The 121,896-nt window shown below is 33.2% G+C and overlaps 1 protein-coding gene across 4 annotated transcripts; it reads left to right on the top strand.

Annotated features, from left to right (window-relative positions):
- Window positions 1-228: 228 nt before the first annotated feature.
- On the top strand, window positions 229-66,411 carry LOC145291491 (sugar transporter SWEET1-like). 4 transcript variants are annotated; one of them, XM_080137390.1, is made up of 7 exons: window positions 229-510; window positions 33,960-34,063; window positions 41,555-41,632; window positions 53,523-53,646; window positions 57,989-58,150; window positions 60,723-60,842; window positions 65,686-66,411. In XM_080137390.1, the coding sequence occupies exons 2-7, from the start codon at window positions 33,993-33,995 to the stop codon at window positions 65,788-65,790; spliced, it is 660 nt and encodes a 219-aa protein (XP_079993516.1). In that variant the 5' UTR covers window positions 229-510; window positions 33,960-33,992; the 3' UTR covers window positions 65,791-66,411. The 4 variants fall into 4 exon arrangements, with proteins under 4 accessions (XP_079993516.1, XP_079993518.1, XP_079993517.1 ...); XM_080137391.1 differs by having other exon boundaries at window positions 409-514; XM_080137392.1 differs by lacking the exon at window positions 41,555-41,632 and having other exon boundaries at window positions 391-510.
- Window positions 66,412-121,896: the final 55,485 nt, after the last annotated feature.

Genomic DNA, 121,896 nt, shown 5'->3' with positions numbered 1-121,896 from the left:
TTTATAAAGAAATGCTTTAATTATCTCCAACAGGGCATATTACCATTTAGCCGTAACAGCCCACTATGAGGGAACAGATTTATAGAGGGGGGGGCATCCTAAATGGGGAGTTGTGGAGCAAGATGTTTGTTCCTATGATATTTGCATTTCTGCATGCTGGTACAGTCGGGAATCGATTTTCGTAAATATAGAAAAGGAATAGTAATGTAAAAGTAACGTAGATACGAGAAACACGCACACATAAGCAAACAGTAAGCAAAGTGGTCACACGATTTTATTAACATTTATGATTAAAAAGAAAAGAAATAGCTACTGAAGTTTGGTTAAAACCGGTTTATCATTGCCTGTATGTGCCACCGTAGTTTTTTTTTTTTTTTTCCTTGTAGAATTCGTTGGTTCAGCGGTGATAGTGTTTTAAGTGACGTGGAGACTTTACGACCATGTTGTTTTTTGAGTAACAAGTATTTCAGAGATGACTATTTCAGTTTCTCTTCAACTACAACAGGAGTGGTAGGTTTGTTTTTAAAATCCTTTCTCTCGATTTTTGTTTTATTTCGAAATCATTAGTCTGAAATCGCCATACCGTTAACCTTATAATACAAACATCTCGCAGCTCCTTCAAACAATAACAACGTTTTTGTAGAAATCCATTTATTTTAAGGGAGGAAAAAAAGCAAAATTTATTAAACACGGAGAAAAAGTAATTTAAAGTAAAAAAAAAATATTTTATGGAATCAATTACAAACACTTGTGTTATTATTCAAGTATAAAATTAAATCGTTTTTAATTTTAATTATTTTTTTTTTTTGATCAATTGTTTTTGTTTGTTTGTGATGAACGCCATGATTTATTTATTCGTCCGTAAATTTGTTTTTGATTTCATTGTTTTCTTCTGAAAAGAATCATTATTTGTGTTATTTTATTGTTTGTAACAGCTTTTTAGTTGAGCTTTTATCTCTGCCAACATCGATGACAATATTTAGCCTTGATTTAATCGCTATTAATTTGAAATATTTAACATTTCCAAGCTGTAAAACAAAAAATGCACAGTTAGCAAAAAATATTTTTATTCAAGAATTTCAGTCTTTGAGAGGAAAAAAAAATGAATTTATTTTTCGTTGTTCAATTTTTAAAATGATTTTCTGTTTTAAATTGATTTACAAAAAATAAACACTATCAACAGGTTGTTGTTGTTGTTGGACTAAACTTTTGGTGCTTGTATAGATTCGCCCCCATGGCTGCCCATATTGGTCCAATAAATCCGCCAACGACTTAGAGCAGCTGGATGTTGATCACACAAAATGAAACACGGGTTCCTAAAAGGAAAACACAAACACCCTAATGATTTATTTACGTTGCATTTTATTTGTTTCTACTTATATTGTTGAATTGTATTTTTTTAGTGATCTTCAAAGAATAGGTAGAAAAAAAAAAAAAAAACGGAGTGAAAAATATGCTCAACAAATAACTGTTACCAAATGCCAGCTACTTAAGCTTCTACTTACCTGGATAAGTTTTTTTTGTGTTTTAACTTATTTAATTTATTTTTTTTTACTTGAAAAACAAAAATCGTGGTTTTATTCTAGCCAAAGTCAAGCCTCGATAGTCGCTCAAAAACCGAAAATTGAACAATACTGGTAGAACATTACATTTTCGCACGACCAGTGACGTGTTTTTATCAGTATTTTATTTTTTTATTTTTGTGCGATCGTCAAATCAATTGATTAAAGAAATAACACTAGAAAACAATTGGAAATAACATAACAAATTGTCGATTTTTAACAATTTCCAACAGAGTAAAAAGTTAGCAAAAAACGTGTACCAAAGGCAAGAAAAGTTACTTTTCTACTTCCTACATGTGTTTTTTTTTTTTTTTTTCTATTTAAATTATTTCAAAGCGCTTACATTTTTCTTGTTGCCTTCTGAGTCTTGTAAACCCGACATATTTTACTCGAAGTGAAACCGCGATGTTGTAAAACAACTCAAAACTCGAAAAGTAAACAAAAATACAGCTAATTACAGATCGGTTAAAAAATTACTTTTTCAACCGATTGGTGACAGTTATTAGCTGTATCCTTGTTTAATTTCGATTTTAGTTAAACCTACGACATTGGGGTTTCATTTCGAGTAAAAATTATATTGAATATTTCAGCTTTAAGCTTTACAGCTTTATAACAACTTTATTCATGTTCAGTTAATAATTTGATGACCAAACAATACTGTATGTTATTATGATATTATTGGATGATTTAAATTATTAATTGGACGAAATTGTAATAAAACTAAAACTAATTAACCGATAAAATAATGTTGGGTGCTTGTTTATATATAGTCGACTAATCGATTTTTTAAATATATCATTTTAAGTAAAAACGGTACTAGTGCACTACTGCAGTAGTAGTGCAGTGGCTGCAGTGCACTTATTGATCCGTGCTGAAATAATAACGTTATTATTTAAAAAGCCATTCTTAACATGGGAGGGTGTTTTGTACCTATTCTATACTTTAACCTTACAATTAAATAAATAAATAAAAACATATAAAACTTTAATTAAACTTGGAAATACGATTTAAACAATAGCGCGAATCAGTAAGTGCACTAGCACCGCAAAAACAAATTAATTGTCATATCGAAAATGGTAATATATCAAAAAATTACGAAAATTCATCGAGTAGAACAACTGCTATTGAGTTTTTGATAAATAAATAAAAAAAAATTCGGTACTTGTGCATTTTTTCCACCGTGCTGAAATAATGACGTTATTATTTTGAAAGCCATTCTTAACATGGGGAGGGTGTTTTGTAACTATTCTGTGCTTCCACCTAACAATTTAATAATAAAAAAAATATCGTGAAGCTTGAATTTAACCTGAAAAAAAAACTAAAAATAGCGCGGAGGCAAAAGTGTACAAGCACCAAAAATCTATCATCGCTAATAATGGTTCGAGAAGTTCTACAATCCATCAGGACCGACAAGTCACCAGGTCCAGACCATATACACCCGTGGATCCTTAAGGAATTGGTCCACATCCTTATTACTCCTTTCTGCATCCTGTTCAATACCAGTCTCGCCAATGGATATGTACCTTGTCAGTGGAAGTCTGCCATTATAACCCCTATTTTTAAGAAAGTATTTCCAACCCGGCCAGTTACAGACAAGTCTCCCTCACATCAGTTGTTAGCAAGATCTTGGAACGGCTAATATTCGAAGACATTACTGACCACCTCAAGAAAAACAATTTTGTGAACAGCAATGTAGTATTATTTCTTGCAAGTCTACCGTCATTAACCTCTGGACAGAGGCACTAAGTCATAATTTACCAGTTGATGTCATCTTTCTGGATTGCGCTAAGGCCTTTGACACTGTCCCTCATGAGTGACTCCTCGCACAATTGAGTACCTTCGGAATTTGGGATTATATGCTACAGTAGGTTCGTAGTTTTCTCACAATGTCAATGGAATTTGTTCTGATGAGGCTACTGTGACCAGTGGTGTGCCACGGGGTTCTGTTCTTGATCCACTGTTCTTCATACTCTTCCTTACTGATATTCCAGAGATGCTGGAGAGTTTTGTTCTCGTATTTGCTGATGACACTAAGATTTTTCAAGTCATTACTGAGTTACAGGATACCCAGCACTCCAATCTGCAGAGTAACCCTAACCAACTTCAATCCTGGGCGAACATCATGTGTATGCAGTTCCATCCTGAGAAATGTACATCAATGCATTTAGGTAATAACAATCCCAACCATTCATACACCATGATGTATAACGATGGAAGCTGCTGCACTCTTAAAAGAAACCAATGAGAAGAAGGATCTTGGTGTAATCATTGACCGAAAGCTGTCCTTCCCTTCACTCAGCATGTTGAATTCCAGGTCAACAAAGCCAACCAGATTCTCAAAGCCATCAAATACAAATTTAAAACTCAGGATACAACATCTGTCCTGCTTCTTTATAAGTCTCTAGTCTGCCCACACTTGGAATATGCTTCTGTCGTCTGGTGCCCGAGGTTAAAAAAGAAAAAGGACACGCTGGAAAGGGTCCAGCATAGAGCAACTAAACTTGCACAAGGCCGATTTGCCCTACTCTGAACGCCTCGCCTATCTCAAACTTCCTACTCTAGAATTCTGCAGACAGCTTGCCAATATCTTACAGGTCTACAAAATAATTAAGGATTTTAATTTAATATTTTCTGCTTTAACAGACCTTGTCCCAACTGTGGCAACAACTTGTTCGCTCCAGCAGGGAATCTGAATCTGAAGATGCAGATCCAGCATCATCCTGGCTCCCATGGCCACTTCTTCTCTAGTAGAGTGGCTCCTATTTGAAACAGGTTAAGTTCTCACACCATCAGTGCCCCCTCAGTAAATGCTTTCAAGTCATGCCTAACTGCAGAATGGAGGAACCACAAAGACCTATACCAATATAGGTTTTCCTACTGAGCCAGTGACCCTACCCTCATATTTTTCGTGTAAATTACTAAGTGTTACTTGAAACTCTGCGACAGAAGAGGATCAAAACTTTAGCATATGATCTTAATACCCTAGTCGGGTGACTAATAACCTTCACTTATGATATATACTATAGACAACAAATATTGCAGCCAGGCCAGAAATAATCTAAAATATTCGTTTCAGAGTTATGGCCCCTGTGTTTAGTCTCCGAAAGAAAAATGCGATTTTACATAATTTTCTATAAAAATTACTTTTAACTTTAATTTTCTACTCGATTAATTTTCGTAATTTTTTGATATATTACTATTTCCGGCATGGCAATTAAGTACGTGTAATATTGTTTTTGCTTAAAATGACATATTTAAAAAAAAAAAAAAAAAAAAAAGGAACATCGATCTGTCGACTATATCTTAACAAGCACGTAATGTTGTTTCACCGGTAAGTCTTAACAACAGAAAACGATAATTACAAAAATAAAAAAAGAAATGCACAATGCAGCAACCGCTCTAAGAAAATAAATACAAAGTAAATAAATCGGAAAGGTTTATTTATTTATTTTTCTGTTTTAGGAATCCGAGTTTAATATTGTGTGATTTGTTGTCTGTTGTCATAATTCGTTACCAGAGCCTTAGCGACTGCCAAACGATTGTGAAAAATGGACCGCATGTTTCCGTGACGTCAGATTTGTGTTAACTATACGAACTATGGAAAAGTAAAAGCGGCTTAATGATTTTTTTAAAACCTTTGTTTATCAATTAATAATTGATCTTTGTTATAATTTTGTTAGGTTTTAAGATTTACACAGTTTAAGGATTAATAATATTATAAACATTTGTATATGAAATACGGTTTTACTGAATGTTCATTTGGTTACCTACGGGGTTCCATATTTTGTTCGGTAAAAAGAGACAAAAAATTAGAAGGGGGGCAACAAAATGCGTAATATTTGTGCAATAATATATTCAAATTGGTTTTAATCTGGCGATAAAATAGCTGACAAGAGCCATATGTTTATATTAAAATTTAAACAATTAAAAATCTATGTTGTAACGGAACATTTTGAAATAATGGAATTTTAATCGTTTTAATCTTTTAAAAATTAATTAATGTTTACGAAGTTTCTTTTTCTTGGCAAGTCAACTGATTATAGTATATATTAATTCGAAAAAAAAAACGCTATTTAAAAAACATAATAATAGTAAGTTTATATCAATATATGCAACTTCAAGGTAAATTTTTGTTCAATATTTTAGATTTAAAAAAATAAATATTCTTTACTTATTTGAACTCTTATGTTTCATAACAAATAGAAATTTCGATAGATTTAAATATATTTTGTTCAAATTTCGAAAAAGTAAATAGGGGGGGGCACGCACTAAAAAAATATTTCCCTTCGTATATTTTACGAAAACTGCATTTTATATGTAATTTCATTCTAAAATGGATAAGTATAGAAAATTTCACGAAAATCTGACCATTAGTTGATTTTTGCTAGATTTATTAAATACGGGCATTGTTTTCACGTTTGGAATATCTACTACATGGGAACGTTATTTTAGCGCCAATTATGTAAACACGATTTTTGTCTCGCAATTTCATTATTTTCGTTCGATGAAAAAAATTTTTTTTAATTATTACTGGTTTATTTTGCCCTTCTTCTTTTAAATAGTACAAAAGTTATACTGATAATATTCATTTATAATAAAGTTACATCGTGTTACATATAGGGTGGGGTAATTCTGTGGTGAATTTTGGCAGTCCATATAGTTCTGCCTATAGGCAGAACTATATGGACACCACATATTTACTACAATCCGTACAGTACAGTTAGAAAACTTTGACATGTATTATCTCATTAAGAAAATAACGATTAAGAAAAATGGTTGTACTTCTACAGAATTTGAACCGAACCATTTTTTTTTATTTTTTTTTTATTGTGACATAAAACTAAACTTAGTTCTAGGTTTGGGGAAAAAGTCAATTTTGTTCGGTTCGAATCTTGTAGAAACACCAACTGGAAAAAAATTAAAATATTTGAGCTCGTTTTAATATTGCGTTAAATGAGCAGAGATGCCAACCATTGAACCTGATTTCCGTAAGTTTTAAAATCAATTGTTTATATATTTAAACGTCATCAGATTTATAATGAAATGTAATAATATATATGAAAATGTCAGATTTATATAAATTTTATCAGGAAATTGTATTTTTATTAGAAAAAATATACGAAGTAATTGATTAAAAACTTAATAAAGTAAGCAGAAGTCTGATTCAATGGCCTTTATGCTCATTTACGAATATTGCTACTTTTCATTCCCTTAATGTACATACATATTTTTAGGGCGCACATCGGGGGTTCTCAGTTTCTAATCCAACGATCGATTCGATCACCCATTTTAGAATGACTTGATGTTTTTAGGCCAAATTTTGCAAATTTAGCCTTTTTAAGCAGTTTAGCCTTTTTTTTTTTTTTTTTTTTTTTTTTTTTTTTTTTTTTTAGATTATTTTAAAAAGCGAAATTTTAAAAGGGACTAAACTGCTGAAGGAAAAAGGCTAAATTCGTGAATTTTTACCTAAAAACATCGAGTGATTCTAAAATGGGTGATCGATTTACTAGAACGTTGGATTAGAAACTGAGCACCCCTTACAAATATTTAAATATTTTGTTTTGTTTTGTTTTTTTCAACAAATTTTTTTATAATCTGGTAGATTATTGTCTATTCGATAATAATCCGCTGAAAAAAATTGGGGAAGGGGGGGAACGAAAATAAAAATACACAGGGGGTACCGCTTTCATACGTGCATCTTTTTTTTTTTCTTTTTTTTTTGCGTTTAAATATTTCTTGTTAAGTACTATAATAACACAAAATGGTTCAGTCATTTAAATATTTCTTGTTAATTACTATAATAACACAAAATGGTTCAGTCAAAAGAATCCCTGTGACCGATTTCCATTTCTGATCTTTAAGACTGTTTTCGGTCGCTTACGTTTTTTGATTTGCCACGTCTTGCAGTTGCACAGATTTTATTTATTAATGTTTGCAAATCTACTTTCACCTAACAGTTTAATAAACAAAAAATACTGTAAAAATTAAATTTAGCAATTTTTTTTTTTATTACGATAGCCACTCTTTTATCTTATCTACACGGAAAAGTGTTTGTGTTTTAACTTATTTTAAAGTGTTTATTTACATAAAAACAAACGTAAATTATATTCTGGTTTGCCCAAAATTGAATTTAAAAATGTATGCAAATTAACTGATTTACATCAAGCGGTGTCAGCCGAAAATGTCTTCGTTAAATTGTAGTCCGTTTTCATTTTGTGTTTCGAAATTGCATCCATTAGCTTTAATTTTTAAATTAATATTGAGCTTCTTGAAACATGTTTTGTAATTTTCTGGCTGTTTAATTCAAAAAATTTTATCATTCATTAAAAAGGATAAACGTAGTGAAAGTACCAAAATGAACGTCTGGTGCCCTCCCCCTCCTCCTGTCTGGCGTCACGTTGTTTTTGATTTAATTATTTAGGTACTGTACAGTTGAATCAAGACATTTAAAAAAATGAAAATATCGAAAAAGGTTATATTGTACGTATCCGTTTTGGAATGAAGTTCTCCAAAAAAAAAAAATTCACTGAATTTCATCTAGTATTTTTATTATTTTTATTTATTTTTTTTACAGCGAAAAAACAATTTGTTATGATACCGAGCAAAAGATAGTCATGTTTGTTTCGATTTTTAGGAATAAAAGCTAGTATTAAAGATGGAAAGGGAGTGTCTGCAATTTAAACTGAGATATCTCCCCGTGGCGTGTTCAAAAACTTCAAAGATGCTTACCTTCAACGCGCTGTCATAAAAACGTGTTTTCCACTGTAAAAAAACAAAAAACAAGAAAACTACTCGATCAAATTAAGTGAAATTTTTTTTTGAGATCTTCAGTCAAAAACGGATACGTACAATATAACCTTTTTTCGATATTTTCATTTTTTTTTTACATGGAGGTCACCACTTATCAAGGCCCGGAAGCCATTCGGGGATAAGGGTTATTGCGTGTAATGGGATAGTATAGTAGTAATCGTTAGTATTGGAGATTTGATAAAGTGTCTTACTTAAGGGGCGATTCATCAGGATTTGTTTATGTTGGACTTGAAGACATCAAAGTTGTAGTCAGGTGGGAAACAGGCAAACGGAAGAGAGTTCCACAGGTGTGCACTTATAAGAAAGAAGCTTTGTTCATGGAATCAACGTTTTGATTTAGGCACAGATAAAGAGTGAGGAAAATTAATGACACTGGTTTCAGATAGACGGGTGTTTATCGTGAAAGATTGGCGAGAGGGGACCAGAGATTGGAGCTCAGATGAGCACTTCCCATGGAAATAACGATAAAACAAAGACAGGCTCACAACGTCTCTTCTCAGTACTCCATCCTTTGATGTACTTGGCTTTTATACAGATAGAGAATTGTATCAGCAGAGAGATGTTTTCTGGAGCGGTATAAGGATCCCACCATTTTCCCAGTGACCTTGGCAACAGACTTGATGTATGTGTTCCATTTCAGATCAGGAGTAAAGGTCAAACCCAGAAGCTTGTCAAAACATGGAGCCTCCCCTAGACGAGAGCTATCCATTTCAATTGATGCCAGATGGGGATTAGAGCGTTGATGATGTAAAGATAGGAGCTTGGTTTTAGATGCATTAAAAGTAACCAGCCATCTCTCCCCCCTCAATGTACCACGCACTCAAGATCAGAAGAGAGAGAATCAGAGAGAACTTTGTCATTTACGGCCTTTGATGTGTTGCCATAGATGGTCGTGTCATCAGCATAGATATCAACGAATGATTTATGTGTTTTGGGAGATCATTGATGTAGATCAGGAAGAGAGTTGGGCCCAGGATGGATCCCTGAGGGACTCCAGCATTAATACTGTGGGCCTCTGATTTTTGCCCATCAACTACTACTCTTATGAGCCTATCAGAGAGAAATGATTTAATGATTGAGAAAATATTTCCAGTTATAGTAGCTGGAAATCTTGTGAAGTAGGCCTTTATGCCATACCTTATCGAAGGCCTTTGATATGTCAAGAGCAATTGCCCTAGAAAGGAAGCCTTTGTCGAGAGATTTGCTAATCTTATGAGATATAACCATTAGCACATCAGCTGTAGATCTAGCAGAATGGAAACCATATTGCATGTCACTAAGAAGGTTATTTCTGCTGAGGTGGTTGACTACTTCTCTAATATGGATTCCAGCAGCTTACTCATGACACACAGGAGACTTATTGGTCTGTATTGAGAGGGAGATGACTTATCACCTGAATTCATAAATACAGGGCATACTGATGAGGTTTTCCAGGGTGTTGGAAAGCACTTCTCCTTAAGGCAATGCTTTTGTAAGTATGGGGGCAAGTTCTGGTTGAAGCTTTTTCAACACTATAATTGGAATGCCATGAGGGTCAGTTACTTTACTGGAATCAAGGTTCTTGATTAGCTTGGGCATAGATATTTGTATCTTGCATAGCGTGCTGTCTGTTATAGGAGGACATACGGAGAGTTGATGGCCTTGGTCGCATAGGGTACAATTAGCTGCAAAGTTCTTTGCAAATAGTTTGGCCTTGTCTGATGCTGACAAAATGACCTCAGGTCCATTGATGATGGTTGGGATAGAATGCACGTTTCTGTTCAGGATCCTGTTTGCTATTTGCCAAAACTTGTGGGAACCAAGCCGCTGCTCAGCTACTTTAGATTTAACGGACTGAGCATATAGCTCCCTTGCATTTTTTATTACTCTTTTACAGTGGTTGCTGGCAGTCCTGAAAGCAGCTTTAGTCTCAGAGCATCTATTATATTATGTTGGTAACTATGGAAAAAGTGATTTCTGTGTGCGATGGCAGCAGCACATTCAGGGGAGAACCATGGCTGGCTGTTAGGTTTTGTTGGAATTTTTTGGATGGTATGAATCGGTCTATGCCTACCATTAACCATTTGGTCAGATCTGATACTATAGAGGACACATCCTTTTTAAACATGGAATGCAGGGGTAGATCAGATGTACGGAAGCTATCCCGGTCAGTCAGCTGCAGAGTATCAATATATTGTATGGTGGAGAGGTACGTCTGAAAACTTATTGCATTTCATTTTTTAATGTCTTGATTAAACTGTACAAGTACTATTATTTAATTAGAAGAAATAAAACTATAGTATATTTAACCGGCATTATTTATTTATTTTTGCTATAGACAGCAAACCGAAAAAGTGTCACTGTGGTATTTATTGGGTGGATTTCTATAAATATTTATAATAAATGTTACCTTAACACTACAACAGGACACGACCACTCTAATTTGTTTTTAGGGGTATTCGAGGTCGCTGACAACGAATCTGATAATCAAACCCGCCGCAAATTTACCGTTTGCATGGTATGAACCCCTACACCTTGGGACTATTTTGTGCCATTTCACCGCCTTCGGTAGTGTTTTTCTTACATGATGCGTTCGCATGCAAACGGGCGTAGTGGGGTGTCTTATCACATCACATAGGAATCTTGGTATACTGGAATCTTTAAGCGGTCATTTCAAAAAGTTTTTTTAAAAAAAAATGTGGTTTGTTTATTTATTTTTTTTGCCTTAAGTAGTTTTAATGCTTTTTAATTGATCTAAAAAAAGTTTTCACAGGCGGTTTACAAAAACATAATCACCAAACATGTTTTTCGTTCTTTTTTTTTGGGTGGGGGGTATTCCATTAACAGGTGCTTCTGCAGTTTAATTAACTGCTTTTCTGTAAGTAACGCGCCAACATTTACCATTTCACAAAAATTCTGTTTACATTGGGGTGGGGACGCTTTAAACTTTGAAACTTTATTTTTTGATCAATTAGAAAAGCATTAAAAACTATGTAATATGGAAAAAAAAAATGAACCGCTTTTTTTTTTTTTTTTTTTTTTTTTTAACTTTTTTATTTGAAAGATTCCTATGCAGTGTGATAAGACATTCCACTATGCCCATTCGCACGCAAATGTATCATGTAAGAAAAACACTACTGAAGGTGGTGAAATGGCACAAAATAGTCCCAAGGTCTAGGGGTTCATACCATGCAAACTGTAAATTTGTGGCAAGTTTGATTATCAGATTCATTGTCAGCGACCTCGAATACCACTAAAAAAAACAAATTAGAATGGTCTGTGTTCTATTGTAGTGTAAGGTAACATTTACCAAATTTTGTCTTCTTTTTCTGAAGAATTAATTTTACAGAGGTAAAAGACTACTTAAAAACACGAAATTTGCAAGTTATCTTGATAGGCTCTCTCAATTCAGTCAGTATTGCAAAAACATTGTCTCAGCATGCATTGTGAGCTGATATTGATATCCCAGGTAATTCTTTTTGACTAAGGCAATTCAAGAATTTAGTTGACTAGCAATTATACGTATCGCTGCAAAGTTAAAAGGTTCAATATAGAAGTTTAAGGTTCAATATTTGATGACAGAAATTAAGCCGAACTAGTATTCTTTTCTTATTAATCCCCCAACTGAGAATTAATTCAAGCTTCCCATAAAGGGGATTCAGCCACAGAAGCATGAGTTCCCAAGAATGTTATCTGTAGGTTAAGGCGGGAAAATTCCCTTGATTAGAGACGCATATTACCGTGGCTACCGAGCGGTGGCCGTGGTATTACATATCCTTTCACAACAAAATCATCATTGGAAACTGAATTTGGCACACCTTTTTCAAATGAAACAATGCATGTCACACATGCGTATATGAAAAAAAAAAAAAACTTCCGTTCAAAGGACAACTCCTGACATATTGCAATATATCAGCAGTGCTCTAGCTAGCAAATTTCAACATACTCCCTAAAAAGGAGCAAAAAAAAAAGTAATGAATATTCAGTACTTTCTTAAACACTTGTACAATATGTCCTTTCATTCATCAATTGTACATGTTGAATTTAAACTTCCTTAAAATTTTTGGCCCTGTTGGTGGGGCATTAGAATACGCCGACTGCCCCCTGCAGAGGGTAAAAGTCCCTCAATGGGGGTCCTGGATATGACCTTAAACTATATCCAGTGGTGAGGCCCCAGCTTGTGGGCTTTGGGGAGTGTGGAGCCACCCTTTAATTACCATTGCTCCCAGGTCCACTCTGACCCGGAGTGGTAGTACCTGTTAGGGTCCCAACTATGGGTTAAATAGAAACTGACGTGAAAACAACAACTATATTCTATTAAAAAAATCTTTGTATTCGGCATTAAATAACCCGAAAAGGGTTGATATGCCGTAAAACAAAAACAACCAACCAACCTTAAAATTTTTCTTTGTTTTTTAAATTTAATTTTAATTGAGGCTATAACCTTCAGTGATGCTACCAGAGCAAAGAATACTACATGTTTTTTTTTTATATATATACTAGCAGGGAGACACAACGTTAACTGGGATTTTATGATGATCAACAAATATTTCGCACTCCCATATTTTTATTGTCATCAAAATCAGTAAAATCGCCCATTATTCAATCAAACCGATTGATTGTCTGCTCTAGTTGGGGATCCATTGTGGTGCACCATGAGGAAACTTCACATGCCTCCCCACAGTGATTTTGTCTGCAATACATTGTAGTCTACATTGCACTGTAGAGAACCTACTGTTGATTTTATAAAATGATTTTTTTATATAATGGCTTGATTAATGTTTAAAATGCAGAAGTCAAGTATTATAGTTCTTTTGTGCTCTAAACAGAAACATTCATTTCAAACACGCCTCTGTCATATCAAAGAACCTACTGTTGATTTTATGTTAGGCCTTTTGGTTTGTGTGGTAATAAAATTTCTCAAATGCACTTCTGATGTTAGGCTGTGTAAGGTGTTAACTTTGGTCAAAATTGCCTGTTTCTTCTTTTATCTAGTTATTTCGATTGTCGATACTTATTGAAGATATTCCAATACAAATTCTATCTAAGAACTCTACCAGGCACATAAAGTACCTTCGTGTGAAATTTCATAAAAATCGGCACAACCATTTTCAAGTCCATAAGAAACATACACACAAAGTTCCTTTTATATAATATGTATATATATATATAGCTAATAACTTACCCACATTTGTTTTATAGAAGTAATGTTAAACAATATTTTTTTTCCCAATTAAGAATAAAGTTACAACTTTTACAACAATTGATGAATAATTTTGTTTTATTATGTTTTAACTTAAAGTTATGCAAAAATCAAGGAATTAATTTTATTATTTTAGTCTCAAGGTATATCGTCTTATTATCCTAAAATTAAATTAATTTTAAGTGATGCTACCAAAGCAAAGAATACATGTTTTTTATATAACTAATGACTGAATTTTTGTGTTTCAGTGATGCCTCAAAGGAGGCTAATGACTTTCTCTGTATGCTAAACAGGGGAATGAATGTTTTTTTTTTTTTTTTTTTTTTCTTTTTTTGCAAAAGCCAGGTGGTTCTTCTCAAGAAAAAATCTTACCCACGCTTCATTTTTAGCTGTATATATGAGAAGGATGGATGAGTTTGTTCCGGCTGTATATATTATTATATTTGTTTTATAGGAGTAATGTTAATTTTTTTTTTTTTTTTTTGATACAATCAAGAATAATTTTAGAAACTTACAGATCAAATGATTTTACAAGAATTAATGAATAATTTCATTGTTTTATGTTTTAACTCAGTTATGCAAGAATCAAAGAATTAATTTTATTACTATTTTAGTCTCAAGATATATATTCTCTTTATTCTAAATGAAACAATAAGCTTTATTTACAGGTGTTTTTCCATATTATCATTAGCAGGAGAAGAGCTTTATGCCTCGAAATCTGAACAAAGCCAAATCTCTACAAAGTTTCTTCCTTTCAATGAGCTTATTCAAGATATCATAAATGAATCATTCAGCATGATCCATAAGTATGATCCATAAGAATGAAACTCGAGATGAACGGACTAGCATTAAAGCCAAAGATAATAGATTTATACCTCATGATATAATTACTATCCTTAAGAAAAAAAAGCAAAATCATTTTTTTTGCAGTGACTTATACACATTGTTTAATGACAAGACGATGGGGGATCCAATAATAGTTTTTGAAGTCTTCCCGAGATAGATGTATGTGTTCTTCGATATTCATTCTTTTCATACCTCTAGAAGATCTTAATATAGTCTTCTTTTTTTTTGGTCCCCCTGACAAAAGGAAGGTGGTCCTGTAAATTCACCCTTGTCCGTTTGTCCGTCCACACTTTTTTCAATAAGTACACCTTGGAATATTTTAAAATTTTGCACAAATATTAAACATGATATGAGTAAAAAGTAACAGAACGGATTTTCCGGGAAGACTCCAGTTGCCCCCCTAAGGATGCCTTTCGAGTTAAAATGGCTAAAATTGGCGCTTTTGTGCTTATTAAAAAAACATTGATGCCTTGGATTTTTATAAAACTTTCTGAAAAGTTGTAACTAACTGATTTCTATATAATTTTTGTCTTTAGATCTGAAAATCACCCTTCTCATGTCCATGATATAAAAAAAAAACTAGACATACACTGCAAAGGTGTGTGAGCCCAATCACATCCCTCCCATACGAATTAAGCAATGCTCCACTGACCTAGCCTCTGTCCTTTCCAAATTCTTTGACAAATGCCTAGCTGAATCTTGCTTCCCTGGTAGCTGGAAAATTACCTCTGTTGTATCAATATTTAAGAATTCTGGCAAAGAAACTGATCTGTTCAATTATCGCCCTATCAGTCTGTTGCCATTCTTTGCTAAAATCTTTGAGACCTTGATCAATAAAGCATTAGTCCACCATCCCGTAAATGTCAAGTTTTCCAATCAACAATACTACTGCAGATATTTAAACTATCATCTCTGAATGCATATATCATGCATTGGATAAAATAAGTGAAGCTAAGACTGTACCCTAAAGTCTTTAACAAGGTCTGGCACGAAGGGTTTCTCACGAAAATGAAATAATATGGTAATTTTGCATGAATACTCAAAATAATCAGATCCTTCCTAAACAAGAGAAAAATCCAGGTTGTCCTTGATGGTCGTACATCATGATATTAATGCTGGTGTGTGGCAAGGGTTGATTCTCGAACTTTTATTATTCCTGATATTCATAAATGACCTCCTTGATAAAATTGTGTCTTAGATGAATATATTTGCTGTTGACCCTATACTCTATAATAGACATGGGGGTATAACAAATTTTCACATATCCAAGGCAATGGCAGAAACTTTAGAAAACTATCTTTAGTTGGTAGTGGAATGGGTCCCTAAGTGGATGATAACATTTAATGCTACTAAGACTAAGCTTCTTTCTTTTAACAACTGTATAAAAAAAACCTCAGCCACTGATTGCTATGACAAATATGACCCTACCTGAGAGTACATCTTTCAAATTCCTCAGCATAACATTCACATGCAACATAAATTTGAACAAACACATTGAGGACGTTGCCAAGGCTGCTGCAAAGAAGGTAGGTTCTCTCTCTAGGATGCAAGAAAAGTACTCACACCAGAGAGCATCCTATATGTTTAGAAAGCTGCAATTCACCCATGCATTGAGTATTGTTGCTACATCTGGTCTGGAGCATCTGCCTCTAGTCATTCACTCTAAGACAGGATCCAAAAAGAATCTCAAATCTAATAGGTTCCGCATTATCAGTCAAGCTTCAGCCTCTGTCCTATCACTGTAGTGTCTCATTCCTGTACCTGTTTTACAAGTAATGAAATGTGCTCTGATGAACTTGTAGCACTCGTGCTCCCTTCAACTTACATACTTCCAACTAACCCAACAAGCAGCAAAATCCCACTCCTTCACTGTTGAGGTCCCTAGAAGCTGGAAAGCCTAATAGTTTCTTCCCTCAGACTGCTGGATTTTGGAATTCTCTCCCTATTTTCCAGTTTAAATATAATGTGAACAAACATCTCCGTGTTCAACTCTCCTCAGTCCCCTTCTAGACATGATCCTAAATAGTAGCTCCCTACATCAAAGTGGCAATATGCCTTGTTTGGGGTGAAAATGATTAAAAAAACAAAGACAAAAAAATAAATAAAAAATAAAAACACATATATCAAATTTTGCAAGAGTCAGCATCTAGTTTTTAATAAAAGCGATATTTTTACAACCACCGACATATGGTGAATGTTTGTGAGGGCAGATCCTCTTACATTGTGGCATGTCTAAAAATGTTTTTTTTGCAACTAGAATCACGACAGACTGAAGGACAGATATATCACAAAATCATTTGAACAAATGTAGGGTGAATATTTGTGAGAGCATTTAATGAAGGAAAGTATAGCTATGCTAAAACAAAATTGCAAATTTGGGGACATTTTATTGAAAAATTTTGATGAGCTTATAGTTATATAATCATTATTGTATTTATATTCAGCTTAATATCTGTTTTATATGCATATGTTTACATGTTAGAAAATAAACTCAACATGATGAACTGAAGGACGGAGCCTTTTTGTAAAGATGCTTGGACAACTCTAAAAAGTTGACAAAAAAGAAATGAAATACATAAAAAAAAATCTAATTTTAGAAACCATAATTTTCTTCCATTTTCTCACTGCTATAAATTGTCAAAAAAAAAAAATCGATAATCCTACAAATCATTCAATAACATCTGCTATGAACTGTTGTCAAGATACTTATCAAAATTCTTATCAGTTTTTTTTTTTTTTTTTTTTTTTTTTTGGTGTTCTTTTTACGAAACAATAACAAAAGACCAGTCGTTTGCGTGACAGAACTGAACAGATTGTCTTGTCACAATTCTCATGAATTAGGTCATGGAATTAAAATAAACAAAAAAACTGATTGTATTGTTTGGATTATTCTGACTACTGTTCTAATCTTGAGTGCTATTCTCGCGTTTCAAGTGTGTCTTGTTGAATTCTGAGAACCTGTATGGAATTTTCAATGGAATCCTTTCTTTAATTCATGGGGGTAGTATGTCTGCAAGAACAGATAAAGTATTAAGTAAAATTTGGTTTTAAGTGATCCTCATCATCATATTCAATCCTTACTGCAGGTTTTTTTTTTTCTTTTTTTAATTTCATTTTAACCCCAAACAAGGCACAGTGCTACTTTGATATAGGGGGCTACTATAAGGGACATCAGTTGCAGGGATACTCTGTAGGGAGCTGAGCAGCAAGATGTCTGTTCACATTACACTTGAACTTCTGCATGTCAGTACTGTTGGGAAAACAAGAACTCGGAAGGGAGTTCCAGAGTCTAGCAGTTTTGGGAAAGAAACTATTAGAGTAGAAGGTCTTCTTACATCTAGGGATCTCTATTGCGTAGGGATGGGATTTTGCTGATTGTCGGGAGTATTTACGCCGAGTGGGGTACAAGAGTTTGTAGTTCGTGAGAGCATCCACCATAAAAATATTTGTAGAACAGGCAGTGGGGATGCAACATTTCGTCGATGGGACAGAGGTTGAAGATGATACTAAGAATAAAATTGCAAAATACTTAAAACTTCATGGTTGATGGAACAAAAGCATGTTATCTCTGTGAATTAAATAAATGGTTCCGTTTGACAGAAAGATTCTCATAGTTCGACAAGATACATCTGAAGAAGGTCAGAGGTTACATTGGCCGAAACATTGTGAGAATAGCATTGTCATTTCTTTTGTGTATTCATCATTCTCTAGCCTGAAAAGTTTGGATTTTTCTATTCTTCACCAAAGAAAACAATAACAGATATTCTTGAAATGCATCCATTCTATCGATTACTATTTCAAATTTAAAACATTGAATACTCTACTGAAAAGAAGATTATGTTTACTTATATACAATAAAGTAGACTTACTTTTTCCCCTACCCCTACAGTTCCAACACTTCCTAAACAAATCTTTTGCAATAAGCACATATAACACTTCTTATACCGTGTTTTGCAAAACTACTTGTTTTTTTTTTTTATATATACTGTTGAAAAGGATTCCAGCGACTTAGCACCAAATCTTTAACTTTTAATGCTTTTTGAAAAATATTTATTGGTCCCCCCGACAAAACGAGGCTGGACCTGTAAATTCACCCATGTTCATTTGTCCGTTCGTCTGCCTGCACTTTTCTCAATAACTACGCCTTGGAATTTTTTGAAATTTTGCACAAACATTAAACATGATATAAGTAAATAGTAACAGAACAGATTTTTTGGGAAAGGTGTGCCTTTTGGGGTAAAATGGCTAAAATTGCTACTTTTGTGTTTATAAAAAAAATTGATGCCTTGGATTACTATTGTTTTTATAAAACTTTCTGAAAAGTTGTAACTAACTGATTTCTATATAATTTTGTTTGTCTATACTTCGGGATAACTCTTGGGTGTGCCCCAGGGGCTTTTTTTTGGGGGGGGGCTATTTTACCATATTTGTCTAAAATTTTCTGTGTATGTCTATTTAGCAGTTTTGCATGGTGTTGCACTCAAATTTAAATATGTTACGACCTTGGGGACTTTTGGGGCTAAATTGGGGAGGGGGGGGAAGAACTCAATGTTAAGGCCTAAAACTGCACCATTTGTTCATTTTCACCAGGATTTGACGTCCCTTGGGAACTTTTGAAGCTAAATGGGGGTGGATGAGGGGGGGGGGGGGGCAAATGCTGAACTCTCATTTTTTTATGCCTCGTTCACTGTGCACTCAGGGGAGACGATGCATGCTTCACTTGTTTTATTTGAATTCAGAACCAATTTTGTAAAAAAAAAAAAAAAAAAAAAAAAAAAAAAAAAAAAAAAAAAATCTGCAACTTTTTTTTTTTTTTACTTTTTCTTAGTAATTTGCATAAACGATGAAAATGCAATTTCAAACATCGCAGTCTGATCAACAGACACGATTTTTCTCTCAGCTGTAAAGACGCATAAAAACAGAAACCAAACTAATGTTTGGATGTTTCTGAATTTTTGAGATGAGTATTGGTTATTCATATTATTTGGATTCATTGAACTACTGTTCTCATCTTCAGTTTGATTTTTACGTTTCGGTTGATGTAACCTCCGACCTTCTTCAGGTGAATCTTGTTGAACTCTGGAATGTTTCTGTCAAACTTAAGAATTTGGACGAAATTTCAAACGGAACCCTTTATTTACTTCATGTTCTTGTTCCATCAGCCATGATTGGAGAGAGGTTCTAAGTAATTTGCAATTGTATTTTTCGGTCACCCACACTGAGAATTGAACCTTCAACCTTCAGGTGTATATCACTTTTACAGTTGATTTTTTTCTAAGTACTCTAACCACTGTGTCGTGAGTGCTTGCGGACAAGAAAAGACAAGATACATTTGAAGAACGTCGGAGGTTGCATCAACCAAACGTGAAAATCACACTCAAGATGAGAACAGTAGTCTGATGAATGCTAATATTGGGATATTTCTTTAAATAATCCTAAAAGTGTAATTGGTTTTGTATTTGTCTGATGATTAATATCAACTTTTGCCTTCTGCCCCCCCCCATCTCTGATAATAGAGGACTACTTTTTGTAACCATATCAAATATGTTCATTTTTTTTTTAATCACTAAAGATAAGAAGATTGTCTACTTTTAGTGAAATTTCAGCAATTATTCCATAACTTATGTGTTCTTCAGAATTGTCTGATTAATTTCTTCTTTTGTTCCAGCTCGTTTGACCTGTTGGTCTAGTAGTCTTCATCAATTGTTCAGATATCTCATTATAATACAGCTTTTTATTCCAGTAACTTCTTTCCAAGAACTGCAGGCTTGTGGAACTCTTTTTGCTGATTGTTTTCCTCCTATCTATATTTTTAACATTCATAAGAACAAGTTCAGTAGGCATCTCCTGTCTTTTGCATTAATCATTTTTTTTTAAACTTCTTACACCAAGTGGCTTCATGCTGTGTCTGGAACAAATTTCATTCAAAAAATTGTATATTTTATAAGGAACGAAGAATATCCGTTCCAGAATGGGTAAAATGAATTCACTAAACAGAACAGTTTTGTACCATTTTTATGTCCTATTACAAAAGTTAAAATCAAGATATAATGATACTAAAACTTACATCTAGAATCCTTATTCCAATTTTGATCAAAATCTATTACATGATCCTAGAAAAAGGTTAAAATTTAAGGCTTTAAGCTTAAGAAATCTTAAGAAGAAATTAAAATTCAGGAAACCTTACTTAATTTATGCCTAATAACTGTAGATCAAATTTAATACAAATCTGAAATATTTGAATTTTCAAATGTGAGACAATATCCATCTGCCTCTTATAAACCCTTTCAAATATTCTGAAGAAACCGGAATTTGGACATACTTAGAAATTGCTGTCTAATTCCTATTAAGTATCTCAATTTTCACAAAAGGCTTCCATCTTCTCCTTGCCTCATTACATGAAACTAAATCAAACTAAATATAGCTCACATTACCCACGCTTACACCTAGCAGTTGTGTTCCAAAATTCATAATTGTTGGTTGATTAGTTCAGGATCAAATTCTATTCATAGAAATATATAAACATATATACATAAATATATAGACATATACACATGACTAACTTTATTTAAATAGAGACAAAACAAGCTGTCTCCGCTTTTCCCATCAAAATGTATATCTTAAAAAGCAATACCAAAAATTAATCATCATAGATGGATGATATTTTATAGCAACAGCAACAAAAAAGTTAAGTGCATGCACATTGTTATGCAAATCCCACCGTATCTTATATAATAAAGTAAAGCTGATCTTTTATCTTATTCTTCTATATAATAATGTTAAGCTGGTTTATTTCTCACAGTTCATCATAATAACGTTCATTCCTACAAAATCAACATTTGATTCTGAATAGCCAGTTCTGTTTATGGATTTTGTCATCATGTTGTTGAATTAAGAAACCATAATTTGATTTAATATCTTTCAGAAAATACTTTATCTAACGAGGAAGAGTGTTATAATGGAAACATTTTTCAGCAATACCAGCTTATATCAGCTCAGCAATATAAGCTTATGACATTAATAAAACAGAATTGAACCCACAATTAAAACTAAAAAAAAAAATGTTTTTTTTTTTATATATTATTCTCTTATTTAGAATTATTAAATAACATTTTAAGTTTTTAACTTATTTTTATTAACCTGCTTTATAATAGAGATTTTTTATTAGTTTAGTGGCTCGCCTTGTTTAGTATAATGGTTAGAATGTTTACTAGTGGTGGGACGATTAATCGGAATCGTTAATCGTAAGAATCGTGTATTTTGGGAGGTATCGGAATCGGAATCGCATCGTTAAAAAATACCTTAATTTTCCGATTCCTTCATTACGATTCTTTTAGTCTGATGTTGAAAAAAAGAAAAAAATTTCCTGATATTTCGAACCGCAAGAGAGAAATGTAGCATGTTATAAAAAGAAACCAAAGAAATTCATTACTAACAGGGCAATGCTTAGTGCCCCTCCCTTACAAGGTTCATTCATTCAGATCTATTGTAATCAAAACTACAAAAGAGTTAACTTGAAAAGAAGTATGCAGGGCTCTACATTGCGAGTAAAAATAAAAAAAACGCTTATCTTTTTGGCGATTGTTTTTTTTTACTGACAAATCTTCTAATACTGAATGAAAATGCTTTTTCAACTTATATTTTCTTAAAATAAAACGAGCAAAGTCAAATTATTTAAACAGTAAACGGTTTAATAGAACAATGTACTTTTTTTTCTTTTTTTAAAAGAAGGCTTTTGAAAGAAATATCTCTAAAATGAAATTGATCACGTTGTATTATTTCGCAAAGTTTTGACAGTAGTCGGCGTCTTTTGAAGTTTCAAAAAAATCGACCCCATACCTATCTCTTCCAAACCTAAAGTTATTAAATAACCCCTTCGTTAATTTAAAGGTAATTAATTCAATTCAGTCAAGTTGTTTTTTTTTTAATTTCATTGAAATAAAATCCATTATTTTTTTTCATTTTTTTCTCCAGAAAGATAAAACCCTGAATTTGATTATATTAAAAGCAGAGTAATATAATCTTTTTTCTAGAATTTTAAATTGAAAATTAAAAAAAAGTGTTTGGCGCAGTTTTTTGCCGAACGAAAAAGAAATTAATATATATTTTTTAAAAGGTTTTGTAATCAATTAATTTTTATGTCTAAATAATATTTACGATTAATTAAATAATTTTATTTTAAAAAGTATTTATAAATAGAATTTTACTTAGACTTATAGTTTAGCAATATTGAACCGCATCAACCATGTGTGAATTGAACACAGTCAACCAAAAAAAAAAAATCAAAAGAAAATGCATATTTGCATTTCATTATGTAAACTTTTATACATTGGTTTCAAAAATTAAATTCTATAAGTTTTTTTTTGTTAACTACTGAACAACGTGGAAAGGTGTGGGGGGTAGGAAAAAAGGAAATTAAATGATGATAATAAATTATGATAACCGTCTTTGAAAGGCACTAAACTCCTAAAATTTATTTCTTAAAAATTTTAAGCGGCATTCCCCGGCGATTTTAAAGCACTCTCTCTCCCAAAAAAAAAAAAAAAAATTTGATTTTTAAGTTTGGGAAAGATATATTTATTATAACCGAATTCCTGTATGAAGACTGGATCTACTTTATTGGACGTTAATTTGAGAGATAAGTAATTTTTCAATGTTTAATATGTTTTTAAAGTTTCAATTATCAATTAAGTTTTTTCATTGCGTTTTTTTTTTTCAATTTATTTAAAAAAAAAAAAAAAAAAAAAAACAGGGTTTAAAATGTATTTTTAAAGGTAACAAGCTTCGAAATAAGTCTAATAAAAAAAAATCACTTAATTTTTAATTTCGACAACCCTGAGAATTTAATTATTAAAAAAATATTGAAATGTGACATTTTTTTTTTATTTAACATTTCTATTAGTTCAATTAATTTTCTTTCAATAATTAATTTCACTCAACAAACTTCACCATTTTTTTTTCATTTTTTTTTTTTTTATCTTTTTCTGTAATTTTGGTAATTATGTTTGCTCAATTTTATCTAGTATTTCATTTGTTTTTTATAGTGGTATCATTTTTATATGTGTTCCTTTGATATACCCTATTTCAAAATTAGTTTGGCTAAACTTATTCTTCACGTTAGAAACAACGTGTAAAAGCAATGAAAAAGTTAGAAAAAACAATAGGTGTTAACTACTCTTTGTGAATTATGGAGGTCTGAAGAACTGCCGTCACAAATACAACTATCAGTAGCCAAACAAAAAATCGTTTTTGAAATTCCTTTTATTGTAACTTTTCGCTATACCTACCTTTTGGTATAAAACACAAAAACTTTCGATTAATGGTATTTCTCCAATATGGTCGTTAACTTTGGAAGGGTTATTTTGTATCTACAGCGCCATGTCACGTGGTATATTGTTTTTTTCATTACACACGTTCATTTATAAATTATTAAATTAAATATTTATCTTTTTTATATTTAATTAGTATATATTTTCTTTCTCTTCCGCTATATTTTTTTTTATTTAATTCATTAAATCTGTTAATTATGAGAACCAAAATAATGAATCGTGTTAATTTATTCTCTAATTTTTTTGTTTTTGTTCTGTTATATAAATTCTATTTTATTTGTTTTTTTGCTCTGAAGGATAAATTTCATTTTCTTTGGGGTTTTTTTTTTTTCTGTATTTCAATTAAGTAAAATAAATTTCCTCTAAAATAAATTTCCTCTAAAATAAATTTTGCTAATTTTTCCGTTTAGTTTACTATATAATAATTTTATTTAAACCAAAACACGACGGTGTAGACATAAAATATCTCTTCCAAAGTTAGGGACCATATTTGGGAACTACCGACCATAAGTATAAAACTACCTGGTATATTTCAAACCAATAATTCCCTAGGAATCGGAATCGGAATCGTACTTGGTATCGGAATCGTTAATCAATATTTTCCTGGAATCGGAATCGTATAAAAATTAGGAATCGTCCCAACACTAATGTTTACTAACAGGATGGGATACAGGTATTCAATCCTGGGTTGATTCATATCAAAATATTTTTTAAAGTAAACAGGTAACACTTGGTGAATGAAAAGCGATTCATTTATTTATTTTTTTTTATTAGTTTAGTCATAATTATGTGTATACTTTTGAATTTTAATATTATATCACAATTCCTATGTCCAAGTATTGGTTGCCAGGATTGGGTACAATAGTTTTTATGACATCTTATGAGAATCATAGAAGCAGTTATATTTATATGACTAATATATAATAATCTATAGTTTATATGACTAATAGGTCTCACACTGTCAGCCAAACTCCAACATCTGTTCTATCACTGCAATGTCGCATCCCCTGTGCCTGTTTTCCAAGTACTTTTATGGAATATTCTCTGATAAACTCGCTGCACTTGTCCCCCTTCAACTTACATACTTCCAACTAACCCAACAAGCAGCAAAATCCCACTCCTTCACTGTTGAGGTCTCTAAATACCAGAAAACCGTTTTTTTTTTTTTTTTTTTTTTTTTTAAACTCGCATTCACCCCTAACAAGGCATATCACCACTTGGACATAAGGGGTTACTATTTGGGACCATGCCTAAGAAATATTAACAAGATGTTGGTTTACATTACATTTAAACTTTTGCATATCAGTATAACCAGGAAAGCAGGTAGCAGGAAGGAAATTCCTAAGTCTAGCTGTTCAAGGTAAGAAACTATTAGAATATAAAGTGTTCTAGCATTTAGGGACCTCAACAGTGAAGAGGTGAATTTTTATTGCTAAGCGGGTTTGTCGGAGATATGTATGTTGAGGCGACACAAGTGCAATGAGCTTATCAGAGCACCTTCTATTTAAAATATTTATAAAACATGTACAGAGATGAAACATTGCAGCAATGGGACAGTAACACTAACAGTTTCTTCTCTCGGACTGCTAGACTTTGGAATTCCCTCACTGTTTCCTGCTTCCCTGACTTTATTAACCTACTGAAGTTTAAATATAATGTGAACAGACATCTCGCTGTTTCACTCTTCACGGTCCCATTTACATATCAAGTAGCAATATATCTTGTTTTGAGTGAAAAAGTATTTTTAAAAAAAAATGTGTTCTTATGCCGTATTTATGCTGTCTTAAATCTCTCGACTCAAGTGTTATATATCACTCCAGTGTTGGAAATTTTTGTTGCAATATTTTTTGCATAATATTAAGGTATGATCACAAAAATTTGGACGATTATATTTATAGGCAAGGATGATAAAAACGAACCAATCAGACACTAAAATCGCTGTGTAAAATAAACTGAATCTCTTTGAATTTTTCAATCATAGCTTTTCATCTTGACATGAGAAGGGAACTATGTTTTGTTAATCCTGATTGGATTAACACTACCAATCTTTAAAACCTGGAATTCTTTATAATTCAAAGCTTCTCTGACAGGATTGATATTGCTTATTGGTCCACCAACAAAGGAAGGATTGGACCTAGTAATTCACTTCTGTTCGTCCATTCATTTGTTCGCACTTTTCTCAATAACTATGCCTTGGATTTTTTTAAAAAAATGCACAAACATTAGTCATGGTGAAAGTAAACGGATTTTGTAGGACAACTCTGGTTGCCCCCCAGCCCCTAGGGAACATTATAGGGGTAAAATTGTTCCCGAATCATTCATCCATTCATTCGCCTTGGATTTTTAAAAAATTTTGTACAAATATTAGTCATGGTGAAAGTAAATTTTTGCCAGAAGGGATTTATAATAAGACTAGACTCTCCAAGCCTAAACAGATCTCGCAATATTATTGATACAAATAAATTAAAAGTAAAATGTATTTCTTTTTTATAAATGTTAAGCATGAACACAGACCCCACAATATTATATGTATGAGTAAATTAAAAGTAATTTTGTTGTTTATATTCTGACTCAAAGGAAATCATTTATTTTTTGTTTATGGAACTTTGTGTGCAAGCAATAAAGATTTGTTTACCTTTTTGCGTCTGTTTCAGTTAACTGTTTGAATAAAAATGGCAACAATAATAAACGTTAAAATTATTTTCTTTTTATGCATGTGAAGTGCAAGCAAAGACCCAACAAAAACAATATTATTAAAAAAATAAATTAAAAAATTTAAAAAAAGAAATGAATGCTAACCTAAAAATATTATTCCTGGCTTTAAAATGAAAACTACTTTCGTTCTTGATATTTTTTTTTTTTCATAAGGTAGTCTCAATACCGCTCATGCCAGTCAGTTAAAGTTCTTCGGCCATTTGATGCAGGTGGACGGCTTGGAAAAAAAGCTTGATGTTGGGAAAAATGGCTGGCAAAAAAGTGCATAGGAAGACAATGAACAAAGTTCCTTGACAGTCTCAACAGGGTCACTACAAACACAACTATTGATCTCATCAGAAAGACCGAATGCAGAGGGGAATGACGAGCCGTGACTATCGATGTCTTCAATAACAGACCTGATATGTGAAGAAGTCTCATTCTCAACATTTTTGTAACAAAAAAAAAAAAAACACGGTTACTTTTCTCATGTACTTTTTATTTGCATTTCTTTTTATCCTATACTAGCCTGGGTACCTGGCGTTGCCCGGGTATTTGGAGGTGTGTGTTGAGCAAAAAAAAAAAAAAAAAGTTGAAGTAGGCAGGCAGGCTCGAACCTGTGATGCGAGGGCTGAAAAGAAAGTGGAGGTGTGTGTAAGGGTGTTGGTTGAGCCAAAAATAAAAAAGGAAAATTGCGAGCGCAAAATAAATATTAAAAAAAATAGAAGCAGTAAGCGATTTTATAGCCGCCATTTGCCATTTACGTTGCACCGATCTAAATTACCACTCCATAGAAAATAGACACCTCACAAACTGTTAAAATAAATTACCACGCAGCAACAATACACCCCCAATTTATTCCTAATACATATACCCCTTAATCTCAACTCTATGTTAAAGACCATATACAATCTTATATATCATACTATATATAACAAGCTTCTCCTTATTTATTTAGAATTCAATAAAGCTTCCCCCAACATTCTATAATTCCTCTTAATCTTTTTTGTCCCTAATAAACTCTACGCTAGATGCCGCATCTTCCCCATGCTATCTAGCACCTTCTCTACTCTTCTGATGAGAAGCATTTGGCTTCGAAATGCCCTGGCATAAAGAGTCCCTTCTATCCTCCAAATTTTGCTTGTATTCCATTATTCAATAAATGATCCATTCTATATTTACCAATATATAGTTTTGTGACTTCATTTCATACTATTGTTGTCCTATTATATATCTATATATCTATAAAAGTAAACGTGTCTGTCTGTCTGTCTGTGTACATTTCCCTACGCAATAACTCTGTCAATTTTTAGTCTATAGACTCGAAATTTGAAATACCGGGTACTGAGATTTGGGAAAATCGATGTGACGGGTGTCAGCCAGAAATTTGGCTGTTAAGGGGTCAAATTTCAACGATTTGACCTTTAAGAACTCTACCAAACTCCTCCGACAATTTTGGGTCTAGACACTTGAAATTTTAGATATAGGTTCCTTGAACCTGGATCTAACTTAATAAAGTGATTTGAGCCCGAAACTATAATTTTAAGGGGTCATAATAGGGGTCAAATTAAAAAAAAATTTACTCTTTTTTTTTTTTTTGCTCAGCATACACCTCCAAACACCCGGGCAACGCCGGGCTGAAATGCTAGTATATATATATATATATATATATATATATATATATATATACTAGCAAAAGTACCTGTCGTTGACTGGGTTCAAAAACAGCCTACAGAAAATGGACTCTGATTTATGAAAGTATGATAGGTTATGAAAAGGAAGGGTTGTAAAGAGATAGCTTTGAATTTGGGGGTATCAAAACCAAAGCAAAATATGATGAAAGTAAAAATATAATAGAAAAAAACATAATTTATTATACCATACCTGTTCACACTGAAACACTTATCACAACATTCTGTGGATATATATTAAAAAATCTTGTTAAACTTTGTGACATATTTCCATTCTATGGAGGTCAGGCGTGAACGAACACCCCATCATTTTATTATACCATATTTCTTCAAACTGAAACATAATTATCAAAGTATACTTACGCAGATATATATGAAAAGTTTTTATTAAAGTTTGGGCCTATTTCCATTCTATGGAGGCCTGGCACGAACACAGACCTCACAATTTTATTATGCAATCCCTATTTAAGGTAAAACATACTTATCAAAGTATTATGTACATCTATATCAAAAACACTTGTAAAGGTTTTTTTTTAATTTTTTATTTCCATAATTTGTGAACCAGGCGCGTACGCAGACCCCACAATTTTAATGAATCATCATTATGCCAGATCAAACATACCCATTCCTGTGTCTCGATACATCTTCTATCATTATATGTGATCAATTTTCTATAATAGTCAACTATCTAGGAGCCTATTCGTGACCAGCCACACACACAGACGTTCAGCTTTATATTATACTAGCATGGGTGCCCGGCGTTGCCCAGGTGTTTTCAGGTGCATGCTGACTGAGCAAAAAAAAAAAAAAAAAAAAGGTCAATTTTTTTAACTTTGACCCCTATTATGACCCCTTAAAATTTATTGTTTAGGGCTCAAATAAAGTTATTAAGTTAGATCCATGTCCAAGGAATCTATATCTAAAATTTCACGTGTTTAGACCCAAAATTGTAGGAGGAGCTTGGTAGAGTTCTTAAAGGTCAAATCGTTGAACTTTGACCCCTTAATCGCCAAATTTCTGTCCGAAAACCAATCACATTGATTTTCCCAAATCTCAGTACCCTGTATATCAAATTTCGAATCTGTAGGTTTAAAATTGACAATTATTGCGTAGGGAAATGTACACATATATATATATATACACACACACACACATTATATTCTAATGCTGCTTATATTATAAGTAGATAGATGCGGGTGTATGTAAAAGAGTAATTTTTATAGCTTTCTTGCCACATCATTTTCTAAAGCACAACATCTGTGACTTAGAAGTTGTGAAACAAAGTAGGTGAGAAAAAGCATTAAAATATAAATAATTTATAACAGCAGACCGACATGAAACACGTGCAACTTTGTTTTTTCACTTTTGACATTTTCACTTGAAGATTGACTGATTGCTTTATCTGATCATCTATATTTTCCCTCCATTTTCACTATGCTACATTCTGTATTTTCTTTTTACCTTTTTCATCTACAACATTAATATTATCAATAACATTATTATTATTAATTGCTAGCGGCTGTGCCGCGTCGGCACACACAACACAAAATCAAACACAAAATCAAGTCCACTCAACATCAAGTACACTCAATATCGTTTTACCATCAACGCTTACCCTGTAAATTCGGAGTATAGGAAATTCCTATATGCACAAAACAAAATCACTGAAAAAACAAAAATAGCCTAACTAAAGGTAAGGATAATGAGTAAATGTTGCTCTGCCATTTTCAAACCTAAGACCTAGAGACCGCTGGAAAGTCTGCCATTTTCAATGTCGGCATGTGAAACTGGCACAGTTTCTGCCATTTTAAACTGCTAAAAATTTTTATATTTTTAAACATAGACATGAGAGACTATTAGAAATTATATCATTTTCAAACTTAAGCATAAGAGATGCCAAAATTTCTATTATTTTCCATTCGGGCTCAACAGGCCGCCAGAAAGATTATTTCTAATATAGGTTTGAGAGATTACCAAAAATTCTTTTCTAATAATTATCATTCTTCTTGGTATAAGGTTTTTATTTTATTTTATTGGTTATTATGTTTATTACATGTGCATAGACATACTACCACTCGCACATGCACGCACACACATCTGCATGCATAGTCATATACACATACACACATATTAATACATACACCTGGTTTTGTTTTCTCTTAGTACGCATCATTTATTCAGGTTGCACTGGACATTAGGCATGTTTATGTAAATCTCTGCAATTTTACAATAAATTCACATTTTAAACAATAGTTTAATAAGTCTAGTTTTTTTCTAAAGGTTATTATCTGGTATTTTTTTTCTAGACAAATTTGCAATTCATATTGTTAATGCTGCTACAAGCTGGTGCTTCTTTTAAAATTCTCCATTTTATACTAGAGTGTAATAAAATCCAAAAAAGCTTATTAGTGGGAACAATGATATAATTGGATCGCCTAAAATTGTGTACTGCAGAATTAATACCTGAAAAGTGAGGTGGTCAGCGAATGAATTTATTCTGATCCCAATTCAGAGATTGGACTGTCTGAAGATCACATACAAACATATGAAATCATTGTAATGAGATAAAAACAACTTTTTTTTTTTCATGTAATACTAGCAGGGCGACCTGGCATTGCCCAGAGCAAAAAATTAACATTTTTCTATTTAAACTTTCATCTCTACCTCTGTCTATCTTTTTCTTTCCTCTATCCTGTTTTCTCTGCCCTCTTCCCAAACACCTCTTTACTTCCATTCAGCTCAGCCCATTCCTCTTTAGCTGAACACACACGTACCCACATACAACTCTCTTTCATATAATATATTCCTTGTGGCATTTTTTTTTTTTTTTTCTTTTTTTCAAATAATTATATAATAACACTGACCCCCTCCCCCCACTTCCCGACAAAACCTGATTCAGTTGTTCCTCAGAGATTAGATATTTTCTTTTTCTAAATTTTAATTATTATTCATCCGGGTCAACACTGATCACCAATATTGTGGTGATTTGTTTTGCTGGTTCCCCAACAAAGGAGGAATTCGGCCTAGTAATTCACTCCCATTTGTTTGTTCATACTTTTCTTTATAACCATGCCTTGAATTTTTTTTTAAATTTTGCACAAACATTAGTCATGGTGAAAATAAATTTTTATCAGAATGGATTTTCCGGGATAACTTTGGTTAACCCTCCTAGGGGGCATTATAGGGGTAAAATTACCCCCAAATCGTTCATCTGTTCATTTGTTTGCACTTTTCTCAATAACCATTCCTTGGATTTTTTTTTTTTTAAATTGTGCAAACATTAGTCATGGTGAGAGTAAATTTTTCACTCATGGAGGGAGACTCCACATGCTATGCTTGTTGTTTTTGATTTTTAGCTGAACATATAAACATACACTGACAACTACCAATTATATAATAGACACAGTTCTGTTTGAAAAGGTATTAAACATTGTATACAAGTGCAAATAATACAACATAATCACATTGGCACACTAGCACTCGTTAAATCACCAAAGTTGAGCAATGTTGAGCCTGTGCTAAATTAATTGGAAATGTGGCCAGAAATCGTTGAGGACATGTGTTGCATGGAGAGAAATGATATGAGAATGATACAATGGAAATATAGTCTTAAATATAGGCAGAAGTCTTATAATCTCAGAGGAAGATTAAATATGGGCAGTTGGAAGATGTATACAGAACAGGAGATTTTATTGGTTTGGTCATTGAAAGATTGGATGAGAGTTCTTTGATTAGTAGGTGTAGAGAAATTGAGGTAGCAGGGTGAGGCCAAGGAAAATATGGGAGGAATTGATAGAGATAGATTTAAGAGAAAGAGGGATAAATAAAGACCTGTCCAGAGATAAGTGAGTTTGAAAGCCAATTTCTAAAATATATAAATAGGTGTTATCATTAATAGGTTTTTGAAAAATCATGCTCCAAGCTTTTCTTTTTAACTTATAAAAATGATTAAACATTAAAAGCTGGTTTTTACATCTTTTATTTATTTATTTTTATTGAAGTCTGTGTAAAGCTATTATCTATTTTTAAATAGGTACTTTTTGAAAGTGAAATTTTATTATGGTATCGTTTACCCATTAAAGTATAAATAGAACCAAATTGTTATTAAAGTAATGATAATGTTATTGAGTGATTGTTTATTTAATCTCTATTTTTAAAATTACTGCATGTAAATTCATATGAAAATGTTAGTCAGAAGTGATTTGGGATCAAATGTATTTGAGGCACTCCATGAAAAAGAATAACCAAAAGAACATATTTTGTTTAAACACCAATATTTTTTAATTTATTTATATATTTTTTATTTTTGACTTACGGTTCAAAGTTTTTATAGTGAAAAAAATCTAATATTTAAAAAAATATATTTTTAAATATACTCTAATATTTCTTATATTTTTGTAAAACATTAAATTTGATATGTTTTTAAAATAATATGATCTTACAAAACCACCTCTGTACAAGATACTTTTATTTAAATGTTTTTTTTTTTTAATATTTGTTAGTTTTCATTCAAAATTGCATAAAAAAATGTACATTTTTATGCCATTATTAAATTTTTTTCAAAATAATTTTTGTTTGTAATAGAAAATATCAGAAGGCAAAGTTGCAAATGTGGGTGCTTGTGTATTATAATTAGATTTGAAAAAAAAAATGCATTTTAAATCAAAATATTACTACTTAATTATATGTCATGTGGAAATTAGTAAAAATTCCAAAAATGATGACAAATGTTCGACTAAAAGATCTGCTAAAACTATTTTTTTACAAAAGAAAACTTATTATTATTGATCCACCATTTTCTAATTTGAAATAGCATAAGTTAAGTAAAAACAAGGGAAATAAGTCAGGTTGCAATATGGAATTGCCTGCAATAGACTAAACCGATAAAAATGCATTATTTGATAAATCTTATTTTTTCTTGTAATTATTTTTCTACTTGATCATTTTTCATAATTCTTGGAATTTTTACGAATTTTGATGACATATAATTACATAAGTTTTTACTTAAAATGCATTTTTTTTTTTTTATTATAATGCACAAGTACCCGACTGAGCATACATGCCGTATTCTTTTGTTACTAATTCAACCGAAAATTAAAAATGAAAAAGGTGGGAAAATAACAGTCTTTTGACCAAAATGTGTACTTTTGGCCATTGTCCATTTTTAGATTGCTTCAAATCCATCTGATCCATGATTTTGTATGATATAGTCTAAATGTTTCTGAATTTCAATCAAATTTTGAATTGTCACAAAGTAAATCATGTTTTGGAATTTTTAGAGATGAGGTTTGTTAATTTGTCTCATAACCTCTGTTTTATCAGACTCGGGAATCATCATGTCAAAGTCGGAAATCTGTACGGATTTTTAAAAAGAATGATTTATTTAATCCATGGAGAGAACTTGCTTTAATTCCATCAGTCATAATAGAAGTCTTAAGTAGTTCATAATTGTATCCTTAGTATTATGTCTTGTACTGACGATTGAACCTGCAACATCCATAAAACTGTCACAAAGAACTGGTTATTAACATAGCACTTTTAGACCTTGTGTCACGAGTCTTTGCAGACAATTCTAGTATGAATTTTAGGAGCTTTAAATCTATTTTGTTTGAGTAGTTTTACTACTTTATAATGATATTCTAATCTGTTATTTATAATTAAGATTTCTACCTAGTCATGGCATGGCTGACAATGAAAGCAAGTTATCGACTGGATTAAATAAAGAATCCGGTGCTAGTGCACTGTACGAACTGGAAGTCTGTAATTGTGCAAAATGTTAAATTAAAATTGTGTTATATTATTTCAATTTTAATTATCATTTTTTTTTTTTTTTTTTTTTTCGTAGGGGTAACATTTAAAGGTTCCTGCTGATGTTGTCATGATGGAAGCTCAGGACATTGTGTCATGGATAGCAACAGTGTGTACCATAGGAGTGTCACTTATTGGACTGTAAGTAATAAGAAACTTACCCTTTTTTTATCCTTTCTTTTTTAAAACGTTTAAAATTGATTTGCAAATTTTGCAACAGGAAATTTTATGCAGTTTTGACAGACTTTTTTGTATTTTAGTAAAGTAGAGGAGATTACTCATTTGAACTTATTTTTTAATCTTTTTTTTTTTTCACTATTTTAACAAAGATTTTTTTTCGCTATTGTAAGAATACAGTAAAGATATATGTATTTGTTTTGAAATAGAAATGAAGAAAGCATTTCTTATTGGCTAGTTACACTAATTGGCCAATTTAGCATAATGATAAGAGTGTTTACTAATGGACTAGAAGACTGGGGTTCGATCTTAGGTTGAGTCATATTAAAGACCATTTTTTTTTTCTAATGGTATTTGATGTCCCCTTGTTAAACACTTACTATTATAAGGGGAGAATCAAGGGTAAGTGGAGTAAATGGAGTAATTCTGGGAATGAAGTGTCACTCACCCTACACCTCGGTGTAGCAGCTAATGAAAAGGGAGCCTTTGAGTCGCCTTCGACTATAGTTGACCACTTAGCTTAGTTTACAGTAAAAAAAATGTTTTTTTTAAGCATCAATTGTAGAAAAAATCTTTAAGATAAATTGTTGACAAAAAAATCTGAAAACAAGTTTAGATAAGTTATCTCCCTTCATTTTTGTTGGCCTAATGTAAAAGAAAAACAGTGTCGCTTTACATCACTTTTTATTCGTGTCAAAAAGTCAAATTGTGAAAAAATACAAAGCCTTCACACCCACACATTTCATGCACACATGAACTGAAACTCCCTCCATTTTTTAAACATTCTTCTGTAGAAAAGAAAAACATTGTTTTTCAGCAAACTTGCCGGAGACGGGCAGTGCTTTAATTTTTATTAAAATGAAGTCAAGCCATGATGAATATTTTATACAGAAAAGAAAAATAGATTTCTTTATTAGATTATTTGGATTACTCTTCTCATCTTGGATATTATTCTCACATCGGGCATGTAAGTAAAAATCAGTTCTAAGTGAGATTCTTTTGGAGGTTGAAGGTTCAATCTTTACTACAGGCAATACTAACTAAAATAAAAATGTTTTAAGACTTTTATCCCATCATGGCTGATGAAACAAAAACAATCTTTCCATATGAATTAAATAAAAGGTTCGATTTGAAATTCCGTATAAATTTCAGTGTTCGACAAGATGTTTCTGAAGAAGGTCGGAAATTACATTAGCCAAAATGTTGTGAGAAAAACATCCACTGATGAGAAGAATAGTTCGAATAATACAAATTATCAATCTTAGTCTAAAAAATTCTCAAACATAATTTTTTTATGTTTTGGTTTTATTTCCAATATTAGTAGTTTTATTGAGATTTAGGTGCTTGTGCATTATAATTGGGTATCTAAAAAATTTTTAATGCAATTAAAAATACTATTATGTAATTATGTGTAATGCTGAAATTAGTAAAAATTACAAAAAATGATTGAGTAAAAGATCTGCTAAAACTATTTTTTACAAAAAAAAGAAAACATTGTTATTATTGATCTGCCATTTTCTAATTTGAAATTGTGAAAATTAGCTGAGAACAAGTCAGTTTGTCATACAGGATTGGCTGCAATCGACTAAACTGTTAAAACTGCATTATTCGATAATTATCTTTTTCTACTCTATAACTTTTGGAATTTTTATTAATTTCAATATGGCACCTAATTACATAATTGCATTTTTACTTAAAATGTATTTTTTCATTTCCAAGCACCAACATTTTATCAAAGTATACTTTTTATATGTCTTTATTTGTTAAATGATTTATATCTATATATGATACAAAGAATTCCAGAATGTTTACTTCGCTTATATGTATAAGTAGTTATGTGTATTTATATATATATATATATATATATATATATATATATATATATTACCTAATTTACTATTAAATCATAAATATATATTTTTCAAGTTTTATAAGGTCATCTTGTATGTTTTTTAAATGTTAGAAGCTGTGTTGCGGAGTCACAGTCAGGCTTGTAAGAATGTTAGTAGTCAGTGAGATTTGTTAATCTCCAAAGAATTAGCAGACAATCTGAACATTAGAAGACTTAAAATAAAGAATCAGAGTCAGATATTTTGGAAATCCTAAGAGTTAATCAGAGATTATACCTTCTGGATCAGCAATCCTGCTTAAAACCTCTGATGTTTAATATCAAGAATAATGAATTTTCTCAGTTTCTATAACATAAGTATATATATGTAGGTATATATTTCTATAACATAAGTATATATATATATATATATATGTAGGTATATATTTCTATAACATAAGTATATATATATATGTGTAGGTATATATTTCTACAACATAAGTATATATATATATGTAGGTATATATTTCTATAACATAAGTATATATATATATATGTAGGTATATATTTCTATAACATAAGTATATATATGTAGGTATATATTTCTATAACATAAGTATATATATGTAGGTATATATTTCTATAACATAAGTATATATATATGTAGGTATATATTTCTATAACATAAGTATATATATATATGTGTAGGTATATATTTCTACAACATAAGTATATATATATATGTAGGTATATATTTCTATAACATAAGTATATATATATATATATGTAGGTATATATTTCTATAACATAAGTATATATATGTAGGTATATATTTCTATAACATAAGTATATATATATGTAGGTATATATTTCTATAACATAAGTATATATATGTAGGTATATATTTCTATAACATAAGTATATATATATATATATATATATATATATATGTAGGTATATATTTCTATAACATAAGTATATATATGTAGGTATATATTTCTATAACATAAGTATATATATGTAGGTATATATTTCTATAACATAAGTATATATATATGTAGGTATATATTTCTATAACATAAGTATATATATATATATGTAGGTATATATTTCTATAACATAAGTATATATATATATATATGTAGGTATATATTTCTATAACATAAGTATATATATATGTAGGTATATATTTCTATAACATAAGTATATATATGTAGGTATATATTTCTATAACATAAGTATATATATGTAGGTATATATTTCTATAACAGAAGTATATATATGTAGGTATATATTTCTATAACATAAGTATATATATATGTAGGTATATATTTCTATAACATAAGTATATATATGTAGGTATATATTTCTATAACATAAGTATATATATGTAGGTATATATTTCTATAACATAAGTATATATATGTAGGTATATATTTCTATAACATAAGTATATATATATGTAGGTATATATTTCTATAACATAAGTATATATATATGTAGGTATATATTTCTATAACATAAGTATATATATATGTAGGTATATATTTCTATAACATAAGTATATATATATGTAGGTATATATTTCTATAACATAAGTATATATATATGTAGGTATATATTTCTATAACATAAGTATATATATATGTAGGTATATATTTCTATAACATAAGTATATATATATGTAGGTATATATTTCTATAACATACGTATATATATATGTAGGTATATATTTCTATAACATAAGTATATATATATATATATGTAGGTATATATTTCTATAACATAAGTATATATATGTAGGTATATATTTCTATAACATAAGTATATATATATATGTAGGTATATATTTCTATAACATAAGTATATATATATATGTAGGTATATATTTCTATAACATAAGTATATATATATATATGTAGGTATATATTTCTATAACATAAGTATATATATATATATATATGTAGGTATATATTTCTATAACATAAGTATATATATATATATGTAGGTATATATTTCTATAACATAAGTATATATATATATATGTAGGTATATATTTCTATAACATAAGTATATATATGTAGGTATATATTTCTATAACATAAGTATATATATGTAGGTATATATTTTTATAACATAAGTATATATATGTAGGTATATATTTCTATAACATAAGTATATATATGTAGGTATATATTTCTATAACATAAGTATATATATATGTAGGTATATATTTCTATAACATAAGTATATATATATATATGTAGGTATATATTTCTATAACATAAGTATATATATGTAGGTATATATTTCTATAACATAAGTATATATATATATATATATATGTAGGTATATATTTCTATAACATAAGTATATATATGTAGGTATATATTTCTATAACATAAGTATATATATATATATATATATATATATATATATATATATATATATATATATATATATATATGTAGGTATATATTTCTATAACATAAGTAAAACACATGAATATTTAAAGTTTTTGTGGAACTATAAGAAGAAAAAAAAATGGTTTTAAATCAGGAGTAATTATCCTTTTAACATTTTTTTATTCACTCCTAAGTTCATATTTGCAATACACTACAAAATGAAATTCAATATGATAGATTGTTCAGCCATGATTGGGTAGAAGTTTTTTTTTTATATTATTTTTAGTTGTAAGCCATGGCCGAATAGAAACTTTAATTATGTTATTTTTAGGTGTAGCCAAGATTGAATCTTAAACGTCCAGAAGACTGTCAGTTAGAAATAATTGCTAATCAACACCTTTAACTATTGTACTATGGATTGATGGTTAATGGAACAAGAACAATCTACCTTTGGGCATTTAATTTGAAATTCCACATGAGTTCTCGAGTTTGAGCTGAAGGAGGTCAAGGGTTACATTGGTTAAAATGTTATGAAAATAACAACTAAGATGAGGATAACAGTTCACATACAAACTACATCTTAATATTCATCTTTTCTCTCTTATGCTATCATTTATAAAATTTTAGTAATTTAATTTTGTAATTTCAAAAACTGATGCAGGCCTTTATGGAGATCAAGTATAACCTTGTGTAATTTTATTTTGGTAAAAGTAATTGTATAAGCATTTCTATCAAAATAAATACCTATCGATGCACACAGTTTGAATTACCTGTTAGACACTATCCTTCAGTGTCTCTGGTCTCTCTGTACAAGGGTTTGTTAGGAAAACCTGACATGAGAATATTTTACCCTACAGGTAAACCCTGACTACATATTCAAAATAACATTATTCAAAGCCCTTGATGTCGCTATACATCCGCTCATACAAGTGATGGTGCAACTTCCCTTAGTTATATTACTTCAAGTAATAACACTGAGCAGGATATGCCACCAGACTAGATGAATTCTTTTCCTAAAATCTAATAAAAACAAGAGACCACAAAAAGATATGCTATAATATAGTTTACTGGCCGATTGGAGGAGGAAAATTAATGTTCTTAACCACTTTACTAACTGAAAACTTTAATGGAACATTCGAATATCTATGCATCTCGTATAGACATCAAGTGTTAGTCCCAGGAAATGGGGAGGGGGCTTTGATTTCTGAGAACTTTAACTGAAGTAAAATGAAACAAAAAAAAAAACTGTTTTATAATAAAGATATGCATGCGAACAGATACAAAAAAAAAACATCAAGTCAAACATTGTTATGCAAAACAAACCTTAAAGAACTGCTCTCATTATTGATGTAATTGTCCTGAATGATTACGATATAAATAGAACCAAACGCAAGAACTCTGCTAAATCAGGAACTCAAGATTAACTTAAAAACATTATACAGGATGTGATAGGCACAAATGGTCTAATTTAAAAAAAAAAAAAAAAAAAAAAGATTTTTAAAATAGGTTTCTGAATTTTTGAGATGAAGATTGATTATTTGTAGTATTTGGATTCTACGGACTACTATTCTCATTTTGAGTGTGATTTTCACAATGTTTTGGGCGATGTAACCTCCAACCTTCCTCAGGTGTATCTTGTTGAACTCTGGAATATTTTTGTCAAACTCGGGAATTTGGACAGAATTTTGAAAGGAACCCTTTATTTACTTCATGGGGGTAGCGAGGTCTTGTTCCATCAGTCATGATTGGAAAAATCAACTGTAAAAAGTGATCTTCTCCTAAACATTGAAGATTCAATTCTCAGTGTGGGCAACCGAAAAGTACAATTGCGAATTATTTAGGACTGTTATCCAGTCATGGCTGACGGAACAAGAGCATGCTAATTCCATGAAGTAAATAAAGGGTTTCTTTCGAAATTACATCCCAATTCCTGAGTTTGACAGAAACATTATCTCGGGTTCGACAAGATACACCTGAAGAAAGTCGGAGGTTACATCGACGGAAACGTTGTGAAAATGACATTCAAGATAAGAACAGTAGTCCAATAAATCCAAATAATCTTTAAAACACTGAGGCACAATCCCTGGAAGACAAACAAATATAGCAAAATACAGATAGCAGCCATAAAAGGAAGAACATCTACCCTTAAAAAAGCCCTCGGATATAAATTTGAATCGAGTGATACATTCAGAAAGGAGCCCCCCCCCCCGACCTCTTTAAATCATCTGAAATAAAATTTAAAAAGTAAAGAATTTGAAATGATCTCCAGAAGACCAAAACGTAGCAAAGTACAGTTTGCAACCCTAAAATCCTTAAAAGAATGCTCTGATATAAATTTCACTTATAAAGAAGACAATTGTTAGCCCCGATTAGAACTAACTGAAAAAAAAAATGTGGAAGAATATAAGAAGGCTATAGCAATGCAGGACATTCAGTGTTAAAATGATGTGATGTATGGACAAAAAAATGAACAAACAAAAGGTTTTGTAGAGCTTGTTTTTTATATCTTCATACATCCATTTATTTTTCTGATCAATCATAGATACAAAGCAGTAAAATTACTAAACTTACTGCTTGAAATAACAGGGATGGTAGAAGTCTTTGATATTTCAAGAATATAATCTCTTTTTCAGAAAGAAGGGGGACCAAAAGAAATGTTGTTAAAAAAAGAATTTAACATGCAATATTGTTCATATAAATTTATAAAAGGGAATTGATTTTTCTCTACTGATTTAATAAAAAAAAAAAAAAATCCTGGAATTTGACACTATACATCTTATGAAGGTTGGAGGTTACATTGACCGAAACGTGACACTCAAGATGAGAATAGTAGTGCCATGAATACAAATAATATGACTTTAACTGACTGAGACACAATCTCTGGAAGATCAACTTATAGCAAATAAAATGAAAATGTAAAAAAAAATTTGAAACAATCTAAGGAAGACCAAGCTATAGTGAAGTACAGTTAGTAGCCCTAAAATCCTTAACATTAATTAACCCTTGGATATAAATTTAGCTTATAAAGAAGTCAATTGTTATCCCCAGGTGAGATCCACCTGATCTTTTAGAACTGATGGAAAAAAAAATAGACATGCTAATTCTGAGTTTAACATGCAATATTGTTGATATAAGTTTATAAAAGAAATGATTTTTCTTTGTTGACTGTAAAAAAAAAAAAAAAAAAAAATCCTTCAGTATTTGATATTGTTTTTCTTTCAGTGAAATCTGTGCCAAAATTGCACGTAAAGGAAGTCCTGGTGATATTTCATTCATTCCATTCCTCATAATGTTTATCAGGTGAGTTAGGGATAAAGCATCTTCATGTTGTCTCATAGTGAAACTATTTGTTATTTATTTTTTGTACTTTATTTTTCATCCAGTTTCATTGCTTGCATAAAGTGCACCCAAAAAGCATGTTGATTAGTTTCAGCATATTTCTTCTTCTTAACATTTTAATGAATATACATAACTAATCTTTGCCAGCAACCATAATACTGACTGCATATATGTATCTATGTTCAAGGTGTTCCAAAAATATTCTATTAGTTCCAGTTTTTTATGAATAAACACAAAGAATGATCAGAATCCTTTGCTCTGTGATGTTAATCATTTTCAATCTCTAATTCTGTATGTCCGTTCATTCCACTTTTTCTCTAAAACTACTGAGTGTCACCAGTATGATTTCTGGGTTCAATTTATCGACTCCTGATTTTGGTAGAAAAATTTTACCATTTAGATATGCTGTTGAATGTTATGACTCTGTAAGCACAAAAAAAAAAAAAAAAAAAAAGAATGGAGAAAAGCACTGTTAAAGTTTAGCGACTTTTCAAAATGCCATAGAATCTGAACCGTAAAAAATAATCATGTGATGGTTTCTTTATTGTGTAGCTTAAAACATCGGTTTATTTGTTAGTATATTTTTGTGTAAGAAAAGCAAGGCATTTTGGAAGACAAAAACATTAACAGCGTTTTTCTCCTTTTCCATGACAACAACAAACTGCACAGTAGTAAACACTGTGCTCACATTAAGTGTTATACCAAACCTACCTTACAACATAAATAGCTGATATTTTGACAGAAAGTACTTAACTGCATGTACTTTCACGTAAACCCATAATAAATATTTTCACGGTCCCAAAAACAGAACAACAGTAATGTAATAAGATGAAGTGCTGTTATCCAGAACATCACCCAAACAAACACGCGTTTTTTACTGTTGCAAAAAGAGTTTTATCATTGGAATAAATAGGACTGTGACAACAGAGTATTCTTTTCATTCTTTTGATTCTCAAGTATATATCCGACACAGTCAATCAATGTAGAACCACATCACTCTATATAAAAACATAAGATATTAACGGATATATACTGAAGAGTCAAAACAATGAAAAGAATATGCTGTTGTCACAGCCCTAGTAATAACATTATTATTAAAACACTGAGCAGTTTTACTCTCATAGAACAATAAAAAGAATTAAAGGAATAATAATAAACAGGAAGTTTATCGAGTTAAGACACTGATTCTGTGAGCCAGGTGACCGCCAATAACACTAGAGGTGATACCAAACGTACACAAAGACCCATTATCGACCTTATAGCCTAAAGAATAACACTGTCACAGGTTGCTTTCCAAGTTTCAAATATTGTGAAAGGATAATGCTAAAACCTAATAGATGTTTTATTGTAAAATGGATATAAATGCCTTATACAATGAGCGGTTGGACTGCGGTGCTTGGTATACTGTGCATTAGTCAATTTCTACCCATGTTCCGGTCTGAATTCGATCATAACTACACGTGTTAGAGGAGGATATGGGGAATAAAATGCATTTCTGGGCACGTTTAACAACGTTTGCAGATACTGCCTGTAGATCTTCTCTGGTGATTCTCCTGATAGCATTAGTAATGTTCTCTTTTAGTTGATCTAGATTGTAGGGATTATTTACATAAACTTTTTGTTTTAAAGTCCCCCAAAGATAAAAATCACATGATAACAGGTCCGGGGAACGTGGTGGCCATAAACCTTTGCTTATTGTTCTGATAGGCTTCCACAATCACTATCCTCTGCTGCAGCAAAAACACCATACTTAAAAAAAAAAAAATTTAAATGTTGATTTTAAGAAATTAGGAAAAAAAATTGATTAGAAAAAGATCAGAGAGAGCGGGCTACTTTTAAGTGGGACACTTAATATGAAAAATAAAATTAGAGAAAGATTAGATATACATTGGGATACTTTTAAGTGGGTCACCTTAATTTATCCATTATTAGAAATTGAAACCCTTCAGTGACTTTTGGAACAACCTGTATATTGTTTATTTCTGTGTATAAGTTTTGATTTACCAAAATGTAGTGCCATTACTAAAGGCATATACTCCCACCATATCATCATTACTTTCATTTATAAAACTACCTTTTATAAATCTACCAATGTGAACTTTTTTTTTTTTTTTAATCAATAAAACTTTTTTTTTTTTTTTGATACATGCAATAAATCATATTTTATAAAGAATACACATTTTCAAATTTAAGATTTTCAAAATGAAAGTTAGGCAGACTTTAATCTGATGTTAAATATTTTGTAAAGAAGAGATAGAAAAAGAAGTGCTGATATAAGGTAGATAACTCCTATTATAATCTTCAAGCTAAATTTGATTTGTCTTTACATTATTTGATTTATGCTCAGAAAATGGTTTGACATTTGCTACATAAAAGAATGGGCATTTATGTTGAATCCTAGACTACCCGTGACCCGTTGGGTCAGTATGTTATATTAGCTATGGAATTCATGTATGAGCGTGACACTTGTGACATAACAGAAACATTTCTATGAAAGTATATTAAAATGAAAAATCACGGACAGATCACTCAAACATGAAAAAAATATCCTCCCTATTCGTGTAAAGTTACCTATTTTTCCGAATAATCGCTCAAAAATTGAAAATTAAACGTGATTTTCCTACGAATTGAATGCCGACGAAAGTCATTTAGCAGCAAAAATGCATATGAACCTACCGATAAGAATGAAAAACCCATATTGGAATCCTTCAACCAAGTTATAGAAACTTAAAATCTAAAAAAAAATAATTAATAAAACCTGAAGCAAAAAAATAAAACCTAAATAAATAAAATAAAATAAAAAAACTAATATTGAAACAGATTAGTAAATGTGTCAACAAATTCACCGTTCTCACACAACTATTTTGTATCTAGAAATGTAAACAAAAAATAAAAAAAGAAGGAAGGAAAAGGGACTGATAGAGAGTAGTAGTAGTAGCAGTAGAAGTAGTAGTAGCAGTCTTGGCTTTACTACAATTGTTCTTATGTTTGTCAACGGGTTAAAGTTGTTTAGTTGTAAGAAAATAGCGACAGTGTAGTTGTAATAAAGAATAGTTGCAAAACACCCCCACTCTCTCCATGTTAAATAATTTCAAAATAATAACGTTAATATTTCAGTGCGCAGGTCAAAATCTGCAAAAGGAGCGATTTGTGTTTATTTGTTTACATTGTTATGTCTTAATGTTTATGCGCGCATGCGCAACCGGATGTCATAAACTGGAAAGTGGGTTACATCACTTGTTACAAGGTCATTTGAGTTTTAAAATTATATAGATGGCACTGATGCAAGGGAAACAACTCTTGTTGAGTAGGGATTTTTTTTTTTCAAAAGAGAATTTGTGATCCTAAAACTACCACAACTTAAAGGAATTGTACTTTTTATTAAAATGTTGAACACGTGATCATAATTGCAGAGGAATTAAGGAAATGTTATTAAATAAAACTGCAGGGACTTTTTTATGTAACAAAGTTTAACATTTCCACTTTCTTTGCAACTATCATTGCATGTTCTTCTTTTTTTTTTTAACGTTAAAGACATTAATATGTTTTTGTTATTCATATTATAAATAAACTTGGTTACATTAAAACAAAAATGATAAGGTAGAAAATTAATTATTAATGAAAATAATTTTTGAAGACAATCAGCAAAAATTGAGTTTTGCAAAAAAAAAAAAAAAAAAGAAAGAAACCGAAAGTTCAAATTGTAACAAAAGGGAGGTAATTCTTGTCTGAAAACTAAAAATCTTGGGCCAAAATTGTTTTGTTAATTGTCCTTCGAAATCTATTTTTATAATTAATTAATTTTCTACTTTATCGTTTTTCATAATTTTTGGATATGCTCATTAACTGTGTCGTGACAAGCAGATACCATTGGTTTTACTTGAAATTCAATATTTCGATTTTAGAGTTTCGCTATTGTAATGAAGGAGAATAGAAAATATAAAATTAAAGAATGCTTGTCTAAACTGGATGTCTTTTTTATTGTATTATCTTTTAACTGCTTTTGCATGTGTAACACAAATGAAGAAATTTCATCATTGTATGTGACTGTTTAAGCTTTTTACTGCTGCACCGCGTCTGCTTTTGTTATTATTATTTGCCACCCACATCTGGTCTCGGACCAGTGACAAATAATACGACAGAACAAAAATTCACAGTTCAGTGCTTTATTAAATCCTGGTCAGGGAAACCATGAACCAAATTAACGTTACTGTTTTTGGTTTGGGGATGATTGGCTTAGAAGAAAGCCGGGATGAAGAATGTGACTTGGTAGATTGAGTTGTGTTCGGTCGCATCTGATTGAAATAGAGTATTGAGTAATAAAAACGAGGTTACCATCTTCCACCAGTAACACCAAACTCCTCCACTCAAGAATGAATCAACTTTTATTTGAAGGAAGCACTGGAACAAAAAGAGAGTTGATGGATCAGACGTTGTTTTTAGAAGAGATGTCATATTAGTTCAGGTCTTCAGTTTATACCTCCCATCACTGTGATAATGAGAGAGAGAGAGAGACAGACAGAGACAGAGAAAATGCAAGTCTTTCTAGGTCGGAGGCTAGACTCAAGCTGTTGTATTTTGTGTGCATCGTGCTGTAGTTGGAAACCAGCAATCTTCGAGTGCACATGTCAATGGTGTACTAATCGCTTCTGTATCAATATGCTGACCAAATTACAACTTGACATCTATCGTCGATAATGACAAATGAACAGATTAAGATATTTACAGTGAAACATTTTCTAAATGCTATGAGAGAGTTATTCCTTTTACACAGTCTGTCACCCTCTATATGAGGAGCATCTATATTTATAACATACTAGCTGGACACCTGGTGTTGCCCAGTCGTACAGTGTGCTTAAACATGATATTTTAATTTATGCAGATTGCGTATGTATTATTATAGAAGCAATCCTCTGTTGAATATTATGTATTGTGAGGAATAATTTACCTGGTGGACTAATTTGCAAAAAAAAGTTTCAAAAAATAATGATGATGTCGTTCATTAAATTCCATCTGCGTTTGTTTACAATATCACATCAGCTGATATTTGGGCTTGACAATAAATGCCCTGGAAAAGTCACTTCTGATTAATGTTTAGTTTTAAAATATGCAAAAGAAAAAATGATTTGCAGCGATTTTAAATGGTATCTCTTCTTTTATCGTAAATTGAACTCATTAATAATATAAAAAAAAATTTATTTTAGGATTGGATTTTTTTGGATTTTCGATACTTGTTGGATGAATTTCTGTACAAAACATATCTAAGAACACTGCCAGACATATAAATTAGCTTTTGTGTGAAACTTGCAAAAGATAGGCTCAGCTGTTTGGGAACCTATAAGGAAGGGAGACACACACACACAGACAAAGTGACTTTTATATAATAGTAGAGATAATGTATTATTATCCACAGACATAGGTTTCGCTATAATGTCTCATCAGTGTAGCTGAATTTAGTGAGACTCTTCGAAACAGCGACTACAGTCACTGCAGTTCTGCAATCTTACCGTTAGGCCATGAAATTTCACTACAAGTAGAGGGATATATCATTGCACATAAATGTATACATTTTTGCTTATTTTTGTTTTGCTAATAGTGACAAATGGATGTATTCAAGTATCTACTATGAAGCTATAAAAATTATTTGTCTTGTGCAGTGTCGCTCTCCATCCCCCTACAAATAATAACAAATCAAAATTTGATATATATGATATATATATATATATATTTAAAAGTGTGTAGCCATCCACAATTGTAGGTTTTTCAGACTTTTATCATTTTTTAATATTTTAAAGTATTTTTATATCGCGTTTCAAGCCTTGTTCAGCTCTTTTCAGATATTTTTATATAAAGGGTTTTTTAGTTAAAAGTTTGGAATTTCTTTTTGGAAAACATTTTATCTCTGCCAACACTGATTGTGTTTTTCAGAGAAATGCCAATCTGAGACTTTTTGTCACCACTAGTTGGTGCACTGGTCAAGAGTTCAATCATTTAGTGAGTGAGGGAGCTTTGAGTCTATTTGGTGAATATTTTTATGGGTTTTTATGAGATTCTTTCTTTTTTGATGTGTGTGTCAGTGTGTGCTTGTGTGTTAAGGCGATGTGTGTGGGTCAAGATCTGTGATTTCTTCTTTCACGTGTGTGCTTGTCTGTGTGTGCATGCCCGTGCACGTGTGTTAGGGCAGGAGTCGTGTGTCACGTGCGTGCATGTGTGTACATGGGTTAAAATTTGTGATTTCTTATTTTCACATGTGTGCGTGTTTCTGTGCAAGTATGTGCATACCTCTGCGCATATGCATGTAAGAGGGAGATAGAAACAGGATATCTAGTAGGTATAAGGTCGATTCCCAATCTAAACATACATACATACATGTATTCAGTCATCCACACACATACACACACACACAAACAAAATGGAAAATAGATGATGCATAAATATATACATACATATACACACATACACATATATACACACACATATATATATAGAAATATAAATGCGGGAGTATACATACATACATACATACACACACGCACATACACACCCATATATGTACACATACCCACCCACACACACACATATTGGTTAAAGTTGTCTTAGTCTAGAAAGATTTTCTTTTATTAAGTGTGGGCAGAGTAGTGCATTTTGTTTCTAATCGTTTTAGTTTAGGGAAACGGTATTATATTGGATATGGACACGCGTGCCCGTGAATGTGTGCGCATGCTTTATTGTGCTTGTCTTGATTCGTGTGTGAGGGTACACATTTGCATAAGCATGCATGCGCGTAAATGTATTTTGTGTTTTGCCTAGTTATGTGTGTTGTTATTGGGATATGTTCAATGTGGGGTTGAACTTTGTTATGAAGTTTTTTTTTCTTGTGTTAGTAAGTAGAAGTAATTGTCACTTTGGAAAATGGGCATTACCTCGAATTTGCCTCCACTGCATGTGTGTATGTGTTGTGACACATGCAGGTGTCTATTTTCTGCTATTTTGATGTTGGATCGATGTAAGCCTACTCTATTGCTAAGGTTTTTAGTGCTGCCTATGAAGGATTTATCGCATGCTGCACATTTTATTACATAGACCACAGTTTTGGAAGTGCAGTCTAGGTTTTTTTTTAATTTTGAATGTTTGTATGGGGTTCGTGAATGTGTATGTGTTTCCCTCTAATATTATGTTGCAGACTCCACATCGTTGTTTGTTGCATTTTGTGACTCCTTTTGTTGTGTCTTGATTGAGTTTGGATGAAGTAAGAATGCGTTTTAGGTTTTTGGGTTGGTGTTTGCTTTTTATTATTTTTGCTGTTTTAAGGAAGTTGTTTAGTTTGCTGTTTTGGTTAAGTATGACAAGGTTTTTCGTTATCTCTGTGAAAAGTTCTGGGTTGTTTATGTTGTGTGTGGAGACGTATGTTAGGATTTGTTCTTTGTTTCATTTTTTAGGGTTTCTTAAATCTTCTATTGGTATATTTATCGCTAGTTAGATCTCTTTGTCTATAACTTGTAGTGGGTATTTATATATGATATATATATATATGTGTGTGTGCGTGCTAATATATTCCTCTCCTTCTAGTGAAGTTTCATGGCCTGACGGTAAGGGTACCGGACTGCAGTGACTGTGGTCATGGTTTCAAATCTCATTAAATCTAGCTATGCAGGTGGGTGGTATAAGGGCAAGTCTTATGTCCTCCTGTGGATAAAAATGGTTGCAGGAAGAAGAGAAGGGCATTACCTACTAGGTTTCGAAGCCGGTTATGAATTCTGTCAAAGAAGAATATGGTGCTCTGTTCAGCTCCTCTCCAGATGTCGCTACAGTACTTCATTTTAGGACATATTTATTTCTTATTCAGGTAGACGATTGTGTGAAAAGTGAGATACCTTCTAATGACAACCATTTTTCCAGTGACCTTGGCAACAATGACATATAATTTGTATGGTATTAGTGGATGAATTTGAAATACAAACAGATCTTAGTTAAAAGAAAGTTCTAAATTTTTCTCAGCATATATCAAAACATGATCACATTAATGTAATTTTCATAAATAACCCGTTTGGTGCAATTGTATCAGACATGGGTATCTTTGCTGATGGCATGATATTCTATTCTTGACATATGGGTAAATTTAATGTGCACATATTCAAGACAATCGCTTAATCTTCAGAAAATGGCATCCAGTCTGTAGAGGAATGGGGGGGGGATGGATGGTGGCATTTAATGCCACTAAGAGAAAGTTTCTTTTAATAATTATAAGAAACCTTTTTAACCACTGATTATTATGGCGTATAACACCTTATAGAGACGCATACTTATAGAGACATATCATAGAACTTTAGCCAAGAGTTCAACATTCAAACTCTTTGACCTAACATACATGGGTAACATGAATTAAAACAAATGCATCGAAGATACTGCCAAATCTGCTGCAAAGAAGCTGGGTTTCCTCTAATAGGCTAGAAAACTTCTAATACCTGCTATTATCTTATATCTCTATAAAGCCATAATCAACCTGTGCCTGGATTATTGTTGCCACATCTAGGCTAGTGTACCAACCACTAATCTCTTCATCTTAATCCGGGTCTAAAAAAAAGAGCCTCTAATCTAATAGCTTCCTGTCTATTAAGCTGTCCAATTGCCGCAATATTGTATTTTTGTGCTTGTTTTTATACGAGTACTTCAATGGAATGTACTCCGATGAACTTGCTGCACTTCAAAGGAAATACTTTTAACCAACCAAACAAGCAGCAAAATTCCACCCCTTCATCATAGCAGGTTCTCAGATGCTGAAAAGCTTTCTATTCTAATAGTTTCTTTCCTAGAATCGTTTTCGTTGTTGCTCTCTGTGTAATGTTGCTATTACATACAAACAAGAGAAAAGAAATTAATAAAAATCCAGGTTGACAATTTTTTTTCTTTTTAAACAAAATTTTTTATTCTCGTTACTTTCCTGACTCAACACCACTTAAAAATCTCTCGCCATCGTCCATCTTACCCGGTATACACTTTCCTTTTCTGACCTCATGCCGGCCATAGCCAGCCATTTCTCGCCTTCAACTTTACACATCCATTTTCTTCGATATCAACTTTGTTTCTCCTGACCACATGGTGCATTTTTGTCCTTTTTCTTCTCACACACACTTCCTAATTTACATATGTGCATTTTTGACTAGTGTTGCTGCTGCTAATCTCTTTGCAAGCCAGCTATCCTTTGCTGCTGCTCATATTTTCCCACGTGCTCATATGCACTATGTTACACGTGTGTGTGTGTGCCCCCTTTCCCCCGACTGTACAGACTTGCAGATATTTAAATCTAATTTCATAGTAGCTTTGCCTCTTACATCTCAATAGTAATATACTACCTTGTTTGGGGTGAACAAATCATCATCATCAGGACAGACTCCTTGCCCGAACCAATGTGACTCTTCCTCTCCAGAGTTTCTTGTCTTCCATCAGCTGCTTTAGATCTTCAGGTTCACAGTTGGCGTCGTGTGCTATTTGCTGGATGTACGTGGATCTAGGTCATCCTTTGCTTGCACGTCCATGTTGTGGAGTCCATAGTAATACATTACTCACCAATTCATGCTTGCTCCTCAGACAATGACCAGCAAAGTTATCTTTCCCGGATGGTATTAGATATGGCAGGTAGGTTGCCAGAAAGTTGCTGCTTCGTGGGATGATTTTGCCAAGATATATTTAATACTGTTCATAGCATACGGGTGTATGTGCCGTCTAGTTTTTTTTTCCAATCTTTTGGTGAGTGTCCAGGCTGTAGTACAGTAAACAAGGACAGACTCTACCACTGCCCTGAAGAACTACCTTTTCAGTTTGTTAGCGTTGAAGTCCATAGTGAACGCAGCCCATTCAATGCGGCCCATGCTTTTGAGATGCAAAGTTTGATATCTCTCTCTGTGAAAACTATATTGCTGCCCAGATACGTAAACTCAGCGACTTCTTTCAGTGTTGTTCCAACCAGAGCCCTGATCTCTCCTTTCACATTGACGTCATAAACTTTGTCTTATCCATATTAATGTGGAGACCAATGTCATTTGCAGACTTTTGTAGCTTGCGTAACAGTGTTTGCGCATCAGCAGTGTATTTCAAAAGTTAAAAAAAAAAAAAAAAACAATTTGTCATCATCACCAAACAAAAATGTATGTACTTGCATGTGATAATAGATTCCTCTATGTCTAATGAAATTTTATGAATTAACGGTAAGAGTGCCAGACTGCAGTAACTGGTCGCAGTTTCAAATCTTGCTACACTCCTCCACACTGATGAGCCATGTTATGGTGAAACATGTCCATGGATAATCGTATATATTTTTATTTATTTATTAATTTTTTGTACTCACGTTCACTCCAACAAGGCATATCACTACTTGGACGTAAGGGGCTACTATTTGGAACCATGCCTAGGAAAGATTAACAAGATGTTTGTTTAAATTACATTTAAATTTCTGCATATCAGTACAGTCAGGGACGCAGGTAGCAGAAAGGAAATTCCAAAGTCTACCTGTTCGAAGGAAGAAATTATTAGAGTAGAAAGCGTACTGGCATTTGGGGACCTCAACAGTGAAAGGGGGGAGATTTTGTTACTAAGCGGGTTTGTCCAGGATATGTATGTCAAGGGAGGTACATTTATTTTATATATGTGTATGCATATTCTATCAGCAAATTATTATCACTAAAAGTCTGCTTAAATACAGTGCTTTTTATTTCATCTATTTTCTTAATTTTCTTATTCGCTCTGTGTCAACTAATTTGCATATCTTTTGTATTAATTAGTGATATAGTAACCAAGAGATATTTTTATTCCATCTCCAACATTTTCGTTTGTCGCAGTCATCATCAAGAGTGCTTTTTTTTCTATATTATTGTTATTTAGGGCACTTTTATTTTTGTATCTAGTTTTGGTGGAAAGGTGGAAGAAATTTAATCCATTATTTATTTATGAATTGGTATATTTATTTTATTAATTGTATATTTACAATTTATATTTTTTGTATATTTATTTTCATTATTTTGTTGTGGTTTTTATTAGTTTTTCTTTTTAAGTAAAGTTTTAATTTAATCTGTTATTTATTTGTACATGTATATATTTATCTGTGTGTATATATATATATATATATATATATATATATATATATATATATATTATTATTATTATTATTATTATTAATATTAATAATAATAATAATAATAATAATAATAATAATAACCAAACTTTTAATGGATGTTAAGATAAAATAAACAATAGAATGCCAAATTCCTATGACCGTTTCTTTATTCATTTTTTAACAAGTTTATGAACTGTTTTGCCTACACATGAACAACTAACCTAGACTCCTAAAGAGTTGCACATATGAAAAATCTTTGATAATATATATAATCAGCTGCCTGTTTTTTAATCTCCAAAACAGCTACGTGGTAAACAATTGATGATTCCCATTTTCCATTTAACAATTTAAGTTAAGGTGGGGTTTTTTTCCACTGTTATAGAGTTGAATTCTCTTGCATAATTATGGATTTTCTAACAGAAAGTCGGCTTATACAAGTGCTAAGTCTGCAATATGTTCAATTTAGTTAGGTTTTCCAGGAATTTAAATTGCATTTTTAAATTTTTAAAAAGCATTCTATTTTAGTATCTTTTTATAAAATACTCAAAGCTTTTTTAGACATATATATATATATATATATATATATATATATATATATATATATATATAAATATTTTTGAAAAATGAATAAAAGAAATGTCTATTGAAATTTAGAATTCTATTGTTTATATATATATATATATTACACACACTTTTATTTTATATTTATTAATTTTTATCTTTTTATTTATTTTTTTCTAGTGCCTGCTTCTGGTTTAAATATGGCCTTCTGCGCAGGATTAATTCTATCGTGTTTGTCAATTCTGTTGCAGCTCTCTTACAAAGCATCTATATGTGTATTTATTACCGATATAGTTTACAAAGGGTAAGTATAAAAAATATGCTTTGCTTGTTCCTTTTCATTAAAATCATTGTAGATTAGCACTAGAAAGACACTGTTTATCACATACTGTATATTAGCAACATTTAAAATCAGTTGGACTACTATTTTCATCTTAGTTGCTATATTTGCAGTGATTCAGCCAATGTAGGTACGTCTTTTCAAACTTAGCAAACCTTTATAATGAATCTCAAACTGAACCCTTTATTTAATCCATGGGAGTAGATTGTTCTCATCCTGTCAGCCATGACCAAGTAGCAGTGTTAATTTTATGTTGTTCTTGGTTCTTATTGCTTTTAGTAAGGATTGAACCTTCAACCTCCAGAAGACAGTCACTTAGAACTGCACTCTTACCTGTTATACTGCACGTCTATGTGAACAATTCTAGTATGAATCATGAAAGCCTTAAACCTAATCTTGTGAATATTATTGCTTATTACTATTTTTTTATATATATACACGGCATAATCATGTTGATATACCAGTTTCGGTTAGATCGCCTATATATATAATCAGGGAAATGGCATTAACTCTGTGTGGGTTTAACTGGCTTCCTCCAAAGGAGGAAGTTCCATGGGAGTATGAAATTCACAAGCAGTCCTCAATTGCATGTGTGTGTATATATATATATATATATATATATATATATATATAATGTGTGTGCGTTTTCCTACAAATAAATATACTTTTATAATGTATATATTTAATAAGGCTATCTCAAAATTGCAACAGTTGATTAAACTCAATGAAAATGGATTTACACTTTCAGAGCATATGTAACTTTATTAAACATTTCAAAATCACAGGAATATGCACTTAAACAATATGAATGTGAATTATATGCATATTCCTATGATTTTGAAATGTATAATAAAGTAATATATATATAATATATATATATAATTATTTAATTTTAGGTAGACAAATTACATAGTTACAACAATAACAAAGCTACTATTTTCGTCAAATGATAATCTTCTTTGTGTAACCTAAACTTCTTAAATTTCATAGAGATGCTCTTAAAATCTATTTTATTTATTATATATATAATCGCATTGATACACTGGTTACCGTTAGATCATCAGGGTTAAGCAACATTGAGCCTGGTCAGTACTAAAGTGGGTGACCATTTTGGGAATACCAGGTGCTGTATGTGCTTTCCACTTATCTCATCATTGTTTCCAGTCATCCTGGATTTCTCGTTTCCGCTAGAATTGGGCAGTGCCAACTCCGGAGAGATGTGTTTAGGGATTGCACAACCCTTGCTTCACCACCCTTACAGGGCTATCTGTTGTCTCTAAAGACTGAACGGAGTCTATGGTGACTCTTTTTTAAACTGGTGTTATTTTACTATACTGTTAGCGTTGGTTTTGTTTTCTGTTAGTATTATATCAGCATCACTTTGTAATGATGATGATGATAGCTTATCTTTCTATCATTGAGAGATTTGGTTTTAGAAGCTTTGATTTCTTTAATGCTTATCTTATCTTTCATCTTAGCTCATCTCTGTAAGGCTTTTGGTTTATTAATGGCTACCTCTTCGATTGGTGCTATCATATCTAGGTATGGAATCTGCTTCATGGTTGTGACAAAATTGAGAACCTCAGAGTTAGTCAGCAGCAGAATTTCACTATATATTAAGAACTTTATCTCAATCCTTCTTTATATGGATGTATCAGCTCAACCGATAAGAATATCCAAACAACAACTTTAACCTTAGCATACGAGAACTATCATTTCCATCCCCCCGATAGTCCAGAGATAAAGACTAACATTAAAGAATAAATTGCCTATTACAGAAACTAGTAACATACTTAAAGTTTAAAAAGCAAAAACAAGAAACTGTTAACGACATAAGATAAAGAATTTTATCAAGGGAAAAGATTACATTTTGGTTACATCCAAATTTTATCAAAATAACCCAAAGTATAAATGAATCATCAGAAGTTGAAATTAAAGAGTACCGGGTAGAACAATAAAATTGTCGCTCTAGAAAAGAGGACATGATTCCATTTCCACTTGATGAAAACCCGATTTTCTTTTTTTATTGCAGACCATCTATTAGGTGGCTAGTTGTGTACAAATCCCAAGAGCAATAGGAGCCTTCTATCATGTCTAAAAGTGACACAATGTTTAACAAGCGAGATCAGAGATGCACTGCTGTACAACTCATGCTCTCTACTGATCCAAGTTATGACATCAGGACCATTGCCAGCACCCTCAAAATGCATCGCTGGATTTCCACGAATAACAGGGGCATGCTGCCCAGAGTGATGAAAACAAAGTTTCCAGCCACAGTTATGGTCTTTGGTGTGGTTTCACGTAAGGCTACATCATGCCATTTCACATCTTCGAAGTCGGCTTGAAAGTCAACATCAAAGTGTACCTGGATGTGCAGAAGAGTGTGGTGATCCCCTGGTGCAATTAGGTGGTTGCTGGCAGACCCTGGGTGTGGCAGCAGAACTCAGCGCTGACCTACAAGGCCAAAGAGGCCCAGGCTTGCCTTCAAAACGAGTGCTATGATTTTGTACCCTTCTCTCACTGCCCCCCTTCCTTCTCCGACCTGTCACTTTTGATTTGTTTAGCCAAACAAAAACCTTTTTTTTCTAACTTTTCTTATTTTTCTTTCGACTTTTTCACATATAAATCTATAAATATATAACAGACAATTGGATATTTTAAACCTGACAAAATCGACATTTTTAAAGTAAGCTTAAACTTCATTTACGATTTGTTCGCATTTATAAAGAAGATTTTGCTTCAAATTTTGCACGAGTAGTTCTTCTCAGAACAGATTAAAAAGGAGGGAGATGCTTCTACAGAAATTGAACTTAACCAGATCGAATTTCATAAAACTGACCCAACAGAATTAAAACTTTCAATTTGTTTGACCAAACTAAGCATTCTTATTCTAACTTTTCCTACTTTTTATTCAACGTTTTTTTATCTTTCATAATTTTTTTATAGCCATCATTGTAGTTGCTTATCACTTCACAAATGGGTATTTATAGTTACAGCCAGTAAACAACAGTTTTTAAAGCAGTCAGTGACTGAGTAAGCACCAATACCCACAAGTAATCACATCAAAACAGAAGTTATTGCTTGAAAACAAAAGTAATCGACTCAAAACGGCAGTGCACCAGTAGCCAACTTAAAAGCAATAGCCAACATGGATGATGGTGCCTGCCATTAGATGGCATTGCCCGACAATTAAAGACAGGCAATTTGCTGGTCAGTTCCTGCCAGTACCCATCCCTGTTCAGAAGTGACAGTAACCACCTGAAAATCATTATTAATTACTGTCATAACTGCCCGTGATTAATAGTGACCACCACCAGATGACAGTACATGAATATTGGCGACAGATCATTTCATTTCACAGCAGTCCAATGGAGTTCAACATTTGTCATGATAAATAGTAACCGACAATGACTAAAAACAAGTAACCATCTAAAAACGCCAATGACCACCAGTGCTCACCATTGAAGTCAGACAATTTAATTTCAGAGCAGTTCAGTGGAGGCCAATACTGGTAATGGCCAGCAGTGAACTCTAAGAAGCAATAATGATAGTTGGACAAGCAGCTAATGTCTAAGTGCAAGTAACCACATCAAAACAATACTGTTGGTGACCATCAGTACCCATTATAGGCACTCAGTGACAGCCTGTGGATGCGAATGCCCAACAATGCTCGAACGTTAAAGACATAATTTCAGTTTGGAGGAGTACAACGGAGGCACTAATCATGACTGCAAGTGACTACCAGTTGCAAAGGCAGTCAATACTCACTAGTACCCACAGGTAATTGCCTCAAACCAACACTAAGCACCAATAACCTCCAATACTGACAATGACAACCAGTAGCTTTTGCTAGCTTCTACTGCCAGACAATGCTCGATAGTGGAGGCTAGATGATTTCATTTTGACCATGGCCACCTTTGCCCATTATTTTCCAGGGCTGACAACCATAGTTTAATTTGTTTTCAGGAGGGGGGTTCTTACCGAATCTGTTCTGGCTTTGTGTCATACTTCCATCTGGCAACACTGGTACACGGGTCCTGCTTATTTAAAATAGAACCTATTTAATCCGATAAAATTTTGCTTACATTCAAATTTTATCAAAATAACCCAAAACATAAATAAGTTATAACAATGTGAAATTGAAGAGTATTTTGCTCTGTTTATCCATTTTTCTTGTTCTAAACTCGTTTGGTTTGTGATACGAGACCAGATCTTTAGGCCCACGTGTGCCAAATAAAAATTGAATAGAAAACGTGACTGATTTGAACATTCTGATTATTATTTCTATGTTGTTTTTTTTTTCTAGGCACATCTCCACCGAATGCTGATGATAGGATTTCTGCTTTTATTCATTCCTCTTGTCTATGTAAAATACTATGTGCCTGATGAATCAAGTGCCATTAATCTTTTAGGGACCGTATGCTGTTGTATAACCGTTATATCATACGGTTCTCCTCTTGCCTCGATGGTAAGTACTACACCTCACCCCTAAATACTCTTTGTTTTAAAAAAATAAACTTGTGTTTTACAAGCATTTACTTTTGAAGATCACACTTTCATACTTTTGAATGATCATCAATTAAAGGTTAGATATCTGTATCTATGTTTATGTTGGTTTTTTGTTGTTTTTTAAATGATAATACGGTTAATAGTGTCTTCAACTTTGATGATCATGGAAAATCTTTTTCTTTATATAATTGGACATTTTTTTTTTTTTTTTTTGATATAAACAAATATTATGTATTTATTTATTATTTTACTTATAAAACAGTAATCTATGAACGTGTATTTCGAGGTCTACCTCCTGTCAGCATAGCTTGACTGTTTCTAGGATTCGAACCTCAGCTCAGACTATATGTATTATAGTCTAGTGCGTTAACTGTTATGCCATGAAGTCCTTGATCACTTAACGTGTTATTTTTATCACTTTTAAACTCATGTCAATATTTTGTTTTTTTAAACGATAATATGGTTAATAGTGTCTTCAACCTTGAAGATCAAAAATCTTTTTCCTTAGAAAATCGCCCCTATTTTTTTGGACATAAATAAGCAAATATTATTTATTTATTATTTTATTTGTAAACAAATCTTTCTAAAGTAAATTGAGATAGACATAACAAATATTTGGTATATAGTATCATGTGCTAAATATTTGTTGCATGAATTTTTTTAACTAAAATAATTGTGCTAATCTTATTCCTCTTAACCTACTTTGTAATAACTCTGTTTGATCTAATTGATCAACCATTGAGCTGATCTTAATAGCAGCAGTATTTAGAGTATTAAGGATGTATTTTATTAGAGCTGGATTATTCTATTGTATATTTATACTCTACTTGAGTCAAAGAATTCTGACTTAATTTTAAATTACATATTTCTATGTAAAGGATTAACTCTTGAACTAATTAACTGATAATTATGAATTTTGGAACAGCTACTCAGCATAATGGGTTGCTATGTTTGTTATATTTAATTAAATTTAGTTTTATACAAAGGAGACAAAGAAGAGTTTTACCTTCAATTTTTGCGAAATTTTAATAATAGCTACAAGTAGAACCTGTGGAAATTCCATGGTAGTTAAATTTTGAAACACATTATAAATAAAATTAATGAAAAAATAAAATAAAACAAATAACGCTAAATTTAAAACAAGTTTTTAGCCAATTCTTTTTTAACCTTTCAAAACTAAAAAGAATTAATTTAAAAAATTTAGGTTTTTTTTTTTCAATGAAAATTCAACACACAGCACATTGTTTTTATTTTTTTTTCTGAATAATTTTATAACATGTAAATTATAAAGGAACAGATGTCAATTCACTTGCACATTTTTTTTTTAATTTTAAAACGAAACTATAATAAAAAAAAAACTTGCATTCTTCTCTCAACATGATTTTTTTTTAATTATAAAATAAAATAGACAATTTGAAACCGGAAACAGACAGCCATTTTTTTATTTTTTTAATTTTTGAAGAGGAAATGGTTTTAATGATTTTTAACTGATAAAGAGAGACTATAAAAGGAGGTAATTAATTTCTCATTAATTAATGTTTGCGATGATGATGTTTTTGTTGTTTTTTTTTTGTGACACTGGATGTACGGACAAGTAAATTAATATTTAGATTAGCAATTAATAATTTCAGTTTCTTTGGAGTGTTTCAAATGGTTGTTAAGGGGCATAGTACAGGCACAATTTCCTATTTGAAAATTCAGATATTTCAGATTTACATTGAATTTTATTCATAGTAATTAGGCAACAATTAAGTAAGATTCTCTGAATTTCAGTGCCTTCTTAACACCTCTTAAGCTTAAATTTTTTCGGTATTTTCTTAAATCAATTCATTAAGTGATGTTGATTTTAGAAAAATGCCCAAAATTTAAGGCTTGATTATACTAAACCTTAAAATCAAAATTGGAATATGGATTCTAGCTATAAGATTTATTATCATTATTTATTGATCTTTATCTTCATATGAGGACATATACCGCGAGGTAAAATACCAAGTTGAGAAACTGACACAGCCTATCCTTCTCTCGGGTAGATAGGATTCTCTTAAGCGGTGGTAGGCACCTCATCTAGTGATGGCGTCACGATAAAAAAATACCCTTGATAGCCCTGGCAAAGAATTACATATTCAGCTACCGACAAGATTTGAATTACACTATAAACTTTTGTAGTGAGTTCAATTTCAGCTGCGGCCATGATGGATGGATGATGGGGACAGAAAATTCCTGCTATTTGCATATTGGTTTTGCAAAAGGACATTTTATTAATTTATTTGTTATTATCTTTTGAATAAATATAATTTATTAATTAAAAAACACACACACACAAACAAATAGAATTGCATGGAATCATCTAAAAATGTTGTTTCAAATGTAAATGTGATAGATCAATTAATGTACAAACATTATTTTCGATGTAAACTTGAATATCGTCAACACCAGATTCTCCAAATTTGAAAATCTCTAAATTGGCCAACTAGATTTTCTTTTCCTTTCTTTTGTATTTTTCCTAAATGGTTTTGCTTTTCCCATTTCAGGCCCATGTAATCAAGACAAAAAGCACAGAGTGCATGTCGTTCTCCCTGACGACTGCCAACTTCATTGTTTCTCTTGAATGGTTGTTTTATGGATCTTTGTTAAAAGATATATATGTCCAGGTAAAACTGTCAATTCTTACATCAAACCAGCAACAACAACATTCTCTTAAAACCCTTAATTTTTTAGATGAGGATTGATAATTTGTATTATTTAAATTATTCAGCATTCTTGTCATAAGTGTTATTTTCACAACGCTTTGCAAGGATCCATGGTCTAACAGATAAAATACTAGGTAAAATTCAGTTGTGATACTCTTCTGGAGGTTGAAGGTTCAATCCTCAGCACGGGGAATACCAAGAATACAATTATGAATTACTTAAGACTTCTACCCGGTCATGGCTGGTTGAACAAAAGCATGCATCTTTTTGTGGATTAAATAAAGGGTTTCATTCGAAAATTCCATGCAGATTCCAGAGTTTGACAAAATATACCTGAAGAAGGTTAGAGGTGACATTGGCTGAAACATTGTAAAAATAAAAACGAAGATGAGAACAGTAATCTGAATAATTTAAATAATACAAACCTTACAAGTTGTATTTTTATCATGCGTATAATATGAAACGTTTTTTAATGAAAATTAAAAGGAAATGGAGGAAGCAGGGAATTCTATATACATAAATACACCTTTTCAGAAATTGTTCACCCAAATTAAAAAATCTGAGCGATTTTCACTTTAAAAAGTTTCAAATCTGAACAGTTTTGTTCCCTCTGCCCCCCCCCCACCAATTATTTATATTAGAATTTTTGATGATTATGTATCTATGTTACTGCACTTTTTTTTTAAATAGTATTTTCGAGTTAAATTCAATTTTTATGATATTTTTGTTTATTAAAATGTTAAGTGAAAGTACAGACTAGTTACTAAACACCCTTCCCCATGTTAAGAATGGCTTTCTAAATAACATTATTATTTCAGTACAGTAACATAAAGTCACAAGTACTGAATTTTCGCATCTTTCTTCCATTTTAGTGAAAGACAATATTTGATTTTTTTTATTTTCATAGTTTGTTAATATAATATTGAAATATTATAAACTCTTACGGAGTTGCATTTCCAAGAATTTCATTTCAAATTTGTGCATAGCAGACTTAGTGAAAATGCTATGTTTTGTTAAAAGTTTAAAAAATTATTTAGTTTTACAAATTCTAAATCTTGTTTCATCATGCAATACAATTAATGTGTAATGTGAATCTTAAAAAGGGTTCAGATTTGATGATCTCAAAGGAGAATTAAATCTGAACAGTGGAAAGTGTGCAGAACAGGAGACTACGTTGGTTTGGTCATATTGAAAGAATGGGTGAGAGTGCTTAGGCTAGTAGATGTAGAACAGTTGAGTTATCAGCGTTAGTGTGATGAGGAAGGCCAAGGAAAACATGGTAGGAAGTGATAAGGATTGATTGGAGAGAAAGAGGGATCAATAAACACCTGGTCAGAGATAAGTTTGGATGAAATTTAATTTCTAAAGGCTGCTAAACACATGCCAGTATGTAAAATGGATATAAAAGATATTAAATCAAATATGATAATGAAGTGTGTGTGTGTATTGCAAAGACAACAATATTTAGAACATGCATAGAAGCCATGCAACTGAATTCAAAACTGGGAGAAATGAGGGATTCATACAAGTGACAGATCTAAATTATTATTACACAACCATTTCTAAGAATATTTCTAAAAGGGGACTTCTTAGTGATTATATCCAGTATTTAACAAATATACCTATAAAATGCTTGTGTTATGTTGATTGATCGAACTATTATTCTCATCTTGGGTGTTATTAGCACAACGTTTCAGTCGCTGCAACCTGCGACCTTCTTCGGGTGTTGAAAACGTTTCTTTTTCTATACTTAGTAGTGAAAAAAAAAAGTGTAGAGAAAAAGAAGCATGTTTTACACACCCAAACGAGGTTGCAGGTTGCAGTGACCGAAACGTTGTGTGGTACTTGTACAGTTTAATCAAGACATTAAAAAATGAAAATATTGAAAAAAAGGTTATATTGTACGTATCTGTTTTGGATTGAAGATCTCTGAGAAAAAAAATTTCACTTAATTTGATCGAATAGTTTTTTTTTTTATTTACAGCGGTAAAACACGTTTTTATGACAGCGCATTGAAGGTAGCCATCTTTGAAATTTTTTTTAACACACCACAGGGAGATAACTCAGTTTAAAGCGCCGACACTCCCTCCCCATCTTTGATACTAGCTTTTCTTCCTAAAAATCGAACCTATATAAGGAAAAACAATTAAATACAAGGAGAAATAAAAATTTAACAAGAGATTTACTAGTTTCATGGTATACTGCATTTCACCCTCATTTTATATATATATATATATATATATATATAGTCATTGAATAAAATAGACATTTTGTGTCTACTGATTCTAGTTTAGATCTTTTCCATATATATTTTAATTCATGCAGAGGTACTTGTACAGTTTAATGAAGGCATTAAAAAATGAAAATATCGCAAAAAAGTTTATATTGCACGTATCCGTTATGGAATGAAGTTCTCTGAAAAAAAATTTCACTTAATTTCATCAAGTAGTTTTTTTTTTTGTTTTTTTTTACAGCCAAAAAACAATTTGTTATAATATCGAGCAAAAGGTTCGATTTTTTAGGAAGAAAAGCTAGTATTAAAGATGGGGAGGGGGTGTCGGCGCTTTAAATTGAGTTATCTCCCCATGGTGTGTTCTAAAAATTCAAACAAAAATTGAAAAAAATTCAAAGATGTCAACCTTCAATACGCTGTTATAAAAATGTGTTTTTCCGCTGTAAATAAAAAAAAAAAACTACTCGATCAAATTAAGTGAAATTTTTTCCGGAGATCTTCAGTTCAAAACGGATATGTACATATAACCTTTTTTCGATATTTTCATTTTTTTTAATGTCTTGATTAAACTGTACACGTACCCATGCAGATTTCATATTATTCTAGAGCCAATTCTCTATTGAATATTATACCTAATATATAGTACTGACTTCAAAAGTTAAAAAAAATGATTTGGCTGCCATCAGCTAGAAGTAAAACCAAAACATTTAGTGCCGCAGCCACATTCCCTACCATTTGAGCTAACCCAACAGCTACATAAGCAAGATTTAAAATTAAACGACATCTATCTATGAATATGATTGAATTTGCACATGTTTAAAACTAATAAAAATATGTTGGCAAGTTAAAATGACCATTTTGTATTTCAACTTGTTGATATTTCAAAGATTTCACTCATTATAAATGGTCCTTGGTGTATGGTTAGTATTTCTTGTTAATTTCAGTGTTATGTGACCAGTAGTTTAAGAGTGTATCCATTAAACATACACGTACATACATCTACTATTTTATTTATATAGATAAGTTGCAATCTATTTGTAAACTTCAAGTTAAAAAACAAATGGATTGCTTTCTTTTCCTTTATGTTCACATTGAATAAACTTGTATCAAAATTACCAAAATAGTAATGCTTATATGAATAAATTATAAAGATTTTTTTTGTGTTTACAGCAAAGTTATGAATGAAATGTTTATTATTTTAAATTAATATTTCAAATATTTTACATAACGAAATGCTAATAAGTTCCTATTTACAATGCCTCCCCACAGGACAGAGTTAGACACCAGGGTCGTTTTTTAACGTGGAGAAAAGGAACAAAAATAAAAATTGTCTCAGTCGTGAAGGATTTCTCCTCCACTGACAGAGAACAAGAAATTGAAGTGCAACATCTGAAGAACAGATACTACACTTTGATATTGTCCCGATGCTAATAAGTTGGCAAATTCTTTCATAAGTCTATGTTTGTAATACTTTTATAAGTCTAAGGGACATAATTCAGTATTTCCAATTTTAAAAAAAAATTAAACTATTTTTTTGATCCCCGACAAAAGGAGGGTGATCTGTAAATTCACTCTTGTTGGTTCGTCTCTCCTCACTTTTCTCAGTAACTATGCCTTGGAATTTTTTGAAATTTTGCACAAACATTAAACATGATATAAGTAAAAAAAAGTAACAGAACGGATTTTCCAGGAAATGATGGACTTTTCTTTTTTTGCATGGTGCGGAACTCAAATTTACATATCACCACGATTTGGCATCCCCTGGGAACCTTTGGGGCTAAATGGGGGCGGGAGGGGGGTGGGGGCAGTGCTAAAATTAGTCAATTTTTTTAAATTTTTTTTTTTACACCTTATTCACTGAGCACTCATGGCGGACCATGCATGCTTTACTTGTTTGTATATGTACTTGCTTATCAATGATGCCTAGTACTAATGTTCAGTGCTTCTATATTAAACGAATGAATCGGAATATTGAATATCAAGTGAAAAAAATGGTACTTGCGTAATTGTCATGGCACAAATTGTAATATATCCAAAAATTATGAAAAATGATACGGTAGAAAAATAATTATTAATGAAAAAAGAAATTTGTGAAATGAAGCAAATTACACTTACTAAAAAAAAAAAAAAAAGTTTACAGGGAGATAAGTAGGTTCTGTTGCTTACATCACGTGACGAAGGTAATTCAAAACGGCGGGCAAATTTTATTCCCCATCTAAACTTTATTGAAAACATTTTTTCATTAATAATTATTTTTCAACCTTATCGTTTTCCATAATTTTTGGATATGTTACTATTTACAACATGACAATTACATAGGTACCAGTTGTTTTACTTGAAATTCAATATGGAAGCATCTAATGTTCATCATAAATAATGATTGTTTTTAATATAACCTTGTTTGTAATTTTTTTAAAGTCCAAGAGACATAATTCAGTACTTCAAATTTGAAAAAAAAAATCAAACTATTTTTTAATGTTTGTACTTGCTTATCAGTAATGACTAATATTAAATTTCGTCATAAATAATGATTTTCTTTTTTTTTCTTTTCTTTTTTGTCATCTCTTTCAGATGCCAAATATGTTTGGTGCTCTTCTCTGCCTTATACAGTTTGCCCTGTTCTTTAAATATCCTGCAAAGCCTCGACCAATCACGTCCATTACCACTTGTGCTTGATTGCACTGTCAACTCTTACGATAATTCCTGCCAGTTCTTGGCCAAACCAAAGAAGATGTGGAACATCTTTTTATTTTTATTTGCATCCTAAAAAAAAAAAAACAATGCCTACAGTTGGCACCAGACTTCATTATTATGCATGGAAAACAGATATTGTTATTTTATTGAGATTTTGTGCAATTCTTACATCTGAAATGTTCTTTATGAATATTAAGTTGAAAACATGATCTAAAGCATTGAACGGATTACAAATTTATTGCAATTATTCAAATTCTATACATAATATTAATCGATATGAGAAAATTGGTGTCAATCAGATTATGTTAATATAATAGTCCAAGTGTTGACACCAGTATTCTACAACGTTGACGCTAGAACATGCATGTTGATTGACACTAGCATTAAAATAACACTATACTATGTCTATGAGACTAGAGTTAATACTATTGTCCTAGAGTCAAGAAAAATTAACACTATACAATGTTAAGTAAATTCATAGATTAAGATCAACAGCTACCTTCTTTCCCGCCCACGAAAATAAAAATGAATTCTTCTTTTTTTTTTAGGTGATTACGTGTGAACAGGCTGAAAAAACTTTGCAAAAAGAAAAAAAAAAAGAAATTTTATTTCAGAATTTAGAGTGAGGGATCAGTTTCTTATATAAATGTAATACAAAGTGATCCCCCATTTCTGGTCCATTCTGAGATTTTAGTGCGGTTAAATAAATTTTGTTTTACCACTAATCCTATGTTTAACTAGCCAGGTCATAAAGCAACACATAATCTCCTAAAAAAAGTAGATCCCCCCCCCCAAAGAAAAACATAGAATTTATCTCCCATAGCAAAATAAATAAATGAATCTTTGTTAACTGCCCTAAAAATAGGGAAAATCGTTTTACGTTAAATTTATATCCCAGCCTGATTCACACTCTAAATTATAAAATTATTTTATTTATTTATTTATTTTTTTTATTTTTTTTTTTTCTCATATAGTTTTTAAGGTGTTCATATGTAATCCTCAAAAAAGTAGAATTTCATTTTGTTTTGTTTTTTTAGGGGAGGGGGTACCTGAGGATGGTCATTTACAATAATACCCAATGTTATACTAAACAGCTCGTCTCAATTTGGCATTGTGTTAATTGATACTAGTGTTAATTATAATTAACATGATACAGTGTTAATTATAACTAGAACATTAGTTTTAAATTAACATTGTATAACGAAGGATACTTTAAGTTTTAAGCAAATCGATTTGAAACAAACTTTTCTTTTCTTATAGATAAAGCTCGTCAGATTCATGAAGCTATTTTTCTTAAATAATTTCTTATCAATGCTTTATAAAATTACTGCAAAAGAACAAGCCGAAAATAATACTTAATTATTAGGAAAATATTTTTTAAAACGTATTAATAGAAGATGATGTAGAAAACGAAACACTAGTTGAACTGGAGTGGTCTCCCCTTTTTCTTTTTCTTTTTTAGTCATTTTGTTTTCTTTTCTTTAATCATTTATTTTTTTTTCCTCAGTCATGTTTTTTTTTTTCTAAACCCAAACAAATACTACGGTTAAACAAATCTAAATAAAAAAAATTCCAAGAAGAATTCTTGCGAATGTAAATAGATCCATGTCAACATAAAAGTCTCCAAATCAAATGAACCAGATAAAATCCGCAATCCAACTCCAGTCATTGCAATACAAATTCTTTCATACAAACATACATTCTTCATTTTTTTTTTCTCCATAATTTCTCAAACATCACCCTCCCCCCATCGTTAGGAAGGCTATTTGAGAAAGAAAAAAACATTTGGACAAGTGACCACTCCTGCTCAACTACTTATTCATTTGCTTAAAATAATTATCTTTGGAGATCAATATCATGTCAAGAATTGGTCATCGACATTTTTCTTTCCCATAATATAGTGGAACGTTTATATGCAAAATTTATTCATTCCATGAAGGCATTCATATATTGGACCAATTTTTATCATCAATTAATTATAAATTGTATTAATCTGTTCTGGGATCTGGAAAAGTAGCCATTATATAACAATTAAAGCGACTAAATATGACACAATCATATTGACGCACCAGTTCTTATCAGATCAATGAAGTTAAGCAACATTGAGACTGATTAGTACCAGATGAGTGATTATTTGGGAATGTCAGGTTGTGTATATTGGAGGACATCAACACCTCCCTTTAAGAACTGCAAAAATCTAACATTTGTTATCTCCCCTGACTAGGATATACAAGTGACTGGGGACCACTTGTTAATTAAATATTCCCATGAGACTTCTTCCTTTGGAGGAAACCAGTTCAACCCACCTAGAGTGAGTGGCACTGCTGATTTTTTGCTTTGAATTAAAGCAACTAGATATTGAACATTCTAAACCTTTTCTACTGCTACTACTACTACTACTACAATAATAATAATTACATTTGCATGCATAAAAGCATACTTGAAAACAATAAAAGTAATAAATATATATAATTAATAAAGATTTTCCTCTCCAAAAAAATATTTAAAAGAAGAAAAGGTTTCATTACAGTATGTTTATTGATCAGGTCACTCTGATCATTATTTTTTTATACTGTACAGTTGGCTTTGTTTAGTCATAGGTGTGGGATACTTGATTGACTTAATATATGTGGTTTAACGTGAGATGGGGTACAAGGATGATAAATTGAGTGCAATCGACAAACAATCTGATAGTTGAAGATATGCCTCGGCATATTTTCTTTTTTTTTTTTTTTTTTTTTTTTTTTAATCTGAGGCTGGTCTACTCGGTTGGTGAAAACCATAAGCACTGAGAATGGGTCGATAGAAATAAAAGGCTGTGTAGATATTGCCATGCATTGTCGAATGAAATGATTTTTAGAATGAGGGAGCATGTTGTTTAAATGAATAAAAAGTATGTGGACTCCAACTTACCTTACCTCACGAAAGAAACTGTCATGATCAAAATAGACTTCTTTTATGAAAAATTTATTAAGAAGGTAGAAGTTGTTTGGGGAAGTGACAAATTATGGGAAAGAGGAGAGAGAGAGAGAGAGAGAGAGAGAGCGTATAAAACAAAAAGAACGCAGTGAATGACAAGCATCGATTCTTGCTTTTAATGAAGTAAGATGATTGGACGGTTGGGAGAGAAAGAATAATAATAGGCAATTTACAAGATATAATCCGCAATATCTTGCTTATTTCGGACGACAGACTAACGTTCTGAGCTATAAAATTAGCTATGTTGAGTTCAAATTCGATAACTTTCCTTTTGATAAATATATTTGAATATTATATTGTTTGACTATAAAAGTTCCACTGTGTTTGATTGATTAATGTCAACAAATTTCCCTTAAGACAAAAGAAAGAATTTCTTGAAAGCATTATCTATATAGCTTTATAAAATAAACAACAAAAAAGCAACACTAACAAACACGATTTCACTTTATTATAATACTATTACTACTACCACTACTACTAATAATGTTTCATTTCCATTATTTTCCATAACTGCACATTTTTACTAAATTCAATTCATACTAAGGTTATAAACCTCAAGTATATGAAATGTAGATATTGGTTGAATTTCTTGTTTATATTAAACAACTGTTCATGAAATATGCTAAAAACTACCATCTTGTGGAAATAACTAAAAAGACAATTATGTATATTGCAATTAATACTAAAAAAAAAACAAACGGAAGACATAAATGATTAAATATTACTTCACTCTTTTAAGTTCAGGCATTTAAAAGAGAAAAAACAAACAAAAAAAAACACTTTCTTCTGGCTATTCAATTGAAGGGGAGAAAACTACTGTGATAAAGTTGATTTGAAAGCAGGGCCAATAAAACCAGGACTGCTCCCTGCTTAGATTGGACCCAACATAAAAAAAGTTAATCTGATCATGTCATGTGATAAAGCTACTCGCGGTGATGAGAAAAATAACTTTAATTTTTTTTTTTAACAACCATTGTTTCTGTTTTAAGGAATTCTACATAGAAATAAAAAAAAATATGTAAACTTAACTTTGATTTTAAATAGAAGTAAAAGTTTATAAATAGTAACCACTTTGATTAATTTTTAAGTACAGGTTAGAATCCGTGTTATATTCAGTTCAACTTGAAAGAAATAACAGTTGAAGAAAGATTCTGAATGAGAGACTGGAAGGAAAATCTTAAAAGAAAAGACTTATTTGGTAAAAAAAAAAAACTTTTTATTTAACCAGCTGAACTTCTTTGGGCCAACATTTAATATCTATTAAATGAGGAATGTCAATTGACCGCTAACTAAAACTGAAATATGTCTGCAAATGTGTGGCCAAAAATGTGTGTATAAATAAAGTTTTATACCAACTAAATACCGGCTCTCTTTATTATTGAGCACTTTTACATAAACACGGTAAGGATTCACTGGATTATACTGTGTTGGCATAAACCTGCCTGGATTCTTACACACACACACACACACACACATATTCTGTGGAAATGTTTTATTTCCTTATAATATATATAAATCCTTATTTAAGAAGCTCAATGTAATTATAGAGCAATATAGTGAATAAATGATGTAAGACTATATTCCAAAGTTGACCATCTTATAATTTATTCCTTTAATTCAGTTGACATTTACAATTCTTGAAAGTATCTGTTTTGTAGTGCAAAATCAATCACCTAAATTCACTGATTGATATAATAATTATTTTTTTATTTCTGATGAGTTCTTGAGAAAGTAAAAACAAATTTTTCCACTTAAAAATTGAAACAAGAAATAAACTGTATCATTGAGAATATAAATATGAAATTTCTCCAGCCATGTGATATGCAAATTTACTTTTTTCATCTTGGGTCCAATTTAAAAATGGAGCAATAAACCAGGGATGTGACACAAATCTAAAAACTATTACTTTAGTGAAATACATCATGTTTGTTGAAGTGACCATGACTTTCACCAAAGTGCCTTAAATTCTTTTAAAACAAAAAAAAAAGAAAAGAAAAATAATAATAAAAATCTGTATTTTTTTTTTCCTCTTTCTTCTTCTTCATAAGAAATGACTGCATCTTTTGAAGGTTTCAGTTTTAATCTATGATTTCAGCTTACGAGAATGTTTAACTCTCTCTTTCCTTGAATTGGATGAATTTTCTGATTTGTCTTTATTATTATTTTGTATGCACAAAAAGCAGCCAAATGGAAATAATCTGTCTACAGTGCTTGTATAGATTGGTGATCTTTTTAAACTAACGCATTACAGGTGAAAACATTATTACGTACTTACGTGCCATGGCAAATTATTATACATTCCAAAAATGACGAAAAATGATTCAGTAGATGTATTAGATGTAGTTTTAACAAAAAAATCATCCACAATTGCGTTCTTTAAAAATGCATTTAAAAGTGATGGTACTTTAAGTCAAAGATTATCTATCTTGTCTGTCATACTGAATTGGTCGCACAACTCTTCTACATTGAAACACAATAAAATTCAATAAATTCTATTTTTACCTGTAATTATTTTTCTACTAAATAATTTTTCATAATTTTGGGAATTTATACGAATTTCTACTTGATATGTAAGTACTGAAATGTGTTAGTTTAAAAAATCACCAATCTACACAAGCACCCTGTCTATTTTGTTGATATGAGATCAGTTTTTAAGGGCGGGGGGTTAATTAATTAGTCTCATGGATGATGTCACAGTCTATGAGATCAACTATGATTAGGTACTAGTCAGTTATGCACAGATACCATTAGCAGGAGGAGGGCAGTTTTCACCTGGCTGTGAGTTAAGTGACAACTTGTCTTCAATTAATTGTCTATAAAAAGTCATTTATAATCGAGATTATGCTCTTGCATTAAGTAACTCCAAAAGTTTTATTTAACATCACCTTATACCTGCTCCTTGAACGGTACCAGTATAGTATATGGGTATATCAATTTCCATGTGTACCTAGCTTTTACCGCTTTATAGCTAGTACGAATAAAAATATGCATAAAATTTTAGAGGGGGGATATACTATTTAATATTTGTATTAAAGAGTAACTAATTACGATGAATATATTTACAGATTTTGCAACAACAAAACCCAGAGAACAATGATGATAACAAAATAGAACTTTTTACAGAACCCCATAAACAGTTTATTAAACTTCTAAATATTTTTTAAATGGCAAGAGTTTTAGAAATGTTGGACTATAAAAGGCAAATTAGACTTTTGGGCATTTTCTTCATAGGCGATTTTTTTTTTTTTTTTTTTTTGTGTGTGTGTGTGTGATAATATTGAATCATTAATAATGAATGAATAATAGATAATAATTTCAATTTCGACAACGAGTCATCCTGGCGATTTTGAGTAAACTTATAACCATTAGAGTAAGGAAGATAATTCGACCTGGAGAACAGAAATACTCTTTTAATTGCCAGTTCTTATCAAGAATTTAGAATTAGAACTGCCAGTTCTTATTGAGAATTTCCCTAATATTGAAAACAAAAATAAAGAAAGACCTGTATGCTATATGTACCTTTAATAAAAACGAAAATATCATATCCTAAAAATCATGTAAATTTATCAAATGGTTTTATTTTTGAATAAGAATAATCAAATTTTATGAATATCAAAGGAGTGACTGTCTCATTTGTTATTTTGAAAAAAAATCTCAAAACACAAAGAACAGTAAATCAAAACTTGCAAGATTGATGTTGTAATGCCTACAAATTCACATTAATGACTTAAAAATTATTTTCTTATTTGAAAATAAAACTACTTGGTCAGTTTTGTCAATTTTGGAATATGATATTTTCGTTTCATCACAGATACATATATCATATCTTTATTTTTTTTTTTTTTTTTAATATAGAGGGAATTCTGGATATGAATTAAACTGTCAAACATTAGTCTCTTGACATTTCTATATGGATAATTTGATCTAAGAATAAGGGATAGATATTTATTCCACTTTATTTAGGGATACCAAATCAATGCCCCAAACAGTTTTTAAAATATTATGGATTCTTGTAATAAACACCTAGAATTTATGTTAAAGATTTTATTCGATAAATACATGATTCAACATTTGATGAAATATAAATTTTTAGATTGCAAATAAATTTGAAATAATTAAAGGCAACGTTACATTTATTGAATACAAGAATAATTTTGCTGCATTGACTTTATAAGAATTTCCTCTTTATAATTCTGTTCATCTCATAGGAAACTTCCGACAGGTAACCATCACAACAAATCCATAAAAGGCCGTATTTCCAAAAGCTTTTTATCGCACATTATTATTTATTTTATTTTTCTGAATCTTTTATTCCGACGCGAAATATTTTTTTTGTCTTTTCTCTTTTTGAAAAAAATCATTTACAATGCAATTTATTTCTATGATTCGTGATGGTGTCTTCATCGTGTTGTTGTTTTTGATTTTGTGGGCTACAGTTATAATGTTTCAACTGGTGTATTCTATGTCCATTTTCAGGTTTGTCTATTGTATGACTTTAACAGACGGGAGGCCGAGTTGAAAATATAACTTGTATGTAATAAATCTTTTAATAAGATAGATTAACAAAATATATTTATGTTTCAATGAGATACTAAAATGCAAAATTAGGTTTCGAATTATTAGCCAGTTATGTTGTTTCATTCATATATATATATATATATATATATATTAGTATAGATTTTATTTGTACAAACATTTTGACAACATGTATACAGATATATTTTGGCTAAAGTCTTTTTAATTGCAAAAGCCTCATCATGTCGATCTACTCTCATCAGATCAGTCTGATGAAACTTGTGCCTTGAAAAGCGTTTAAGCTGAAACATGTCTGCACATTTGTAGTTAAATTGTTTGTATCGATAAGATCCATATTATATATATATATATGATTAGTCTTGGAAATTTTTCAACTTTTAGAACTATATGAAAAAACAATTTTTACTTCCAAGGCCTTCATTGAAAAACTCCTTTGCTTGCAAGTCAATTAATCTCTTGCAATCACTGCATTAGTTTGCTTCCAAGAATTTATGTTAGTTTTAATATTACTGTAGGGATCATTAGTTGTTGATCATGTAAAACCATTTTGGGGATTTAAAAACAAAGTATTTTCTCATACATGTGTGTGCGTATATATATATATATATATATATATATATATATATATATATATATATATATAAAGTGGCCTGGTAAGGCCACAGGGGAAATAACCCAGCAAGTATATAAGATTTTCAAATTTTCTATTCAGATATTAATAACAAAGTTCATTTAATTATTTTGATAGTACTATACTAGAACTATAAATACTTTTTATATTATACCACTTCACTGGGAACAGACACTCACTTTTATGCTCATCTGAAAAAAAGCGGGGTAGTTTATTTATCATACAAGCGTAAAATTGCTTCACCCCATACTGATATTTTATACGCATAGTTCTCGGCATACATGTTCTTTAGCACCGATATAAGAATAAAAATAAAAGCATATATGCAGAGAACTATGTATATAAAATTTCAGTAAAGTGCTGAAACAATTGTATGTGTATATAGTAGATAAACAAACATTTTTATTAAAATAAAAATGGGAGCCTGTTCCTAATGAAGTGGTCCAATATAGTGTATAGCTCTACTTGTTATATTTTATTACATAAATACAATATATTTTATAGGAATAATTCGTATTAACAAAAACACATAGAAGCTTGGCTGAAAATCACTTGTGTGCAATTCTCATAATATTCAATGAAAAGATAGCATTCTTTTGATAAGATAAGAAGCAATCACTTGAAGTATGTATATGACTCTATGTGCCTGTGTATATATGTGTATCTCTCGGTGCTTGTTAAGATAGTGGAGAAATTGATTTTTTTTTTTTTTTAATATGTGGTTTTAAGCAAAAACAACAGCACTTACTTGTCATGTCGAAAATAGTAATATATCCAAAAAATTATGAAAATTCATTGATTGGAAAATTATTTATAGTTAAAAGTAATTTTTACAAAAAATTGGGGGAAATAGCATTTTTCCTAGATGTGAACACTTTGAAGGTTGCGATTATAATTGAATACAGGAGATATACTTATCTCCCTTTTTGCCACTTTAATGGTAACCAACATTTTATCCTTATAGCAGTAAACTTTCTTTTTTTTTCTACTAAAAACACAATAGCAGTTGTTCTACTCAATTAATTTTCGTAATTTTTGGATATATTAATATTTTCGACGTGACAAGTAAGTACTGTTGTTTTTGCTTAAAACCACATTTAAAAAAAAAAAAAAATTGTCAACTTTATCTTAACAAGCACCTATCTCTATATGTATATGTAAACACTCATTATAATTTAAAAGTTTGACATTCAAACACAATAAATTAGTTTTTATTTGTGACTTACACTTGTTCAATTTCTGATATACAATCTAGTGGAGAACATTTATTTAAAAATATCTTTCCATGAAAGAATTATTACATACAACATAAATCCTTTATTTGCCGTGTAAAATGTTAAAATATTTACGGTTCTTGTCCAGAATTCCTCCCTATTAAAAAAACAAAAATAAAGAAAAATCTGTAGGATGTACATACCCGTGCTGAAACGGAAATATATTCCAAAAATCACGTAAATGAATTAAGTAGTTTTATTTTAGGAAAATCAAATTTTATCAGTAACCGAAGAGCAGCTGTTTTGTCTGCCATTTTGAAAACAATTAAAAAAAAAAAGGAACAAATAGAGATAACTCAATAATTTCAATTTGCAAGATTTATATTGTAATGTCTACGAATTCCCATTAATCACTTAAAAATAATTTTCTTTATAAAATAAAACTATTTGATCAATTTACCTAATTTTTGGAATGTGATATTTTCATTCTGTCATGGGTACATACTTCATAGAGATTTTTATTTATGTTTTTTTTTTTATTTATAATATGGGGAAATTCTAGATTAGAACCATGTCTACAAATAAATGAAAACCAAACCATTTTGTGGGTCGTTAGATTCAAGCATCGTAAAAATTTAAAATTGCAACAGATGTGGATTTGTGTTCATAAAGTGATCCAAAGAAAATTTCGTCTCCGGTTGACCAAAGTTATACTGCCTGAGCTAAGATGTGCTTGAAACATTTGAACATTGTTATTGAAAATATTAGAAACCTTATAAACGGAACTTATAAAAGGCAATGCAGAAGTGTAAAGGATAAATACAAACTGAAGTAAATTAAGTGAACTATGCAGATTCACCTTTTATTAATACAATATATATATATATATATATATATATATATATATATATATATATTAGTGAGGGGACGATTCCAATATTTTTCCCGATTCCGATACAATTCCCAATTCCAATACAATTACCAATTCTGATTTTTTATAAATTTCTAATTATTTAACTATAAGATTGTTATTTTCCCCGATTTTCGTAAAGACACATGTTAAATATGCAGATATTTTCCTAAACGTAAAAATACACTTGTGGAGGATCATTTATTGATTTTAGGTTTACTGGTATTTTAAAATCAATAAATATTTATTATTTTATCATTATTACCAGCAATGGAGGATTTTGCTTTAAACAAAATCAAATAAAAGAAAAAGACAATTAAAGGAATCGTTTTGGCATCGGAAAATAGGTATCAATTTTTCTGATTCCGATACCCTCAACTCTTCCAATTTTTCCAATTCCTAATTCCAATTAATCGTCCCAATACTAATATATATATATATATAAGGGAGTAACCATTTATCAAGGCCTGGAAGTCACTCAAGGATGAGGGTTAATGAATGTTAGGTGGTAGTGTAGTAATCGTTAATGGTGTAAGTTGGATAGAATTTGATTTAAGGGGACAGTTCAACAAGAATTTGTTTACATTGAACTTGAAGACTATGATATTGTAGTCGGCTGGGAAGCAGGTCAGCGGAACAGTGTTCCACAGGCGTGCAGTTCTAGGAAAGAAGCTTTGATCATGGAATCTGCATTTAGATTTAGGCACAGATAGAGAGTGGGGGAAATTGTGGATAGTGGTTGTAGCCAGTCGAATGTTTTTTGTGAAAGTCTGGCAAGGGAGAACCATAGATTGGAGCTCATATGTTTTTCTTTTATATTTATTTTTTTAGAATTGTATTGTATTCTTACTTGCATCGATGTAGCCTAAATAAAGTTCCGTATCATATGATTTCGGAATATTTCTTAATTTTTGAGATGAGAATTAATTATTTGTATTATTTGAATTCTTTGGATTAGTCTTCTCATCTTGAGTATTATTGAAAGTTACAGTCCTAGAAGTTTTAATAAAAGTATCTTGCATTTTTGCTTCAGTAGCCTTGCTCGTATATTTATATAAAAAATAAAAGAAGAAATTGTTCTGGATTTTTTATGCCAAAAGTTTTCTTCTAAGATCAAATCAATTTGAAAATATGTTGTTTTTTTTTTGTTTTTTTTTCTGCCTTTGTATTTTTTGGAGTTTTTTTAAATATGGAATGGCATATCATGCTAAATGCATTTGTTAAAGAAGCAGACAAAACTGAGGTACTGAATTTATACTTGATCCATAGATTCTGGTTATATGTCCCTGTTTGAAATGTTGTTTGAAAGCTCTGGGGAGATCTCTTCTTACTAACACGAATCTGCTTCTGTTTGCTAATTTGTAATTCGCTAGCCATGAACATTTAACAAAATAAAGTTCAAATACCTTGGGGTGGGGGTGGGGGGTTAAACTATTTTTCTAATTTGTATAAAAACATATCTTTATGTTAAATCGAGGTGTGTTATTTGTCTTATCTAAAATACCTTTTCTTTTTGTTTTTTTTTTTGTTTTCATTAAAACCATTTCTCCTCACACACCTTTTTTTCCATCCATCAATATCTTCAGATAAACATCTGTTTTATAAATATTATTATTATTATTATTATTATTTACCTGTGAGCACTCTTTATTTATAAAAGCTCTGTTCTATTTCTTAATCTACCAAAGTAAACGGGCATGACAGAAGTAAATGGACACCTTATTCTCGTTACTAATAAAGACTCTTGTCAGAAGGCGCTGGTCGACTGATATTGATTATTATATTTTTTTTCTTCTCTGATGAATCTGACAATCACTTGTTGGAAATTGGAATCCCAAGGTTTACAGTGATTTTTAACACTCACCCATGATACAACCTCTTCTTTCATTGATTTGATACTTACATAGCGATAAATAATGGGCTGGTTCATCTACCACTAGTCAGACAGTCCAAAAATGAGTCAAGTCCAACAGGTCCTGTACTGTCAGCTAAGCTCCAATCTCTGTCCCATCGCCATAATGTTGCATCCCTGTGCCTGTTTTACAAGTACTTTTATGTAATGTGCTCTGATGAGCCCATAGCACTTGTGCTCTCTTGACGTACATACCTAAACTAACCTGACGAGCAACAAAATCCCACCCCTTCAATATTGAGGTCGCTAGATGTCAGATTGCTTTCTACTCTAATAGCTTCGTCCATCGAACTGCTAGACTTTGGCATTCCCTCGCTGTTTCCTGCTTCCCTGACTGTACTAACATGCAGAAGTCTAAATGTAATGTGAACAGACATCTCGCTGCTCAACTCCCTAGTCTCCTATTAGACACAGTCCCAAATAGTAGCCCCCTTATGTTCCAAATGGCAATATGCCTTATTTGGGGTGTAAAGGAGGAAAAAATAGATGTTGTAATACCTGCGACATGACAAACATCAATCCGTATGAAATGTTGAAGTTCCCAACTCTAAAGCATATTTATTTTTGTGTCCGATTTGCTTCCGTCATGTTTGTATAAAATTTCATCTTCACACGCTCATTTCAAATTGTCCACAAACATTTGCTGCTGCCGACGTTGTCGCGATCACCTTCAACAAAATGTGTTTGATTCAAATAAAATCAAAGTTTCACTTGAGAATTTTCAATATTAAAATATTTTCAGCATATTCAGTTTTCAGTGTTCATTTATTTATCTATGTAAGCATGTGCACTGCTGCATGTTTAGTGTAGTGCGTAGTTGGAACACGGGCGGATGACAGGCCTGCAAGGGGGAAAAATATTCAAAATTTGATTTCTTCTCTTAGAAAAGACTCCACTTTTTCTTTTTTGCAATCTCTTTCTCACAAAAGTGATGTCGCTAGTCTCAGTCTTTTCTATAAATACTATTATGCCATGTGTTCTTCATAATTATCTGATCTATTCCTTTATTCAAGCTCCAGTGGTCTCCATCAATTCGTTGTTTTGATACCTCATGGTATGATAATACAGCTTCCAGCAGCTACTTTCCAAGAACTACAAGCTTATGTAACTCTCTTCCTGCTGTTTTCATTGTACTTAAAGTTTTGGTCTTTTCAATTCATAAATCTTTTCATATTCGGCTTTCATTAATTTTTACTAGCCTGGGTGCCCGGCGTTGCCCAGGTGTTTGGAGGTGTCTGTTGAGAGAAGAGAAAAAGTAGTAGTAGGCAGACAGGCTCGAACCCATACTGCAGAAGCCAGCAAAGAATGTGAAAAAAAAAATGTGACATCTTTGCTGTTGTATCCATTGCCAAACCAGAAGTGGTGAAGGCTTAAATTAAGCCTAGTCAATCGAAAAGGGGGAATGACTTTCGAAAATATCGGCTAAAAAAGCGACCCCCCCCCTCCTTGTAGAAAAGTACCCAGTTGAGGGTGAATGGATTGATGTTTTTAGCCAATTTTTCGATATATGCTGTCCGAAGGGTTGAGCTTCAAAATGATATCAATCGCATGAAAATGCGTCACCTCTGTCGAAAGTTTTAAGCATACATACATTTAAAAAGACAGGTGAGATTTATATTATAGATTACTATTGTAAACAGCAATCTGACATCTAGCGACCTCAATATTGAAGGGGTGGGATTTTGTTGCTCGTCAGGTTAGTTTAGGTACGTACGTCAAGAGAGCACAAGTGCTATGGGCTCATCAGAGCACATTACATAAAAGTACTTGTAAAACAGCTGCATGTTTAATGGAATGCATAGTTGCATCACATGCAAACGACAGGTTTGCAACGGGAGAAATATCCAGTTCAGGGTTGACCATCCAAAATTGATTTCACCACTTGAAAAAGTTATTGCCTCTTTAAACAAACGTTAATGCTGAAAAATCAAACCATTTGAGATCCTAGAAAAATTAATCTCTACTCTATGTATAAACACACTCGACAGTAAGGTTTTATGTCCATAGATAAATAGCTGATAATTTTCAAAGTGTAGTCAGACCAATATCAATTCCAGCAGATATTGTTAAGATCTTCTAGGTCTCAGAAACAAATGGGCCTTAAGATGAGTCACTGTTTTGTGCTCAGTGAGATGATAAAATTTTTCCTTATTTGCAACTGTGTCGTTTGATAGAAAGCTGAATGTTATCGGCATCTCAAAACGCGCAATGTTGCATATTTAGTGCAGATGATAGGCCGATGATGAGAAAGATATATGGTTTAGGATTTGACCACCCAATATTTAATTTCTTCACATGGAAAAGGCCCCACTCTTTTTCTGGAACATCTCTAACAGACATGATGTTGCTTGTGATGGTCTTTTCTATAAATAATATTATGGCTTGTGTTCTTCAGAATTCTTGGATGTATTCTCTGCTTCCTTTGTTTGAATTCGTTTGACGCATTGGTCTAGTTATCTCCTCTAATTAATTGTTTTAATACCTCATTGTAATATAGCTTCTTATTCCAGTAGCTTCTTTCTAATGCTCAATGTTTTCCTTCCACCTACTGCCTTGATCTTTTCAAGACTAAAGCCAATCAGCATCTACTGTCTTTGTGATAATCATCTTTCATTCATGTTAGTAGTTCCTTACATCAAGTGGCTTCATGCCTTGTTGGGAGAGATTTCTATAAAAAAAATTTCACTCATAAGTTTTTATTCTTTTTTATGACTATCACATCTTTTGGATTAACTTCAGTCCCAGCACCCAGACTAAGGGTTAGTTTCACTCTGTTCTGGCTTAATCAAGGGCAGGGAAATCCACCATCAGGAATACACCACCCAACTATATCTCATCAAATGTCAGACCCATGAGAGTGGAGATCCTCATATGATACTGAGTTGGGCATAGGCTAAAGTACTTATATCCTCATTAGATCTTCCATACGGTCGAACCTGAAGTCCTACCTAATATTTCTGGTGAACCAAGTGCAAAAAGATCCAGACAATTGCACTTAAGGGAACAACGAGGATACTAAAAAGAGCTCTCGGTTGGTTTCAATAAAAAGCATGGCAATGTTGGCAGCTGGTTTAGCTGCCCCATACCCAGCGTTACAATCTTCAAAGGAAGAAAATTAAAAAAAAAAAAACAAACATTAAAGAATGAAGCAAAAATGGCAGTTGTTTGGCAGCTTTGTAGAAAGCATAATAATTTAACAAAGCAAGAAAAATCCAGAGAATTGAGTTTTATCATTTTGTTTTGGTCCTGTTTTTATTTTTCTTTAGAAAAAGCAACAACTCAACGATGCTACAACAAAAACATGATATCAACAGAAAAGAATATGATAGAAGAGCGTCTTTCAGAGTATCAGGAAGGTCTATCGGGGCTTAAATTCATAAAAGGGCCCTTTGGGCTGATCTCATGGGAAAGCCCATCAAGGCTTAAAGTCACAAGAAGGAAATGGACAATCAACGACTTCCTTAGTCGGAAGTATTTCTTTCTGAGCCAAGGATAGTTATATATAGAAATACAACACATGGCTGATCTATAATATAAATCTCACCTGTCTGTCTGTATGTATGTATGTTTGTATGTCTGCCTAAACTTTCGACAGAGGCAACGGATTTTCACAAGATCAGTATCATTTTGAAGCTCAACCCTTCGGACAACAAATATTTAAAAATTGGCCAAAAACATTAATTCCTTCACCCTCAACTGGCACTTTTCTATAGGGAGGGGTTGCTTTTTTGCCAATATTTTTAAAAGTCATCCCCTCTTTTCGATTGTCTAGCCTTAATTTAAACCTACGTCACTTCCGGTTTGGTGATGGGCGCAACAGCAAAGATGTCAGGGTTTTTTTTCTTTTCACGTTCTTTGCCTCCTTCGCTGTATGGGTTCGAGCCTGCTTCCCTACTACCACTTTTTTTTTTTTTTGCTCAACACACACCTCCAAACACCCGGGCAACGCCGGGCACCCAGGCTAGTCAAATATATAGCATGAATATATTAATTTCAAACTCACTTAAATCCTCCGATTAGCAGGCATCAAATATAATACAGAATTTCCTTTTGTTTCTTTTTTTAAAAAAGAGACCATATATATAATGAGGTATACAAGTGATGCGTTATGTTTTCCTTCAATATAAAGTGTCTGTGCGTCTCGCTCTAACGTGTATGCATGTGTTCTAATGGCTTCTATGTGATCATCTCTTTCTGCTGGTATCTTTCCCATTTTATTATATACAAGTCTTATATACAGTTTATATATGTTTATACAGTCGGGTGTGTATACACGTGGCCGAGTTCCTTTAAGTTGTCCTTAAGTTGTGTATCTACCTTAGTAGTTTATAATTGTGTGTGTGTGTGTGTGTGCATTTCAAGTTCACCATACCTTTCTTGTTATCTTGTCTCCTGGGATGGAGTTCTTTCTGTCACTGGTCGATGATCTGTAAAGAGCATTCAAAATGAAAACATGACATTGATTTTCTGGCAAGGATCTCTTTATTTTGTCTACAAGTGAACCTGAGGAACCCTTGTATTGCTGATTCAAGCTTTGCTGCATTTCTGTTGACGCATGTTTTCTCTGACACTTCTGGTCTCAAAACTAACTCAAGTCTGACTGTCTACCAAACTTCGACTCCAATCGACTGTCTACTCTCCCTCAAGGATCCCCATGTGCGTTTCTATTTATATCAGGGTATCAGGGTATATGTTTGTGTGTGTGGGGGGGGGGTACCCCCATTAACTGGACTGCACCCAAACGCACCAATCTACTTTTTAGCACACAGATGCACAATCTCTCAATAAAAGTCACTGAGTCTGATATGTGTCACTGGTAACCCCTTGACCTTTTTGTACCTGCCCAACACAACTAAGTTGGGTTCAAATCAGTACTGCATTAACCGCATTATTGACACAACACATGACACCCACTTGTTCATTGGGTAATCCACATAGGAGATATTAATCCATATATATAGACGGTTCATATGATGCATGAAACCTTATACCCCTCAGGGAAAAGTCCGTCCAACAGGTATTCAGGCGCAAAACACAATAAGAGTCCATCTACAACAAACGTTCACTGGCCCTTGCAGGGATTTGCGTTTGTTTCGGGGTGCAATGAATCCATTCCTCTAATTCTGTTCAGATTGAAGATATTGTTTCATATTTCCTCCTCCTACTTCCATAATCTCAGTACTCCCAATTAATGGCCCTGTGTCATCCAGTTACAGGGCCGACTTCTTCATGATTACATACATGGCTGTTCTGTGTTCGTTTTAGCCATGTCATCTGACTAGCACATATTAGTGGCTGTCATAGCTGAAAACAATCCAAGAAGTTGTCCCATGGTCTTAGTACTCTCAATTGATGATTGGATTTCTTCATGATTACATGCATGGCCGTTCTGTGTTTTCCTTAGCCATGGTGTGTATTAGTGTCTCGTCACAGCTGACAAGATCGAATAAGTGACAAAATGTTTTTTTCTTTTTTCAAGTCGCACTTGGTTTTCATCGAGCGGGTGTGTGCCCACACATGCACATCAATCAAGCTAATACAGGTTGCTGATTGGCAAATCGCATCCACATGTTTCAGTTCGCTTTTTATTGCTTACATAACATCAATGCTTTTTCTTATGGCAGCAGAAAATGCTGTTTCTAAGTGTACCTGGTTTTGCCCAGCGCACAACCGCGACAATGGCATACATCTTATTTGTGTTTTGTTGAATTGTGCAGGACCACTATACAACTCGTGTTAGCTCCTTATCTTAACACCTCCAGTGAAGCAATTTCTATTAAAAAAACAACAACAAAAAATATAGAGATTCATACCAACAAATCAGACCACTTGAGATCCTAGACAAATTAATCTCCACTCCATATAAGAAATGCCTTGGCAGTAAGGTCCATAGATCAATAGGTTACAAATCTCTCAGTCTAGTAAGACCAATATCAATATATTCCAACAGGATTGTCAGATGGGATTAGTTGGATTTATGTGGGTCTTGTAGACAGATAGGCCTTAAGGTTATTGACTGTTTTTTGTTTGATTCGGTTGCAATGTGTCGTTCTGGTGGAGAAGCCGAATGTCATTCTAATCACAAAACTACTACCTATTTAAGACTAAAGCCATTAGGCATGTCCTGTCTTTATGATAATCATATTTCATTCATGTTAGCTCTTTATGTCAAGTGGCCTCATGCCTTGTCTGAAGCGATTTCTATAAAAAGTTCACACTCATAAGTTTTTATTCTTTTTATGGGGTACGTCTTACATGTGTTTCGTTGAATTGCGCAAGACAACTAAACAACTCATGTTAACTCCTTACCTTCTTGTCTGAAGCGATTTACATAAAAAAATAACAAACACAAAACAACAAACAAAAAATAAAACAAACAACAGACAAAAACAAAAAATACAACAAAAAACAACAAACAAAACTACACAAAAAAAAAACAACAAACAAAAAACAACAAAAATTGAGAAACTTGAGTTGTGATTTAGTTTGGAAGGAAAATCCTTTTGTTACAGCATCGTGGACCCTAATGCCAGTGTCGAAATCAAACACCAAATTCAGCTGAAGCAAATGAGCAGCCAATCACAGCCTGTACAGTGAAATGTACTTATCCAGAACCTGACCCAATTTTGCTTTAGCATCTTCCAGTAGGTTACGGTAAGCAGCCAGAAGATGATGATGCAATTAGCCAATCAACAAACAGCTGTCAGCAGACAAGTTTCAATGAAATCAGGAAAATTATCACAAGAAAATTTACCAAAAACAAATATCAACAGCTTTTAAAATAAAGGAAGTCCTCCTCCCCTCCAAAAAAAATTTGTAACAGAGCGCGGACATGCATGCAAAATCACGTCATAGGTAAAGAAAAGGATTATAAAAACTTCATTTTTTACACTTGTGTTTCATGCTTTCATCACAAAATTTTTTTTATATTTTTGTACAAAAAATACTTTTAGAAATTGAATAATAATTTGTTTTCTTTCACTGTTTTATTCCATGTTTTTTTTTTTTTAGCATACTAAAAAAAAAAAAAAGGAAAAGAAATTTATCTGAAGACATTTCTTGGGAAAAACAAAAAACTTTTTTATACTTTTCTTGAAAAAAAATGATTTTTGTTTCATTTAATTGCACACGGTAACTATTTTTTTTGTTTTACGGCAGGGGTCGCCAGTTTTCAAATGGGAAGGGAGAGGGGGGGTGTATTGCTGACTTTTTGCAAATTAAAATAAAAAAATTATCTGATAGTTTTTAGACAGTTTTGCTCATTAGCTTTGCATGTTTTAGTGAAACTTGTTCTTTAACTCTTACCCTCTAATGAGAAGGAAAATATTTCTTTTGAAACTCTGTGGACTAAGGAACATTCACTTAATGTTTGTCTCCTTTTTGAAAATTAAATGTTTTTTTAACTCTTCTTAAAGTGTTTTGAAATGTTTTATTAATTCTTTGTTCTTATATATATACTAGCAAAAGTACCCGTCGTTGACTGGGTTCAAAAACAGCCTACAGAAAATTAACTCTAATTTATGAAAGTATGATAGGTTATGAAAAGGAAGGGTTGTAAAGAGATAGCTTCGAATTTGAGGGTATCAAAACCAAAGCAAAATATGATGAAAGTAAAAATAAAATAGATAAACATCATAATTTATTTTACCATACCTGTTCACACTGAAACACTTATCACAATATTCTGTGGATCTATATTAAAAAACCTTGTTAAACTTTGTGACATATTTCCATTCTAATAACCAATGCTCACCGTGTGCCAAACATAAAACAGAATTTGCTTTCAAAACTTATCATACGTGTAACAGATTACCACTACTCCCTGATAGTCGTTTCAAAATTTAACTTCAAAAAATGCGTATCATGAACCATCCCGATAAGCAATCTTTCTATTAATCGTGTTTAGTCCTCTCTCATAATATTTTCATCGTTCAACTGGCACTCCGTTCATCTCATTAGCTCTTATTTTTGAGTGACTTTTAACCTCGATAAATATTGACTCATTTGTAGGAAAATGGCGCCGAAACGTGGTTACTTAAATATTGATATCAGAACATATCTTAACTTGTCATGTAGTTCTGTTGGAAGTACACGTGTTAATGTACTAGCAGGGATATTGTATTTTAAAAGATTCGATTGTTATACTTAAGATGATGAATGTTCTTTTGTTGTTCATGTTATAAGAAGAGTAAGAGTTTTAGTGAGAGATTAGAGTCTTAATCATGTTGTTGGAAGAGATGCTAGTTATTATATATATTGAATGTGAGTGTTCATATTGTTGAGATGTTCATATTGTTGAGATGTTCATATTGTAAGAGATGGGATGGAGACATTAACAAGTATATATAAAGAGAGAGAGTACATATAAATACACTTTGAGAGGTGATTCGATATCAAGATAGATAGACCGAAAGATTGGTATTTATGCTTTTGACAGTTCTGTATGAAACGGGAGTGTTTATATAACATAAATAGTTTGACACATATACTTTCTAACACATATTTTTTAGATGATGATTTTATCAAATGGTTCTTATACATAAATGGACAATACCTTTTCTCGTAATGATGAACACAGAAGACGGCAGTTATGAAAAACATGATGATCATTTATTTCTTCCATATGACCGGTCAATGGCTTTGCATCTAGGAATTCAAAGTTTCTTCTTTACATCTTCTTCTTCTAAAACTCTCTCGCTTCCAGACGGTGCCAAGGTTCGGTCTGAACCTCTCTGTGTCTCCGGTCGGACTCTCGTCTGACTCTCCAACTCTCTCCAACTAACTCTAACTTCGAACTCTTTCTTATATTGAGAAATCACATGTATGTCTGGCCAACATGACTATAATTCACGTGTCATCAACATGCGCGATTTGCACGTTTTTGAAAATTCTGATGACCAGGAAATTTCCCGTTTCCCTTTGTTGTTTTACAAAGGAATTTAACCTACTTATTTAATTCATATAACCCATATTTTATTATTCATTCTACTTAACAATGTGCATAGTTCCCAGCAAAATTTGTATTTATTAAATATTTTATCAGAATCAACAATTTACTGGACATTCCATTTAAAACCTATTGTTCTTTAAAACTTATCTCCAGGGTTCGATTCCCGTTTTCTCTGATTTTATTTTCTATTTATTAAATCCCTTTATTTTTACTTTTTTTTAAAATTATATTTTCACCCCAAACAAGGGTTCGATTCCCGTTTTCTCTGATTTTATTTTCATTTACTAATTCTCTTTACTTTTACTTACATGAAAAAGGGGACAAGCCTTTTTCATGTAACATCCCTTCCTTCCATATTTAAAAACAAAATGTATGCATTTTTTAATTTAGTACATTTTGCTAAGAAAGATCAGGCTAAAAAAAAATCCTTTAGTCAGCCCTTTCCAACTGACTTCACAATTATTATTATTTATTTTATTTTGTTAATAATTTTTTTTTTCTTTATTAGATCAGACCCTCTCTGATCTTCTTGGCATTACTTTTTGGGTGTAGAATATTCCTCCCCTGATCCACATCAGCTGCTTTATCCAGCCACCCTTATGCTATAAACTAGAGGTCTCACTTTACCTCTTTAAAAATTGACGACTCCTTTCGTCCCAAAAGTACCCTGATCGTATCCTTTACCCGGTTGTTCTATTAAGTATGGCTTTGTTTCTATTTTTTAACTATCTTATCTTCTTGGGACATACTCAAAGCTCATTTACTTAAATCTTTGTGGTTGGCTTCTGAAGTTTAAGATATACCTTTTTTTTCACATTGATTCACTTGGATTTCCTTGCTTGGACTCTTGGAACTTGATGAAGATCTAGAAAATATCAGCCTTAACTAACTAACACCTTTTGCGCCACAGTACCTATTTGTGCACTAAATTCTATCTAATAGCCTGATTTTTGTGATTTTTCTTTTCTCTCACCAGAGCTTCCAAGATCCAGCAGATATATCCTACATTCATGCGTCTCTAAAAAAAATACAAGGTTATATCTTCTTACGTACCTATGGTATATTTTGCTTTTCTCTCACCTCATTAAGCTATATGTGATTAAGCTTTGGGCTGTCATAGCTTTTTTTTCATAAGGATTCTCGTATCCTTTCTAACGCCTGTATTTTATTAATTGAGCCAAGTCTTACCTCCTGCTTGGAATCGTCACGTGCGACCAGCTGTTTTTAAGCACTTACAAAGCTGAACATTGAAAACAAACAAAATGCCGGCAACTAACGATAAAAAAAAAAATGCCGGAAATTATTCTCTAGAGTAGATAAACTTAGGACTTTATAAAAAAAAAAAAAAGTTAGAATTTTTTTTTTTTTCTTTAACAAAAAAAAAATGTAAATTAGATATTCTTTACACATAGGAACATTACGACTTTTATTCTATAGATAGGCACTCGACCAAGTTATCCGGAAATAGAAATCTTCTGTCACTCTAGAAAGGCATATGCTAGCTAACAGTTGATAAAGACAGCAGGCGGAATCTCTAGTGCAAAAACGTTAAGTATTTTTTTTTTTTTCTAAACTAATCCTAAATGTTTTGGTACATTGTTTTTAAATTTGCTTTTCGTGTTTTATGTATTTTGTCTGTATTTCTCCTGTATTTTTGTCTGTATTCCGTCTTATCCGTCCCCCCCTCTCCTGCTACAAAGCTGAACGTTGAAAACAAACAAAATGCCGGCAACTAACGATAAAAAAAAAAATGCCGGAAATTATTCTCTAGAGTAGATAAACTTAGGACTTTATTTAAGTAGTATACTTAATATATACTATTACTTCAAGCTTGCCTGTATTGAAAATACTTTCTTCTTGCTTGCGAATCATACTATCTTATATAGTTAACCTTATGTTCAAGTACATTCAAAATATAATACAGTGCAAAGAAACAGTCACTCATGAAAACGAACCTCCTAAATTAAAACCTTGAATAATTATTTAAACTCTAATGTAAATTTATATTAAGCAGACTTTACAAATTGATAATAGTTAATTATTGGATTTTAATTAATTATAAGATGAAACTTTAATGATTCAAACTAGATAGATAACGACAAACTTCCACCCATTAATATGGGAGGCGAGATTATCACCAAAAGTGTCATGAATTATTAACTTCGCACCGGACTTACTACTTAGATATAAATAAGTCACTTGTACCCATTCCCCTTCCTCCCCCCCTTTTTTTTTTAATGGAGAGTAGATAATACAGTGGATGTGTTATCGGCAGCTCCAGTAACTCTCGCTTCTCCTATTTTGTCATTCAGTCCTCATTCAGTGAGTGATTTTTCTGACAAAGGGTGAAGAAAAAGCTGCTTAAAGGTCGGTACTACTTGGTGACCAGTAGTCTGAGATGTCGGATATTTTTCTGCCTCTGTCTGTCCTTGTTGCCATGTCACTAGTAAGGGTGCTGGAGGTAAACGTTTTGTCTGGGCTGACGTTATCCACCTGATAGTCAGGGACCCGAACCTTGGATTAACCACTAAGGAGGCTGTCCTATCAGCAGATGCAAAGTACTGGGGCTGCTGTATTGCCATTTGGTGAATGGATTCTGGACCATGCAGTAGTCTCTGGTGGGGCCTCTTGATGCCATACTAGTGGGTAATTGTTACGGCTTTACCTTTTCGTGTGCTACAAATAAAAAAGTTTTTCCTGTCTTTTTCTCTCTTACTTTCCCTCTCTGTACTGCTCTAACCAAGTATGCCGACCTATTCCACAAATCCCAAAACCTCAACATGAAATATCTCCAGAATAAAAACTCGATTAAACCTAGAACCCCATCTACCAGCGTAGACACCTACTACCAGGTCTCTTTCTCCAATATCAGGGGTCTACGTTCCAACCTTCCAGAGGTTGAAACCCAATTACAGGAGACGAAACCGGACATATTATTTCTATGTGAAACTGGAATAGGGCCGACCACTTTCCTAGATGAGTTCATAATTAACGGATACTCCAATTTAACAGCTAAATCTGACTCCCAAGATCGCCATGGGCATGGAATATGTGCCTACATTAAGGATGGCTTCCCATGTGGCAGAGATATCTCTAGAGAAGATCCTAATTTACCCTATATGTGCTTCAGGGTTGCACTTGCTAACACCACTGCATTTATATTTGCCCTCTATAGGCCCCACAACAGCGGAGTTACTATCTTTAAGAGCATATCTGAGAAAATAGACCACATACTGTCTTCACATCCCTCGGCTAACATCCACATCTGTGGTGACTTCAACGTCCATAACGTGGAATGGCTGACCCATTCAAATAAGACAGATGATGAGGAGATGTTTTGTCATGATTTTGCCATTGCTTATGACCTCACTCAGATTGTTCACGAACCCACCCGTGTGCCCGATACACCCAATCAATATGCAAACCTCCTAGACCTTTTTCTCTCAACTTCCCCTGAGCTATGTTCATGTACCGTTCATTCTCCTCTAGGATCCTCCGACCACTCCGGCGTATCAGTTAAGATAAAAACGAAATGTAAGAAGCCCACAGACGTACCCCTCCACCGTACTGTATACCGATACACTATAGCTGACTGGGATAGCCTCCGTACATTCATATCTGATTTACCTCTGCACTCCATGTTTAAAAAGGAAGTGTCCTCTATAGTATCAGATCTGACCGAATGGTTAATTGTAGGCATAGACCAATTCATACCATCAAAAAAATTCCAACAAAAACCTAACAGCCAGCCATGGTTCTCCCCAGAATGTGCTGCTGCTATCGCGCACAGAAATCACTTTTTCCATAGCTACCAACGTAATAGATGCACTGAGACTAAAGCTGCTTTCAGGACTTCCAGCAACCACTGTAAAAGAGTAATAAAAAATGCAAGAGAGCTATATGCCCAGTCTGTTAAATCCAAGGTAGCTGATCAGCGGCTTGGTTCCCACCAGTTTTGGCAAATAACAAATAGGATCCTGAACAGAAGTGTGTGTTCTATCCCAACCATTATCAATGGACCAGAGGTCATCTCGTCAGCGTCAGACAAGGCCAAACTATTTGCAAAGAACTTTGCAGCTTATTCTACCCTATGCGACGAAGGCCATCAACTCCCCATATTTCCTCCTATAACACAGAACAAGCTCGGTAACATACAAATATCCGTGCATGAGGTCGTCAAGCTAATAAAAAACCTAGATTCCAGTAAAGCAACTGGCCCTGATGGCATCCCAATTATAGTGTTAAAAAAGCTTCAACCAGAACTTGCTCCCATACTTACGAAACTATTTAAGCGCTGCCTGAAGGAGAAGTGCTTTCCGACCCCCTGGAAGACCTCATCAGTCTGCCCTGTATTTAAGAACTCAGGTGATAAGTCATCTCCCTCTCAGTACAGACCAATAAGTCTTCTCTGTGTTATGAGTAAGTTGCTGGAATCAATATTAAATAGAGAAATAGTCAACCACCTCAGCAGGAATAACCTTCTTAGTGACACACAATATGGTTTCCGCTCTGCAAGATCTACAGCAGATGTGCTGACGGTTATATCTCACAGGATTAGTCAATCTCTTGACAAAGGCTTCCTTTCTAGGGCAATTGCTCTTGACATATCAAAGGCCTTCGACAAAGTATGGCATAAGGGTCTACTTCACAAGATTTCCAGCTATGGTATAACTGGAAATGTTTTCTCAATCATTAAATCATTTCTCTCCGATAGGCTCATAAGAGTAGTGATAGATGGACAAAAATCGGAGGCCTGCAATATAAATGCTGGAGTCCCTCAGGGGTCAATCCTGGGCCCAACTCTCTTCCTGATCTACATCAATGACCTCCCTAAACACATACTTAAATCATTCGTTGACATCTATGCTGATGACACGACCATCTACGGCAACACATCAAAGGCTGTAAATGACAAAGTTCTCTCGGATTCTCTCTCCTCTGATATCGAGCGCGTGGTTCAGTGGGGGAAGATGTGGCTAGTTACCTTTCATGCATCCAAAACCAAACTCCTATCCTTACATCATCAACGCTCTGATCCCCAGCTGGCATCAATTGTGATGGATGGCTCTCGTCTGGGTGAGGCCCCGTGTTTTGACAAGCTTCTAGGTTTGACCTTTACTCCTGATCTGAAATGGAACACATACATCAAGTCTGTTGCGAAGGTCGCTGGAAAGATGGTGGGATCCTTCTACCGCTCTAGAAGATATCTCACTACTGATGCAATTCTCTATCTATATAAAAGCCAAGTACAGCCAAGGATGGAATACTGTTGCCATATCTGGGCAGGAGCTGCCAAAAACAGCCTATCATGCCTTGACAGAGTACAAAATAGACTTCGTGGTTTAGTGGGAGATCCCCTTTTCTCTACCCTGCAACCTCTCTACCACAGAAGAGACGTTGCGAGCCTATCCTTGTTTTATCGTTATTTTCATGGCAGGTGCTCGTCTGAACACCAATCCCTGGTCCCCCCTCGCCAATCTTTCACAAAAAACACCCGTCTAGCTGAATCCACTGTGAAAAATTTCCCCCACTCTATATCTGTGCCTAAATCAAAACGCGGATTTCATGAACAAAGCTTCTTTCTTAGAACTGCACGCCTGTGGAACTCTGTTCCGTCTGCCTGCTTCCCTCCGGACTACAACTTGGATGTCTTCAAGTCTAATGTTAACAAATTCCTAATGAACCGCCCCCTTAAGTAAACACTTCATCAAATCTCCTCACTAACGTAATGTACTTGCAATAACCCTTATCCCTGAGTGGCTTCCGGGCCTTGATAAGTTGTGATCATTGTGTAAAAAAAAAAAAAAAAAAAAAAAAGCACTTAATTACCACAGGTTCCCTTCTGTATTTTTCGAATTAGGGGCACTTCTTGTGCTTATCATCTCCCTACCAAGTTACTCTTCTTGGGAAAAATTTTATGGGCATCATAAAAAAAAACAAAAACGAATTATCAAAAAAAATATATCATTCTTTTGGCTTATCACATCTGAAAACTCTCTAAATACGCGTTTATGTAATTTATTTTGTCCCATCTCTAAAATTCTAACTGATTTCTAAGCCAACCATTTGTCTTAATTAGTCTTATTTTCTCCTAGATCATTTCAATTCTAATGTATATATCTAATAATGACTTTGAATTCCAGTCGCAAAAAAAAACATTACATTTACATACATTTAAGACATTTTGGCAATATAAAAACATTTTCAAAAAAATATGTTACATTATACATTTAAACTATGATTTTCACAAACAGTTGTAACTTTTCTCAAGAAAAGAACGAAAAAAATTTTTCTTCTTTTCTATAACACAAAGTCCGTTAAAACAAAAACAGTAAATTGTCCCTTTTTTTTCAAAGACAAAACAATTAAAACACACATTAAAAGCTGGAAAGTTCAACAGTTTCACATTTCTGCATCCTTCTTTTTTTTTTTTTTTTTTTTTTGACAATAGCGTCTTTCATTCTATTTTATAATAACACAAGGTTTTAAAAGTACCTTCGACTTTGACACAAAATTGTTACAAATGATTGACAGCTTGAACTTTAAACAAAATCTGATTTGACCCGAATTTACACATTTTGTTGTGTGTATGTATGTTCAATTTATATATATATATATATATATATATATATATATCTATCTTCTATCTATCTATCTATCTATCTATCTATATCTATATCTATATCTATCTATATCTATCTATCTATCTATATATCTATAAAAACAGAGATGTGTGTGCCACAGACGATTTCTGATTGGTTAATCCAATAATCACATCTCCTAAAAAAGTATAGTTCTTACGCTCTTAACTTTACCATAAAATATTTTGGTCTTATTTATTGTCCATCTTGGAAGGGTTTAATTTTTTCCTAACTTGCCATTTACAAATTAGAAAAATACGAAACTAACTTACAATCTAAAAATCGAACCTCCGACTCAACGTCCGCCATTCAGAAAGCAAACGCTGGACAGATTATTAGTACTACTACTACTACAAACAATACAGCACAAAAACACGCGCACACACGCACACACACTCACGTCCACTACCGTCCTTGGCTACGTCACGTTGTTATGGCAACACGATAAATACACAGTAAATTTTATTTTCTTCGTTTCTACGCAAATATTACGCAAATGTAAATCATATAGAATATCTGTATGAATATAATTACACGTAATAGTTAAATAAAGATGATCATCGTATAAGAGAACCGAAAAAAAAAACTAATAGGGAATTTGTATAAAGTTGTATTTTCTTTTTAAATAAATAGAAAAAAGGGGTGTTGATAAGACTATCGATACTTATACAGTTTAGTGACGACATTAAAAAATGGAAATATTGAAACAAACATTTTATTGTACGTAACTGTTATAGACTGAAGTTCTCCGAGAAAAAATTTCACTTCATTTGATCAAGTAGTTTGTTCTTACAGCGAAAAACAATTATTTATCACGACGACGTCAACGTGGCCATTTTGGAAATGTACCTAGCAGAATACCTCCATTTTATGCCAAATTTCGCAATCTAGCCTTTTTTTTCTCGCCATATTGAGATGCGCACAACACATCTGCAATTTTTTTACGTTTTTTTTTTTTTTAAATCTGGAATTTTTTTGCGTATTTTTTTTTTTTTAATAAGAATACTATTGAATATGCAAAGAAATTGAAGAATGCAAAGAATTGAGGAATTTTTATACGAGATTATTTTCGAAACATGCCCAGTTGGACACGCATGGATAACTTCGAAACTTCGTTTATTTACTTCTGTTACAAATTAAAAAAAACAAAAAACACTCCAAACATGGCATCTGTCTTCGCAAAAAAAAAAAAAAAATCTCATTCTGGTGGGGGGGGGGGAAAGGGCTAGATTGGCCTAAAATGGAGGTATTCTGCTATGTGCGGCAGTTACCTGCCCTTGGGGAATTCCTGGGCCTGCAATAACATTTCCAAAATGGCCACGTTGACGTAGCCGTGATAAATCATTGTTTTTCGCTGTAAAAAAAAACTACTTGATCAAATGAAGTGAATTTTTTTTCGGAGAACTTCAGTCTATAACAGTTACGTACAATAAAATTTTTTTTCAATATTTCCATTTTTTAATGTCGTCACTAAACTGTATAAGTACCAGACTATCAATACACACAAAAAAATATAGATTTATTTTTGGGTAAAGTTCCCCTGGGGTTTCCTTTCACTTCAGTAAATAATGGTATTTTGTTATATATATGGCGTACTATTATCCTTATATATATGATGTTCATGTTTATATATATGTATAAGTGATAGTGTCTGTGTGTGTCTGTGCGTCTGTGTGCATTTCCCTACGTTAAAACTCTGTCAATTTTAAGCCTACAGATTCGAAATTTGATATACAGGGTACTGAGATTTGGGAAATCGATGTGATAGGTTTTCGACAGAAATTTGGCCATTAAGTGGTCAATATTCAACAACTAGACCTTTGAGAACTCTACCAAACTCCTCCTACAATTTAAGGTCTGAACACGTGATATTTTATATATAGATTCCTTGGACATGGATCTAACTTATTAACTTTACTTGATCCCTAAACAATAAATGTTAAGAGGTCATAATAGGGGTCAAAGTTTAAAAAAATTGACCTTTTTTTTCCTCAGCATACACTTCAAAACACCTGGGCAACGCCGGGCACCGATTGCTATATATATCTATAAAAACAGAGATGTGTGTGCCACAGACGATTTCTGATTGGTTAATCCAATAATCACATCTCCTAAAAAAGTATAGTTCTTACGCTCTTAACTTTACCATAAAATATTTTGGTCTTATTTATTGTCCATCTTGGAAGGGTTTAATTTTTTCCTAACTTGCCATTTACAAATTAGAAAAATACGAAAGTTACAGACATCACAATCCAACCTCTGACTCAACGTCCGCCATTAACACAAGAAAGCAAACGCTGGACAGATTATTAGTACTACTACTACTACAAACAATACAGCACAAAAACACGCGCACACACGCACACACACTCACGTCCACTACCGTCCTTGGCTACGTCACGTTGTTATGGCAACACGATAAATACACAGTAAATTTGATTTTCTTCATTTCTACGCAAATATTACGCAAATATAAATCATATAGAATATCTGTATGAATATAATTACACGTAATAGTTAAATAAAGATGATCATCGTATAAGAGAACCGAAAAAAAAAACTAATAGGGAATTTGTATAAAGTTGTATTTTCTTTATAAATAAATAGAAAAAAGGGGTGTTGATAAGACTATCGATACTTATACAGTTTAGTGACGACATTAAAAAATGGAAATATTGAAAAAAATTTTTATTGTCCGTAACTGTTATAGACTGAAGTTCTCCGAAAAAAAATTCTTACAGCGAAAAACAATTATTTATCACGACGACGTCAACGTGGCCATTTTGAAAATGTACCTAGCAGAATACCTCCATTTTAGGCCAAATTTCGCAATCTAGCCTTTTTTTTTCTCGCCATATTGAGATGCGCACAACACATCTGAAATTTTTTTACGTTTTTTTTTTTTTTTTTTTTAATCTGCAATTTTTTTTGCGTATTTTTTTTTTTTTATAAATAAGAATACTATTGAATATGCAAAGAAATTGAAGAATGCAAAGAATTGAGGAATTTTTATACGAGATTATTTTCGAAACATGCTCAGTTGGACACGCATGGATAACTTCGAAACTTCGTTTATTTACTTCTGTTACAAATTAAAAAAAAAAAAAACACCCCAAAAATGGCATCTGTCTTCGCAAAAAAAAAAAAAAAAAAATCTCATTCTGGTGGGGGGAAAAAGGGCTAGATTGGCCTAAAATGCAGGTATTCTGCTATGTACGGCAGTTACCTGCCCTTGGGGAATTCCTGGGCCTGCAATAACATTTCCAAAATGGCCACGTTGACGTAGCCGTGATAAATCATTGTTTTTCGCTGTAAAAAAAAAAAAAAACTACTTGATCAAATGAAGTGAAATTTTTTTCGTAGAACTTCAGTCTATAACAGTTACGTACAATAAAATTTTTTTTTCAATATTTCCATTTTTTAATGTCGTCACTAAACTGTATAAGTACCAGACTATCAATACACACAAAAAAATATAGATTTATTTTTGGGTAAAGTTCCCTCGGGTTTTCCTTTCACTTCAGTAAATAATGGTCTTTTGTTATATATATGGCGTACTATTATCTTTATATATATGATGTTTATGTTTATATATATGTATAAGTGATAGTGTCTGTGTGTGTCGGTGCGTCTGTGTGCATTTCCCTACGTTAAAACTCTGTCAATTTTAAGCCTACAGATTCGAAATTTGATATACAGGGTACTGAGATTTGGGAACATCGATGTGATAGGTTTTCGACAGAAATTTGGCCATTAAGTGGTCAATATTCAATAATTAGACCTTTGAGAACTCTACCAAACTTCTCCTACAATTTAAGGTCTGAACACGTGATATTTTATATATATAGATTCCTTGGACATGGATCTAACTTATTAACTTTACTTGATCCCTAAACAATAAATGTTACGAGGTCATAATAGGGGTCAAAGTTTTAAAAAATTGACCTTTTCTTTTTCCTAAGCAAACACTTCAAAACACCTGGGCAACGCCGGGCACCGATTGCTAGTATATATTTATATATATATATATATATATATATATATATATATATATATATATATATAAACTGGACCATTAAACGGTGTGTGTTTTTTTTTTTTTTTTTTCCGTGGTAACGCCAAGTTGGATTTGTTTTTAATTTATTCCTGTAGAATAAAAGAGGTCCGGCATCAAAATTTCAAACATGTTACGTAGTGGTGTTATTATTAAAATGATGAATGTTCTTTTGTTGTTCATGTTATAAAGAAGAGTAAGAGTCTTAGTGAGAGATTAGAGTGTTGGAAGAGATGCTAGTTATTATATATATTCATTGTGAGTGTTCATATTGTTGAGATGTTCATATTGTAAGAGATGGGATGGCGACATTAACAAGTATATATAAAGAGAGAGAGAGAGAGAGAGAGAGTACATATAAATACACCTTGAGAGGTGATTCGATATCTAGATAGATAGACCGAGAGATTGGCATTTATGCTTTTGACAGTTCTGTATGAAACGGGAGTGTTTATATAACATAAATAGTTTGACACATATACTTTCTAACACATTTTTTTTAGATGATGATTTTATCAAATGGTTCTTATACATAAATGGACAATACCTTTTCTCGTTGTAATGATGAACACAGAAGACGGCAGTTATGAAAAACATGATGATCATTTATTTCTTCCATATGACCGGTCAATGGCTTTGCATCTAGGAATTCAAAGTTTCTTCTTTACATCTTTTTTTTTTTTTCTTTTTTTACATTTTCACCCCAAACAAGGCAAATTGCCACTTTGGTGTAGGGGGCTACTATCAGGGGCAACAACTACTGGGGTACTATGTAGGGATTTGGGCAGCAAGGTGTCGGTTCACGTTACACTTGAACTTCTGCACGTCAGTACTGTTGGGGAAGCAGGGACCTGGAATGGAATTCCAGAGTCTAGCGGTTCTGGGGAAGAAACTATTGGAGTAAAAAGATCTTTTACATCTAGGGATCTCTACAGTGTGGGGGATGGATTTAGCAACCTGTCGGGTTTGTCGAGGGTGCACACGTCGTGGGGGCACAAGTGATTGCAGTTCGTCAGAGCATTCACCACTAAAATACTTGTAGAAAAGGCAGAGGGATGCAACATTTCGTCGATGGGACAGAGGCTGAAGCTTAGATGCCAGTTCAGGGCCTATCAGGTTTGCGACTCTCTTTTGAACCTTGTCAAGGAGCGAGAGACTAGTAGCAGATGCACCAGCCCAGATGTAGCAGCAATACTCCATACATGGGCGAATGGTGGCCTTATAGAGGTACAGGATACTTTCGGGTGTTAGTAGTTTTCTAGCACGGTAGAGAGAGCCCACCTTTCTTGCAGCGGCCCTGGCAATGCCTTCAATGTAATTGTTCCAACTCATGTTTCCTGTGAACGTTAGGCCAAGGAGTTTGAAAGATAGACTCTCAGATAAAGAGTCGTTGGCCATTGTTATGGGTGGTAGAGAGGGTTTCTTGTAATTATTGAATGAAACTAGTTTAGTCTTGGCAGCATTGAACGCGACCAAAGACATCTTCTTCTTCTAAAACCCTCTCGCTTCCAGAGGGTACCAAGGTTCGGTCTGAATTTCTCTGTGTCCCTGGTCGGACTCTCGTCTGACTCTCCGACTCTCTCCAACTAACTCTAACTTCGAACTCTTTCCTATATTGAGAAATCACATGTATGTCTGGCCAACGTGACTATAATTCACGTGTCATCAACATGCGCGATTTGCACGTTTTTGAAAATTCTGATGACCAGGAAATTTCCCATTTTCCTTTGTTGTTTTACAAAGGAATTTAACTTTTCAGTCAACGTAACCTCGAGCCTTCTTCAGGTGTATAAGTGTTGGAATATTATTCCTGTTTAATCTTTCTTCCTTGTTTTTTCCTCTTTTGCTTCTTTCTTACTCTTTTATCTATTTCTGATGTGATGCTGATGATTGTTGTATCACGTGACTGACTTGTACTCGCTGATTGATTTGGGAAGTTCCCACTGTTTTTGGATGATTTGCTCAATTTTGTCAGTTGAGGTTCTGGCGTCCACTGGTGTGGGACGTATGAACTTTATCTCCATCAAAAAAGATGTAAAAATTAGATAGTCTTAACTGGACTTTAAAACAGTTGGAAATCAAGAAAGTTTGGAAATAAGCTAACCAAGAGAAGGTTATGTTTATTAAGATGTCATGACTAGACTATAAAAAGTCGAAGAAGACATGTCAGAAAAGACATAAAAATCAGTAACCTTCGTGCATCGGAGGGTAAAAGACAGAATATTTCTTCTAGAAACAAAGAAGTTGTTTAATGACATAAATAAGGTCGAAATGCTGCGAGGCTAAGTTTAGCCGTATTAACAAATGGAAAGTCAACTTCGACGTACACAATAAGAAAGGAAATTCTGCTGAACAAGGTGGTGGAAACTCAGCTACCAAAGAGACAAAATTATGGGAATTACCAAATTAACTTTGATTGAACATTCATGGTTTTATTTTCGTCATCTACAAGGAACTTACATGGATTTATTTACCCAAAGTCAAAATGAGATATTGCGACGATTATGTTGACTTATTTTCGTTCATACATAAAAAGATAATATGGTCGTCCATTGTTTAAAGCGCTTCAGTAAGTGACTTCTGTCTATCTCACTTTCTTTCCTTTTTCTATTCCTCCCCCTCTCTATTGTTTTTTTTTTATAGTTACTTAATGTCTGTTGGACCTTGCTAAAGGGACAAATTTAACAGTTGCAAACGCAAGTAAACATTCTACATTTTCTTATTATTTGAATCATTTTTTTTTTTCACCTTTTTTTTCTCAATAAATTATTTTATCTTCAAACTTGCTTCTTTCTTGTTTTATTGCTGCATTTTTTTTTAGTAACTTGGTAACTATGACTCATGGGGTAACCGTCGTTGGACATAGCGGCAAATTTTCCGCATATAAGTAACCATGTTTGTTAAAGGAAAAGGCGGGGGTTAACTACGCTTTTGAAATTTCATATTTAGGTTCTATTTGACACTAAATTTACAAAAAAATATAAAGTCAATAAAAATACCAAACAAAACACTAGAGGATATTATTTCTAAATTATTTATAACAGAAAGGGGGGGGACGTTAAAGTTTAATTAGATCCATTAACCAATTGTAAGTTCTTAAAAAATTAAATTTATGAAACAAGAAGGATGCTGATAAAACAGCCTTAATCCCTACCATTTGAGCTATTGTCAGGTAGATAAGAAATAGCTAAAAAAAAAGAACCAACTTTAACATATAAATGTATATATATTTGTGCATACATACAAGAACACTTTAAGTTGACTTACGCCTGCCAAGTTCAATTTTTTTTTCAATTTTGACTCCTTAACAACTATTTTTATCAGCTAAAGACCTATAACAGAATGGGCCACAAAAAATGCAATCATTTCATGTACCTTGCACCGTTCTGCAATCTTGCATCTCAGAGGGGATGCAAGTTGAAAAAAAATGGAGACAGACAGACACACATACACACACATAGTGAGTTTTATATATTAGATTTATAAAACTGTAAGAAGTCACAAGGACACCAGGAAGAGATTAATGCTTTAATGGACAGGTTACTTGTTTGCATACACTCACAGGAAAGAGAAAGAGAGAGAGAGAGAGAGAGAGAGAGAGAGAGAGCAGTTGGCGATGCACTCATTATATCCAGCACTTGTTCAGACAATCCTCTATGGCTGGGAAACATGGCAGATGAGAACTGCGGATCTCAAAACTCAATACTGCCTGCACCGAATTCTGCAGGTTCACTGGCACCATTTCGTCTCCAATACCCAAGGCAGGACATGAAGCAGGATCATCCCAATCAATCAATCATTCTCTTTAAAAGAGGAGACTTTGGTAGTTCAGCCATGCTGCACATCATAATCCAGGGGAGTTCATCCAAGAAACAATAGCTCCAGAACCATTCAAACGTTAGAGAAGATACCTGGAAGGTTTGAAGACGGAATTACACACTAATAAAGCTGACACCGAAACAAGCTCTAGTCTACAATGTTAACCTGAGTTTTTTTTTTTTTTTTTTTTTTTACATTTTACATTTTTTTTTTACATTACCACTTATCAAGGCCAAGAGGCCACTCGAGGATTTTTTTTTTTTTTTTTTTTTTTACACGGTGGTCACCACTTATCAACGCCCGGAAGCCACTCAGGGATAAGGGTTATTGCAAGTACAGTATGTTAGTGTGGAGATTTGATGAAGTGTTTACTTAAGGGAGGCGGATCATTAGGAATTTGTTAACGTTGGACTTGAACATATCAAAGTTGTAGTTAGGTGGGAAGCAGGCAGACGGAACAGAGTTCCACAGGCGTGCTGTTCTAAGAAAGAAGCTTTGTTCATGGAATCCGCGTTTTGATTTAGGCACAGATAAAGAGTGGGGGAAATTTTTCACAGTGGATTCAGCTAGACGGGTGTTTTTCGTAAAAGATTGACGAGGGGGGACCAGAGATTGGAGTTCAGACGAGCACCTGCCATGGAAATAACGATAAAACAAGGATAGGCTCGCAACGTCTCTTCTGTGGGAGGGAGGTTGCAGAGTAGAGAAAAGGGCATCCCCCACTAAGCCACAAAGTCTATTTTGTACTTTGTCAAGGCAGGATAGGCTGTTTTTAGCAGCTCCTGCCCAGATATGGCAGCAGTATTCCATCCTTGGACGTACTTGGCTTTTATATAGATAGAGAATTGCATCAGTAGTGAGATATCTTCTGGAGCGGTAGAAGGATCCCACCATCTTTCCAGCGACCTTCGCAACAGACTTGATGTACGTGTTCCATTTCAGATCAGGAGTAAAGGACAAACCCAGAAGCTTGTCAAAACACGGGGCTTCTCCCAGATGAGAGCCATCCATTTCAATTGATGCCAGATGGGGATCAGAGCGTTGATGATGTAAAGATAGGAATTTGGTTTTAGATGCATTAAAGGTAACCAGCCACGACTTCCCCCACTGAACCACGTGCTCGAGATCAGAGGAGAGAGAATCGGAGAGAACATCATCATTTACGGCCTTTGATGTGTTGCCGTAGATGGTCGTGTCATCAGCATAGATGTCAACGAATGATTTAAGTATGTGTTTAGGGAGGCCATTGATGTAGATCAGGAAGAGAGTTGGGCCCAGGATTGACCCTTGAGGGACTCCAGCATTAATACTGCAGGCCTCTGATTTTTGTCCATCGACCACTACTCTTATGAGCCTATCGGAGAGGAATGATTTAATGATTGAGAAAACATTTCCAGTTATACTGTAGCTGGAAATCTTGTAAAGTAAGCCCTTATGCCATACATTATCGAAAGCCTTTGATATGTCAAGAGCAATTGCCCTAGAAAGGAAGCCTTTGTCAAGAGATTGACTAATCCTGTGAGATATAACCGTTAGCACATCTGCGGTAGATCTTGCAGAACGGAAACCATATTGTGTGCCACTAAGAAGATTGTTTCTGCTGAGGTGGTTTACTATTTCTCTATTTAATATGGATTCCAGCAACACACAGGAGGCTTATTGGTTTGTACTGAGAGGGAGATGACTTATCACCTGAATTCTTAAATACAGGGCATACTGATGAGGTTTTCCAGGGAGTCGGAAAGCACTTCTCCTTAAGGCAATGCTTAAACAGTTTCGTAAGTATGGGGGCAAGTTCTGGTTGAAGTTTTTTTAACACTATAATTGGGATGCCGTCAGGGCCAGTTGCTTTACTGGAATCAAGGTTCTTGATTAGCTTGGCGACCCCATGCACAGATATTTGTATGTTACCTAGCGTGTTCTGTGTTATAGGAGGAAATATGGGGAGTTGATGGCCTTCATAGGGTAGAATTAGCTGCAAAGTTCTTTGCAAATAGTTTGGCCTTATCTGATGCTGACGAGATGACCTCTGGTCCATTGATAATGGTTGGGATAGAACGCACACTTCTGTTGTGATTTAACAGGCTGGACATATAGCTCTCTTGCATTTTTTATTACTCTTTTACAGTGGTTGCTGGCGTTCCTGAAAGCAGCTTTAGTCTCAGTGCATCTATTACGTTGGTAGCTATGGAAAAAGTGATTTCTGTGCGCGATAGCAGCAGCACATTCTGGGGAGAACCATGGCTGGCTGTTAGGTTTTTGTTGGAATTTTTTAGATGGTATGAATTGGTCTATGCCTACAATTAACCATTTGGTCAGATCTGATACTATAGAGGACACTTCCTTTTTAAACATGGAATGCAGAGGTAAATCAGATATGAATGTACGGAAGCTGTCCCAGTCAGCCATAGAGTATCGGTATACAGTACGGTGGAGGGGTACGTCTGGGGACTTATTATATTTAATTTTTATCTTAACTGATACAACGGAGTGGTCGGAGGATCCTAGAGGAGAATGAATGGAACATGAACATAGCTCAGGAGAAATTGAAAGAAAAAGGTCTAGGAGGCTTGCATATTGACCAGTAGTATCGGGCACATGGGTGGGTTGGTGAACAATCTGAGTGAGGTCATAAGCAATGGCAAAATCATGACAAAACCTCCCCTCATCATCTGTCTTATTTGAATGGGTCAGCCATTCCACGTTATGGACGTTGAAGTCACCACAGATGTGGATGTTAGCCGAGGGATGTGAAGACAGTATGTGGTCTATTTTCTCAGATATGCTCTTAAAGATAGTAACTCCGCTGTTATGGGGCTGATAGAGTGCAAATATAAATGCAGTGGTGTAAGCAAGTGCAACCCGGAAGCACATATAGGGTAAATTAGGATCTTCTCTAGAGATATCCCTGCCACACGGGAAGCCATCTTTAATGTAGGCACATATTCCATGCCCATGGCGATCTTGGGGGTTAGATTTAGGTGTTAAGTTAGAGTATCCGTTAATTATGAATTCATCTAGGGAAGTGGTCGGCCTTATTCCAGTTTCACTCAGAAAGAATATGTCCGGTTTCGTCTCCTGTAATTGGGTTTCAACCTCTGGAAGGTTGGAACGTAGACTCCTGATGTTGGAGAAGGAGACCTGGTAGTAGGGGTCTACATTGGAAGATGGGGTTCTAGGTTTATTTGAGTTTTTTTTTCTGGAGATAATTCATGTTGAGGTTTTGGGATTTGTGGAACAGGTCAGCATACTTGGTTAGAGCAGTACAGAGAGGGAAAGTAAGAGAGAAAAAGACAGGAAAAATTTTTTTTTTTTGTAGCACATGAAAAGGTAAAGCCGTAACAATTACCCACTAGTATGGCATCGAGAGGCTCCACCAGAGACTACTGCATGAACCAGAATCCATTCACCAAATGGCAATACAGCAGTCCCAGTAATTTGCGCCTGCTGATAGGACAGCCTCCTTAGTGGTTAATCCAAGGTTCGGGTCCCTGACTATCAGGCGGATAACGTTAATATTTAGAGATTTTTAAAAACTCAGAATCGGTAATTGTATCGGAATTGGCAATTTGAAACAGAATCGGTCATTGTATCAGGATCAGGAAATATCGGAATATAAGTGCTAAAATGGAATACTCCTCTCCCCAACCCCAAAATAACAAAATGTAAACACAGAATTTGTTTGGAATGCTAAACTGCACAAGTGCCAAAACTAAATACCATTCTCCCCCCGCCCCAAAAAAACGCACACGTTTGAGATGTAAGAAGAAAAAAAGTTTTTAAAAAAATTCCAAGGAACATAGAAATCGTGAATTTCCAAATGATGCTCCCCCCCCCCCCCCGACAAGAATTTGTCGCCATATTGTCTCATATTCGCTCGCAAACACTGAACTTTTTTGATCAAAGAAAAAGCATTGAAAAAAAAAATGACCCAGGTAGGTATAAAAATAACTTTCATTGGCTGCGGTAGCATTTATTTATTGTAAATTTTTTGGCTTCTCTGCTAACTACCCGGATTTATACATATATATATATATGTGTGTGTGTGTATGTGTGTGTGTGTGTGTGTGTGTGTGTGTGTGTGTGTGAGAAAAGAAAGGATGAGAGACACCATAATCCCGAAGGTATGCCATCAATTTTCCAAAAAGCCTGTAGTATAGTATGTGAGATAGAGGTTGCAGGGAAGAGAAAAGGATATCTCCTACGAGGCTATGAAGTCTATTTTGAACTCTATCAAGGCAGGACAAGTCTTTTAAGATGAGTTATCTCCCTTGTCTTAAGATAAAAGAAAATCTGTTTGGAGTGATCTCTCCTTGGCTGCTGCCGTTGTTACTGTTGTTTCCTTTGACAAGATGGCAGTTTAGCTGAGACTGGGTGTTTAAAGAAGGAGTATATTAACATACAGATCTACGGTGTTCATCGCTATTCGTGGGACTGGCTTCCCATCATTATCTTGGTCGCTGCAGAACATCATGTGGTCTGTATTCATTCAAGATGCTGCATATTCTACAGGAGGAGTCATCTCAACTTATCCTGGATGAATGTCCCATCAATTACAAGAAAGTAAGTACACTTCTCTCCTCAATGGGGAGTGATGACTTGCGCAATGGTTCTGCTTTATGTGTTGCCAGGAAAGAGACAGAAGTCACATTATTTCATTAACTTCTGTTTTACTGAGGTCATTCAGTGACCCCTAGATGTTGCTCATATTTTTTCATTCAAACTTACAAACTTGATTATATAACATAAATAGCAGTTTTGTTAGTGAGCGAGTTTACAGTGTGTATGTGCTGCTGCTGTTTTTAGTATAGACTTCATAAAAGTCTTCATAAATGTCTCTCGAAGTCTGTCGATATCCTTCACCTCCACCCCACCCCCTACCCCCGAAAATGGGCTAGGCTAAGGAACAAAAAAAATAACAGTAAAAGAGAAAGAAAGCTGTATGTTTGTGTGTTCTTATCTTATGTACAGGAATTAGTTATAAGAAGCTGCTGCTTGGAAAATTTTATCCAATTAAGAGTCAATATGTAAATACAACATTCACTGCACTGCTACTCCCAAATACTATTAACATTTTCAATTGGCAATAATATAATCGCATCTAAAAAGAAAAAAAAAAGGAATTATACCAGCTTTGGCAAAATTTGCCCAGTGAGCTGGCAGAACAAAATAGCATAGAAACACTCCCAGGATTTGTGACAGTGACGTGAAATATGCAATAATTGTAGTATTTGTGGAAGATGACACGCACACACCTACACATTATTGGCTCGTGGAGCCTGAGTCATCTACTCCTACATATATGAGGATTAAACAAGCTTGTTAATTTTTTAATTACAAAAAAAATCTGATTTTTTATGGAAATCGCTTCAGAGAAGGCATGGTGCAACCCGATGTAAAGAGCTAATATATATATATATATATATATATATATATATATATATATATATATTTATATCTACGGTTATATAAATGCAACTTTGTGTGTGTGCGTGTGTGTGTGTGTGTGTAAGTTCGTTCCTTATAGACTTCGAAACTGCTGAACAAATTGTTTTTTAAATTTACAGAACTTTAGTGTATAACTCTGGGAGTGATCTTAGTTAAGTTTTGTCTCAGAATACCCCGATAATTACTGACAATCAATAATCGAAATCGTTCTTTTAATTTATCTATGATCAGTAATGCCATTTTTTCCATGTCATCGCTTAGCAACAATGATAGAATAATAGACCATGAAAATTCTACTGTGGGTGAGTTGATAACATGTTTTTTTATTTTTGCATGATGTGGTCTGTAGGTTCAAAATTTCTCAATGTTTTTTTTTTTCATTAACTGGAAAGAAGTTTATATAAAATAATTTTATAAAAGAAACAGTAGGTTCTCTAGAGTGCAATGTAGAATAACATATATTTTGGACTAAGTTACTGCATGGAGGCATGTGAAGCTTCCTCCCGGGCGATTTCATGGATTTCGATGATAATAAAAATATAGGAGTGTGAAATATTCGTTGATCATCATTCAATCCCAGGCAACATTGTGTCTCCCTGCTAGCATATATATATATATATATATATATATATATATATATATATATATATATATATATATATATATATATATATTAGCATTGAATATTATGATCCATATGACATAATAAAATGAAAAAAGATAATTGCAACTTCTCTCCCAATTTTCGGATATATATATATATATATATATATATATATATATATATATATATATATATATATATATAGTCTTTGAAGTTTTTAACCTTTAAAACTATAAAAAAAATATTTTTTATCATTCGTTAGAAAACCATCTAGCCAGTAAGTCATTTAATCACCTGCAATCACTGCATCAACTCGCTCTCGAATTTACTATAGTACTAATAATTTATTTATATTTATTTTTATTTATATTTAATTTTATATATATATATATATATAACATAATGTAGCCAGACTTTGTGGACACCCTGTATATATATATATATATATATATATATATATATATATATATATATAGTCATCCACATACAGTACTGTTTCGCTGTTTCACAGCTCATCAGTGCGGCTAGACAGGCAACTACCTCAAGCCAGGATTGAAACCCGACCGTTTATACGGCAGTCAAGGCTTCTATATATATATATATACTATGTTTATTTATACTAATGTTGGGATGATTAATTGGAATCGGGAATCAGAAATTAGAAAAATCAGAATTTTTGGAGGTATCGGAATCGTTATCAGAATCAAAAAGGGTTCCTTTAATTATCTTTTTTCTTTGATTTTGGTTTAAGAAAAATCTTTCATTGCTGGTAGTTATAATAAAGTAATAAATATTTATTGATTTAAATGTCCAGTAAAACTAAAATCTATAGATCATCGACTCACAAGTGTGTTTTTATGTTTGAGAAAATACATGCGCATTTAAGATAAGTTTTTACAGTAATCAGGACAAAAATACCGTTCTATAGTTAAATATTTAGAGATTTATAAAGAATAGGCATCGGAATCGGTAATTGTATTGGAATCTAGAATTTAGTATGGAATCAGTAATTGTGTTGGAATCGGGAAAAATATTGGATTCCCAACACCAATTTATATAAAAATTATTGGCTACATATGTGCATACATGTTTTTGTTGGAATGCCTTTAAAGAATCAACAATAAAACCAGATTCTAGATAGTTATACTTTCATACAAACTTGAAAATCATAATAAAGAAACAGAAAGAAAGAACAAAGTAGAAGGTAAAGAAAAGGGGTCGAAGGTTAAGAGGAAGTGGATGATTTGCAGCAGAAACATGTACGCAGATATGTAACCAATAATGTTTGTATAAATAAAAATACTATAATTACGCTTTGTTTGTCATTCAGCATTTTTTGATAAACACTGGAGTTTCAGTGGATTTACATTTAGGAAACTACAACAATTTAATAATAATAATAATAATATATATATATATATATATATATATATATATATATATATATATATATATATATATAGTCATGCACATACAGTACTGTTTCGCTTTATCACAGCTCATCAGTGTGGCTAGACAAGCAACTTCCTCAAGCCAGGATCGAAACCCAACTGTATAAATGACAGTCAAAGCTTTTAACCATTACACTATGCAGCTGCTGCTGTGCGGGTAGTGAATTAACAATGTTCAAATGCCTAAGCTCGATTTGTTTACACGAAGGGCATCGCTTAATATACTAATGGCAGTTTGTATATCACTTCCCAACATGCTCAACCTAACATACGCAGCATTATAGTCACCCACATGCATGCAGTACTGTTTCACTGTATCACAGCTCATCAGTGCAGATATATATATTAGTGTTGGGAAGATTAATTGGAATCAGAAGTGGGAATCGGAAAAATCTGAACTTTTGGGAGTATCAGAATCAGTATTGGAATTGAGAAAATTTTTGGTCTAACGTGTAATTCCAAAACGATTTTTTTAAATTTTTGCCTGACAATAAAAAAAAAAAAAAAAATGAAACAAACACACATTTATTTATTTATTAGAAATTGTTCATTTACAACGTAAGACTAAGAGCCACCGAATGGGTTATAAATCCCCCTCCCGGATTTAACATGAATTCTTGGAATTTAATTTATTTCTTTTATTGATACATTAGTGTAAACATCCTGGGCCGGAAATAATTATCATTTTATATTAAATTTATGTGCAAAACTGCTTTCCTACTGCAAATTCTAAAATAATTGTTTTTATTTTCTTTCCACCATGTAATCATCTAAAAAAAGTAGAATCTCATGTTGGGTGAGTGATTTAGCTTAAGGTGTCAATCTATTTACCAGAATTGTTATTATTTACTCATTAAGAGTAATCACACAGGCAATCATCAAAGATTACTCTTTGAGAGCAACTTGTAGCGTTCTCTGGAGTCTGAGTGACAACAAGTCTCCTCACATTTCCGGTACTCTTCGTCTCTTTCAATAACCATTGCAGATGAACTCGCGTTATTGTAACAGCCACTTACCATTGATTTCTCATTGGTGGCAACCATTGGTCTTCACCGGAATTTGGGTAGCAAAAAGCCTCTCCAAGGTTCCAATCCTCTTTGAACACATTTAGTGGAGGTGTGGCTAGTGCTTTCTCTACTCTGTCTTTTCATTTTCCTTGATCCTCCTCGCTTATTTGGTGTGGCTTCGGTTTTTGGTGACATACACAGAAAAAAAAAATGGAGGAAGGTAGGGGCGCAGAGGGTTGGTTAACTTCCAATTATACAGTTTTAGTTTTCATGATTTGTGTTTTACACATGTAGCATTTTCCGTATGTTCAGTTTAAGTCTGTAGCTCGTGCGTTAGTTTCCACATTCAAGGGTTTTCCTTAATATTTCAGCCATTTCCATTACTGTTATCCGTTGTATCTTATCAGTTATCCCTCTGATTCCAATCTCTCTCATTCTCTTTTCAAAGCTATTAGGTATTGTTTCTAGTGCTCCTTCTATTAGTGCTGTTATCTGTACTTTTTTCATCTTTCGTATCCATTTGAGCTCTCTGGCCAGTTCCGTGTATTTGCTTCACTTCTCCATCTCTCTGATCTTCACTCTGTGGCCTGCTGAAACGGCAAAATCTACAATCTGGAAAGTATTTTCCTTCTTGTTAACTTGTATGACATCTGGTCTCCTTGCTTGGATGGGTTTATCTGTTTGTATATCCATGCCCCATAAGATTTTGTGACTTTCATTTTCACGTACTGCTGCCGGTTTGTGCTTGTGCCGTTTGTCTGGATGTTCAAGATTCAGTTGTCGTCTGCTGCTGTTGCTGTTGCTGTTGCTGCTGCTGCTGCTGCTTTAATAGTAGTAGTAGGAGGAGGAGTATAAAACATGAACTTTTTTTCGTAGAGAGAAGGTAAAGAATAGTAAACAGATACCTGTCACAATGGTTTTCTAAATAGTAAGATTATTATGTAATAACTCATTCTTGACATGGGGCGGGCTCTGTTAACTATTCTGTTCCTAAAATGTTTTCTTATTTTGCATATTAATCGTCGATTCTTTGTAATTGTTTATGGAAATTTCAAATAGCATTAATGAGAAGCAAATGCAAGTGAGATTTATTTAAAACAAAAAAACAAATCTTGTCTCACAATTTTCAATTGATTACAAGGTCAAAAACCAGCCAACATAAATGTTTGATAGATAGATAGATAGATAGATTCCAACCCAGAAAACAGCAATTCTTCACCCTTTGTCAGAATATTGCTCATGGAATATGAGGACTAAAGCATAAAATAAGGGAAATGACAGTGTAGTGACCAGCCAAATCAAGTCGCTTGTCACGTAAACAGAAGAATCTATTCGGTCGGAATTTATTCATTTCAGGAACAATTTGATTTTGTCATCAGTTGCCTATGCAAACTTGTATCGTGTAAGAGACGCGTATGTAATGCATTAATCTGACACACAAGTCCATGGGATTATATTTTTATGTCTTTGCGTATGAAGACAGTAAACAGGTTGGAACGTTCTAGAAACTCAATATAAAGGCTTAGCACACCAAAATTAAAACAGTCTAGGCAGTGTTTCTGGAAGTCACCATCGTCGCCACCTGTGACGTCGCTCATGTCTAACTCCGTTAAAAGTACCTAAAGCCGCGCCAAAAAAAAAAAAACAACAAACAATCCCAGCCAGGAATCTGTGATCTCCAGTCAGCTTTTCACCATGTGGACCTCGACTGCCTACATAAAAAAAGCAGCAAATGTAAAAGTGTTATAAAAAACTGTAAATGGATGAAATACTCTATCCTTTACTAAGGAAGTGTAGCGGAAACAAATGGGACTTTTTTCTTTCATGAATCAATGCCTCTCCCCTGTGCTATTTGGCCACATATTGACCAATCAAGGGTATGGCGCATTGATACTTTCTATCGCCTAAGGAATTCGGCCAGCATCTGGTTTGAAGAATAAGAACTCTTCCTTACTGAGAGAGACACCAAACGGAACGGACCCTTTTTCTTCGTTCTCTCCACCTGGGTGTTATTTCAACCGGTATTGATGATTCCACTGGAATAACTACCGTGATAGCACTAGGTAGCCGGAGTCCAGCTTTTGACCAGGAACATATCACCCGGTACACATTCTCCTTAATAAACCTGTTATGTGTTACCTTTTATGAAGTTGTTGTGTTCGTTATTTCAGAGGCTTGTATTGAATTATTTATTTTATTAGGTTGTGCCGTAAAAGCATCAAAACCCTAAAGAAGCTTTGGCAAGCAACAATGGATTAATATTCTATGCTGACAACCTTTTTCTCCCTAGCATTTTGTATTCGTAAAGTTTTCTTTGTTAAATTACGCTGACATTAATAACTTCCTCAGTCTCAGAGGATTTCTTCAGTCACTAGAAGCTTCCAGCATTACATTTACAATCATGCAATATTCTTTTTCCACTTGAATGATGTTCCCGAACTCTTGCCTTATGAAAAATAAACATTACATTTTTAATAGACCCCAATCTTTTTAATTTCACCCACATGAGGACATTCAAGAAGGACTATGACTTGCAATATATAGCACAAAAAAAAAAAAGATCCTTTAAAGGAGTGGGGTCATATATAAATTTAACATAAAATGATCCTTCATTTCCAGACCATTCTAACTTTTTAAGGTTGTTAACTCAATATTTTTACCATTAATCCTAAATCCAACTGGCAAGGTTGTAGGATCATACGTAAAGGTGGGTCCCTCCTTCTCCCTAAACCACACAAAATGTATCTCCCACAGCAAAAGAAAACAATCTTGGAGTTGACTTGCCCTAGAAATGGGGAATCATTTTAGATTAACTTTATATGCAAAACTGATTCCCTATTTTGAACTTTGACCCCTTGGCAGCTCAAATTTTCATTTTCTGTAGGCTGTTTTTGAACCCAGTCAACGACGGGTACTTTTTCTAGTATATATATATATATATATATATATATATATATATATTCAGAATGTGAGAAATTATATATAATTATTTTCACAGCCCAAAGAACGCCACAGCCCACAAGAGCTATGCCAGCCGAACAGGAAGTCTAAGACTCGAGTTTCGCCCTCATTTGGGCTCATCAGTCAGACATATCTGCACCCGGGATTTAAAACCCGAGCCTCCTGCATGCGAGGCAAGCACTCTATCAACTGAGCAAATGCCTCACACAGAAGAAATTCTATTAACCAACACAGATCAAGCAGACCGCGACGAAATCAAACTGTGGAATAGACCTACTTCATCTCGACAAGGGACGTGGTCATCCAACCAGCTGAACCCCAAGCCGATGTCTCACAAGTAGGGATTTTGAACTCGAAGAACGACGTCATCCAGCAGAGCTAACCTAACGAGCCATTTTTGTTATAGAATTTTCAGAATGTGAGAGATTCGATATAATTATTTCCACAGCCCAAAAAACGCTGCAGCCCACAAGAGTTATGGCAGCCAATGGATCGGAAGTCTAAGACTCGAGTTTCGCCCTCATTTGGGCTCATCAGTCAGACATATCCGCACCCGGGATTTGAAACCTGAGCCTCTTGCATGCGAGGCAAGCACTCTACCAACTGAGCAAACCCTAACCCACACACAAGAAATTCTATTAACCAACACAGATCAAGCAAACCGCAACGAAATTAAGCTGTGGAAAAGACCTACTTTATCACGACAAAGGACATGGTCATCCAACCAGCTGAACCCCAAGGCGATTTCTCACAAGTAGGGATTTTACTTTAATTTTAAAAAAATAGGGCAGGATTGTCGTTTAGTTGTATGAATACTCTCTAACCCAATATCAAGCAAAAGGGAATAAAGTGAGTGACACCGCTACCTCACTGAACGTAAGCAGAACGTTTTCACAAGTAAACAATTGAATTTTTTTTTTTTTTTTTACAAAGAAGTCACCACTTATCAAGGCCCGGAGGCCACTCGAGGATAAGGGTTAATGGATATACATTAGTCAATGGGATTATAGCGTAGTAATCATAAGTAGTGGAGATTTTGTAAATTGGTTACTTAGGGGGACGATTCATCAAGAACTTGTTTACGCTGGACTTGAAGACAATCAAATTGTAGTCAGCTGGAAAGCAGGCAATCGGAAGAGAGTTCCACAGACGTGCAGTTCTAAGAAAGAAGCTTTGTTCATGGAATCTACGTGTATGTTTAGGCACAGATAAAGAGTGTGGGAAATTATTGATAGTGGTTTTGGCTAGACGAGTGTTCATCATGAAAGTTTGGCAAGAGGGGGGGACCATAGATTGAAGCTCAGACGAGTACTTGCCATGAAAATAACGATAAGTTAATATTAATATTAAATAACGATAAGTTAATATTAATATTAATATTAATAAATGAAAATAATGTAAGTTAAGATTTTTAAATAAAAATAATTCCTTTTATTTTAAAAATAAAACTTTTTCACAAATAAACAAAGACCAGAACTTTTTACTCGTGGTCTTGCTGTTAATATGATATTAATAATATCCATTATAAAGGAATACATGTGTTTAATTTAATTGAAATTTTAATCACGTGTTTACATTAAATTTTAAATAATCTCATGATTCTACCCAGTTGATTGATGACGTGTTTTATTAAAATATGAAATAAAAAATAAAAAGTTTTGTTTTCTGTTTATTTGTGAAAAAGTTTTATTTTTAAAATAAAAGAAATTTTTATTTAAAACTCTTAACTTAAATTATTCATTTGTTTACTTGTGAAAACGTTCTGTTTATGTTCAGTGATATAGTGGTGTAACCCACTTTATTCCCGTAAGGTTAGAGAGTATTCACACAACTAAACAACAATCCTGCCAAAAATGTTTCGGGAAATGTTGAAATAACTTCAGTTGCCGATTTTTCCTTTCTAAAAAAAAATTCGTTCAGTTGCTTCTTGGTAGCGGTCAAACGAAATGCTTGTTGACTTCATTTCCTGCCTTCTTTCCCCTCTTCCACTTCTCACACCGTTTTTATCCCACTCAAGCATGTGACTCAGGTTTGGTATAAAAGCTCAGTTAATCTTCATGGCGCCTCTCTTTCAGATTCCATCTAAAAGTAAGTTCGTTATTGTTGTCATTTTTATGTACAGCCACACGAGGCACAAACATGTTGGTGCTTGCTTCTTTGATGACTGTCATACTCCCTCCTGATCTCATGATCATTTAGAGTGCATTACGGGGTTGGTCTTTTATTCTGCTCGTTCTCTGTTTTTGTTTCTGGTTCTGCTTCTCTTTTGTCAGACGAACTATAACCAATACTCTGTTGCGGAGGGGGTTCGCTAATCACCCCAGATATTTGTCCCCATCTGAACTTCATGGTGCACCAGTTTTCTGGGGGTCTCACCCAGACTGGATTCCCTATACCATATCTGTTGTGTGTTCTCTCGTTGACTAACTGTGTAGTGTCAATTCCCTTTACTCTGACACGGTATGTGTGTAAAGCATTGGCAAGCGCTGTTGCAAGTGACTTCCCATCCTTTGGTGTGATGTTATATCAATACATGGTCTCTGTTATGGTACATTGCTTCCTGGCAGCAATTCTCTTAATGCAGTGAGGGCTCCTCTCAGCAATGACATTTTCTGATGGCACATGAGCACATCACAATCATAGTCGGATGCCCCAATTGTCTAACAACTGCCGAGCTTGTTGGCTGCAAAAAGCAGCATTGTCTTCCGTCTAGACCTCTTCCGGCACACCTCACGCAGAAAAGATGGATGATAATTGGTGAATAACATTTGTTGAGCCCTGCTTGGTCATTTGTCATCACACTGCAAAACGCATAGGTCCGCAATCAATAAGAGTTAAAAAGGGCTTACCACAGTAATACGTAATATCCATCGCCACCTGTTGCCATATGTCCTTAACTTCCAATCACCTTTTCTGCCATTGCTCTGGTGCAGAATCAATAGACTGGCATGCCTCACAGTGCTTGACGATCTGCCTGACATCTACCCTTTTCACTGCTGAGTCCAAGCGCCTCGCAAAATACAGGGTTCTCTTGATATCTGGATGCCCACTCTGTGCATGAATCTCCTTTATTTCGCATGGGCTAATCGCGCCAACTGCAACTGTACAAGATCAAACAGTGTGCTCCACACCCATTTTCATGGCTTCATACCACACGACACTCGGGTTAATTGGTCAGCACAAAACCAATCAGTGAGTGTAATGCTACCAGCATACCAGCATTACACTCACTGATAGCCCATACTCAGAGACCAGACTCTTAAATGTGTGTTGTCTTTGCTGGATCATCCCGAAAGTGTATCAGACACACAGTGGTAGACACAGAGAGAATCTGTGTACAATTTTTTCAATTTCCATTGCCAGATTTATACGTTTTACCACAGCGTCCAATTCTGCTAGGTTGATGTGCTGAATATCACTTATGAGTTGCAGCCAACATGTGTCTTCAAACACGTTTTGCTCTAATGAGACTCCGAACACCAATGAACTGGCGTTGACCCACACATTTACTTCATCACCATCGATGAACCACTCCCTATGGGCAGGGTCCTTCTCATTCACTCTCTCTAGAGTTTCCATTATCATTAGAGTTAGGAGGCATCATCAGGTACATCATCCCAACCTGTGGTCACCAAATTAGCTCTACGTTTAATAATACTCACAGCTGCACAGAGCCAGCCACAGACTGGTAGGTGACCAACAAGTTTCCCACACAAAGAAAAAAAAACGATCTGCTGTGTAATAACCTCAGGGATGCCCGGAATCCCACTACCACGCCTCCATTGTAGGGTGCCTTCTTCCTCACAGATGCCCAAACCCAATATGCATGTTCTATCTTTCAGATGTTCAGGATCCTTGCACTCCAGGTCGAACTGAACTACTTTTCTCTGACACACAATGTAAACTGTATATCCTCATTGACGTACACATCATCAATGTAGGCTGATGTTGCATCCTCAATGTTCTTTTTCTGGGACAGCACCACATTCACAATAGTCTTCATCATCTGCAATTCAGGCCTTCTAACGATGGTTGTAGTCCACCTTGAAATAAGACAGATCAATGTGGACCGCAGCACACACTGGGGTTTCCAAAAAGCATATGCTCCCGTCTCGTTCAATGACAATTCACCCCAGTAACTTGATCATATCATCTCCTAGCAATAAATCGAACCCCAGCAAATCCCCTTGCATCACCAACAGATTTATTTCCACGGCCACACCAAAGTCCGTATGGATCTTCATGGCTCCGGCTCCACAGCATGCTTGCATCTCGTCGTCTATTGTGATGACTTTGATATTCTTCTTATTCCAGGTTCGACACAGCTTCAAATAAAATTTCGGTTCAGTCATTGTCTTTTTACTGTAAATAAAGTGAAGATTTTGTTTGAACTTATCAGGGTGATTGTTCTTACTAACTGCTGAGGATATTCTTGGCACTAAATTTATCTTTTCATCCTGCCAGTTTTCACACAATGGATGTACGAAAACTCACTCGAGGCTTGTAGCCTCAAAAACCCTTTGTCTCATTGGGACACATTAATGCCCTAATGTGGAGTGAAATGTTATCATTTGCAAACAACAATGCTCTTATGTTGGGTGAAATATTACATTCATTGTACACTGTTGTGCTCTGTGAAATGATTGACTTTCATCATTACTTATAATGTCTCTCAGAGACGAAATTAAGGTCTACATTTTGACCTGTCATTTGTCTGCTATTTGGACGGTTATGCACAGTGAACTCTATGAGGACTTCCAGACTCGCAGCATCCATCTTTGGAAGGCATCACTTAACTCATCAACGTGTTGCAGCTATTCTTCAAACAGCATGGAGTTTTGTATCCTGCATTACACAAAGATAAACCATGGACTACTACCCTTTTCAGGTGTTACCAGCCCTGCTCGGCAGATAACTAAAGATAACACATCTTTTGCAATTTGGATCTTTTTACTTTAATAAAATTTATGTTGAAGTTTAAAGGTGAGCATGTTGTGATTTCTGATTGTTTTCTTTCATTCTGCCGAGGGCAAAATCGAGGTGAGAGAATATCTCACAATTAACAATATATTATTTTATTTCTAAATCATGTTAAGAAACATTGGTAAAACTTGAGGAGTATGCACTGTTTTATGGTTGTCGTAAATATTGAAAGGAAATTTAAATTTCTTTCCGTTTTAATCTTTTTTTTTTAAATTTGTGTCCCCCCCCCAAATGAAAGTAATCAAAAGAATAACATTCAGCAATCCTACTTTTATGCATAAAAAAAAAAACGAAAGATTTATTTTTTTATGCATAAAAATAAAATTTTATTGACAAAAACGAAATAATTTTATTTTTAAAGGAAAAAAGTCAATTTGGCATTTTTTTTTTTTTTTTTCCACATAAGTCCAACTCGCTGTTTATATTGGAAATGTCGACTTTTAAAAGGTTTTTAGGTACGTTTACAACGAATAAACACCCCAACATCTCCATGTTAAGAACGGCTTTAGGAATAGACACCCCCAACTTTGTCAGCATACCTGAAAACCTAGAAAAGTTGACATATCGAATGTGAATGAAAAGTTGGACCTAATGTAAAAATGTACTGAATTTAAAACGGAACGAAATTTAAATTTCCGTTTCATTTTTATAATAACTGTGAAACAGTGCATATTCCACAAGTTTTACCCTAAAATCCATATCTGTCGATTTTTTTCCAAGATAAAGTTTCCGAAGAATTTCCCCAAAAGTATGAGTTCTTTGACCAAGAAGTACCATCTGGCGACAGTTTAGTGAAACGCAAAAAAGAAAAAATGGCCGCTGTCTGTATACTGGAAAAGTGGCAAAATTTTTTCAGAAAAAAGTATATTTTAAAAATTTACATAAAAATAGTCTTCACTTTTAAATTATTTTTTTTAATATCTTGTAATTAAAAAATATTTTTAGTCTACATTTTGTAAAAGTTTGCATAAAAATATATTTAAAATTTAAAATTAAAAAATAACTTTTAAGCTATTTTTAAGAGATCAAGAGGCTCCCTCCTGGAACTAACACTTGATTCTGTTATGATTTAATTTTATATCATAGGGCACTTTTAAGAATAGATGCTGTTCTCTTTACGGATGCTGTTTGTATTTCATTACAGCTTGGTCTTCCAGGAATTGCTTCTAAGTATTTCTGAAGAGTCTTTCTTATTAATCCAGTTGCTCCTATGACAACCAGTATGATGTTTATTTCTTTCAGAGACCATGTCGTTTTTAAATCATTTTTTAGGTCCTGATATTTTGTTATCTTTTCCTGTTCAGCTCTATTAAGGCCAAAATCATTTAGGTCTGTGACATCGACAATGAGTGCAGTTCTTTCAGGTTTGTTCCATATTACAATATCTGGTTTGATGGCATTTTCTTTTATGTATCTGCCCGCCTGTATGTCTTTGTCATAGAACACGGTCACATTTCTGTTTGATGTTATCGGTGGTGGTTTATGTTCCCAGATGTCCAGCGATCTGTCAAGTTGCATCTCTCCACAGATCTTCCAATAGAGGTATTTACATACTTTGTTGTGGCGAGCAGTGTAATGGCCATCTGCCAATAAGATTGGGCATGTGGACATTAGGTGGCTTGGGCTCTCAATCACTGAGTGACAAAACTGGCATTGGCCATTTGCTTGTAGGTCAGCCATTTTTTTAAAATCTTAACTGACTACAATGAGTCTTTCCTCATCAAATGGAAGTCTCCCGCTCTTAAGCCATTGGAGTGAAGCATCCCTGTCTATATACTCCTGTTCAAGCTCCTCCAGAAACTTTCCTGCTCTTTTATGTTGTTCCTATCCTTGTTTTCTTGTGTCGGTCTCGATTTCGGTGTATTTCTTTCTCTCTTTTCTTACAATCTGTGTTGCTGGTTCATCATATACCTCGGCAGTATTTTCCAGTATGACACCCCCAAAGTTTTCAGCAAGCTTTGTGATTGAGATTTGTTGGGTTACACGTTAATATACTGCGCCATGCTTACTATTATGTCTCGATATGCATGGTTTATTTCAGTGAGACCGAGGCCACCCTCTTTTTGTGATTGGTATATCCTGTCCATACATTGGTTTCTGTATATTATTTTATGTAAGGTTAGGAGTTTCCTAATCTTTGTATCTAGCCTATTGATATTGCATTGAGGCTAGTCAATAATACCAAACCCATATGTGATGACAGGGATTGCAAGTTGATTTATGGCAGTTATTTTGTCTCGGGGGGCTTAATTTGGATTTGAGAATCTTTTTAAGGCGTGATGTGTATTCTTGTTCCACCTTATGTCTCATTTTTTTCATGCTCCACAGTTACATTTTCCTCTATACCGAGGTACTTATATGTGGCATCCTCTCCTAGATCTTTAATAAAGCCAAATTGAACCGAATATTTTCAGATGTCGTGTTTTCCCCTTTTTTATTGTGCATTTGGAGCATTTATCAAATCCAAACTCCATGCAGACATCCTCTGTGAAAGTCTTTGCAGTTTCTAATAGGGAGACAAGCTGTTTTTCTGTCTCTACATAGAGTTTAAGATCGTCCATAAAAAGTAAATGATTTACTCTTTTACTCTTTTCTTTTTTTCCTGCCTCTACCACGATCGTATCCAGCATCACATTTTTTTAGGAGCTTGCTGAGTGGGTCAATAGTAAGGCAGAAGAGCAATGGTGTGATAGGCTATCACCTTGAAATATTGCTGGACAATGAGATTTAAACTCTGTATTGTTGTGTAGAGCAATTGGCGTTTGCCACATGGTCGTTTCTTTTGTAAGGAATGTCGTTATCCTCTCATGGACATTATACATCTCCAAACATCGCAGTATCCAGGAGTGAGGCACACTATCAAATGCAGTGAGGCACACTATCAAATGCTTTAAGGTGTTCGTTTACATTAGTGATATTCTAAAGCAACGCAATTCAGGTGAAAACATCGTTATGTACTTTGTGTAGTTAAACACCTAAAAAACATAACAAATAAAAACACAATTACGTGCGCAAACAAAAAAAGATAAATTTCAGAGGCGCAAAGATTTTTAAAAAATATGCCTACACAAATTCCGCGAGGAACAAAACTTAAAATGCGTTTTGTTTGGCGGACATAGTTGAAAGCATACCACTCGGCCGATCAACGCTCAGAGAAAGATTGAATTTTTATAACCTCTTTTCTCACATTTTCTCACATTGCCTAGGAACCGATCGAAAAATACTTAAATGAATTCACCTTTCTTCTCTCAATTTTACCTCCACTAGGCGGGCTGACAGACAGACTTATGTTCCGAACGACTTTCTCACGTGCAGATATGTGTTCATCAGGAATGGTGCAGTAAAAAACTTTGTCCAAATTACTCAGGACCTTATCAAGTTTTGGAGAGGTGTAAAAAATATTTTAGGGTCACCACTTATCAAGGCCCGAAGGCCACTCAGGGATAAGGGTTATTGCGTGTACAGTAATCAATGAGATAGTATTGTAGTAATCATTAGTATTGGGGGTTTTGATAGAGTGACTTACTTAAGGGGGCGGTTTGTCAGGAGTTTGTTTATGTTGGACTTGAAGACGTCCAAGTTGTAGTCAGGTGGGAAACAGGCAAGCGGCAGAGAGTTCCACTGGCGTGCAGTTCTAAGAAAGAAGCTTTGCTCATGGAATCTACGTTTGGATTTAGGCACAGATAGAGAGTGGGGAAAATTATTGACAGTAGTTTCAGCCAGACGGGTGTTTCTCATGAAAGATTGGCGAGGGGGGGGGATGAGGGATTGGAGCTCAGACGAGCACCTGCCATGGAAATAGCGATAAAACAAAGACATGCTCGCAACGTCTCTTCTGTGGGAGAGAGGTTGTAGGGAAGAGAAAAGGGCACCCCCCGCTAAACCACAAAGTCTATTTTGTACTCTGTCAAGGCAGAATAGGCTGTTTTTAGTAGCTCCTGCCCAGATGTGTGCGGAAAGAAAGGAAAGATAACATCACGATCGACCG

Source organism: Euprymna scolopes, chromosome 12 (assembly GCF_053919585.1).
Source record: "Euprymna scolopes isolate OS-2025 chromosome 12, ASM5391958v1, whole genome shotgun sequence".
In the NCBI taxonomy this organism is placed as follows: Eukaryota; Metazoa; Mollusca; class Cephalopoda; order Sepiida; family Sepiolidae; genus Euprymna; species Euprymna scolopes.
The sequence above is the reverse complement of the archived record's forward strand: the minus strand, read 5'-3'. Positions and strand labels throughout refer to the sequence as shown.

Coding starts and splice junctions, on each gene's coding strand:
- LOC145291491 (XM_080137390.1), top strand. CDS start 33,993: ATGATGGAAGCTCAGGACATTGTGTCATGGATAGCAACAGTGTGTACC. Junction 41,633..53,522: donor TTCCTCATAATGTTTATCAG/GTGAGTTAGGGA, acceptor ATTTTTTTCTAG/TGCCTGCTTCTGGTTTAAAT. Junction 53,647..57,988: donor ACCGATATAGTTTACAAAGG/GTAAGTATAAAA, acceptor TTTTTTTTCTAG/GCACATCTCCACCGAATGCT.